This window comes from Citrus clementina, unplaced genomic scaffold (genome assembly GCF_000493195.1).
Source record: "Citrus clementina cultivar Clemenules unplaced genomic scaffold, Citrus_clementina_v1.0 scaffold_8, whole genome shotgun sequence".
NCBI lineage: Eukaryota > Viridiplantae > Streptophyta > Magnoliopsida > Sapindales > Rutaceae > Citrus > Citrus x clementina.
This window is the reverse complement of record NW_006262022.1, coordinates 18,914,761-19,055,740: the sequence shown is the minus strand read 5'-3', so window position 1 is coordinate 19,055,740 and position 140,980 is coordinate 18,914,761. Positions and strand designations below refer to the sequence as shown.

Sequence of the window (140,980 nt, the reverse complement as noted above, 5' to 3'; positions counted from 1 at the left end):
TTTCCCCTAGAATAATTTTGGTAAACTTTGCCTGCTCATTCTTGCCTAGCAGAGCAGGTCAAGGCAAACTTTTAACTTGTATCGTCTCGATAGGCTTTGAGCTTATTTAGCCTTTATTTTCCTTAGAAATAATTTTTGCGAGTTTTGCCTACTCGTCCTCGCTTGACAGAGCAGGTTATGGAAAACATTTGACTCGCCTCGCCTCGACCAGGCTTTGAGACATTTGACCCTTTATTTACCTTAGAAATAATTTGGTAAGACATGTCTAAATGAAATTCATCACCTTATCATTACTGAATGCTTAAATAGTTACAAAAAAGTGGAAAACATATGCATGTGGTAACTCTTACTACATTAAACATAAACAACTTAACTAAAATATTATATGAAATGGCTTGCTTATTGGAAATATTTCCTTAAGTGCTCCGTGTTCCATGATTTCTTTACTTTTCGACCATTTGGGAATGCCAATTTGTAAGCTCCTGGACCAGTGAAACGCATTACCCTGTACTAGCCTTCCCAGTTAGAGCCAAAGACGCCTTGGCTGGGATCTCTCGTGCTCTAATTCACTTTCCTAAGTATCCAGTCCCTGGCTCGGAATTGCCTCACGTGCACGTTCTGGTTATAGTAGTGCACAACCCTCTACTGATATTCAATCGTCCTCAACGGGGACTTTTCTCTTTTCTCATCTAACAGGTCAAGATTCAGACACATCTGCTCGTCGTTCTGTTCCCATCAAAGTACTCGGTTTGGTGTGTTCCTACTCTAATTTCTGTTGGGACCACAGCTTCATGGCCAAAGGCCAGGGCAAATGAGGTTTCTGCTATTGCGGTTTTGGGGGTTGTCCGATAAGCCCATAACACACCAGGTAACTCATCGACCCACGCTCCATTCTTTTCCCCTAATCTAGTTTTCAAAAGCTTTTTTATGACCTTATTAGCAGTCTCTATCTGCCAATTTGATTGGGGATGAGTCGAAGAGCAGAATTTTAGCTCAACACCCAAATTTTGGCAAAATTCCCTGAAGTTGTGGTTGTCAAATTGCCTTCCATTATCTATTATAAGTATATAAAGGATCTTATATCTGCATATAATATTCCTCCAGATGAACTTGGTTTTTCTTTTCCATGATCTGGCTTAGAGCTTCAACCTCTACCCACTTTGTAAAATAATCTATCGCCACAGTAGCATGTGTAGCAACCCCCTATTGTGCAAAAGGCCATGGAGAGGACATAACAGTAAGTTTCTCTGGAGGTTGAGTAGGGACATTTGAGAAACTTTGGCAACTTTTAGTCATTTCCATTACGTTCTGGTGCATGGTCGGCCAGAAATATCTTTGTCTTAACACTTTGAATGCCAAAGTTCTTGCTCCGGAGTGGTTACCACATATTTCTTCATGTATTTCTCGTAGCACATAGTTTGCCTCTTCATCATCCAAACACTGCAAAAGAGGTAAGGTAAACCCTCAGCGGTAGAGTATCTTATCGAGCAGCGTATACCTAGTCGTTCGACACTTTAGTTTTCTCACTCGCTTCATATCCATCGGTAAGCTTCCGTCATGGATATATGAATAATTGGATCCATCCGGGACTCTTGAGCATTCACTCTTATTATTTCTGCTTCTTACTCGATGTTTGGCAAAGTTTTGACCTTCATTGGGATTGACATTGGTAGTTTTAGATCTGCTGTTGCAGTCATTCTAGCTAGCATATCTGCTCGGTAATTCTCTGTTCTCGATATCTACTTTATCTTTACCTCTTGGAACATTCCGACCATTTGTTTAGCCCTCCTCAAATACAACTCAATCTTTTCGCCTCTTGCTTGGAAGTGTTCATTAAGCTGATTACAGACCAGTTGAGAATCTGTTCAAATCTCAATTCTTTCAGCTCGTAAGGCATGCGCTAGCTTAAGCTCAGTTATGAAAGCTTCGTACTCCGCTTGGTTGTTGGTCACCTGAAATTCAAATTTTACAGTATAAGAAATTTCGACCCCTTCTGAACTATGTATAACTATTCCTGTTCCGGCCCCCTGCTCGTTGCATGACCCGTCAACCATAATCAACCAGACCTCGATCGGCTCTGCCTCTCTAACTGATTGTCCTTCGCAAGTTCTCTCACCCGGCTTGGTGCATTCTGCCACGAAGTCAGCCAAGGTTTGTGCTTTGATGGCTGCTCGAGGTCGATAGGTTATGTCAAACTCACTCAGCTCTACTGATCATTTAAGCAAGCAGCCAAACGCCTCTGGCTTCAAGAGTGCTTGTTGAAGAGGCTGGTCAGTCATTACGATCACTGAATGTGCCTAGAAGTACGGCCTCAGCTTGCGTGTTGCTGTTACTAAAGCCAATGCCCATTTCTCCATAGTCAGGTATCTGGTCTCTACATCTACTAAGGCTTTGCTGGTATAATACACAGGATGTTGTATTCTTTCTTCTTCTCTCACCAACACTGAGCTGGTAGCCCATTTCGAAACAGCTAAGTATAAATAAAACAAACCACCTTCTCATAGTGTAGACAATAATAGGGCTTTAGTAAGGCATTCTTTCAACTGCCCAAATGCTTCCTCGCATTCTGCTGACCACTCCATCTTTCTCCCCTTTCTCATAACCTATAAGAATGCGTGACATTTATCTGTTGCCCTTGATATGAATCGATTCAATGCTGTTTGCTTTCCCGTAAGGCTTTGCACCTCTTTGATTGTCCAATGAGATTTCATTTCTGTTATTGCGCTTATATTCTCTGGGTTAGCTTCAATTCCCCGATGGCTCACTATAAATCCCATGAACTTTTCTGAGCATACCCTGAATGCACATATCTTTGGGTTAAGTTTCATCATATATCTCCTCAATAATTCGAAGGTTTCTTCTAAATGCAGTATGTGTTCCATCGGCTCTTTAGACTTTGTAATCATATCATCCACGTACACCTCTATAGTGCACCTGATCATGGGTTTAAAGATCCTATTCACTAATATATGATGTATAGCCCCTGCATTTTTAAGATCAAATGGCATTTCCCTGTAACAAAACAAACTCATATTAGTAATAAATGCAATGCTCTCCTCGTCCTACTCATCTATAGGCATTTGGTTGTATCCGGAGAATACATCTATAAAGCTAAGCAAGGTGTGGCCGACTATTGAGTCAACTAGCTGCTCTATCTTTGGGAAAAGGAAGTTATCCTTTGGACACACCTTGTTGAGGTCCATGAAGTCCATACACATTCTCCACTTTCCATTTGCTATCTTCACTAGCACTACATTAGAAATCCACTCCGGATATCTGGCTTTCCTTATGAATCATACTTGTGGTAACTTCTCTACCTCAATATTTATGGCTTCATACCTTTCCTGATTGAAGCATCTCTTTTTTTTCTGTTTCACTGGCCTTGCCCATTTCCTGATTGCTAACTTATGACAAGCGATCTTTGGATTAATTCCCGGTATATCTTCTGTTAACATAAATATTTCTTTATTATTGATTTTGATGATAACAAACTTGATTAAGATTGATTAATCTTTTAAAAGCTCAAAATAGTTTTCATTGTTTTTAAATCATCATTCTGACTTTATAAAGGCTTTATATTATATGAAAATGTTTTTGGTTATTCTCATGTTAATGGTTTCAATTGAAAAAGCTTTGAGATTTTTTAAAATAACAAGCATTGCTTAAAATCTTGAAAATTGACCTAATTGATAAGTTTTATAAAGTTTTGGGCCATAGTATAATTTTATAAAGTTTTGAGGTCAAACGATAATTTTATAAAAATAGTTCACTGTAGCAGTTACTGTAGTTAACGGCGATCCGACAATGAGTAGAAAGTCAATAATAGCTAGTTTTCAGCTCCAACTATAAATAAGCTCATTCAAATTCAAACAACGTTGATCACAACACGACCATTGAGCTTATATTCGAGAATACAATCTTCATAGAGTTTTAAAACACATTTTTGCTTTATCTATTCACACATTGGGCATTGATTTGTAATCTTAAATATTGTGTGAGAGAAAAATAATTTTTAATCTTTTACTTTGAGTGATTGTAAGTGTTGGGATACAATTGGGTTAAGCGATTGAGGATAATCTCTTGTTGTAAAGGTTCATTGACACCTTGGAAGTCAAGTGTAAGCATTTGAAGCCTTGGAGGCTTACTTAGTGAAATCCTCAAGCCCGGAAAGCCTGGAGGCATGGACATAGGAGATGTTGGCCGAACCACGTAAAAATCTTTGTGTTTGAATCTCTATTTCCTTATCTTTTTATATTGTAATTGATTTAATTGTTATTCCATTAAATTCATTCTAGATTTGCATGATAATTTGTTTTAGAATCAAATAATTTTTAGAATCCTAATTCACCCCCCTCTTGGGTTGCACACTTGTATTTCATCTTCGTGTGACCAGGTGAACATGTCAACATGAGACCTTAAACACTCTATCCGCTCATCCCTCAAGCTTCGGCTTAGATTAGATCTAATTTTCATAGTTCTACTCAGGTCATCATGTTTCATTACCACATCCTCTAAGGTTTCGACCGGTTCTTGCCGACTCTTCTTGGAATCTCCTCGGTTGTCGAATCAGGTAACTTGTAAGGTTTCCTTGGCGGCTGTGGTGTAGCGGCTTCTAGACATCATCTAGTCGCCCTTTACTACGCTTACTACCACATCCACCAACCAGCCCAACTCTGAGCAAGAAGAAAATGTAGCCAACTATCCCACCACAAGGCTCACCCAAGGACCGCTTGAGGAGTTCTTCCGAAAAGCAGTAAACCTTTCAGCTAGAGCTGCAGCAACATATTCAACAGCATCAGAGTATTCCCTGCCAGCTCACATTCATTTTGTTTTCCAAATTATGAAACTTTCCTTTTATTTATTTATTTTTTATCGATCAAGTTGCATTTTTTGCTTGTTAATGCATGCATGTTTGTTTTGGTTTTAATTTGTGTGCTTGTGAAGACACAAATCCTCTCAAGTTTGGGGGGTGTGTTATTATGTATTGTGTTTCTAAAATCCATGTGTTTGTGTTGTGTGTTATGTGAAGCTCTATTATCTATTATTTGCATATGGATTTGAAAACCTAATGAAGATAAATTGAATGTCATTCAGTAATTAGGAATGCCAAGTAGGGATAGTTAAAGATGGAGGTTGAAAGTCAATCTCAACACTTAGACTTTGGTTGAGTTTCATGAGTATACTGTAGCAGGGCCAGGAAAACCAAAAAGGGTAGAAAATACCTCAAGTTTGGGAAAAAGTTTTGTTGAACTATGCCTATTATGAAATAAATTCTACTCCAATGGGGTAAGTTACTGAATAACTAGGGCTGAGTATGCACCTCATATGCAGACTTGACTCAAAATGCAACGAGAGCTATGAGCAGTGCTGCAGCAACTATTGAAAAAAAAATATGATGAAGGAATGAAAAACAAAGGGGTCCACTACCTAGGATACTGAGTAACCAAGTCTATTCATAAGCTCAATGTTCAACCTTGAGTTAAAGGTGTTCAAAGGTAAGACCTAGATATAGAATCTTGGATGTGTTTGTTGTGGCAAATTTGACATGTGCTTTGAGTGAGTAATTGGGTGTCGTCATTACAAGTGATAGGCATTCGCATGAAACCTCAATGTTGCATTGAAGGGTTTGATTCATTAATGAAAAAAAAAACTAAGAATGATTGTTGTAGCACAGTGTGAATTTATTGCAAGACCTTTGTCTCCCCCACAAGATGGATTTGGTTATATTGTTTTATATTTGTAAAATGCATCTGATGCTTGAGTGATGTTGCAAACATCTCTGAGACTTGATCAAAGTACACACACACACACTTTGGATAGAATAATGCCTAAGTCAAGAGCTGAACTACTATGGCAATTTTACATGATTGAAGGTGTGATATGAGGGTTGAAGAATCCTTGCGAAATTTGATGATAGAGCTAAGTTATTTGTTGCATTATTGTATGATTGAAATGTGAGTGTTGTTGTCATTACTTGAGGACAAGTAATGGTTTAAGTTTGGGGGTGTGATAATTCTATGAAATGAGAGTTATCATGATACTTTTGAGCTTAAATCAATATTACTTAGAGAGTAATTGATGTGTTTTAGTGCATTTTAATAATAGTTTACATTAACATTCATTTTAGTTAAAGTTAAATAAAGTGTGCTTGATTTCGAATAATTGTGTGCTTAAAACATATGAATAATTGTAGATGACCAGGAGTTTAAATTTCATGGGAAGGATATTGTAGCAATGGGCTTACAAAAAGGACAAAAGAATATGGCTATAGAAGAATTGGAGTAAATCTGGAACAGTGCAGATGTTGTAGCCATTGATGTAATAACCAATGCTGTAACAATTATAAAACAACGACAGAGAAAATCTCGTGTAAAGCAATTAACAGATTGTGACATATAGTTTCCTAATTGGGAAAATACACTCTTTGGACCTCCGTTTACCCTAATTTTGAGCTATAAAATAGGCACACATGCAAAAGAAAAGTAGGCTGTCAACCAAGATCACAAATCAAAAAGAAAACAAAGGAAAAACATATTTCAAGAACAATAATCAAGGCTGCACCGGTGGATAATTTGCGGGAATCAATTGGAATTCAATCTTTTTTATTCTTTTTTGGTATGAGAATGTATTTGCTGGCTGAATCTTTGTTGTTTAGGTTTCTTTTGCAAACCATGAACTAATATTATTTGTGGTTCAATGATAAACAATTTTAATGGCTTCTTGACAGAATTTATATGTTGCTGCATGTTTGCTATAGCATTTTGTTGTGATAGTATTTATTTGAAGTCATTATTTCGGCTAACTACCATTTAATGATACAAGCTAGAAAAGAGCCACAAAAAGGGCCTATCTTAGTAGAACACATCATAACAATACTTGATTTTAGATTGTGTTTCCTAGGTTGAGTGTAACTTGAGTCCAAAAGGGTCATGCTTAATCTAAAATTAATGATGAACTAGATGTAGAGATTTACCTTATAGGGTAAATAAAACCTGAACGTGTAATGTTATATATTATGTTGGCATAACAATTGGTCATTATTAGGTTGTATATAGATATAAGACATCCAACATGCGACAACTGATGATACATGAGGATACTGCAGTAACTTAAACGAAAATTGCAAGAAATAGTCAAGTCTGTTAAGAGAGTTAATCACTCAACTACTTCATTCTCATTAATTTTATCCTTGTGTTTGACGTGAGAGTTTGATTTTCTGCATATTTACTTATTGCATTTTATTAGGTAGTTTATTAGTTTAATTGTTCAATTTATTTTCAATTCGAGCAAAATTATTAGGGTTGCTATAGCAATTTCCATAACATCAATCTTTGTGGAGACGATCTTAAATACTTATCATTATATTATTTGTTGTGTACACTTGCACATTGGCACCCATAGCATTTGAATTTATACCAACATTGGTCTCTCCCTTCGTGCCCACGTTCTCTCGAAGTCGGGTTCCCAACTCCATTGTTATGTACCCCGTCGAGATGCCCCCTATTGAAGGAATCTCCTCATTTCTATTCCTTCGGTGACTGTGCTCCTAGCAACATCATCTCTTGTCACATTGGTCTTGTAAACCCTTATCTGCTCATTCCTCAGCTCATGCAATATGGCGGTAAAAGTCTCCATCCGCTTCATTCGTTCATGCATCACTCTCTCCCTTGCCTTATTTGTTATTTCTCTCATAGTGATCGTCTCATTAGTCTCGTGCTCACCTCCTTGGGCATTATTCCTCCATATATCCTTGTACACGCGTTCACTTCTCTCTGCGAGTTGCTCTGTTTGTAGTAGCTTTTTGTTCAACTCCCCACAGATGGGGCCAAAAATGTTGATGCAAAAATCTGATCGTATTTTAGGGCTGACCAGGTTGTCTCGTCAACACTCGAGTTAACTTTGGCTAAGCGCTACGATACTCGTTCCTTCCCTTGACGAGCGAATTATGCGACCACAACCAACCTCGTTCCTTCTCTTTTGACCTGAACTCACAGAAATGGATAAGAGGCGTCGGTAATTTTTTCGGCGAAAACCCTCTGATACTTATGTCAGTATGTAGGGTCTCAGGAAAAACGTTGGACTATAGATCTATGCAAGCTAACAATTGTTAAATGAAGGAAAAGTCTTTTAAAGGTTTCATGAAAGTGAGTTCTGAATCCAAAATGGCAGAGTTTTGCCTTGTTTTTTCCTTTCTTTTCCTTTTTCCTGTCGTTTTTTAGGGTTTTATAGTCAGCAACCCTTTGTGTCTTGAACATCCCCCCACGTCCTCTATATTCGGGCCATCATGGATCAAATAGACTGCGAAAATCGTGCATTGGTTATCGTGCCTCCCTCAAACGGTTTGGACGTGGTGAAGCTACTGCCTTGATGTGGCATCAAGCCTTATTTTTAAGTACAACTCTCTGGTCGACCTATGGCTTACACCGAAGAGGGCTCTGGTGCCATTGTATCTGCTCATCAAAATAGAGCAGAGGAGATTCTACCTCAACCAGATGAATCACATGCGGCTGGTGCTCTTTTAATCACCCAAACATTTAAGTTAGACATTTTATGATTATATGATAAACGGGTCTAGAAATATGTATAAAATACGAACTTAAATTGTGACAATTGATTAAATTATGAGAACAGATATAAACCGTTGAATTAATACCAATGAATTAATGTTTCGTTCAACTTTTTTCCAGCATTGTAATATTTGCAAGAAAAAGAACAACAGTAAAACAAAGAAAAAGAGAGGGTGGGGGGACCACTGAATTAATTAACCCATTCTTTTAATATTTGCAAGAAAAAGAACAGTAAAATGAAGAAAAAAAGAGGGGGCAAGGGGACCACTGAATTAATTCACCCATTCTTTGAATGCACTTGATTTATTTTGCAAGCATTAATTGGGGAACGGTGAATTAATGCACTCGTTCTTTTCTTTGTTTTCTTCCTCTCTTTTTTCCTCTTCTGAATTGCACAACGGATTTTTCTTGAAGATTATGATATTGACGAAAAAAAAATGCGAATTAAAAAAAAAAAAGAATACTCAGTTTCCTAACAAGAGACTCAGGCAGGCTTCCATGTTCCAAATTTTGCACAAACAAAAAGAATACGATGGATTTTTTAAAAAAAAATAGATTGGCAACGGATTTGGAACAATTAATATATATATATATATATATATATTAAATTTTAAATTTTAAAAACTATAGTTATGAAATTAGAATATGAACTTATTGGATCAAAATTAGAGAGAACGTATGTGATTATGGCGGTAATATGAGATCTGATGATTTATATATTAGGGTTTATAGATATATAAGATACAATTATCTTTTAATAAAATATAAGGTTATAATAAAAATTTTAATAAGGTGTGGTACTTTATTAAATAAGCTGCTTATGAAAAGTAACCCCTTACCTGCTTTTAAAAGCTGCTGAAAAAATGAATAAAATTATGAAATAATATGATTTTACAAAATTTATCAAACACTGTTTTTATCAAAAATTATGCAATAAACAACTTATTGAATTTCCACCATAATCTCAAACTAGCCCTAACTAGGATTAGATTGACAAGATTGAATGAAATATTTTGTCCTCTTTATCACTCTTTTCTTTTTCATTTGAACTAATATTTAACTTAAATTAAATATAAAAATTAATTTCATAATTTATTCACCTAGAATTTTATATTATATCCAGTATCAAAATTTTATTCAATAATATTTTTTTTAAATCGTACTTAATTTAATTCAACAATTTAGTTAAACTAGTATTGAATATTAAATGTAAAAATTAGTTTACAATAAAATGAATATTAAGCATCCAAATTATTATTTAGTAGTATTTTATATCCATTAATATAATCATTCATAAGAAGCACATCATTCATTAATTGAGTTTTATATAAAATATCAACTTAAATATCATTAAACTTAATTTTAATTTGATTTAATTTAACCCAATCTAATATTGTACCAAATAAGCACAAATATATAATTTAATCTAATTTAATTCTAATAATTAGTCGAATCCCATCATATGTCTCGAACATAGCCAAAAAGTATACCATTCATGCATTCGATTCGAGTGCAAAGTGCAGTGGTGGAGGAATTAGGCTTGGCAAGGGGATGGGTCCGGCTAAGTTTTGTAAAATAAAGGGTCCCAACCCTTAAAAAGGCCGACCCTACAAACTAGGGTTGTACTCGGGCTTTATCCAAGTCTGACCATAATTTTTATACTTTTTTTAATTTTTAGATTCTTTTTTTGGAATAAGGCTTCAATTCTTCATTTTTTTTATTAACTAGAAAATAGAACCGCACTTCACGCGACTTTTAAAAAAAATTTAGTATTATTATTTTTTCTTACTTTACACTTGATGAAACTGATAAAAAATATAAATTAATTTTTTTTAATATAAGGCAGCCTTATAAAAAATAAAAAAAGTTATTAGCCAACAATACAAATAAAGAAGCAACGCAAGATAAAGAATAAATGAGAGAATATATTATAGAGTGATTTTATTCATTTCAATTGTGTGTGTACAAAATAAAAAGATTAGCTCTCCTTTTATAGTTACATAATTACTCCATGAAATTAATGAAAAATTATAGATCATAATTCCTTGTGAGATAATGGGAGTTATAGGGAAGCTAAAGGTTGCTAATGGGAGATAGTTGGGAAACTAAGAGATATATGTTATGAGCATCTACATTTATTTTAATAAATTCATAACACTCCCCCTTAGATGTTCATTACAAAGAATATACTTCATTAAAATATTTACATAATTGTTATTGTGTAATAACAATCAAATTAATTATGAGAAGATGAAAAGTCAAATTTTTTAAAAAAAAATTCTCTATTTATTAGATAATAGAGAATATACAAAGATAAGAAATGTTCATGCCACATCAGCTCCTCAAGTCCCAACTTTAATATATATATATAGATAGATATAGATATATAGATATGATTATTAGATAATAGAGAATATACAAAGATAAGAAATGGTGATGCAACATCACCTCTTGTATAATTTATGATTAAGAAAGTTTCAATTAGAGAGGATAGTGGGTCTTTTGATGAACTGTTACATATTAATTGTGTAATAACAGTCAAATTAATTATGAGAAGATAAAAAACCAAATCTGAAAGAAAATTTCTCTATTTATTATATAATAGAGAATATATAAAGATGAGAAATGGTGATGTCACGTCACCTCTTGTAGTTCCAACTTTATATAAATATATAGATTGGATTAACAAGGGTGATAAGTTTGTTTAAAGTTAAAAACACAGCCTGATAGATCATAAATAGACACAGAGAAAGTCATGGGTTCAATGAAGAAGAAGAACAGTTGTTGGTCTTCATTTGTTATGTTGTGGGTGGCATGTGTGTTGTTGTTGATGATGATGATGGATGGCAGAGTGAAAAGGGTGAGTGGGGGGGGGGGGGGGAGGATTGAGCCCGAGTCAGTGCAGCGAAGAAAGGCGGCTGGGGGTAAACGCATGCAAGCCAATCGTATATGGCCAGCCTCCATCTCCTGCATGTTGCCAACGTATTAGGGTTAGCCATATTGAGTGTGTCTGCCCTGCTATCACCCCCAAGCTGGCCGCTTTCATTAATGTCAACCGTGTCATTCGCCTCATTGAAGGCTGCGGTAGGAGAGTCTCTCGTCACTTCAAATGTGGGAGTAAGCTACTACGATATTTATAAACACATCACCTTTACACACACAGTTCCTCTTTCATCATGATCTTTGTTAAAATGAAATATAATTACCTTCATCTTCATTGACATCAATTTTTTGTTTTTCTTTTTTCAGGTATCACAACTCCCTGACTTATCCCGCAGTTAGTTAATATACTTTGCCTGCTCCTATATATATATATATATATATGGAGACGGTTGGAGAGATTAATAAAACGCTGACATTACTTTTAATGCTCAAGCTTTATATATATTTTATTTGTCTGGTGTAATGGTAACTCATGTATTATCTGTTGGGAAAATATGCTCTTTAAAAGCATATGTGTTTATTTAATTGTAATAAACAATTTTTCTGATTAATAAAATAAATGAGGTATTTTATTCAAATATCTTAATTGCATTAATATTTGTATTAAAGTCCATTTAATCATATTATATGTATTTATGTGATCACCATGTGGATTCACAGAAGACATAAATACAAGTTATTTTATGATTAAATAAATTTAGTTTGCAGTTGATAAATAAAGTTGGACACTTTATTTAGGTATAGACTGTAATAAATTCATTGAATAATTTATCTTAATCATGTATGAATTTATTGATGTAGTACGACTACATTGAACAGGATCACATATGAGATTTAATTAACTTTGTAATAACTGTTAGACTTATTAAATCTCATAGGCGTTGATTTTACTGTAATCTTAATTTTGAGTTAATTATGATTTCATGATTGTAATTGTTATTCTATTTGAGTTACCAATGGGCACGACACATCATTGTGGTCAAGATTACTCGGTATTTTAGTGGGAGCAATTATGAGTATTGGAGTTATGAATTAACAATATAGAATTTGTACAACACATCTCTTGATGGGTTTTCGGCACTTAATCATAGAATTCTCTGGCCAGAGTGTGTCAACATATTTAGTATGTTGAAAATGATCATTAGAGAAAACCAGTAAGGATCAAGGAATAAGATGTTATTAAATTGATTGGACAGTTGAGATATCAATTTAATTAACGATGTGGTACAAAAGATTGTGCAGTAAAGAAATCAATGTGGCTTGGGACGAATTATTATTCGAGCATACAATTATGGAAGTCGGTTCTAATCTTTTAGTGGAGTAGATTTGGAATTAAATAATTGGGCTAGTTTAATTACAGACCTAATTATTGTAGCCACTATTATATGTTCCCAAATGATCCTCGGGTTAGCTCATTTAATTGACTGCACCACTACTGGACTAATAAGTAAGATAACTAGTTATTTGGGTCAAAAGCCTAAATATATCATTTAGTGGGAGGCTCCATTTAATTAGCTTTTGTGTAAGGGGTCTTATGTTATTTTACAAGGTGGGTCTCCTATTGAAAAAGCAAATAACGTGGGTTTTATTTTTTGATTATTTGGAGCCTAGGATTTTCACTAAAGGATGATATAAAAGACTTATTTTCTCAAAAGAAAAGTGAGCAGCCACTTTATTCAGATCAGAGAAAAATATTTTTCTCTCTATTGTTGTGAGAGAAAAATTTTCTCGTGCTAGTTACTTTGGTAGTGATAAAGGCGCCCACACGTCAAGTGCAGATCGAACCTGAGTCATAACCTGAAAGATCATTGGTGACAGTTCGTGATCTAACAAGTGTGGTGGTGACGGATCGTGATCTAACAGGAGTGGTGGTGGCGGATCGTGATCTAGGAGCCTAAATCACTTCAACGGAAAAAGCCAAATCGGATTTTCAAGGTACAATTTCTAGATTACAAATTCTTATATATTATATGAGAGCGATCTTCAAAAGGTTTTATAAAAAATTTAAAAACCTAATTTTTCCCCAACATTATCTTCATCAAATTACGCATTTCTCTTATTGCTTTTCAATTGATTTGCTGTCTTCAGCAATCGATCCTTGATTTTCTTGTACAATTTTCATTACTATTGTTGAGTTTTCTCGGACGTTGTTGGCTTGTTGCTGTGTATGTATGGCTGCAATTAAACGACTGGAAACATTTGCTCTGTGCTATTCTTGTCTATATATTGATTCCAACTAATAATAAGAAACGCTACACATATAAATTAATGGTCTTGATCGATGAGCCAGCAAAGCAATTAACATACAACAAAATGCCTAGATGCCAGAATGAAACGGATTAGAGGAAACAAAATTGCGATTTGGCTTTCATATCCCTTCGAAACAAATTGGTGATTTTCTTCACAATCGAAAAATGCCATCCCTCAGCAGCTAGCTAGCTTCGCACTCCTAGTAGTAGCTAGCGTTTCTACCTAGAAACTGTCATCTCATTCTCATCTTATCCCCAAAAAAAAAAAACTGTCATACGCATAAACATTATGGAAAGATTTCTTTTCAGCACTACTTTCATTAGTAATAACAGCTGGCCTTTCAGTTAATAATTAGAGATGGCAAATATCCAATTATGGATGGATAATATCCATCCAAATACAAATCCATAATTATCCATGATGGATATATCCATATCCATATCCAGTATTTAATATTGGACATGGATATGGATTTTATCCATAAAGATATGGATATCCATGGATATCCACGGATATCCATGAATATTTTATTTTGATTATATAAAAAATAATAATAAAATAATATAAAATAGTTAAAAACAGTATTAAATTCTAATATCAAATAAAAAATAATAAACATAACAAATATCAAAACTATGAATTAAAAAAATTATAATATGAAATTACAAATTAATTTCAAATTAAATACAAAAAGTTCATTCTTCTAACGCATCATTAATCTCCAATCTTCTAACACATCATTAATCTCCAACTAGATCATCATCATTAATCTGCAAATTCAAACAAAACACAGATAATATTAAATGCACAATGAGCCAAATGAAAAATGAAAGAAGCTTAATAGTGTAAGTTCAGCCAGTTGTGACAGTTACCTGCGGATATGATGAGTGCCTGACCAGTATAATTTAGGTTTGCCTTTGTCCAAGGAATTTTTCAAACTGCAACCAACTGATAACAAGAAGTAAATGAGAAAATGACAGAAAAAAGCCAGACCTGCCATTTGATGCATGAATAGAGCAGATATGAACTAAACAGGAAATTCTGAAACCATATAATTTGCCACCATGGCCATAACAAATGAAATATCTTTGGCAGCCGGATAGATTTTCAAATCAAGTGAAACTTAAGATGAATAACACAGGATAGAAGATTAGGTAATAGAAGACAGGGCCACAGAACAGAACACCAGGGATCTGTAACATTGAGGTCCTTTCCTAAAAATATACTCTTCAATTAGGCACAACAATAAGCATCAAACACATACCAAAAAAAGAAAAATAAACACTATTCAGAACATGGTTGGGTCTCCTCTTCATCATCATTATCAGTCACTTCTCCATTTATTTCTTCCCCATTCATCACTTTATCTTTAGGAATCTCACCTAATTTAAAAAAAAAAACTTGTAAAATATAAAAAAAAAAACAAATACTATCAAAATCAAATAAGTGCATAAGTGAGCTGAATTTGATACCTTTTAATTGAGCCCATATCCAATTCTGAGTACACATTAAGGCCTCTACTGTACTCGGATGAAGTCTACTACGATGTGGGCTTAAACATCGACCTCCCGCACTAAAAGCATATTCGGAAGCAACTGTGGAGACCGGAACAGCCAGCAAATCTCTAGCAATCTCAGACAATATCGGATATCTACTTCTATTCACCTTCCACCACATTAAAATATCGAAGTCTGGAGTAGTCTTATCCTCTTCTTCCAAGTAAGTATCTAACTCCGACTTAACTCGTTTACGAATATGTTGGCTTTTGAATGCATTAAATTTTTGCACATCCCACATACCCATCACAACTGAACTAGAATTAGAATTACAAACAACACTAGACTCACCAAATCCTTCAGCCAAATTCGATCCAACCACACTTTTTTTTTTATATTCTGAATATAAGTCAGAACAGAGAGTACGGATTCTATCAATATGAGTTGATGCATCACTACCATAAATCTGAGGAAAGAAATAATCCACTAGAACCATTTTGTATCTAGGATCCAATACAACAGCAACAGCCATTACACCATGGATTTCATCCCAATATTTTCCAAACTTTTCTAACATACTTTTCGCCATATTTTTTATCACATCACATGAAGAATTAAGCCAAGCATTCAATGATAATCTAATTTCACAAATTATTGGAAAAAATAAGTTAGCTGTTGGGTATTTAGTGCCAGAAAACATCTCAGTCATAGTATAGAAGGGTTTCAAACGCTCACATACTACTCTCGCCAACTCCCACTCTACTTCAGTAGGCAAATGCTTATATTGGTTATCACGATGCTTCAAACGAGTAAAAACATCTTTATAAATCAAAGCAACTTCAAGCATTAAATATGTCGAATTCCACCTAGTTTTACAATCAAGCACTAAACTCTTAGAACAATTTAACTTCAATTGGCGATTAGCCGTATCCTCAAACAGCTCTATCCTTTTAGGTGATGATGTCCAGTAATTAACATTGTTTCTAACTTTTTCAATCCCATCTCCTATCGCATCTAACCCATCCTTAACAATTAAATTTAAAATGTGAGCACAACATCTCACATGCAATAATTTTCCATTTAATAAGAATGAACTAGGAGGAAACTTAGCCAACAAAAGCGGAATCATAGCATCATTAGTAGAACAATTATCAATGGTTATTGTAGATAACCTTCGATCTACATTCCAATCCAACAGACACTTAGCCAACTCATTAGAAAGTGCTTCAGCAGTATGTGGAGAAGGCACATATATAAATCTACACAATTCATAAAAAATAAAACAGAATTACAGCTAGAAGAATAAATAAAATAAAGTTCATATAATAAAATATAAATAAATTTATTAAACTTTTAAACTGATACCTTAAGATCCGATTTCGTAGAGTCCACGAATTGTCAATAAAATGCACTGTCACGACCATATATCCCTTTTTTTGATTGCTAGATGTCCACATATCCGTAGTAATGGAAACTTTACTAGTAATATCCTCCAACAAAGCCATTGTCTTAGCCTTTTCAAAATCAAACAACTTAAAAACTTCTCTTTTCACAGTGTTCCTACAAATTTTACCAAGCAAAGGCTGAACAAAACTCATCAAATCCCTAAACCCTTCATACTCAACAAATCTCAAAGGAAGCTCATGCATGATTATCATTCTTGCTATTTTCTGTCTAGCAAGTGCTTTATCAAATACATCTTTTTTCTTGTAGACCTTAGATGCTTGACTAGGGCTAGAAGTTGGAGCTGGAGCTGATTCTTGTATCTGTTTGGGACACCTATCAATATGGTTTAACAAATGTGAAGTTCCACTTGATTGCTGTCCAGCAAAACCTTTGCCACAATGATTACACACTGCCTTCATTTCTCCATTAATTGTTCTCCTTGTGAAATGGTCCCAAGCTCTAGATGCTTGTCTCAATGAGCTTCTAGGTTGTCCTTCCGAGTCTCGTTTTGTACCTCCACTAATTGAATGAGTTTGTGGATTTTCAGCATTAACATTACTTGAGGCTTGAGGGTTTAATTGAACAGCAGGATCAGAATCAAAATCAGACATAATTAACCTGAAAAAAAGACATTACAGAGCAATTATTAACAATCCCTAAACTTCCAGAACTAGCTAGCTCGTTTGTTTGGAAGTAGTAGTAGTGCTTAACATGAACCATATAGAGATCAATTAGATGATAATCTAACTTCCAGCATCCGTCAATATTTTATTTCACAATCGGAGGGCCACATTTCCACAAATGGCAACACCCAATAGCAAATGGAGCCTCAACTGATTTCGGCCTCTAGAAGCTGAAAAAGTTTTGTTGGAAAATTCGACTATCAGATTTCAAATGATTATGTGAAAGGCCATAGATTATATATACTAGCAGATTCTTTGAAGAAAGTAACCACTGCATATTGAAACTCTTCCAATTCCTCTCTCTCTCTCTCTCTCTGTACACACACACACACACACACAGAGCCATGTAAACAAAAATAAGAAAAATAATGGAAGCCATAAAGGCATAAGATTTTAGGCTTGTAAAAGCTTATTTCATGTTTAATCATGGAGCCAAATTCATAAACTAAATTAAACCCCATCCAGCAATTAATCAAAATCTAGATTTGTGACTGACAAAAGGTGAAGAAAATATTTGCATAATTTTAGTAAAATCACCAGAAATACTGTGAAAATGCTGGGTACTGTGAAGACATGAATACTGTTTCTGGGCTAAATTTGGTAATAAGATCAATCAAAGCCAAATATATATTAAACGGCTTATAAGCTTCAGCAATCAAAACTTACCTTGCGCGGGAGACAACGAACAGGCGGACGGACGACGGTGGTGGCAGCGATGACAGAGACGATGGTAGCTGGAACGAGGCAGAAAAACGCTCAAGAACAGCTGGAAGCTGCAGTTACGGCTGATCAACCATTGGTACAGCGCCGGCGCACCTAAACGGAACCCCCGGAAAGCGACGTCGGAGTCGGGGAAGAGCGTCGGTAAGCAAAGACCGGCCGGCGAGCGATGTGATAATCTTAGGTTTTGCTATCCAGACATTTGTTTTTGCTTATTTCATTTTAGTTTTACATTTTAATTTTTTAATTTCAAATAAGATATTAATTGGATATTGGGTATCCATTGGATATCCATACCCATCCAATTTTTATTTGGATATTTTTTAAAAATATCCATATCTATATCCAAAAAATTTTGGATGGATATTATCCAATCCAATTGGATTGGATGTATGGATATCCAATTTAAATGGACCAAATTGCCATCTCTATTAATAATACTAAGTCAAGATTTAGAACACCTAAGTGAAACTGGATCTGCTCAAACGAATCTGAGTAATTAAGGCCATTGAACTTAACAACAAATGAAACTTGCAAATAAAGAGCAACATGCACAAATATTGCAAATATATAAGTGCTTACACATTAATGCTTTGAACTTAAACACATAATATATATTTAGATCAAATTCACATAAACCTTAGGCGCATATTGAAGTTCACCTTTGGATACAACAATACACTTCAATAAACATAAATAATACTTAACTTTAATTTCACATAATTAGTAATCAAGTACACATTAATTAGATATATATGCTATCTTTAGATATACTAAACATATCTAATCAAGCAAATTAATTACTTATATCATAATCATAGAATATAAAATTAATTAATCAACTTTTAGACGATTCTTAAATATTTTATAATTTATTAATTTTAATATACCCATACAAGAAAATTGTCATGTCATTCGATCATAAGCATCACAATAATTATGAGTATTTGAAATTGAACTTGATTTGACATCTATGAAAACTTTCTAATCTAACCACTTCGGTAACTAACAAATTAAATATGATACAGACATCAAAATCATATAATGACGAATGTTGTAAAAATAATAGGCATACAAAATACTTACAATAATAATCATATATTAAAGAAAAGGAACATAAATTCCTTGAGTTCATTAATATTGCATGTAAGCCAATAATATGCAAATAGTTTCAAACATATCAGACATATAATTCATAAGTTTGGTCAGATTAATTCGTCATGGCCAAGTTCTTAAGATTCATAAGCCTATATCAAATTCATAAAACAAAACTTTCATGGCCCAAGCATAATTGAGATATAGTCAAACCTTGACAAAAAAATAACAATAATAATAATAATAATAAAATATAAAAGCCCATTAGATTCATGAGTAATTCACGTGAACAATGGTTCACAATTTCATAAATCGCAGGAAAAATTCATACGGCCGTTGCAGCGGAAATATATATACATCACCATAATCTTTAATTGAAAATCACGAATTCTAATTATTGCGCTGATACTAATTGTTGGAATTTTTTATAATTTTCATAAAGCTAATAAATCCTAATTTGCATAAACTTTAATTCTTAAAATTATAAAATATCATGATTTTTACATCATCATAATTAAGAGAAAACATACCCAGATCCATGAGAATTTTTTTTGATAAAATATCACTGTAAGGAATTAAAAATTAACAAAATTGATTTATCTCTCTTGACCCCTATAGAGTGATTTACTTTATGATGGAGAGAAAATTAAAGTGATATCCTTTTTATATTGGGTGGAGAGGGGATCAATTTTAATAAAACCATAATTCCTACTTTCCATCAAAGTGGGCAATTAATTTTTAAAATTTCAGCCCATAATTTATTTTATTATTTAAATCCTAAATTATTACTAACTTATAATGTGGCACACGGGCCACTATAAAATATTCCAACATTAATTTCCGCAAATTTTAGCTAGCTTTCCCTTTTGGGGGGTCAAGCTGGCTTTTGGCTTAAAATTTTCCACGAAGGAAAGCAAAGACACCAAGTCAAGGTCTTCCCATCAAATGAATTGCTTAAACAACACGGCAACGTAACCCCACTACTACTAGAAAGCTCTTAAATATAATATAAACTAGAAAATAGAACTGCGCTTCACGCGGTTTTGAAAAATAAATTTAGTATTATCTTTTTTATTTTATTTTACACTTGATGAAACTGATAAAAAATATAAATTAATTTTTTTTTAAGATGAGGCAGCCTTATAAAAAATAAAAAAAGTTATTAATCAGCAATACAAATAAAGAAGTAACGCAAGATAAAGAATTAAATGAGAGAATATATTATAGAGTGATTTTATTCATTCCAATTGTGTGTGTACAAAACAAAAAGATGAGCTCTCTTTTTATAGTTACATAATCACTCCATGAAATTAATGAAAAATTATGGATCATAATTCATTTTGAGATAGTGGGAGTTATAGGGAAGTTAAAGGTTGCTAATGGGAGATAGTGGGGAGACTAAGAGATATATGTTATGAACATCTACATTTATTTTAATAAATTCATAACACTCCTCCTTGGATGTTCATTACAAAGAATATGCCTCATTAAAACCTTTACATAATTGTTATTGTGTAATAACAATCAAATTAATTATGAGAAAATAAAAAGCCAAATTTAAAAGAAAATTTCTCTATTTATTAGATAATAGAGAATATACAAAGATGAGAAATGGTGATGCCACATCACCTCCTCAAGTCCCAACTTTATATATATATATATATATATATATATATATTTAAAAGAAAATTTCTCTATTTATTAGATAATAGAGAATATACAAAGATGAGAAATGGTGATGCCACATCACCTTCTCAAGTCTCAGCTTTATATATATATATATATATAGATAGATTATATTGTATTATTATTGTTCCATTTTTTGTTGATTTTGGGTGTAAGGAATTAAATTAATTAATTTTTTATTTAGCATTAACAACAATATAACATGTAACAATCTAACCAAATTAGCAAGTAAATAAATCAAATATTAAATATTAAATTAATATGAAATAGGGACAAATATTAGTAGAGTGAGTTGTGACCACGAGTGGTATGTACGTTTAACTTTCAAGTGTTATTTTTTTAATTTTAAAAATTCATTTGAGGATCGGTCAAAGTTTTTTGATAAGGCCCGACATTGGGTCTGATTCTTTGAGCCCTAACTCAGTCATTAACTCCTTAAACTGAGGCTAAAGTCATAAAAATTATGGTTAGATCAATTTGGCCAGGCCAATAGTTGGGTCGAGCCTTTCTACCATCGCTAGGAAGAATTATCGGGATGAAAAAATAAATTTTAATTCCTCTAAAATATTAATAATATACTAGTAATTAAATATTTTAATGATTATTCAATTCCATAAAATAGCCAAGACCTTTTTTTCCCCCTTGACTAAAAATGCCAAAAGCAAGTCCACTGGAGGAGCCATCAATGACATTGAGAATTTAAAGACCCGAAGCATTGAGCACGAAAGTTCTTGCCGACAAGAGAAAGAGGTGGTCATGATATTTTCTTGGAAACAGATCCAGTGCTCAGCTGAGTTTGTGCTGAACACCCGATCAATGGTTAGCAATTATCTTCTATAGGCTTTAAGCAATTTCTGACCATTGATATGGTGCTCAGCACAAACTCAGCTGAGCACCGGATCCTGATCCTATTTCCTTAGTTTTTGTCGGCCCAAATTAACAGAGAGACAAAATCTACCACACGAGCTAAACACTTTCCGGATAACCCGGTGAAATAAATTTAGAGATTAAGTGAAAAAACAAATCAAACGAGTTTATTTATTGTCCTACAGAAATGAAAACAACTATTACAAAACCTATATCAATTGCTTTTCGACTCAGGGTTTCAACAGTTTTCTGCCTTGGAAACGCCTTGTAAAGTATTTGATTCAAAACCTAACCATCGCAGTTGAGACGAAACTTATAACAAAAATTCAACATAAAACTCTGAAACTTCATAATTAGCCTATTACTCTAAACTTTAAAGTATATCATTTTAACCATTCAATTCCTTTTCTAAAACTCTTTTTTTTTTTTTTTTGGTTTCTTTGTTTGTATCTCCCACTGTAATAATGCAAGTTCAAATTCCACCCGGGGGGGGGGCCACAGCAAGCAGTTAATTGATGACTTAGAAGACTTGATGATGATCCAAAGCAACGAGCACGGAAATTTCTTGCAGAAATGTGAGACTGAGATCATAAATCCTTTTCAAGCATACTATTACGTACCAAATTCGATTGATGCAAACGTATCATATGGGCAAACGGAGGACATTATAAATATCAAGCAATATAATAACATTCTCATCATAAGCACACTTCCTTTCCCCATAATTAATTCATCACTATCCAAAGCAATGACATCAACCATCATGAGTGTTTCTGTTGCCCTTCTCTTTCTTGAGTTGTTTACTTTAGTTACCATGATCAACATCAGCTTCTGCATTGCCAACTCTAACGTGGCTTGCATAGACAGTGAGAGACAAGCGCTTTTAAAGTTGAAGCAAGATCTCAATGATCCTTCAAACCGTCTTGCCTCTTGGAATATTGGTGATGGAGATTGCTGTGCATGGGATGGTGTTGTTTGTAACAACTTCACTGGCCATGTCCTTCAGCTCAACCTCGGAAACCCTGATCCTAATTATGGGACGGTGTCAAAGCTGGTTGGTAAGATAAATCCCTCTTTGGTTGACTTAACGCATTTGATTCACTTGGACTTAAGCGGAAATGATTTCCATGGAATTCAAATTCCCAAATATCTTGGTTCTCTTAAGAACCTTAGATACCTGAATCTCTCTAGAGCCAAATTTGCAGGAGTGATTCCTTACCAACTTGGAAATCTCTCTAATCTTCAATATCTTGATCTCAGTGAGAATTATGAGTCACAAGTTGAAAGTTTTTCATGGCTATCTGGTCTCTCTTTGCTAGAGCACCTCGATCTGAGTGACGCTGACCTTAGCAAAGCCACTGATTGGTTACTTGTCACAAACTCACTCTCTTCTTTAAAAGTACTAAAGTTGTCCTACTGTGAACTCCATCACTTTCCTCCGTCATCCTCTGCTAATTTTTCCTCCCTTAAGACCCTCGATCTTTCCAAAAACCAATTTAATAACTCTTTGTTTCAATTTAGCAGTTGGGTTTTTGGTCTTCATAATTTAGTCTTTTTCGATCTAAGCGGTAATCAATTTCAAGGTAAAATCCCCAACGGACTAGGAAACTTGACGTTTCTTAGGCATCTTGATTTATCTTATAATGAATTCAATTCTGCAATACCTGGTTGGTTGTCTAAGCTTAATGATATTGAGTTCCTTTCTCTTCAACATAATTCCTTGCTAGGCACAATTTCATCGATGGGTCTAGAAAACTTGACTTCTATCAAAACTCTCGACCTTTCCTTAAATTATGATCTTGCAGGGAAGATTCCAACATCGTTTGTACGGCTTTGTAAGTTGACATCAATCGATCTGTCGTTTGTCAAATTGAGTCAAGACTTATCAGAAGTTTTAGATATTTTCTCTGCATGTGGTGCACATGTACTAGAGTCACTAGTTTTGAGGAGTTGTCAATTTTCAGGTCACTTGACAAATCAACTTGGGCAATTTAAAAGTTTGAACAAACTTCAACTACGTAACAACTCTCTTTCAGGTCCACTTCCATCTGCTTTAGGAGAACTTACGTATTTGACATATCTAGATCTTTCCAGAAACAGTCTGAATGGTTCCATTCCATTGTCTCTAGGACAAATTTTAAGCTTAGAATATCTAGATTTGTCCAACAACTTGTTGAATGGTTCTATTCCATTGTCTTTGGGAAAATTTTCACATTTAGAATATCTAGATTTTTCCAACAATAGGATGAGTCGAACACTTTCTGAAAATCATTTTGTCAATCTAACAAAACTGACTTCATTTTCTACATCTGGTAACCCGCTAATCTTGCAAGTCAATCCAAACTGGGTTCCTCCTTTTCAACTCGATACATTGCAATTGAGGTCATGTCATTTAGGGCCTCATTTTCCATCGTGGCTTCATTCACAAAAGCATTTGTCTGATTTGGACATATCCAACACAAGAATTTCTGATACTATTCCTCGTTGGTTTTGGAATTCCATTTCCCAATATAAGTATTTGAATCTCTCCAGCAACCAAATCTACGGTGAGATTCCAAATTTAGATTTTGATAACCGTCCATCGCCTCTTCTACCTCCCTCATCTGGCATACTTGATTTTTCTAATAATGGTTTTTCGGGGTCCATTTTTCATTTAATATGTAATGGGTTAAAGAGCATTTCTTATCTCCAACTCTCGAAAAATTACTTTTCTGGGGATATACCTGATTGTTGGATGAATTGGCCTGGCTTGGGTATGCTGAATTTAGGTAACAATAACCTTACTGGTAGTCTTCCGGCTTCAATTGGAACTTTAAGTTTTCTTTGGTCATTGAACCTGCGCAATAATAGATTGTCTGGAGTCATTCCTGCGTCATTTCAAAATTGTTCAGGTTTGGTATATCTTGACATGGATGAAAATGAGTTTGTCGGGAACATCCCAACATGGATGGGGGAGAGATTTTCTGGATTGTCGATACTCATTCTTCGATCAAACAAGTTTCACGGCTATTTGCCAATTCAACTTTGTCGTCTAACTTCTTTACAAATTTTGGATGTTGCAAACAACAATCTCTCGGGAACCATACCCAGATGCATCAGTAACTTCACTGCTATGGCGACGACGGACTCATCTAATCTACAGAATGCCATATCTTACGTTACAATGATGGATGGGACTGAAGCTGCGCTGGATGCATCAGTTGTGACGAAGGGGTTTATGGTTGAATATGACTCCATTCTGAATTTGGTAAGAAGCATAGACATTTCGAAGAATAATTTCTCGGGAGAAATACCTATGGAACTGACAAATCTTAAAGGACTGCAATCACTGAATTTGTCCCACAATTTTTTCAGCAGAAAAATTCCTGAGAAAATTGGTAATATGAAATCAATTGAGTCCCTCGATTTCTCAGCGAACCAACTTTCTGGTGAAATTCCCCAAAGTATGTCAAGTTTGTCATTTTTAAATCACCTGAACTTGTCCAACAATCACTTGACTGGGAAAATTCCTTCAAGCACTCAATTGCAAAGCTTAGATTCATCCTGTTTTGCCGGCAACAATCTATGCGGAGCTCCACTTCCTAATTGTACTGGGAATAATCCTCTTGTACCTGAAGATCCAAATGGAAATGGAAACGAAGATGAAGACGAAGTGGACTGGTTGTTGTATGTAAGCGTGGCACTTGGATTTGTAGTGGGGTTTTGGTGTTTCATAGGTCCTCTACTTGTCAGCAGAAGATGGAGGTACAAGTACTGTCATTTTTTGGATGGCTTTATGGATGAATTTGGCTGCTTTGTAAGAAGATATTACTAGATTTTTCCGTGACTGTATGTTTGTTATATTATGTACTTGGGGTCCAGGATGCAATGTCACTCGATCATTACAATAAAAGGAAAGAATTGGACATTGGAGCCCTCCGAAATTGCACTATTTTTTCACCATGTTTCAGCATTTAGATCACCTAAGCAGGTGTCGAGATTAAATGAATTTAAGCAAAAGGACTCAACGAGAGGGCTATTGATTTCACAGTCCAATCTCTACATAAAATTTATGTTTCTTCGTTTTAGAGGGTAAAAAATAAGAGTTGTCCATTCATTAGTCCATCCGACATTGCTAATGAAGAACTGTTTTAGATAATTTACAAATATTTTCTCTAAATTAAATTTGTATTTTAGAAAAAAAAAAAAAAAAGTCTCACAATATTCCAAACACGCCTAAACATTTTCTTGAATGAGTGAAGAAAATGGTGTTCGGTGCCAGTGATAAAGAGATGAAAAAACTAAATTGTTTATGACTAAGTGACTGTGTGTGATAGACTATTTGAACTATATACAGTTAATATAACATAGATGATTTTAGGCAGAGATCGACTGATTGTGAATGCCTTTTGCGCTCAAAATGACTCAAATTCAATTAGTAATAAAAGGTTTAAGAGTTTGATATTTAACAGGGAGGTTTCTTCTTTCCATTCAAACCTAATTAAAGGAAAAATATATAACAAACATATTTTTGGGCATTGTGATCCGGCTCAGGGAAAAAAAGAGAGAGAGAGAGAGAAAAGTTGAGCTATTTTTGTGACTTGACCTAACAATTGGATCACAAATTTCACTAATATGAACTCCTTCAGGTCTGAAAAAAGAATTACATTGAAACGACGTGTCGGTTGACTCAAACGAGTACGGTACAAACCCTGCCTGAGAGTCTAGAGATAAACCCTGGAAGCAGAGACATTCAAAGCTAGGGTTTTGCTAATTCTCAAGGACTAAACCGAAGAAGCCAAATCATGACACGACTGAGCACCGAGCAAATTTTGAAGGACAACAATACTGGCGATCCCAATTCCATAAAATCTCTGACTCTCACTCACAAAGCTCTCTCTGGCGTCTCTTGCTTGACCGATTTCAACAACTTGGACTCGACCTTAGCTCCAACAACCTCACTTCTCTTGAGGTGCCTACCATTCATTCATTTCCCCAACACCCAGTAACAAATTTACGGCTTTATCATTTCTTGGCATGAAATTTCATTTTTTTTAATTTTATTTGAAGGGGTTGAGGCATTGCGTGAATTTGAAGTGGCTATCAGTTGTGCAAAACAAATTGCAAAGCTTAAAAGGAATCGAAGGACTCTCTAAGCTCACTGTAAGTGTCATTCCCTTGCTTTGTTCGTGATATTTTACATTTTGTACACTTTTAAATGGTTGCTTGTGAGAGATTCTTGTTTTCCCATGAGAAGGTTTCAATGCTTATTGTTTCTGGCGATTTGGTTGAAATCTTTTATCCGTTTGTTATTATTGTCCATTGGGACACTTGCTCGATCTAAACTAGTTGTTTGAAGTAGTTTAGGTTTGGAAATGATGAGCTAATTGGATTATTTAAATTCACCTTGTTCTGTCTTTGAAATTCAGGTGTTGAATGCGGGCAAAAATAAGCTTAGATCGATGGATGAGGTGATGTCTGTCGTCAGCTTATGTGCTTTAATTCTGAATGGTGAGATTTAGACCCTAATTGCAGCACCCTTTTTGTAAGTTGGTGATATAAAATATGGAAATCAGTTCGTTTTTTAACCTTTTTTTCTTTTGGGGGGGGGTTGTGCAGACAATGAGATTGTTTCGATATGCAAACTTGATCAGATGAAGGAATTGAACACTCTTGGCACAGATTCTTATTTCTTCATGTTCACACTTCATTGTGTTTGATAAAATCTGTTCCTTGGCTGCAGGGACGTAGCCAGGATTTTGATAGAGCCGGGGCACATTTAAAATCAAACATGACTCGAATGTACGATTGCTCGTGTGATAAGTCGTCATTTGAGAAATTGTATTGTGGGCCCCATAAACTCTAAATGGGAGCTTGCTACATGTACAATTGTACTTCTTATAGAGTGCGTCTGTATGTATCTAATTGAAACCCTATTTAAAGTATAATACATTTTTTAAAATTAGATATCAATATATAGCATTACAACTATAATATTAATTGATAATAAATTTACTTATTACAATGGTTCTCCGTGAAATCTCCTCAATGGGATTTTATGAGTTGAAAATAATGAATTATCAATATAAGCAAAAATATATTTTTCAATATACAAGACTAGGTTATTACTTAATTTGCTCTTAAAATCTTTTAATAATAACAAAAATATTCATATATTGCAACACATAGAACAAATATGAAATGCATGATAAAATTATAAATTTTAAAACTAGACAAAAGATTAATTAGAAAATTATAAATTAGAATTAGGTAGACTTACAACTTATGGTCAGTGTTGAAAGACTAAATAATTAATTTTACTTGAATAAAAAATAAAAAGATTAAAAACTGGTCCATTAACCATTATACTAACATTTTGTTATGAAGATTTTTTATTTTAATATTTGTTCTCGTGTCTTTAATAAAGTTTCATGAAATGTTAATAACTAATTAAATAATTTATAATAAAAAATTTAAATTAGGGACAATATGAAATATTTTAAAATTACTAGAGTCAATTTCAAATTTTACATTTCAGCTGGGGTATTTTTCATAAATAATAAATAAAATACATATTTTTAGTATAATTATCAAAAAAAAAAATTAAAAGCCAGCTGGGGCCTGTGCCCCACCTCGTCCCACGCTGGCTCCGTCCCTGCTTGGCTGATGTTTGTTAGTAGATTGACATTACATGCTCTAGCCTATCTTTGTTCAAGTGGTGTTGTCTATATAGAACTTTGGCGAGAATGGGAGAGGAATAAGAGCTGTAATTCTTAGAGAAGTAACAATTACATTTTTCTTAGAGTCAATAATTTTTAACTCTATAAATTTTACTTGTTCTAGGATTTGGTTTAAAGGAGTGGTTGGTTAAGGCATGGTCGAAAGACTTTTGAGTAGAGAGCAAACCTGTTTGATTTTGAGGAGATGGCAAACTTGTGTGCAATTCTTTTTGATTTTGCATGTTCGTGATTGATGATACTGTGTTCAGATCAAAGCATTATTGGAATTCAAGTTGATTCTTGGGATAAATGTTTGTTTCTCAAGCAGTTCTTTCTCGAAATCCAATTCGCAAAATTGGCGATTCTCTGCTCAATATGAAAGCTATTACAAAGGTAAGCAATGCTTTGGTCATTAATTGCCGTTAGCTATTATTTTGAAAGACTGTTGCTAAGGCTGTTAATCAAGATTGGTTCCAGCTCTCTCTCTCAAACTGCCAAGTCCAGATTATTGGTTCTTCGCTCAAGTCTTGCACAGAATTGAAAGAACTCCGACTTTCTGACAATGACATTAAGGTATATCATGTACCCAGTGGTCATTTTATGATAGCAGGCTATCCTCAAATTCATAATTTTTTTTTTTTTGTTAATATCATGATTGATATTTTGTTCATTTCTTATGTTGTCTTTCTCTGTCTCACTCTCTGAATTGGCTATACTCTTCCGGCCGAGTTGGCTTTTAATAAGAAGCTTCAAAATTTAGACTTAGGAAAGAACTTGATCACGAGATGGTCAGAATTGAAGGTGAGGCATTGAAATATTTGTTTTCATCAAGTTTTTTCTATATACTTCGTCACCATGCATAATGGTAACATGCTCGAATAGCAGGTGCTAAAGTCATTAGTCAGTCTGAATAACCTCAATCTACAAGGAAACCCTGTAGCTGAATATGATAAATTGGCAAAGAAGGTAATATCCCAATCATTTTATCATGTTAATCGTCTTTCAAGAACTCTGCTCCTAGCTGGATTAATCTATGTTCAATATTGTTGCAGGTCAAAAATCTATTGCCAAACTTGCGTATATTCAATGCTAGACCAATAGATAGAATCACCAAAAATGAAAAGGACAATATAGTTGATAAAGTTAATGATTCCTCAAATAATGCTGATGACACGGTAAAAGTTCATATGGAAAAGAAAAGAGATGGCACTAGAGAAACAAATGACAAACCCTCAAATAAAGAAATTCAGCGGAGCAAAAGTGATTCTGCAGCAGGGAAGAAATTGAAAAAGAAGTCAAAAGAGAAAGAAGGGGAGCTTGATGCTATTAATGATGCAAAGAACTCTGGAGGCATTGTAGATGGCGATCTAAGTAGTTCTAGAGATGTTGATATGGAGAAAGATCTGAAGCGGAAGAGAAAGAAAACCAGTGAAAATCTCACAAACAAAGACATTCAAGTTGATGATGATGATAACAGATTTAAAAAGAAACAGAAGAAACAGTCAAAGGAGAAACAAGGAGAACTTGACATTATTGACAATGGAGAAGCCGCTTTCGCGGAGCTCTTCTCTGCCAATATTGCAGGAAATCCTGAGTTTGATGGTGACAATATGGTTAATGAAGCTTCTAAATTCAACTCAGTTGATGGCTTAGTTACCACTTCTGCTAAGGAGAAGAAATCTAAAAACAGGGGTATGGGTCTGACAGTTCAATTGTCTCAGGAACCTGAAGTTGGATTGGGTGGACCGTCAACTTGGGGTGATGAGTGATTGATTATACTGTGACGGAGCTGCGAGAATTATTTGAAACTCTTTCAGTTGAGCTACTCTTCGTCTCTTATTGAGTTTGATTATTATTCTTTGAGAAGCTTAACTCTCAGGTGTACTCCATAAGTTTTGACGGTGAAACTTGCTTTTCTTTTAAGAAGGTTTCTGATGCTTAACATTCCATTTTGCTTCTCGAGTCCAGCCATCTCTAGTCTTTAATGGAATGCTAGCCTGGGTTGCAATTTAATGCTTGCCATTGCTGCTATGTGCTGCAATTTCACAGTGGCCAAGACCTCAATTGTACCTGTATCATCAATGTGGGAGTCGCCCTCTTGGAAGTAAATTTGCTTGAATGATTGTCAAAAAGCCAGAACCATAACTGTATGTAGAACATTCTTGTTTTATCATCCCAACTATGTCGTTGAAATCATTTGGTTTGGTTTTGCTGGTCTCAGTTCATCACTTTGGGTGTGTTTGAATCATAGGATTACAGGGTATTAAAATCCAGTTCACATTAACTTAATACCAAGGTTGTGTTTGTAAAAAAATTGTAATGGGTTAAAGGGGGTATACTAATGCGGAGTCGGGTTTAGTTCATGCGACAATAGCCACATTAGTGTTTTGCTCTTCTTTTTTTTTTTTTATAAATAATAAAAAATAAATATAACTTTTTCATGTAATATAATATTAATTTTTATTTTCTTTTATTTTAACATCATAATTATTAATATAAATTAATAAATAATTCATATTTTTATTTTTATTATAATAATTAATAAATAAAATCGATTAATATTTGACAAGTTACTATAACTAATAATAAGTACTTAAATAATATATAAAAATAAAAATATTACATAATATTACATTATTTAATTATATTATAATAATTAATATATAAATTTTATTATTATTTAACAATTTAATAAAACTAATAATAATTACTTAAATAATAATTTAATATAACGAATAATAAATATTTGTATATGAATAAATTTAAATAATATTAATTTAAAATTAATACCAATAAAATAATAATATAAAACATTATTAGATTATGATATTATTTAGAGATTATTGGATTAAATTATATCATTCGATCTTTATTTTACACATTATATATTTAAAAAATACTGAAAAATGAATGTTATGTTGCCAAAAATGTAAAGTTATAAGCTTTGATCTTTATGAAAAAATTATGATATTTTTTAAAATTTATACTAAAAATAATGTTAAATTTTTAAAATTTAAAACTTCTATACTTAGTATTTTTATAGGTACTAAAAAATATTATTTTCTAAATATATAATTTAAATTAATCACAATAAAATTAATACATTACAGTGTAACACAAACCATTATACAATATTATTATAATACATTACTAATGTAATGTAGTATAATACAATATATTTACATTAAAATAATATAATACAATAAAATATAATACAGTGTGCAGAACACACCCTTTAGATACAAACAATATATTAACGCCTTTTATCCCAATTACATAATTGTAGCATCACTTTTACAGAGAATTGTTTATTTACTAAATTTAAGCCACGTCATGGCAATGAATACCTCGCACCAGAGTACTGAAAGAAAAACAACACAATATTTCTCTTTGTTTCTTTTTTAATAGAATTATTACAAGTGAATTAAAAAAGAATATCCCAACTTGTGTTGTGACGTTGATCTGCTTCATGGAGCAAACATTTTCATCCACTTTTCCTGAGAAGATAAGGTCTTGGTCACAACTCACACGTCATGATGTGTTGCAGGTAGTGACAATCAATCGCGATGGCTTCATTAGACTTCCAAAAAAAAAAAAATTGAAAGTACTTTTCTTTAATTTAAAAAAAGGTTTTATACAAATGAATTTTTTTTCTTATAAGCTTTCATTTTATTATTTATTGACAAAACAAGTAGATCGCTAACAGATATTTTTAAAAGAAAAAGAAAAAAAGATTGGGGAAGTTGACGAAGTCTATAGATTCATGACTTTTTAGGCTTTTATCCCCCTCAAAACATAGGTTTAATCAAAGAAAAACTACTTGAAAATCATTTTAAGAATCCTCTTATCTTACGATTGTATTTTGTATTTATAGGAAAAAAATATTAAAAAAATAACACAAATTTTTATAAACTACCGTATATATATTTCTTTTATCTTTTAAAAGGTAGAGAATGAGACACAATTTAAATCAATTTTCAATCCTCTACTTTCCTCTGCATTTGAACTCAAGTGATAAATTAAATTAAATTACTTAAAAAACACTCCACCACACGCCTTAAGGCCCATAAATTTATTTTTTTTTTTTAAATCTAAAAGATTGAGAGGGAAAAGAAAAATAAAACGTCGACTGTTATTCCTTTCTTAATGAAATGTTTATGAATGTAGGTCCTTGTTCTTTTTCATCCACTGCCTGGAAATTCCATTTTTCTATCTTTTATGCATTTGTCTATAGCCTACCAACCTTGACTTTTAGAATTTAATTCATAAATCTTGCTCATTACATTAAAGCGAATCAACTTATCCTATGATTGGATTAACCAAAGAATAATATATTCTAAAACTAATCCATCTTTTGTCATATACACATATTTGTTTCAACATTTTTATTAGACCAATTAGGCCTGACTCTTTTGCTTATAAATGAACCCAACATTCAAACTCCATTTTGAGGTAAAAAATTAAGAAGCAATGGCTTCTTCTCCTTGTCCCACAAAATTTACAAGCCATCAAGGCATCACAACGTTGCTTCCCGACATCATTGAGACTCATATCTTAACCCGACTCGACGGCCAAACTCTTGCTGCCGCAGCTTGCACTTCATCTCGTCTACACTCTCTATGTGCACAAGAAAAACTCTGGCAACATATCTGCTCCTCCACGTGGCCTTCCTCTAACGACCCACGTGTGCGAACCCTCGTCTCCTCCTACCCCGGAGGTGGTCACCGGTCTTTTTTCTCTCACTCATTCCCGGTTCTTGATTGCCAAAAACAACCCTCAAAACACATTCATGATGATGATTCTTTACTTGTCACTGAACAGATAATCTCGGCCGTTGATCTTTACTACAGAAACGATCCCGTCTTCTCTAGGGTTACAGAGAATGAGACAGTAACCGGCTGGTTTCAGTTCCCACCTTTAAGGATTGACCTGGTCGACGCGAAATATTCCGTTCCGACGAAGATACCCTTTGTGAGTGAAGCAAATATTCTGTTTGAAGAGCTTGAAAAGAACTTGACATTGAGTTGGATAATAATCGACTCTAGCAGAAACCGGGCGGTGAACTTATCCAGCTGGTGGCCGGTTTCCGTGCGACAAGACTGGTTGACAAGTGACTTGCACGTGAAATATGCGGTGGTGATCGCCGCAGGTGGTAATCAACGGTGGGGATTGTTTCCGGCGAGGGAGTGCATGGAGTGTGAAGTGATGGTGACACCTGGGGGAAGGGGAAAGAAAGGTGAGGAAATGCTATGCGTGAAAGAAGTGAACATGCAAATGAAGGACATGGAGGGGAATTTGAGTTGGAAGGATGGTTTGGTAATTTTGCAAGGGGTTATGGAGAGTGGGAAGAGAAAGAATGGGAGGAGAGCGGAAGTGAAAGAGAGATATGAGGAGCTTTTGATGAGGAAAATTGATAGAAAAGAGAAAAAGGAAAGGGCAGAAAGGGTATTGAATAATGTTTGTCTTGCTAGTGGACTTGTCATGCTTGCAGCTTTTTGGGCGTTCAAAGTGTTTTAGATAACAAGAATGGAATTGTTAATGAGATAAGAGTTATAGTACCGTGTAGAAGAAGATGTATATATATACGTAGTTGTTTATTGTTAATTAATTACTTTTGTTTCACGTAAGTGATTAGAACTTATAAGAATAAAAAATCAATTTGGATGTGATTGAATAGAAAATAGAAAATCTCATAAATCTTAACTCACAAAAGCTTTATATTTAGCAACGACAATCGTTAAAAAACTAAATAAAAATACCACTGACAAGCTAATGTTCAATTCGCGAACCGGAATCACAACAACGGTTCGTGACTGGTCCGCGCCAGGCGAAAAATGGAGCGAACCGGTGTGGTGATTGAGGCTCGCCAGCCAAGATCCAAATGGGACGCCGGAGATGTCGTATTGAATGAGACGATAGATGTCGACAATGGTGGCGACGTCACAGAGCTCGACGCAAGTGGCAAGTATGAAGACGAGCGCTAGCATCGAGTAGAGGGAGTCCAGTAGGGGTGAGCAAAATACCCGACCCGACCCGATCCGACCCGAAACTTTTCGGGTTAGAAACGGATCTGATCGGGTTATGTATGAAACCCGATAGGATGAAATTTTATAAACCCGATCGGGTTACAAAAAAAAAAAAAAAAACTAAACCTAACCTAAACACAGGCACACACCACACGGGCACACTCACAGTCACAATTTCACAAACACAAACAGATTCACAAATCGCAAAATACAAATTACAAACAAATCACAACAAACCCTCTGCAAGTTTGCAACCCTCACGGCCTCACACACACAACCCACAGCCACAACACTCACACACACAACCCTCTCCAGTCCCGGATCTGTTGTTGCCTCTCCGACCAGTCGCCGCGAACTGCTGTTGTGCGTCCAACTGTCGCGATCTACCGCTGCATGTGTGCCCATCTACTGCTGAAAACTCGTCTGCGATCTGTTGCCGCGGCCACCGATCTGCTGCTCCAAGGCTCAAGCTCCAACCCGACCTGAGTTTTTGGCTTTGCCGGTTTGCCCTTTCTGACTTTGTGACCCGAACAAGATTTTGAAGCTTTTAAAATTGATTACATACGAACCCAATCCTATCCGAATTTAACCCACATCGTTGACCCGACCCGACTCGATCCGAACTATCAGGTCGGGTCTATAATTCGGGTTTTATTCGGATTAATTTTTAACCAACCCAATCAACCTGAAATCCGATTGAATTGACCCGAACCTGACCCGAACTCGGTTTTGCCCACCCCTAGAGTCCAGCATGTCGCGCTCTCAAGCTTTTTGATAAGCCATTTGTGAATTTTGATCTAGGGTTAAAAAAAGGGAATGACATTGTTTCTTAAATGTTGAAAATTGATTAAAAAAAGAAAAAGGTTTGACCACGTGGTGAACAGTAACGCAATTTGACCACGCAGTTTGAACAATGACGCGGCATGAACAACAACGCGATATGAATAGTAACGCGATTTTGAATAGTGTTTCCGTTTGGTCATAAATAGGAGAGTGCTCCTCCTCACTTTTGTATCCAAGTTTTGACGAGAAATTGAGAGAAAGAAATGTTCTTAAGCATGTAGTTATATTGAAGGAGCATTTGTCTCCTCAATATGGGTATTACGAGTTTGATTTGTTAAAGAATATTTCTCGAGATCATGTATTTAGGGCTTCGGTGAGAGAAAATTATTTCTGAAAATGTGGTTGTAATAATTTTCCATATAGTGAATATTTTTCTCTAGTTGTCTTGTGACAATGGCCGTAGTTTTTCTCTGGATTTAGAGTTTTCCATGTAAATCTTGTGTTGTGTGATTAATATATTCTCTATTTAATATTTTTCTTGTTAGTTTGTTTCTTGACAAATTGCTTGGAGTGATCTCGGGAGGAAGCTTAATTTCCTAACAGTGGTATTATAGCCATTAGTTGAAATTCTGGTCTCGGGGCACTGTTCACGTATACGGTACTATTCACGTATACGATATTATTCATGTATACAATACCATTCACATGAAGCAGTGGGAGCCAATCCAAATAGTCAGCGGTGAAGAGTAAAAGCTTATCTGCAAAGTAAATATGTCAGGATTGAAATTTTCAAGTCCGGTGAAATTTGAAATATAAAAATTAATGGGAGAATGATTTTTTGGCTTGTGGAGAAATCAAGTCAAAGTTGTGTCCAATCTAGTATGCAAAAAGATTTGAAGGTGTGGCAATTTGGCACCTTAAGGAAATTGTCAAGAAGGTGGAGCGGGATCGGCAAATTGCTCCAGAATCAGTAAAAAGAGATACTGATATTCTCGCAGATAGTGAGTTTCCTTTTGATAAGAGACTGAGTTAGTTCTTTTAGCATGTAGATCTCCAAGTTGCCATGAAAGAGAACATGTTATTATTAGCGAGGTCTACAAGTTTGCACGCAGGCATTGGCTTGGTATAAATGCAAGGTGTGTGGTGGAAAAGTTATGTCATGGCTGAAGAATTCTCAGGGAACCAAGCATTGAGAATTGCACCATAATGTTCAGCGGATATGTTTGACATGTGCAGAGAAAAATCTTAAAATGGTTGATTCTAAGTGGTATTTTTTTTATGGTGGAGTATGATAATTCTCTATGTTGAGAATTATGATTGTTGATGAAGACAATGTATTGTAACAGTAGCTATGAAATTTTTTTTTTAATCAAGGTGGAGATTGTTGAAAATTGATTATAAAAAAAAAGGTTTGACCACGTGGTGAACAGTAATGCGGTTTGACCACGCGGCATGAACAATAACGCGGTTTGAATAGTGCTTCCGTTTGGTTATAAATAAGAGGGTGCTCCTCCTCACTTTTATCTCCAAGTTTTGATGAGAAATTGAGAGAGAGAAATGTTCTTAAGCATGTAGTTATATTGAAGGAGCATTTGTCTCCTCAATATGGGTATTACGAGTTTGCTTTGTTAAAGAATATTTCTCGGGATCATGTATTTGGGGCTTGGGTGAGAGAAAATTATTTCTGAAAATGTGGTTGTAATAATTTTTCATATAGTGAATATTTTTCTCTGGTTGTCTTGTGACAACGGCCGTAGTTTTTCTCCGAATTTAGAGTTTTTCACGTAAATCTTGTGCTGTGTGATTGATGTATTCTCTATTTAATATTTTTCTTGTTAGTTTATTGCTTGACAAATTACTTGGAGTGATCTTGGGAGGAAGCTCAATTTCCTAACATTAAATTGGTGAATAAATATTATGGTTCCTTTCGATTTGATCTGGTGATTATAATAATTAAAATAGAAAATTAATTTTGATCAGAGAGACACTTGACAGAGAGCGTGTTTTGTTTCGTTTTTGTTTTGTTTTGTTAATAACAGTGCGACTCACTCTTACTGAGAGTTCGATGCTTGTTGCTCTACAATTTTCTCACGTTAATTTGGAGACGTCACTTGATTGTTGGATTCACACTTCATTTTATTTTTTATTTTTTAAATTTTACAGTATACGGTTGATCTAGTGGGCGTTACGTTGTGGACTTGTTGCCAAAAACCCCTCAAAGTGAAGAAGGTCCAAAGTCCAAACAAGGGGAACTAAAGATTTGGGCTCTAGAGGGCTTTCATACCGCCCGATTTTACAAGTTATCTGTTATTGTATTAGTTGGAAGTACCAAATCTAACCGCGGGAGATAATTCTAAAAGTGTTATTTATTATAGCTCGCACGGGTTAATTGCACATCAGCATTTGATGAAGTTAAGCCCAGGCATCTCTACTGTACTTTCTTCTCTTTAGAGTTCAGTAGGATCACTGTAGATCAATGAAGTGTCTTTTTTCTTTTTTTGAAAATTATCATTCATATGTCTTAAATTTATAATATTATTAAAATATTATAACATTTTAAGAGTGTATCAATCATTCACTTTAAGTTAACAAAAATTATATGTCAACCATTAATCCGTTAGTTGCCGTTTGTAAGTGATGACATCAAAAGAGTAATATGATTTTTTAAAATAAAAGAAGCTCCTATAAAGAATGACAGGTTATCCTATATAAAACTGCATGTCATTCCATATAAAACAATATGTCATCCTCTGTAGAATGATAAAAAGGACATGTCGTTTCTAGATAAGTGAAACGACATTGTTTCACCATATGAAATGGCATCATTTCACCATAACTTTAAAAAAATCTGGATAAGTGATTAACTGATTTTTGGGACTAAAGTGAAATCACGTGAGAGTTGCATGGGTCATTGTGCAGATTGCATTCAGTTGAAGGATGTGTTTGTAAATTTCTGCTGACGTGGCCTGAGTTGTTAAAGTTCGTTATATGGTTTTTGGAAATTTTCCAAAAACGTGAAGCTAGCTTGTAGCATCTGATATATAAGCTCTTTTTCACTCATTTCTTCCCCAATTAGAATAATTCTTCTACACACATAATTCTTGTAATTGAGCAACTTCTGTTACTGTTATAACGGCAGGGAGGAAATTGGTCATTATGAAAATAATAAGGGGGGAATTGGTATATAATGATTTTAATAAGGGGGAAATTGGCAATCTCCCTAAGTTTTAATATAAATTTTATTTCACTATTTTATTTTTATGATATAAAAAGACAAAATTATCCTCATAAAACATGAGTTATTATATCTAATAATTTAGGTATTTAATTTTGCAACTTATAATTTAATATTTTAAAATGAAACTTAATTATTATTTCACTACTCTTATGTGTAAATGACATAAATTTGACAGTCTAATAATTTATATGAGAATTGTACCATAAAGACGTTATGTTAATTTAATTAAAAAGTAATAATCATACTAATAAAATAGTATTATAAACAACTAGTTTGGTACAAATTAGAAAAAAATTAAAGTTAAAGTAAATTCTTGATAATTTTACTTCAATTTAAACTTATGTCAAACCAATCTTTATAATCAAATATGTTAAAAAAGTGAATCAATGTACAACTTTTAAAAATAATGTGCAATTTTTATAATTATTTTTTAAAAATTGGTTGGATTTATAAAAAATGTGGGATGGAGTATCATCACTTTAAAATTAATGAGGTTTCCCATCAAGTAATGTACTAGCTACTTTCTTTTGAAATCAATCATAATGGTTAGAAGTTAAATTTCAAGAATTTGAGCTACAAAGTCAGAGATAGCTTTGACAGCTTTGGCCCTCATCCTGCATTGATAGCTTTGGCTAGCTATCCCCATAGGCCAGAACCCAAATTCTTCCATTAAATAACTGAGACTTGAGATCGAATTGAAGTTCAATGTTATGTTACTATCAATTCAAGCTGTCAATAACTAAAATCTGGTTCCAAAAATGTTGTCGTTTTCCTCACACATGGATGCCATTTGATGATAAACGTGGTCCAATAATGGAAACTGAATATGAAATCAAAGATCAGATTCAACTTCCTAGACTCTTGCTGAATCGTCTGAGGCATAAAATTTTCAATGAGGGAAAGCGAGTTTTAATTATCTTTCAGTGAAAATTTTTGTTTCAAAAGTTTTAGTCATAAAAGCTGTGTGAATGTGATGACTGTACAAAACATTTTTCCCGAGAGAAAACAGGCTCAGTTCCTTTTTTTCTCTTTACTTTGGGATGCTCCATTTTTGGAATCAAACTGTTCCTCTTATTCCATGAGAGCTAAACAAGAAGAAATATAATTGAGAAACAATACTTGAGAGAAGTTTCTCGAACGTGATAACGGAGCTAAAAGTCTCATGTTCAAACTCCACGTGCACACCAATCAAACTCTTACGCGTGTATTCATTCTTTATCTACTAGTGTATATTTCAAGTCTCGGTCATGTGGTGTTTTTATCTAATTAATTTAGGGTGCGTTTGGAATTGAGGTTGGACAACTGTAATTTAAAATGTATATAATTATGTTTCAACCATTTCGTAGTCTAGCATTAATCAAATAAAACTTATATTGTAAAAGTCTCGTGCCATAGAATTTATGGTAACATACAATTGTCACACATTATTAGCATTGATCAAGAAATGAGTATGTAATATTATTAACAATAATATAAATGTTTAATGAATGGCTCGTTATTGTTTTTGAGAGATTCAAAAGTGATATTAAAAATTAAAAACTAATTTTCGTATTTAGTAAATTTTTTTAAAAAAAATCACTTACGACAAAATCACCCCATCCTGTAGGAAACTTTGAAAATTAGGAAAGGATTAGTTTTTTAAAATTTGATTTTTAGAATCAATTTCATATGTGTTCTTGTAAAGACCTCTTTAAAATCTTTGATAATATAGATAGGGGCAAAGTCTTGTTAGGAAATAATCTTGCTCGTAAGGTTGCTGGAATAGAAATAGTCAGTATCAAGATGTTTGATGGAGTAACCAGAGACCTTGAACAAGTTAAGTATGTTCTTGACCTTAAAAGAAACCTAATATCTTTGGGGATATTATATCAGTTGGGTTGTAGCATTAAAGCTGAAAATGGTCAAATATAGATCATGTCTTAATGGCGCCTTTGTTAAAGTTAGAGGTGAATGCTAGTGTTAGCAGTGATAAGACCAAACTTTGGCATATGAGGCTAGGGTATATGAGTGAAAGAGGTTTGAAAGAACTGGAAAAACAAGGATTATTTGTTCATGATCACATTTCTCACCTTGAGTTCTGTGAAAGGTGTGTATTTAGGAAAACCACTAGGCAAAAGTTTAATCCAGGGAAGCATGAAACCAAACAAACACTGGATTATGTTCATTCAGACATCTGAGGGCCATCACAAGTTCCATCTCATGGTGGAGCAAGATACTTTATTACCTTCATAAATGACTTCTCTTGGAAACTTTGGGTTTATGTGTTGAAGCAGAAAAGTGAAGCCTTAAAGAAGTTCAAGGAGTGGACAGCCCTGATGGAAAATCAAGTTGGGAGAAAAGTGAAGAGGCTTAAGGACAGACAATGGCCTGGAATTTTGAAACATGTTAGTTATATTCTGTTAAAAATAGTAATACTGAGGTGGCTTGGTGAGCTGGCAAATGGGACCCTTTGACGGTTAATTCTGTTACAACAAGTTCTACATGCTTATGGATTTAGTATTTAAGAAGCAGAGTTGGTCAGTTCAACACCTTAAGAAGAGATTTCGATTGGGATTAAGTGAGATTTAGAGAATTCTGTAAAAAAGAGATTTGTTCTATGTATTCTCAAGATCTGTTGTAATCAATCTTTTTAATAAACGTTTCAAGCCCTAAGGGTGTTTTCAGTCGTGGATGTAGGTACCTTGGTACCGAACCACGTTATCTTGCTGTGTTTCTTTTCTCTGTTTTCTTTATCTTTTTCTCTCTTTCATTTAGTTTTACGTTCTTGATTCTCAATTTCCTGGTTAGAACCATTAGTTACTTGAGCAATTGGTCAAGGTTACTTAGATTGCTGATTGATCAAGATTGAAGAAGGGGTTGTGTTTCATAACAAATAACCAACAGTAAAGGAAATCCAACAAGACTTAGCAAAGCCACATTCCAGTAGAGCATGTGTAACAATCTCATCATAGGCATTGTACAAAGAGCAAGTAGGCATAATAGCCATTCTACGACGAATAAGATTATCTGCAGTAGGTAATACATTTGTCGCAGCCCGCCAAAGAAAATTCCTAACCTTATTCAGCACCTCCAAATTCCACAATGCTCTCCAAATACTAGTAGAAAATCACTAGCACTATGAGTTAACAGTTTATAGCAGCTACGTACTGAATAAACTCCACAAGGATCATGCAACCAATACCACATATCAGACACTCTATGGTAGCTAAGAGGAATTTGCAAGATCAGTTCTTTATCTCTTGAATTAAAAAGATTAGAAACAATATATAAATCCCATTGTCTTTGGTTTGGCACCATCAAGCTATTCACTTTCGCAACAGCTAGCTCCTCATTTAGATTAGATGAGATAAAGCTATTATTGATATCTGGCAGCCAAGGATCTTGGCCTATTAAAACATTCTGCCCACTTCCAATTTGAATTCGGCTCCCATAGACAACAACATCCTTTGCAGATAAAATAGAGCGCCACACAAAACTCGGATTGTGCCCCAATTTGGCTTCATTAATAGTAGATCTCGAATAATAGCGAGCCTTTAAAACTTTAGCAACAAAAGATTCTGGTTTTGTAAGAAGTTTCCAGACCTATTTTCCAAGCAAAGTGACATTGAAAGTATGCAGTTGCTTGAAGCCAATTCCCTCAAAATCCTTCGGTTTACATAAGTGCTCCCACTTCATCTAACGAATTCCCCTACCACCACCGCTTTTGCTGCCCTACCAAAAGGAATTCATCACAACTTCCAGCTCCTTACATAAGTCAAGGGGTAGGAGATTGACATTCATGGCGTAATTAGGCATTGCTTGAGCCACCGTTTTCAGCAAGATTTCCTTTCCAGCTCGAGACCAACCTTACAGCCTCTGTCGAACTTTGTCCCGAATATAATTAAAGACAACTTTTTTCTTTTGACCAATATGAGATGGAAATCTGAGATAAGCTCCATGATCTTCTGTAGCATTAACATCCGGGGTTCCATAAATCTGACTAAAAATACTAGCATTCACATTAGCACTAAATGAAACGGTTGATTTAGTGAAATTTACCATCTGACCAGAAGCACATCCATAAATAGCCAAAATCTGCTTAATGATAAAAGCTTCAACCTGATTTGCTCTAAAAAATAGAAAGCTATCATCGGCGAAAAAAATATGAGACACCACTAGAGCATTTTGATCAACTCTCACCCCATGAAGCAAACCAAGCCTCTCATGTCTCTTGATCAAAGAACTAAGACCCTCTGCGCATAAAATGAAAAGATACGGAGACAATGGATCACCTTGATGTAGACCCTTACTTGGCATAATTGGACCCACCTCCCAACCCTCACGATGCACATTGTAACGAACTGTTGTCACACAAAGCATGATAAAGTTCACGCATTTAGTGTCAAAACCCAGTTTAAGCATCATATCCTAAAGAAACCCCACTTGATCCTATTGTATGCTTTGGACATATCGATCTTTAGAGCAGTGACATCATGTTTTCCTTGCCTCTTCCTCTTCAAAAAGTGCATAATTTTTGTCGAGACAATTATATTATCGGTAATTGCACGACCGGGAACAAAGGCACTCTGAGATTTTGAAACAACCGAGTCAAGAACAGATTTCATGCGATTAGCTAGCATCTTGGAGACTATTTTATAAAGCACATTACAAAGTGTAATCATCCTCATATCTGACAACACCTCAGACCACTGTTTCTTTGGAATAAGGACAATCGATGTGTTTGCTATTTCAATTTTACATTCTAAATTAATTAGATTGGAAATATCGTATGAATAAACAGCGGACCTTATAACAACCAACATGATATCATTCTCTTATGCACATTTCATTTTCTTATGCATGTTTGCTGCTTTGCCTTATCATGCCAAAATCAAGAAATTACCCATTTGTAAATCTGTATCCAATTTCTCATAATTGGTTGGCATATTTCTAATATCAGAATCAATTGTTCACTTCAATTTCTCTTGTTTAGACCAATTAAAGTAAGATCTTAAATATGATAAAAAAAAAAATCATCTCACTATTATGTCTTTATTAATAATTTTGTTTACAGATAATTTAGTAATAAAACTTTCAATAAAAGTATGGGTATGCAGAGGAATTTTGAGGTTCAAATAGCCACAACCTTAATTAAAAAAAAAATTGTAGGCCATATAACTTTTTGAGTGATGTTATAACTACAAAATTTTATAAAAATTATTTTTATACAAACTAATATGATATAAGAATTAGTTGAATAAAAATATAAAATAATAAAAATAAGCTTGGTGATGTATTCGTTTAACCACTCATATAATATCACATCAATTGGTACAAAAGAATTAATAGTTATAACATTGCCCATTTGCTTTATTCAATCACAATTTTCATACCACATCACTTTATATCGTTTGTGCATATTTATGCAAAGTTTCTTTTTTCAACCCCCTGATTACCTTAATTCAAAAAAAAAAAGTTTGGATTAGTTTAATTTTCTGTGTTGGGCGCTATTTGAACGTATTTATACGACTTTTATGTGTTAACTCTCTTTATATGGACATGTGTATTGTGGGTGATGATATTTTCACCCTACAAATTCAACAAATCCACCCCACTTTTAGAAAATAATTACAAAAAATTTTCATTATTTTTAAAAATTTCAAATAAAGAAGAATTCAAAAGAATTAATCAATTAAATCTATCTTAATTTATTTTATTGTGACTTATTTTTTTATTATATGTGACTAATAAGATTACTTAAACCTAAATTTAAATTGACTATTTTTAATTAAACTAGCATAATGTCTTTATGAAAAAAATACTCATTAAATTATTAGGCTGTCAAATTTATGTCATTTACATATAAAACATTGAAAACTATTAGACTTCATTTAAGAACCTAGATTAAGTCACAAAATTAAGTATCTAAAGTATTAGATACAAGAACACATTTTTTTTGGGTCAATGGGTCATTTTATGTCATAAAGCAAAATAATTAAATAGAACTTATATTAAAGCTACTTTAATGGTTAAAAAAAAGTAAGAAAAAAATATAAGAACGATTTAATTGATTAATTACATAATTTTTTTTGTTGATTTGTATTTATTAGAAAAATATGTATTTATTGTAAATATTTTTTAGAAATGGGATGGGTTTATACAAATAATGGGGTGGAAATATCCCACCCATGTAGTATATTGTATATAATATATGACCCCTCCAAAATCATCTTAAATTTTTTTCCAATTATATTGTCTTTAATGCCAAAAATACCTTTTTAAAAAAAATAATCTCCTTTTTCAAATATTCTCTCTCGACAAAACTCAAAAACACTAGCTTCCAAAAATAAAAATAATCAAATTAAAAAAAGAAAACAAGTTTGAGCAAATTAACTGTATAGATGAGACTACAAAAGAGAGAGAGAGAAAGAGAGAGAGAAACAAATTTGATTCAATTGGTTTTGTGCCGACAAGGGAACTAAAACTGAATTTTATTGGCTTTTCTTTATTAGCCTATATGGCTATAAATATTGATTTTGATGATAACAAATCACATGTGTTAGTTAAACAAAGATTTGTGAATTGTGTTTTTATAGTAAGCAAATGATTTTATGAATTTAAGTGTTTTGGACTAAAATGAAAGTATTTTATAATCTTTGATATTGTTTTAAAATTTCAGATTTGGACTTATTTGAAAATATTTAAATATTTTGGGTCATTCTATAATTTCACATAGTTTGGGTGCTATTATAATTTCAAAAAGTTTTGGGATTGACAAAGCATTATTTAGAAATTATGAAATTGGATCTATTTGAAAACTTTCATAACATTTTAGGCTATAATAAAATTTTATAACGTTTTGGGGTCAAAATATAATTTTAGAAAATAATGCACTGTACTGGTTACTGTAGCAAGCGGCTAACCGGATGTGACAAACGGCTAGCCGAATGTTGGGCAGTAAGCTTCTGGAACATAAGTGACTATCTAGATTTCGCAAGCGGCTATCCGGATTTCAAAAGCGGCTAACCGGATATGAAAAGCGGCATGCCAGATTTTCTTAAATTCAAATTTTTGCTGTAACGGTAACATAAAAGCGGCTAACCGGATTTCATAAACGGTAAGCTGATTATCACCAAAATGTGCATAACGGCTAGTTTTTGAGCTCAAACTATATAAACTCAAATCCAATTCATTTTCAAGCTCTCATGCAAGCAAAAATAAAAAAGCACACAACGTTCATTGATCTCTCATTTCGCAAATCATAAAACCTTGAATCATCTTTTGTTCTTTAATTTGTATATCTACTCTTTAAGAGAGATTTCATTGTAATTTTCAATTCCTCATCTTAATTGTAAGTGTTTAAGTGTGTGAGACACTTGAGTGAAGAGATTGAGAGATAATCTCTTTGTTGTAAAGGTTCATTGACACCTTGAAGTCAATTGTAAACATTTAAAGCCTTGGAAAGCTTGGATAGTGAAATCTTCAAGCTTAGATCGCTTGGAGGCGTGGACGTGGGTGGGGATTGCCGAACCACGTAAAAATTCGTGTGTTTGTTTCTCTTCTCTTTATTCATTTGTTATTGTGCTTTTATTGAACTTATTGCTTTCGAATTTATTAAGGCATTAGATTGGATTGTTGTGTGGCTTTGTTATGATAATTTTTAAAATACCAATTCACCCCCCCTCTTGGGTTGCACACTTGTATTTCATTCTTGAGTTGCAGCAAATGATTCAACCTTGGCAAATCTTTCTTTTGACTATAATACCATTAGTAAATAGTAACTAAAAAAATTTGCTTTAATTTTTTAATAAATATAAATATAATTTAAATAGTTTAATTTGTCTATTAGTCAAATAATATTAAAATCTTTTAATATACAAAATAATTTTCAAAATATAAATTATTATATATATTTTAATAATAATTTGTATTTATTATAGAAATTATAAATAAGTCTTTGGGTTCAATAAAATTTACAATTAACAAAATGTATCTAATTTATTAACAATATTAAAATTATTTTATAAAATATTGAAAATAACTTAAATTTTGATATATTTATTTTAATATTGTGCTTCTATTTATTTGGTTTAATATATTATAAGATTGTAAAGTATTCAAATATTTTTTAAATATTGAAATTATTTTAAATGTATATATTATACATTTACTTTAATATTTTCTTCAATTTATAATAAAATATTGGAGTTAATTTTTTTGAGTTAATAGAGCACCTTAGTCAAAATGAAGTTTTGGTATCCTTATTGAAAATATGAAGATTAATATGACCATTTCTTAAAATCTTAAACGTATAGGTGCCTTTTTACTCAATGTAATTATAATAAAATAAGAGTTTTAGAATAATTTTAAAGGGTGTCAATAGTTCTCACTCGTTTATCACTATAAAAGAGTAGAGTGTTTTTTAAAAAATGGTGAATCATTCTCAAAATTTATAAATCTATTATCCTCTAATTTATTTACCGGGTATGATTATCAGTCAACATGCAAACAGGTTATCAATCTGCACGACGTAGACAGCTAAATTGATTTTCCTTGAAAATTTTCCAGGAGTCCGCGGGGCTTATGTTAAATGTGGCACAATCTTTCAATCTCCCTGGGGGACCAACCCCAAGCAGTTAATCAATGACTTTGAAGATTTGATGTTTGAAAGTGAAGCAGACAGATAAATTTATTTTTCCTTCTTGAATTAACCGCGAGTGTGGCCAACGTATAAGTGAAGTGGCTTAAAGCCACACTGTCGCAATCTTCCAATCTAATAACGCAAACTGAAACTCCACGTAAGGACCCAACCAAGCAATAAATTAATGTATTTGAAGACTCGATGATCCAAAGCAATGATTTTGATGCTTTCTTCTTCCATATATAATTATATTTGAAATTTAAATCAACCCTTCTCTTCATATGTGCACATTAATAAAATGATAGATATTGCTGATATAAGATGTGCGAGATAATTATTTCCATCAGAAATTACTGTTAGTTGTACCACCTTGATTTTGAGGACAAAATTACTAAAGAAACCCATCATTCCCGCCCCCCCCCCCCCCCCCCCCCAACACTTTTGATATTTTTTTGTACGTGGGGCTGGCTTAATGATTCGTGTGTCATGTTCGTTGTTATTATTATTATTTTTTTCTGTTGTAGGGGCTGGCTCACTGACTCGTGTGTCACGTTTATTATCATTAATTTTTTTTTTTTGTATTTTAGGGGGTGATATGTGCTCGTGTGCATGGGGATTGCATGCATGCCTTCAGACCATGTATGGAAATGCATGGGACGTATGAAAATGCTTGGGATTGCATGCACGTCTTCAACTTTAAAACGGGAGGAGAGTGAGTGGAAGATTTGGTCATCATCAAGACTTGGTCAAGTTTGTTAGACCTTAGTGGTTCCGTTGAATAATCTCGAGTGCTGATTTTTCGGCACCAGTTAGTTATTTTCCAGATTATCTGCTACTGTTATTCTATTTTCTAGCTTAAGTGTTTAGTTCAAAGACTATATATATGTGTAGCTCATGGAATAAATGAATATAAGTTTAAGCTTTTGACAACACTTCCTCTCGTCTTTCTTTCTCAACTCTAGCTCACTTGTTAACTACAAATTAACATATCAGTGGTATCAGAGCAGGTTAGATCACGGATACTCGCGGCAAAACTAATGCTGAATTCCGCAACGAAGTTAGTGAAATTATAGCCCGCCATGAGTCAAGCTTTGATCAAGTTAATGCCACCTTGCAAACGGTCTTGACAGAGCTTCAAGCCCTTCGAGTATCACGTAGCTCAAACACTGTCAATACTGAAACCAATTCCCTTGCCCCTGCAGAATCCTCACAAAACCGAAACCAACCAAGCCCTTCTCTCCATGGTCCAACTACTGACAGGACCCATCACCATATAAATTTGTCGTTTCCAAAGTTTAACGGTGAAGACCCAAGTGGCTGGATCTACAGAGCAGAACAATACTTTGACTTCAAAGATATTGCCCCTGATCAACAAGTTCAACTGGCCTCTTTCCATTTAGAGGGAATTGCCTTACAATGGCAGAGATGGTTGATGAAGTTTCGTGGACCTTTAAGTTGGGAGGAGTTCACCAAGGCAGTCCTGCTCCGTTTCGGCCCGACCGACTACGAGGACCCGTCTGAAGCTTTGTCTCGCCTCAAACAGACTACAACAGTAGCAACCTACCAAGAAGCCTTCAAAAAGCTCTCCCATCAGATCGATGGCTTACCTCAACATTTTCTCGTTGGCTGTTTTGTTGCAGGACTTCGAGATGACGTTCGCTTAGACGTTAAGATCAAACAACCTCGAACCTTGGCAGACGCCATAGGAGTCGCTCGGCTCGTTGAAGAACGGAACTTATTGCAAAGAAAGGCTCGCACGTCCTATCCTTTCCAAACAACCTCAGTGATGCCTAGGACGATGCCAAATACAACAGCTAGCGTGCTAGGACCTCCGCCCGCCCAAAAAAAAAATCAGAACTCTAATAATACACCAATTTCCTTTCGACGAATCACCAACCAAGAGGCACGCGAACGCAGAGAGAAGGGATTATGCTACTACTGTGATGAGAAATTCGTGCCAGGACATCGTTGTGAGCGGCCACAACTATTTATGATAGAAGACTCTCCCCAATTTAACTGCACTAATGATGAAGAAGCTCAACATGTACCAGAGCATTATGACGTAATACCAGAAGTCTCTTTTCATGCTATTGCAGGTACAACACATCCTCAAACCATTCGTGTCCAAGGCAAACTGAAGAATAAGGATGTTACGGTTTTAATAGATGGGGGAAGTACTCATAATTTCATTGATCAAGCTATTGTCTCCAAGTTTAGGTTACCAGTGGTTTGTGACAAGAAGCTTCAGGTCATGGTTGCAAACCGAGAACAGATAGAGTGTGCAGGACAGTGCCAGAGACTCACTCTCACAGTTCAAGGTCATCTTATCACCGCAGATTATTACATCCTACCAGTTGCAGCATGTCAATTAGTATTGGGTGTTCAATGGCTTGAAACTCTTGGGCCTATCGAGACGGACTATAAGAAATTGACAATGACCTTTAGAAAGGGAGAAGGCATCCATACCTTCCGAGGAATGGAACGAGCGGGCATGGAGGCTCTCACTGGTAAAGAATTTCTCAATTTACAAGGCACTGGTTTTTTCTTTCAAATTATTCCTGCTAATACCAATAAATTGAATGAATATCCACCTGACCTCATATGCCTCCTAAATGAATTTTGTCATGTATTTCAACCACCTTCTGGCTTACCACCAAAACGGACACATGATCATCAAATTCCCTTAGAGCCAAATACAAAACCAGTGAGTGTAAGGCCATACCGGTATCCTTACTACCAAAAAAATGAAATCGAAAAAATGGTTAAAGAGCTCCTACAAGCAGGATTGGTTCGACCTAGCAGCAGTCCTTTTTCATCTCCAGTTCTATTAGTTAAGAAGGCAGATGGGTCTTGGCGATTTTGCGTGGATTACAGAGCACTTAACACTATCACAGTCAAAGATAAATATCCAATCCCAGTCATAGATGAACTCTTAGATGAACTCCACGGCGCCAAATTCTTCTCAAAGTTGGATTTACGAGCAGGTTACCACCAAATCCGTGTGAAGGGGGAGGATGTTTCAAAGACAGCCTTTCGTACACACGAGGGACATTACGAGTTTCTTGTGATGCCATTTGGACTTACCAATGCTCCTGCAACCTTTCAGAGTCTCATGAATGATCTTTTTCGTCCATATCTTCGGAGGTTCATACTTGTTTTTTTTTACGACATATTGGTGTATTCTCGAACTTGGGAAGATCACCTCTCGCATCTTCGTCAAGTTTTAGATATTTTATCAACTAACAGCTTGTTTGCCAAAGAGTCAAAGTGTCAATTTGGAGTTTTACAGGTTGAGTATTTGGGTCATATCATCTCCGAAAAAGGTGTGGCTGTTGATCCTGTTAAAATACAAATAGTCATTGATTGGCCTACGCCAACGACGACGAAGGGGGTTCGTGGATTTCTTAGTTTGGCTGGATATTACCGGAAGTTTATTCGCAATTTTGGGTGTATAGCAGCTCCTTTGACCAGGCTCTTAACTAAAGATGGCTTCCATTGGAATAAGGATGCAGTCGCGGCTTTTGATCAATTAAAAACAGCATTGACTTCTCCACCTGTTTTGCGTCTACCGGATTTTTCCCAACGCTTTGTGATCGAGTGTGATGCAAGTGGGATCGGAATTGGAGCCATCCTCTCTCAACAAAACAAACTAGTAGCTTATTTTAGTGAGGCCTTAAAAGGTTCTGCTTTGGCGTTGTCCACATATGAAAAAGAAATGCTTGCTATCATTAAATCAATCCGCAAATGGCGACCGTATTTACTCGGGAAACCATTTACCATTCGAACTGACCAAAAAAGTCTCAAATATCTGTTGGAACAGCGGATCACAACACCAGCACAAACTCGATGGCTACCTAAGATCCTTGGGTATGATTATGAAATTGAATATAAAAAGGGGGCTGAGAATCAGGGTGCCGATTCATTATCTCGAATGGTGGAGTTTTTAGCAATTTCGTTACCCCATGCAAATTGGTGGCCAGTTCTTCAACGGGAGGTACAGCAGGACACGTTTTATGAAGGCCTATCTCAGAGGAGCTCGTCTCAGTCTAACCAGTTGTTACAGAGAGATGGAGTTTGGTTCAAACGTGATAGAGTTTACTTGAGTTCCACTTCCTCACTGATTCCTAAGATAATCTCCGACTGTCATGCATCTCCTGTAGGTGGGCATTTCGGTTACCATAAAACTCTTGCTCGCATCAAGCGTAGGTTTTTATGGCCCAACATGAGGCGGACGGTGAAAGAATTCTTGCAACATTGTGACATCTGCCAACGATATAAAGTAGATAATATAAGGCCTGCCGGACTATTACAGCCGCTACCCATTCCGAAACAAATGTGGACTGACGTTTCAATGGATTTCATAGAAGGGTTACCATCTTCTAATGGGTACACCGTCATCATGGTGGTCGTGGATCGGTTAACGAAGTATGCCCACTTTGTGCCCTTAAAGCACCATTTTACTGCTATAATTGTAGCCAAGGCATTTGTCAGCAATGTGGTTCGTCTACACGGTATTCCCACTTCGATTGTTAGTGACCGAGATAAGGTATTTATCAGTTCGTTTTGGCGTACTCTGTTTCAACTGCAAGGGACCAAGTTATGCATGAGTTCTAGTTATCACCCACAATCTGATGGCCAAACTGAGGTGGTCAATCGCACCTTGGAACAGTATCTACGCTGTTTTGCAGGCGATCAGCCACGGAAGTGGCTGGAATGGATCCCCTGGGCTGAGTTCAGCTATAATACAGCCATTCATTCGTCCACCAAACTATCGCCCTTTGAAGCTGTCTATGGCATTCCGCCCCCAAGCTTATTAACATATGTACCGGGTACTTCGCGGGTCCAAGCAGTGGATGAATACTTGCGAGACAGGGATTCTATTTTGCATGAGTTACGGTAGAACCTTTTCCGGGCTCGGGACCGTATGAAATCTCAAGCGGACCAGCATCGACGAGAAGTAAATTTCCACGTGGGGGATTATGTGTATTTAAAGTTACAGCCGTATCGGCAGACATCAGTGGCCTTTCGTGGCTCCATGAAGCTTGCTGCACGTTATTTTGGTCCGTATCAAATCATTGAAAAGGTGGGCTCGGTTGCTTATAAGTTGGCTCTTCCGCTTGGTTCTCAAATCCATAATGTTTTTCATGTTAGTCTACTACGTAAGCATTTGGGATCCGTACCACTTGCTTCTCCCCGACTTCCTCCAGTGTCAGAAACTTCAACACTTCTTCCATAGCCTGAGGCTATCTTGGGTCGGCGTGTGATACGTAAAGGTAATTATCGCCCAAAACCTCAGCTATTGGTTAAATGGGCTTGTGCGCCAGTGGAGGATGCCACCTGGGAAACTGAGTGGCGTTTTGCCAAGACATACCCTGATTTCATCCTTGAGGACAAGGATGTTGTGAGTGGGGGGGAATGATATGTGCTCGTGTGCATGGGGATTGCATGCATGCCTTCAGACCATGTATGGAAATGCATGGGACGTATGAAAATGCTTGGGATTGCATGCACGTCTTCAACTTTAAAACGGGAGGAGAGTGAGTGGAAGATTTGGTCATCATCAAGACTTGGTCAAGTTTGTTAGACCTTAGTGGTTCCGTTGAATAATCTCGAGTGCTGATTTTTCGGCACCAGTTAGTTATTTTCCAGATTATCTGCTACTGTTATTCTATTTTCTAGCTTAAGTGTTTAGTTCAGAGACTATATATATGTGTAGCTCATGGAATAAATGAATATAAGTTTAAGCTTTTGCAAAACTTCCTCTCGTCTTTCTTTCTCAACTCTAGCTCACTTGTTAACTACAAATTAACATATCAGGGGGCTGGCTTATTAATGACAAGTGTGTCACGTTCATAATTTTTATATGTTAGGGGGTCGGCTTAAGGATGCCTCGTGTGTCACGTTCGTCCACTTTATAATAATAAAAATTGCAAGTCCACTGAGGGAAGACGTGTGAATGCGTTGAAATTTCTTTGCCGCAACGCTAAAGTGTTTTCACTTGTGAAACATTTAATTCCAAATTGAGTATAAATAGCAAGCAAGATGATAACATTTCCCATCAGCACGCTTCCTTTTCTTATCATTAACTGATTTCTATCCACAGCAATGAAATCAACAATGAGTGTTTCTGTTGCCCTTGTTTTCCTTGAGTTATTTGCAATATCTAGTTTCTGCAGTGGCAACTCTTACGTGGGTTGCACAGACAGTGAGAGAGAAGCGCTTTTAAAGTTGAAACAAGATCTCAAAGATCCTTCCAACCGTCTTGGCTCTTGGGTTGTTGATGGAGATTGCTGCAAATGGGCTGAAGTTGTTTGTAGCAACCTTACTGGCCATGTCCTTCAGCTCAGCCTGCGAAATCCTTTCAGAAATGATCTCAGATATGCCACTACTGAATATGAAGATTACATGAGGTCAATGCTGAGTGGTAATGTAAATCCTTCTTTGGTTGATTTAAAGCATTTGACTCACTTGGACTTAAGCGGTAATGATTTTCAGGGAATTCGGATTCCCAAATATCTTGGTTCTCTTAAGAACCTAAGATATCTCAATCTCTCTGGAGCCGAATTTGCAGGAATAATTCCTCACCAACTTGGAAATCTCTCTAATCTGCGATGTCTTGATCTCAGTTGGTCGGAATATGCGTTGCAAGTACATAGTTTTTCATGGCTATCTGGTCTATCTTTGCTAGAACACCTCGATCTTAGTCAGATGAACCTTAATAAAGCCTCTGATTGGTTACTGGTGATAAACTCACTCCCTTCTTTAAAAGTATTAAAGTTGTCTGACTGCGAAATCCATCACTTTCCTCCATTGCCCTCTGGAAATTATTCCTCTCTTAACGCCCTCGATCTTTCCAAAATTATTTTCATAACTCTTTTTTTCAATACGGCAGCTGGGTTTTTGGTCTCCGTCATTTAGTCATTATGGATCTGAGCTATAATCAATTTGAAGGTCAAATCCCCAACAGACTGGGAAACCTGACGTCTCTTAGACATCTTGATTTATCTGCAAACAAATTCAATTCTACAACAGCTGGCTGGTTGTCTAAGTTTAATCATCTTGAGTTCCTTTCTCTTAGTAGTAATGGCTTGCAGGGTACGATTTCATCAATTGGTCTTGAAAACTTGACTTCTATCAAAACAATCGACCTTTCCTTAAATTTTGAGCTTGGAGGGCCGATTCCAACATCATTTGTAAGACTTTGTGAGTTGACATCAATTGATGTCTCGGATGTCAAATTGAGTCAAGACCTATCACAAGTCTTAGATATTTTATCTGCATGTGGTGCGTCTGCACTAGAGTCGCTGGTTTTGAGCAGTAGTCAAATTTCTGGTCACTTGACAAGTCAACTCGGCCAATTTAAAAGTCTGCGCACACTTTCCCTAGATGACAACTGCATTTCAGGTCCACTTCCACCTGCTTTAGGAGATCTTTCATCTTTGACAAGACTAGATCTTTCTAGAAACATGCTGAATGGTTCTATTCCATTGTCTTTGGGAAAAATTTCACACTTAGAATATCTAGATTTGTCCAACAACAAGATGAATGGAACACTTTCTGAAATTCACTTTGTCAATCTAACAAAATTGACTTGGTTTTCTGCATCAGGAAACTCGCTAATCTTGCAAGTGAATCCCTATTGGGTTCCTCCTTTCCAACTCAAAACATTGCTCTTGATGTCATGTCATTTAGGACCTCAATTTCCATCGTGGCTTCATTCACAAAAGAATTTATCTGTTTTGGATATATCCAATGCAAGAATTTCAGATACTATTCCTCGTTGGTTTTGGAATTCCATTTTTCAGTATGAGTATTTGAATATCTCTAGCAACCAAATCTATGGTGAGATTCCGGATTTTGACCCTCTACCGCCCCATACACCTGCTTTAAGGCCCATACTTGATCTTTCCAATAATTCTTTGTCGGGATCCATGATCCATTTCATATGCAACGGCGAGAATAAGTCACACAGCATTTATTTTCAAAAAGTCTCAAAAAATAATTTTTCTGGGGACATTCCTGATTGTTGGATGAATTGGCCTAACTTGCATGTGTTGAATTTAGGTAACAACAACTTTAGCGGCAGCCTTCCGATCTCAATGGGAACTTTAAGTTCTCTTTTGTCATTGAACCTTCGCAATAACAGATTGTCTGGACTAATTCCTGAGTCATTTAAGAATTTTTCAAATTTGGAAGTACTTAACTTGGGTGACAATGAGTTTGTCGGCAAGATTCCAACATGGATGGGAGAAGGATTTACAAGTTTGTTGATTCTCATTCTTCGATCAAACAAGTTTGATGGCTTTTTACCGATTCAACTTTGTCGTCTAACTTCTCTACAAATTTTAGATGTTGCAAATAACAGTCTCTCAGGGACCATGCCGGGATGCGTTAATAACTTTTCTGCTATGGCAACAATTGACTCATCTCATCAAAGTAATGCTATGTCCTACTTTGAAGTAACAGCCTACGACTGTGAGGTTCTGGAGGATGCATCAATTGTGATGAAAGGATCTATGGTTGAATATAACTCCATTCTTAATTTGGTAAGAATCATTGATGTTTCCAAGAATAATTTCTCAGGAGAAATACCTATGGAACTGACATATCTTAGGGGATTGCAATCATTGAATTTGTCCCACAACATTTTTACTGGGCAAATTCCAGAGAATATTGGTAATTTGATATCAATTGAATCTCTTGATTTCTCAACGAATCAACTTTCTAGTAAGATTTCTCAAAGTATGTCAAGTTTGTCATTTCTGAATCACTTGAACGTGTCCAACAATCTCTTGACTGGAAAAATTCCTTCAAGCACTCAATTGCAAAGCTTTGATGCATCCTGTTTTGTTGGAAACAATCTCTGCGGACCTCCACTTCCTAATTGTACTGAGAACAATGCACGTGCACCTGAAGATCCAAACGGAAATGCCGAGCAAGATGAAGATGAAGTGGACTGGTTGTTGTATGTAAGCATTGCAGTTGGATTTGTGGTAGGTTTTTGGTGCTTCATAGGCCCTCTACTTTTGAACAGAGGATGGAGGTACAAGTACTGTCGTTTCTTGGATGGCTGTATGGATAGATTTGGCTGCTTTGTAAGTAAATTTTAGTAGATTTCTTCATGTTTGTACGTACTCTGTTGTTTCATGTATTTTTAACAAGAAATGAATTACTTACACAATAAAGGGGAAGGATTGGACATTGGAACCCTCTAAAATTATATAATTTTTGACACTATGTTTCAACCATTAGATCAATCATGGTTACCATGGGTCGTGATTAACTGAATTTTATGCTAACGTAAATTAAATTTTAGAACCAAATCAGATAGCTGTTAACCTAATGGTTCAGTTTTACATAAAATTTATGTTTCTTTGTCTCAAAAGATGAAGAAAATTGAAAAAAAAAAATTACCCTGATATACAAGTCTTACACTCTTCCATTGCGGAATAAAAAGCTTTTTGCTTCTATAGAATGCAGAAATGTAGAAACTTACATTTAAATATTTTGCCCATATTCTCACAAACAACTTTGACGATTGACATCCCAGTACAAATGACTACTGACAATTCAAATTTATCAACTCTATCGTGCTAAAAGCCCCTAAACTGTGAAAGTACTTGAAACTCAGATGGTTCCATATCATCCATCATTACATATTGTTTAAGCACTTATCATCTCGTGGTATGCAATGGAAAGTTTGGTATAAGATTGGAAGACATGCCTGATAGTTGCCTATAAATCTCTGAAGTTTACGTTTAATCAATCAACTTTACTTTTGAGCCACTCAGGAAACTGAACTATTCTTTGCAAAGCTTTTTGGGCTTCAAAATATTTCAGAATCAAGGTGAAATATTCCAAGAGATCACTAATGTGGATAATTTCAGTTACATGAAATACCCTCGTTTTCCGGAAAAACAAATTGCAAGTCTTCGTTGTCTCTGCAAACTTAAACAAGAGCAGCAGCCTTATACACAAACATGGCAACCATGGCTGGAACAATCTGCGAAGATCAGGAACCAATCAGCAAATTAATAAACATATGCTTGTAGTTTGAGGGCTTCATGGTCAATTTGACAATTTATACAAACAGTTACAGACAACACAAAAAATTATTTTAATTGCTATCTGGAAATCAAAGAGGTCATTGGCGAAATACTGATGAGACAGAACCCACGTGCCCGGGATCACGAGCCTTGGAGATGAAATAGCAACGCTGTTTCCCTTGATTGATCTCCCTAGCACGTCGTTAGGGTACTCACTTCTTATTCCAATTCTAAAAAAGGAAAGTAAATGTTCCCTTATGTTCCAATAGCCAAAAAGTATATCATCCATGCGTCTAATTCGGGTGCAAGCCTGCAAGGTGCAGTGCTGGAGGAACTAGGCTTTGGAAGGGGACGGGTTGGGCTCAGTTTTGTAAAATGAAGGGTCCTAACCCTTAAAAAGCCTTACCCTACAAATTAGGGTTGTACTCGGACTTTATCCGAGCCCCACCATAATTTTTATTCTTGTTTTTTAATTCTTGCTAGCCCCACTCGGACTTTTTTTTTTAATTCTTTGTTTTTTAATTTTTAATTCTTGTTTTTTAATTCTTAGATGCTTCTTTTATGTTGAAGAGTCAAGTCCAAATTGAATAATTGCATCAGACAGCTAGCATGCATTGCATGAAAAAGTTGGCATTGATTGCCAAATTTATCAATTTGGCCAAGTCAAATTGAAGTCGTGTGGTAGGTGAGTAATACTTCCTATAAAATTTGTGAGATCAAAGTTTGTTTTAAGTGAGTTTTAGAGGAGGGTTTCTTTGGATGTTAAGGGGATCTATTTGGGTGTATTGAGTATTAGGTTTTGTGAGTTTTTTTCAATTTTGTAAATTCTCATTATTAGTAAAATTATCTTCTAGTCTTTGTCCGTGAATATAAGCATTATGCCGAACCATGTAAATTATTGTGTCTTATTTTCTTTGCATTTATTTATTACCACATTTATATATCTCCAAAAATCACAGTCATTGTAATATTAGTAATTGTTCAACCACACGCTTTCACAACATTTTAGAATAATGCTCCAATTCTTCATTCTTTTTTAATTGATAATATTATTTCATGTTTTTTTTTATTTTGGTTGTAAGGAATTTAATAAATTAATTTTTTATTTAGCTTTAACAACAATACAACATGTAAAATCTAACCAAATTAACAAGTAAATAAATCAAGTACAAAATACACATGTATGATGCGTATGTACTTTCAATTCTTATATTTTTTTAATTTTAAAAATTAATTTAAGAATCGGGTCTGAGTCTTTTGATAAGGCCCTATATTGGGTCTGATTCCTTGAGCCCTAACCCAATCATTAACTCCTTAAGTTTGGGCTAAAGTCATAAAAATTATGGTTGAATCAATTTGGTCAATGATTGGATCGAGCCTTTCTACCATTCTTAAGATGAACTTTCTCGATAAAAAGATAAATTTTAGTTTTTTTTAAATATTAATAATATACTAGTAATTAAATATTTTAATGACTATTCAATGCCATAAAATAGCCAAGACCTTTTTTTTCCCTTAACTAAAAATGCAAAACGCAAGTCCACTGGAGGAGCCACAGAAGTCAATGACATTGAGAATTTAAAGACCCGAAGCATTGAGCACGAAAGTTCTTGCCGACAAGCGAAGGAGGTGGTCAATATATTTCCTTAGTTCTTGTCGGCCCAAATTAACAGAGAGACAAAATATACTATACGAGTTAAACACATTCCGGATAACCCGGCGAAATAAATTTAGAGACTAAGTAAAAAAAACGAATCAAACGAGAATATTTATTGTCCTACAGAAATGAAAACTATTACAAATGAAACGCCTTGTAAAGTATTTGATTCAAAACCTAACCATCGCAGTTGAGACGAAACTTATAACAAAAATTACAACATAAAACTCTGAAACTTCATAATTAGCCTATTACTCTAAACTTTACAGTATATCATTTTAACCATTCAATTCCTTTTTTAAAACTCTTTTTTTTTTTGGTTTCTTTGTTTGTATCTCCCACTGTAATAATGCAAGTTCAAAGTCCACCGAGGGGCCACAGCAAACAGTTAATTGATGACTTAGAAGACTTGATGATGATCCAAAGCAACGAGCAGGGAAATTTCTTGCAGAAATGTGAGACTCAGATCATAAATCCTTTTCGATCATACTATTACGTACCAAATTCGATTGATGCAAACGTGTCATATGGGCAAACGGAGGGCATTATAAATATCAAGCAATATAATAACATTCTCATCATAAGCACACTTCCTTTCCCCATAATTAATTCATCACTAGCCACAGCAATGAAATCAACTATGGATGTTTTTGTTGCCCTTCTCTTTCTTGAGTTGTTTACTTTAGTTACCATGATCAACATCAGCTTCTGCACTGGCAACCCTAACGTGGTTTGCGTAGACAGTGAGAGACAAGCGCTTTTAAAGTTGAAGCAAGATCTCAGTGATCCTTCAAACCGTCTTGCCTCTTGGAATATTGGTGATGGAGATTGCTGTGCATGGGATGGTGTTGTTTGTAACAACTTTACTGGCCATGTGCTTCAGCTCAACCTCGGAAACCCTAATCCTAATTATGGCACGGGGTCAAAGCTGGTTGGTAAGATAAATCCCTCTTTGTTTGACTTAAAGCATTTGATTCACTTGGACTTAAGTGATAATGATTTCCAGGGAATTCAAATTCCCTCGTATCTTGGCTCTCTTAAGAACCTTAGATACCTAAATCTCTCTGGAGCCGAATTTGCAGGAGTGATTCCTCACCAACTTGGAAATATCTCTAATCTTCAATATCTTGACCTTAGTAAGAGTTATTATGAGTTACAAGTTGAAAGTATTTCATGGCTTTCTGGTCTTTCTTTTCTAGAGCACCTCGATCTGAGTCTGGTTGACCTTACTAAATCCTCTGATGGTTTAGTGACGATAAACTCACTCCCTTCTTTAAAAGTATTAAAGTTGTCCTACTGTGAACTCCATCACTTTCCTTCATTACCCTCTACTAATTTTTCCTCCCTTAAGGCTCTCGATCTTTCTGGAAATCATTTTAATAACTCTTTGTTTCAATATAGTAGTTGGGTTTTTGGTCTTCGTAATTTAGTCTTTTTCGATCTTAGCGATAATGAATTTCATGGTAAAATCCCCAGTGGACTAGGAAACTTGACGTTTCTTAGACATCTTGATTTATCTTCTAATGAATTCAATTCTGCAATACCTGGCTGGTTGTCTAAGCTTAATGATCTTGAGTTCCTTTCTCTTAGAGGTAATAGCTTGCAAGGTACGATTTCATCAATGGGTCTAGAAAAATTGACTTCTATCAAAACTCTCGACCTTTCTTTCAATGTAGAACTTGGAGGGCAGATTCCAACATCATTTGTAAGACTTTGTAAGTTAACATCAATAGACGTCTCATATGTCAAATTGGGTCAAGATTTATCACAAGTCTTAGATATCTTCTCGTCATGTGGTGCATATGCACTAGAGTCACTGGTTTTGAGCGGTTGTCACATTTCTGGTCACTTGACAAATCAACTCGGGCAATTTAAAAGTCTGCACACTCTTGAATTGAGAGATAACTCTCTTTCAGGTCCCCTTCCACCTGCTCTAGGAGAACTTTCATCGATGACAAACTTAGATCTTTTCAATAACACGCTGGATGGTGCTATTCCAATGTCGTTGGGACAATTATCACACTTAGAACTTCTGGATTTGTCCAACAACAGGTTGAATGGAACTCTTTCTGAAATTCACTTCGTCAACCTAACAAAATTGACCTCATTTTCTGCATTTGGAAACTCGCTAATCTTCAAAGTCAATCAGAGTTGGGTTCCTCCTTTTCAACTCGAAAAACTAAGATTGAGGTCATGTCATTTAGGGCCTCAATTTCCGTCGTGGCTTCGTTCCCAAAAGCATTTGTTCATTCTAGACATATCCAACACAAGAATTTCAGATACTATTCCCCGTTGGTTTTGGAATTCCATTTCCCAGTACGTGTACTTGAATCTCTCTACCAACCAAATCTATGGTGAGATTCCAAATTGTGACCGCCCATTGCCTCTTGTACCTTCCCCGGGTCTACTTGATCTTTCCAACAATGCTTTGTCAGGATCCATTTTCCATTTAATATGTAAGAGGGAGAATGAGGCGGACAACATTTACGTATATCTCAAACTCTCGAAAAATTATTTTTCTGGAGATATACCTGATTGTTGGATGAACTGGCCTAACTTGCTTGTGCTGAATTTAGGTAACAACAACTTTTCTGGTAGCCTTCCTATCTCAATTGGAACTTTAAGTTCTCTTGAATTATTGAACCTTCGCAATAATAGAATGGTTGGAATAATTCCTGTGCCAATTCAAAATTGTTCAAATTTGAAAGTACTGGACATGGGTGAAAATGAGTTTGTTGGCGACATTCCAATATGGATGGGAGAAAGATTTTCAGGTTTATCGATTCTCAATCTTCGATCAAACAAGCTTCATGGGTCTTTGCCAATTCAACTTTGTCGTCTAAATTATCTCCAAATTTTAGACGTTGCACATAACAGTCTCTCAGGGATCATACCAAGATGCATCAATAACTTCACTGCTATGGCGGCAGCGAATTCACCTGATCAAGATAATGCAATATCATATATAAGGGGAGGCGTCTCAGATGTCTTTGAGGATGCATCAGTTGTGACGAAAGGGTTTATGGTTGAATATAACACCATTCTTAATTTGGTAAGAATCATGGACATTTCCAATAATAATTTCTCAGGAGAAGTACCAAAGGAACTGACAAATCTTATGGGATTGCAGTCATTAAATTTTTCCCACAACCTTTTTACGGGAAAAATTCCAGAGAATATTGGAAATATGAGATCAATTGAATCCCTCGATTTCTCAATGAACCAACTGTCTGGTAAAGTTCCTCAAAGTATGTCAAGTTTATCATTTCTGAATCACTTGAATCTATCCTACAATAACTTGACTGGGAAAATTCCTTCAAGCACTCAATTGCAAAGCATGGATGCATCCAGTTTTGCCGGGAACAATCTCTGCGGAGCTCCACTTCCTAATTGTCCCGAGAAGAATGCTCTTGTACCTGAAGATCGAAATGAAAATGGAAACGAAGATGAAGATGAAGTTGACTGGTTGTTGTATGTAAGCATGGCACTTGGATTTGTGTTGGGTTTTTGGTGTTTCATGGGCCCTTTGCTTATCAACAGAAGATGGAGGTACAAATACTGTTATTTCTTGGATGGCTGCGTCGATAGATTTGGATGCTCTGTAAGAAAATGTTACTAGAGTTTTTCATGTTTATCAGTGTTTGTTTTATGCTTTTTCTATTAAATTGTTGTTTAATGTCCTCTAAACAAGAAATGAAGTATTATACAATAAAGTGGCAAGATTGGACCCTCTAAAATTAGACACATTTTACGCTAAATCAGAGAGCTATTCTAATAAATCGATCCATATTCATCCTGTATTGCTTATCAAGAACAGTTTGGGATTGTTTACAAACCTATTATTTAGCAAGACTTCCTTTTATGTCAAAAAAAAAAAAAAGGAAAGAAAAGCATCTTGAACAAGCATTATAATCTTCTATTTTGATTCGAGTTTTGCTACAAACACTGCAATCATTCCCTTCCTAAATGATACATGATTTTGAGTACAAACTACATAGTTAAAGCAAACAAAAACCGTGAAAGCATTACAAACTCAGATGGTTCTATATCATCCATCAGAACAATTTTTTTGGGCAGTCATTATCTCATGTCAATAAAAAGATTGGATAAAAGTTGGAGTTTGGAAGAGATGCCTGACAGTTCCCTACAAGTCTCTGAAGTTCGACTTTAACCAGTCAACTTTGCCTATAGAGCCACTCGGGAAAATGAATCATTCCACTTAGATTTTTGGGGTGCTTTTTCCACTAGAAGCTTGATGGTAGCCTGCAGAAATTAGTCTTTGGGAACGCCTTCCGCTTCAAAATATTTCAGAATCAAAATGAAATACTCCAAGAGCTAATATGGATAATTTCAGTCACTTGAACCTTCCTCATTTTCTGGAAAAACTAATTGCAAGTCTTCGTTGTCTCTGTAAACTTGAACAAGAGCAGCAGCCTTATATACAAACATGCCAACCATGGCTGGAACAATCTGCAATAAACAGGAACCAATGGGCAAATTAATAAACACAACTTATGTTAATAGTTTGAGGGCTTCATGATTAATTTGAAAATTTATACAAACAGCTGAAGACAACAATAAAAGTTCTTTTAATTGCTACCTGGAAATCAAAGAAGTCATTGGCTAAATACCGATGAGACAGAACCCACAAACCATATATTGTAACCGGGATCACAAGCCTTGGAGACGAAAGAGCAAGGCTACTTCCCTTGATTGATCTCTCTAAGAAGTCCTTAAGGTCCTCACTTCTAATTCCAATTCTACAAAAGAAAAGGAAATGTTTGCTTAATCAAGGGGGAGACAGAGAATAACTTAGCTACAACGGCGCCATTAGGGGAAGAAAAAAAAAATGCAGAAGCTTTAATATGTACTTCTTGGACTTCTTTCGCATGAAAATCTGAGGAACCATGTCCTTGGACAGCCGGTCTGCATGCTGGTATAAGAGCTGAAGGTACAAGCAACTGCACTGGAAATGAGGTTTATTAAACTATCAGAATTAGGATCAGTAATACGAACAGATGGTCTCCTGCTGTTACTAAACCTTTTTTCGGTTTTCTATCAAAAAATGTGCTAAAAGCACTACTCGGAGTTTTTTACTCCCCTAAACTAGAAAATGAGCGATATCTTTAAATTTTCTGAGATATTTGGAGTACCAATTAGACCACACAAAGATAATTCCTCCACAGCGAAAACATTCAAGGGAGTTCACTAAATCAAGAATATTTGATAGAAGACATCAACCCCATGAGCCATTTCTCCAGCTATTGATTTTTTAGGCCAAAAACTCCTGTGGATGACTAACAGTAATTTTCTATAGAAACTTTGCATATCACATTATCATGGTTTCCTTGCATTATAATATCGTTATACACTTATTTTTACATTATTGGCAAGTAAAAATTTGGATGAAAAAGTTTTCTGTCAAAGTAACTGAAACAGCAGAATCTACCATTCTTTTCGACAACTGATTGCAGTACTTAGTATTGTTATTATTCATAAACCTTCCTTTTGAGTCGTAGCTCAAAATCTAGGACTCAGCACTGAGCTTTGATTTTGAAAACTGGCTCATCAAGGTATTATTTGACAAATATTATCCTTAGTTAAAATAGATCAACTTACCCAGTGATTTGGAATGCTAAAGACCCTAGTAAAGTTCCACTTTTTGTTTGGTCCTTGGCTCTAGGTAAACTATGCCATTCAAAGATGGAATCATAATGTGTGCTTGTCCTTCTTGGTGTGTCATGTGCAAGAGAAATAGCAAAAGAGCAGATCATTTGTTTTTGCATTGTCACAATGCCGTTCATTGTTTCAGGCAGCTAGAATTTCTTGAGTGATTCCGGCTTCTAGCATTTCTCAGCTTTCAGAGATTATTGATGCTTTTGGGAAAGGTAAAAAAGCTAGAGTGTCATGGAAATGTTCAGTTCTGGCCACTTTTTGGGTGATTTGGCTTTAAAGAAATTAAAGATTGTTTTTAAGATTCTGAGGAAGACATCATCTTTTTGTGGGAAAGAGTGGGATTACTAGCTTTTCTTTGGGCATCATTAACAAAGGAATTTCAAGATTCTTCTTTATTCTTCATTCATCTAAACTGTAAGGGGTGTTGGCGTAATTCTGTGCTTTTGAGCTTGTTTTTGTTGTGAGATCATTTATTCATATAGATCCTATACTTTTTTGGTCATCTGGTCAGCATTGAACTGCATGGACTTTTTGTGATCTTTAGGGGTTCTTTATTTGCGGACTCCTTGTTCACTTTCTGTACATGTTTTTATTCTCAATACAAGTTTCTATGTTTTCTATCAAAAAACACTATATATAAATAATGAAAAATAAAAGATCAGCTTACCTGAAAAGAACCCCAACCATATAGCTAAAAGCCACCTATAAAATTAATAAGGTCATTTCTATATAAAACCAAAATTTACAATATTTCACGAATATCTTACTTTACATTTAAAGAAAGTACATGAATCCATTCAATAAAGTAGAATAGGGAGAGAGAAAAAAAAAATTTGCCTACTCTGTCGCAATTTGTACAGTCAACTACTGAAAATAGATGAAAATATAATCAAAAAGTAGTTTAGAGCCGTTGTCACCAGATCCTCATATTTATTTCCAATCATATCTTTCAGCAAAATAACAGAGTGCAAAATTCCAGACTTCTATTAAATAAGCTAGAGAAAGGTCTGATATTAAAAATTTTTTAAACTTTAAACACTGTGCTTTAAATTTCTGTCAAGATATTACCTGGACTGAGAGCATTATCAAACAATAACCACTATATGCAGTTCCAATGCCAACTGACAAAAGCATCAGTTCACTCTTGAGCTGCAAGATCGAAGTACAAAAACCAGCATCTTAGACAACTTTGGTAGTACTATGGCGCAGAAGCAAGCCTTTAGGTACTAACATTGTACTAACATTGTTAATTTATCACACAACCTAAAAGTTTGAGCAGAGAGAAAAGAGCAGAGACTACAGAGTCTAACATGTACCTTGTCTGCAAGGCATGTAAATCAAACATAACAACAATCGTGCTATAACAAGAAGCATAAATACAATTTTCTAATAATCCAGGTAACACATCAGAAAATCCAAATACAAGACAACTTGATCAAACTAGCTCCATTTCCCTATTATGTTACCACTCCACATCTAACCAATACAAATAGAAAAATAAAAGCATACAGGTACCATACCAAATCTGTGAACCCTTAGTTCTATTAACATTTACCAACTTTAACATAAAACTGAATCTATTAAGTCCTATCCCAGTTACCTGGGAATTGAATTGGAGAAATATGGTTTCAAAACAGAAGGTTAAGTAACCAAATTTACAGCTTCCTTTGCAAACAGACATCTCTCAAAGCGCCATTTGCTAACAGAAGAATATATAAACAACCTTTAATCAAAACAGAGTCACATGGTGAACATCAGCTCATTCAGCTTGCAAGATTAAAGCTACAGATATAAGTATAATGAAATCATACCCCTAGAACCAAAAGGAGAAAAACCAGTCCACCCTTGCACGTACTTATACAATATGTTCATTTATTAATCAGCTCTTTCTAAGTTAGTTAGATAACAACAAACAATTTAACTTTCAAATGTAAGAGAATCTAACTTTTTAAAAGAAATAGTGGAATTAGAACCGAACAGAAAGATCCCAATTTCAGGCATTGACATCACATCAACAACCAACTAACCATGAGAAATTCTAATTTCAAGAGAAGTATCATACAGCTTCATATTTAAGAAAGTTCAGTCTCTTCCTTCTTTCACTGTCATCCTGCAAAGCCTGTATTTACATGCATCGGTTAGCAGTAAGAAATTGCAGATATAAAACTTAAAACAAATTCCCCTGCTTTGCTGAAATGGGGAGAAAAGGAGGGAAGGAGGATGGAGAGATGGGAGAGAGTGTTTTCAAGCAAGCTCATTATAATTTAATGATAGCCAACAAAATGCATACCTTAGCAGAAGGTTTCTTATTGATTGGTGCAGAGTTGTCACCTAATAGCCACTCACGGGTTTTCGAGAGTTTCAAAAATCCATCATCATTGTCACTTTCTATGACCTACAATATACATACCATCAATGACAGCAGAAGCACAACAAATCATCTAAGACACCAGAATAAAAACGAACAGAATGACACAGAACGAACAGAATGTTATACAGTTATACTTAGCAATTAAATTAAGGAACTTTAAAGCAGAGAGTAGCTGAAACCAGCATGGAGATATGTATGCACTTTGAATTCATAAATGCGTCAAGAATGGAGTTGATGCCACAGTATAATGCTAAAGAGGTGACATAGGACAGATCAGAATAAGACATCTGCATTGTCAACTGCCTCAAATTTCAATGGAACCTTTTCACAATGCTGGGAACGAATAAGTCCTCCTTCTATAAACAGCAGTGCTACCCCAGTCTAAGCCTCAATTGTAATTAGGAGCTGCACCTCAGGCTGTAATTTATGTCTTATAAAAGCCTAGGAATGAGAGTACACATGCTACTGCTAATTCCAACAGAATACAGGCTTGGCTAAGTTTTAAAATCCTTCAAGATATCGAATGAATCAATTTGCTATTTTTGTACTTGGCATAATTATATCCTTCAGTAACTTCTTATTTGATATTCAAAAAACTAAATAAATAAGCAATTTTAGAAGATTTCTCATTGAAACAGCTAAACTGGTCCATTGTTAGTTGTAGAATCAATTCCACTGTCCATACTCCAAAGTCAGAACTTAAGAGACTCCAAGAATCACGAACAGTACTGACAAAGATGCTCCATAAACCAGAAATGTTTGAAATTATCATACTTCTACACCACCACAGGGGACACGAAGAGAGATTAAAACTGGAAATTGCCGAAAAAAAGAATACAATACATTCTTATGAATCAAAATCAAGAAAGCTACCTGGTGAGCTTGTTCAGAATTGTTAGCAAATTTGCCAGTATCAGCATCAGAGCCAACGAATTTCGAAGCCCCCTTCAGCTAAAACATATCAGAAGCTTTGGAAATAAAATCTCCATTCAGTTCTCTATCTTTAAAGAACATTTGCAGAATATCCTCTTCAGCAACTTCACTCACTAAGAAGTCAAATAAGGATAAAATAAAAACACAAAAGCTGAAATGGGAATTCAGTGGCAAGCATAGGAAGCGTCACAAAAAAGGGCAAAGGATGGTGGCTGACCTGGACGAGTGCTTGTTCTTAAGAGAGAAGATGGTGATGTTTTCTTGGAAAGCGGCTTCTGGGTTTGAGGAAGTGGAGAGAATATTGGGAAATAAGAGCGAGTGTAGTTTGATAAGAAGCTAATTCTTGAAAGAGCTTCCATTTTTTATTGGGCTTTTTTGGCTTCTTGCTTGGCTAATTGTTTGTTTGAAGATGAAGGATATTTGTGCTCTGTGAGACAGAGACCGCGTCACTGCACTCTTGTTTGATGCTGAATGATTAGGAGCAAAAGAGGCGTTATCTCATTCTCTTGTACAGCACCAGCACTGGAAGCTCGCTATTTTTTATTCATAATAATAAATTATTGGGGATAATTTCAAGGGAATCCTTGAGGTTCGCTTAATACCAACAATACCATTTATGTTACTCATTCAACATTTGAACTCATAAACACCCCAAATTAATAAATCACCTTATGCTGGCTAATAATTTTATGATTGTTATAACTTTTGACAATTTATTTCGGCTTGCATCATGGTGTAATATTTCAGCAAAAGTGAGAAAAATGTGAATAACTTTCTTTCGTAATTTTATTTTATTTATTGATCTTTAGTATTAGTTCTTGATATATGTCATTCATCCATTAGAATGTAAAATCTTATTTCACATTTCTACCATCTAATGGATGGATGCCACCATATTACTTAGGATGAAATCTTTAGAGATCTTACAAATAATTAAAAAGTGCTTTATTACTATTTTCAATACAAACTAATTTTGAAATATCCCCTTGTGAAGTAAAAATTTTAAAACACCCCCAAACTATTATAAATTTCAACTTACTCTCATTTTTATTCAAAAGATAACTGAAAAATGAGGGTAGATTGATGAAATTTTTTTATCTTCTTTAGAAAAATAGAAGGTAAGTTGAGATTTACAATAATTTGTAATATATTTTGAAGATCAACATCCCACAAAAGAGTGATCCGAAATTAATGTTTTCAATATAGCAAAAAGAAAATGCGTCAAAATGGTAAATACAATCCATGTGGACTTACTTGTCACTTGCCAGAGAAAAAAAAAAGTAAGTACTTAATTGAGTTTTTTAATGAACAAGTTGGGTGGAGTTAGTCCTTTTCTCACAAAATGTGAGTAGAATAGATATTTCTCTACTATTAGTGAAAAGAAAATTTTGGTTGTGTTTCATAGATTTAATGTAGAATAATTTCAGGAATTATTTGATTATAAATATCAGCCATCCTTTGATTGCAATATAGTAAAAAAAAAAAAAGGTTAAGTATGGACTAGTATTTCTAATTGATTGTGAGAAGAACAACAGAAGGCATAAATAAATCAAAGCTTTCCTGAAATAACAACAATATAAACAAATACTATAGTACTCAATCATCATCTTCGCTATCACTATAGTAATAACCAGACTTATTGTTACAGGGGATTTATTATGATCAGCATCACCCCTATTTCTTTTTAGCATTGCAGGTTTGGGAAATTTTTCAGCTGCATCAATCTTTTCCAACGTACCTGAAGAAGATTCTGCTGCTACACTTTGAAAATCTTTCTTGGGTTTCTTTGCCAGCGGCACCACTTTCATAATCGAGCTCAAGGGACAAGACGCTGGATTCTTCTTCCCAATAATCAATCTCTGTTGATGAGCATCATCATCATGGCTTGTTAATGTTTCCTTGGAAGCAACACATTGTGATGCCTCGGCTGCCCTGGAACGCCGAAGCTCCATGGCCTCTTCGTCAGCAAGCCGCCGCTTTTTTTCCTTCTTATACGACTCCCATCCGTCAAGAAACTGGGACTCGTCTTCGTCCAAGGATTTCGGAGGATTGTGCTTCCGGCGGTCCTCGAGTTCCTTTTTCTTTTTGGCTTTGTTCTCGTTCAGTATCTCGTGAATAGGCCTGTCTCTCTGTGCTGTCCCGTCTTCAACTCTTTTGCCTCTTGTCTTTTTGGCTTCATCCAATTGTTCTTCTGATACAAAGTTGATCCTCAATGCATTACTGCTGGTTGCTGTTGATTGTTTATCCGCCATCTTCAAGATCAACCGAAATCAAAATCCAGGATACCAAAATCGAAGTATCTACAGAGGGAGTTAATTAAATACATAATTTAGCTAGACCTTTAGACGATGATCAGTATAACGATATGTGTGGACTGACTTGTGTTAATGATTATGAATGAATACTTTGTGCTACTGGGACTCCGAATATTAAGTTGCCGGAACCCAAGTTGGAAAAGTACAAGATACAAAATCCTAGTTAAGTTGAATTACAAGGTTTCAAAAATAAAAATTATATGTAACTAATTTTTCTAATCAATAAACACATGTGTGGTAAAAGATAGTAAAAGCCTCGTCACAGAGAAATGATGAACACTACAAATCCGTTTCAATTCTTTAATTTTTTTTTTAATTTTTAGTTGTAATTTCTAGTTATAATGCATGAAAGATTATTTATAAATTGTTACTACATTGAACAAAATCCTTATAGAAATTGGAGTAACTAGCGGCTATCGGTTCACTTATTTCATAAAGAAAAATTCGGAGACCTGGCTAGAGATATATGATCAAAGATATTATTGTCCCTGAGATGGTAACCGTATAAAGCGAGAATTGGATTGTGAGATATGCAAGTTGTAGAATTTGATAAAAACAGGACAGTGAAAGTTACTATAACGAAGAAATCAATGGACCAATGAAACAATTTACAGCCAACATTATATTATTAGGAAGTTACTCCCAAAGTAATGCTAAAACAAGACATGTTGTTTCTTTTTTTTTAAAAGCCTAAAATCCTAAATAGAAGATTCAAAATTGGTGAAGGAACTGCACTCGCACTACCTTATAAATTTCTCTACAATGATCGATCTACCATCTACCATTAAAAAACATAAAATAAAATAAAAAAGTTTACTCAAATTTATCGGAATATACAATACTTTCACTTCAATCAGTCATAAAATGGGTTTCAGCTCCTACTCCCAGCAAGCATTTTCACTACTAGTGTTGTTCATTACTTCGGTAAAAGGTATCGATGCAACCAACAGAGTTTTCAACGTCAAGGACTTTGGTGCCGCGGCCGATGGCATTAAGGATGATAGTAAGGTAAGAAAATAAGATCCGCAGCTTAATAGCCACAGCTGCTCAACAACAACACGAAATGAAAGCCTTATTTGAAAACGTAGTCGCTTTACTAATTAAAAATAGTAAGTATTTGGTTCTTGTCAATTTAATATAGGCTTTTGGTACTGCTTGGAGAGAAGCTTGCAACTGGGATGGAATAGAAAGCACGGTATTGGTAACTCCGGGAAAATACTTGTCGAATTTTGTCGAACTTGAAGGTCCATGCAAAGCTCCAATTTCTTTTCAACTTCAAGGGCTTGTCCAGGCACCAACCGGCCTATCAAAACTACCCGATAAACAAAGCTGGATCACCTTTCAATATCTCAGACACTTCACTCTCTCCGGCGAAGGAACATTCCACGGCCAAGGCGAAACTGCATGGCCACTAAATCAATGCCACAAAAACTCCGATTGCCAGCTTCCCACAGTAAGTCTTGTTAACAATGTTCTCTATGTTTTTTGTTTTGTTTTTTGTTTTTGTTTTATTTTTGTAAACCTGCTAATGAAAACAGGGTTAAAATAATTAGTTAATATTGCTTTGGTGTCTAATTGACAGTCCATGCGATTCAATTTCCTGAACGACTCAACAATTACTGGGATAAAATCTGTTGGTAGCAAATACTTCCACATTAACATTTTGGGTTGCTACAACCTGAAGATAAATGACCTCAAAATCACAGCACACGCGGATAGTCCTAATACTAACGGAATTCATATTGGAAGATCAAATGGGATTGAGATATCACATTCAGTTATAGCCACCGGTGATGACTGTGTCTGTCTTGGTCAAGGCAGTAAAAATATTTTAGTATCTGACGTTTTTTTCGGACCAGGACATGGTATCAGTGTTGGTCGCCTGGGAAAGGATACAAAAGATGAAGAAGTTGTTGGATTGACTGTAAGGAACTGTACCTTCACAGGCACAAGTAACGGGGTTAGAGTCAAAACATGACCTGATTCTCACGTTGGAATCGCTTCCAACTTCGCTTTTGAAGACATTGTCACGAACAATGTGGAAAATCGCATCGTCATAGATCAACTGTATTGCCCATATAATAAATGTAACATAAAGGTACATGAACATTCATTCATCTCTCAAACTATTATGCTTCAGCTTAATTTTTAAAGCAGACCGCTCAGTTATATTTGACAGCTAATGATTACACGCCCTGCCGTTAATATTTTACAGGTTCCTTCGCAAGTGAAGATCAGCAATGTGAGATTCAATAACATCCGTGGCACTTCAGCTACCAAGGTTGCCGTAAGTCTTGTGTGTAGCCAAAAGATTCCATGCCAAAATATTGAGATTGGGAATATAAACTTGGTGTACAATGGGGTTAATGTTAAGGTTGAGGGTCCTGAAACGACATCTTTGTGTTCCAATGTCAAACCAACTCTCTTCGGAAAGCAAATCCCGGCTACTTGCGTCTAGATCTCCAGACTCTTCATATTTTATCTATACACGTTTTGTTATTTTTCATTTCTGTGTACTAAATTTAGGAGTGAGTACATGTCAAATATCATATCCCGCATATACCAAACGAGGGTCTCTATTAAGGTTAATGACTTGTACTTGCTTTACTTGAAAATAGACGAATGAAATATGATTAGAAAATTACTCTTAGTATCCGAAAAATCTCATAACATTCCAAATATACCTAAAAATTTTGCTGTTTGATAACGATTTAGACTTGAATGAGTGGTAAAGTTGGTGTTTGATGTAAATGAAAAAAGGTGGAAAAAATAGATTGTTTATGAGTGTGTGGTAAATTGTTTGAACTGTCCAAAAGTATAACACACATGCCCCTTGTGTGTGTGTGTGTGTAGTAGTAGTTTTTTGGTCCAGAATTTTAAAGTTTAGAAAAGTTCAGAAAAGCTTTAACACTTTTAAAACCGCAGAGTTTTAAAGTTTTTTCAAATTTCCCTGCACTTTAAAATATTAGATTGGAAAATTTCTCTCTCTCTCTCTCTATATATATATATATATATGATCCTTCTTTAGTGTGGACGCCCTCAATTTTTTTCATGAGAACACACTATTAAACTATGTAATTCAATAAAATTAAAACACTATTAATTGTAAGATTTAACAACGTGTCCGTATTAAAAAATAAAAAATAAGGGCATTGACACCTCAAAATATATATAGATATATATAGAGTCTGACAATAACATTGACTCTACTATTCCCGCTATACGTTTGATTGAGGATATTGTAAACTCGTGTGCGATTCCTTTTGATTTTACATATTTTCACTGATGATACTTTGCTCTCAGATCAGTAAAAGAAGTCATTAGTGGAATTTAAGTCAGTTTTTGGGATAAATGTTTGTTTTGCCATTTAGACGATGGTGTACTTGAATCATGCTCTTCGGCATTTTGGATTCTCCTGCAGTTCTTTCTCGAAATCCAATTTGCGAAATCGGCGATTCTCTGCTCAATATGAAATCTATTACAAAGATAAGCAATGCTTTGACCATTAATTGTCTTTAGCTAATATTTTGAAAGACTGTTGCGAAGGCTGTTAATCTAAATTGGATCCAATTCTATCTCTCAAGTTGCCAAGTTCAGATTATTGCTTCGTCACTGAAGTATTGCACTGAATTACAAGAACCCCGACTTGCTCACAATGACAAAAAGGTAAACAATGTTCACAGTGGTCATTTTATTGATAGCAAGCTGTCCTCAAATTCATTATATTTTTTATTTGTTATTATTGTGACTGATATCTTGTTCATTTCTTATGTTGTTTTTCTCCATCTCAATCTCTGAATTTGATAGCAAGATCTCAGAATTGAGGTGAAGCATGAAAATTTTTTCTCTTATATTTCTCCCTTAATTTTTTTTTCTACATACATACTTTCTTATCATGTATGATGGCAACATGCTTGAATGGCAAGTGCTAAATTCATTAGTTAATCCTCAATCTACAAGGAAACACTGTAGCTAAATATGATAAATTGGCAAAGAAGGTAATGATGGTTTTTCAAGTGTAGATTTGTGCTCCTAGCAGGACTAATCTAGAATCAATGTCATAGCAGGTGAAAAATCTATTGCCAAACTTGCATATATTCAACGTTAGACCAATAGATAAAAACACCAAAAATGAGAAGGACGATGCTGTTGATAAGGTTAATGATTCCTCAAAGTGCTGATGACAAGATAAAAGTTCAGAAGGAATCGAAAAGAGATAGCTTTAGAGAAACAAATGACAAACTCTCAATGAAAGAAATTCTGCAGAGCAAAATTGATTTGCAGCTGGGAAGAAAGTGGTACGTGAGAATAGAAAGAGAGGGAAGGGGAGCTTGATGCTATTGATGATGCAAAGAACTCTGGAGGCCTTGTGCCTGATCAAAACAAAGATGGTCATCCAAAATCTAAATGATTCTAGAGATGTTGATCATGGAGTTACTTTTTTTAAGAATCACGATTCTTAATAAAATTAGACAGCTTACTTTTAGTCCGTAAAATCCTACGTTACAATGGGTAAAGTCTTATGGCCTGCGAACCATGCATACCTAATGTCAATAGTACATCGAGGTTTTGTTTGGTATTGAGACGGTGTAAAAAATAAAATGTAATTATGAAATAAAAGTTAATAGCGTATAGTGAAAATAATTTTTAAATAATAATTTTGATAAAAATAATAAAGATAATTATAAATTTTTCATCATATAAATGTGAAATAAAATTAACTAAGTTTTTATCCAACACTTAATAATATAGATTTAAAGTTACAATTGCCCGACCACCCTACAAACTTAAAAAGAAAGAGGGTAAGTTAGATCATTATCGATTCCCCAAAGTCGACACCAACTTGCGCACAACAGTTCAAAAACAAAGAAAATAGAAGAAAAGGCAATGAGGGAGAAAAATGTACTGTTAATATGTTGAAAGGAACTATTAAAGGAGAGCGAACAATATTATTAATGAAAGTAATTGAATTGTAATGTCGACCGTTCATTCTTTCTTAATCAAAAGGTTCAAATTAGTGTAAAAATTGTCGATAAAATTGAGGCTGCTTAACTTGTCCCAATGATTATTATAAATATATTCAAATTCAGTATTCATTGGGATAAACTAGCTAGTCATTTGAAATGAACGGTGAAAAAATTGTAGATGCCGGCTCTTGACTTCGACGTATAAATTACCTTTTTTTTTCCCTTCAATATCACTACTTCTATACACTGGCACGTCCTGAGGACGTCCAAGTTCTGTTTTACATATAAATTACTTCAAAATAGCCGAGTTAAAAGAAAAGTGTGTGACTGAAAATATTCGTTCAATGGTCCAAACCAAAGCTAGCACATAAAAAAAGAAAAAAAATAGTGGGACAAATTAGCTCATTATCATTCACATTATGTGGCTGCTAACTAATTGAGTTAGTAAAGCAGTTGTGATGAAAATAAGAGATTTAGAGCTTGGAGTCAGCTCAAAAGGGTGAGTGGGGTTAGGTTGCCGGCTAAATAATAATAATAAAAGAAAACTAATCCAAAGATCGACACGAACTTGAATATCATACTTCAAGCGTATCGTCTGTTGATATTTGCATGAAGCCGGCAAGTAAACAACTTTTGTTCAAAATTAACTATGTTAAGTGGCTTAATGACACGAGTGTGACATTTGTTCACTCTAATAATGTAAATTACAAGTCCACCCAGAGGAACCCATAGAAGTTAATTAATTAATGACCTCGAAGAGTTGAGTTTTTCTCGAAGACTTGATTATCATCGTATTCCAAATTAGATTGAACCCAAATCATCAAACGGGCAAACTGAGGACATCGTGGACATATCAGGTGGGCAAACAGAGGACATTATAAATATCATTCAAAATGATAACTTTCTCATAAGCAACCTACCATTTCTTATCATTAATTAAATTTCTATCCACAGCGATGAAATCAACAATCATGAGTGTTTCTGTTGCCCTTGTTTTCCTTGACTTATTTTTTATAGCTACTATGATCAACATCAGCTTCTGCAATGGCAACCCTTGCGTGGGTTGTGTAGACAGTGAGAGAGAAGCACTTCTAAAGTTGAAACAAGATCTCAAAGATCCTTCCAGCCGTCTTGCCTCTTGGAATATTCGTGATGAAGATTGCTGTGCATGGGATGGTGTTGTTTGTAACAACTTCACTGGCCATGTCCTTCAGCTCAACCTTGGAAATCCTAATCCTAATAACGGCACGGGGCCAAAGCTGGCTGGTAAGATAAATCCCTCTTTGGTTGACTTAAAGCATTTGATTCACTTGGACTTAAGCGGAAATGATTTCCATGGAATTCAAATTCCCAAATATCTTGGTTCTCTTAAGAACCTTAGATACCTGAATCTCTCTAGAGCCAAATTTGCAGGAGTGATTCCTTACCAACTTGGAAATCTCTCTAATCTTCAATATCTTGATCTCAGTGAGAATTATGAGTCACAAGTTGAAAGTTTTTCATGGCTATCTGGTCTTTCTTTGCTAGAGCACCTCGATCTGAGTGAAGCTGACCTTAGCAAAGCCACTGATTGGTTACTTGTCACAAACTCACTCTCTTCTTTAAAAGTACTAAAGTTGTCCTACTGTGAACTCCATCACTTTCCTCCGTCATCCTCTGCTAATTTTTCCTCCCTTAAGACCCTCGATCTTTCCAAAAACCAATTGAATAACTCTTTGTTTCAATTTAGCAGTTGGGTTTTTGGTCTTCATAATTTAGTCTTTTTCGATCTAAGCGGTAATCAATTTCAAGGTAAAATCCCCATCGGACTAGGAAACTTGACGTTTCTTAGACATCTTGATTTATCTTATAATGAATTCAATTCTGCAATACCTGGTTGGTTGTCTAAGCTTAGTGATATTGAGTTCCTTTCTCTTCAACATAATTCCTTGCTAGGCACAATTTCATCGATGGGTCTAGAAAACTTGACTTCTATCAAAACTCTCGACCTTTCCTTAAATTATGATCTTGCAGGGAAGATTCCAACATCGTTTGTACGGCTTTGTAAGTTGACATCAATCGATCTGTCATTTGTCAAATTGAGTCAAGACTTATCAGAAGTTTTAGATATTTTCTCTGCATGCGGTGCACATGCACTAGAGTCACTAGTTTTGAGGAGTTGTCAATTTTCAGGTCACTTGACAAATCAACTTGGGCAATTTAAAAGTTTGAACAGACTTCGACTACGTAACAACTCTCTTTCAGGTCCACTTCCATCTGCTTTAGGAGAACTTACATATTTGACATATCTAGATCTTTCCAAAAACAGGCTGAATGGTTCCATTCCATTGTCTGTAGGACAAATTTTAAACTTAGAATACCTAGATTTGTCCAACAACTTGTTGAATGGTTCTATTCCATTGTCTTTGGGAAAATTTTCACATTTAGAATATCTAGATTTGTCCAACAATAGGATGAGTGGAACACTTTCTGAAAATCATTTTGTCAATCTAACAAAACTGACTTCATTTTCTACATCTGGTAACCCGCTAATCTTGCAAGTCAATCCGAACTGGGTTCCTCCTTTTCAACTCGATACATTGAAATTGAGGTCATGTCATTTAGGGCCTCATTTTCCATCGTGGCTTCATTCACAAAAGCATTTGTCTTTTTTGGACATATCCAACACAAGAATTTCAGAAACTATTCCTCGTTGGTTTTGGAATTCCATTTTCCAATACATATATTTGAATCTCTCTAGCAACCAAATCTACGGTGAGATTCCAAATTTAGATTTTCGTTACCGTCCATCGCCTCTTCTACGTCCCCCATCTAGCATATGGTTTTTCGGGGTCCATTTTTCATTTAATATGTAATGGGTTAAAGAGCACTTCTTATCTCCAACTCTCGAAAAATTACTTAAAATAACTTTTCTGGGGATATACCTGATTGTTGGATGAATTGGCCTGGCTTGGGTATGCTGAATTTAGGTAACAATAACCTTACTGGTAGTCTTCCGACCTCAATTGGAACTTTAAGTTCTCTTTTGACATTGAACCTGCGCAATAATAGATTCTCTGGAGTCATTCCCGAGTCATTTCAAAATTGTTCAAGTTTGGTATCTCTTGACATGGGCGAAAACGAGTTTGTCGGGAATATTCCAACATGGATGGGAGAAAGATTTTCTGGATTGTCGATTCTCATTCTTCGATCAAACAAGTTCCATGGCGATTTGCCGATTCAACTTTGTCGTCTAACTTCTTTACAAATTTTAGATGTTGCTTATAACAATCTCTCAGGGACTATACCCAGATGCATCGGTAACTTCACTGCTATAGCGACGACGGACTCATCTCTTCTAGGGAATGCGATATCCTACATTGCAATGATGGATGAGAGTGAAGTTGTGGTGGATGCATCAGTTGTGACGAAAGGGTCTATGGTTGAATATAACTCCATTCTGAATTTGGTAAGAAGCATAGACATTTCGAAGAATAATTTCTCGGGAGAAATACCGATGGAACTGACAAATCTTAAAGGATTGCAATCACTGAATCTGTCCCACAATTTTTTTACCAGCAAAATTCCTGAGAAAATTGGTGATATGAAATCAATTGAGTCCCTCGATTTCTCAGCGAACCAACTTTCTGGTAAAATTCCCCAAAGTATGTCAAGTTTGTCATTTTTAAATCACCTGAACTTGTCCAACAATCACTTGACTGGGAAAATTCCTTCAAGCACTCAATTGCAAAGCTTCGATGCATCTTGTTTTGCCGGCAACAATCTATGCGGAGCTCCACTTCCTAATTGTAATGAGAATAATCCTCTTGTACCAGAAGATCCAAATGGAAATGGGAACGAAGATGAAGACGAAGTGGACTGGTTGTTGTATGTAAGCTTGGCACTTGGATTTGTAGTGGGGTTTTGGTGTTTCATAGGTCCTCTACTTGTCAGCAGAAGATGGAGGTACAAGTACTGTCATTTTTTGGATGGCTTTATCGAAGAATTTGGCTGCTTTGTAAGAAGATGTTACTAGATTTTTCCGTGCCTGTATGTTTGTTGTATTATGTACTTGGGGTCCAGGATGCAATGTCACTCGATCAGGACTCATCTATTCAAGAGGGCTATTGATTTCACAGTCCAATCTCTACTTAAAATTTATGTTTCTTTGTTTCAGAGGGTAAAAAATAAGAGTTTTCCATTGATTAGTCCATCCTACATTGCTAATGAAGAACTGTTTTAGATAATTTACAAACATTTTCTCTAAATTAAATTTGTATTTTAGAAAAAAAAAACCGAAACACAAACCTAATATTTTTACGATTGGGGTTTGATAATGATTTAGAGTTGAATGAGTGAAGAAAATGGTGTTTGGTGCTAGTGAAAAAGAGATGGAAAAACGAGATTGTTTCTGACTGAGTGACTATATGTGATAGATTATTTAAACGGTATACAGTTAATATAATATAAATGCTTTTAGGCAGAGATCGGTTGCTTGTGAATGTCTTTTGTGCTCAAAATGACTCAAGTTCAATTAGTAATAAAAGGGTTAAGAGTTTGATATTTAACGGGGAGGTTTTTTGTTTCCATTCAAACCTAATTAAAGGAATAATATATAACAAACATATTTTTGGGCATTGTGATCCGGCCTCGAGAAAAAAAAAAAAAAGAGAGAGAGAGAGAGAAAAGTTGAGCTATTTTTTGTGAGTTGACCTAACAATTGGATCATATTTGTAAATTTCACTAATATGAACTCCTTCAGGTTTGAAAAAAAAAAAATTACATTGAAACGACGTGTCGGTTGACTCAAACGAGTACGGAACAAACACTGCCTGAGAGTTTAGAGATAAACCCTGGAAGCAGAGACATTCAAAGCTAGGGTTTTGCTAATTCTCAAAGACTAAACCAAAGAAGCCAAATCATGACACGACTGAGCACCGAGCAAATTTTGAAGGACAACAAGACTGGCGATCCCAATTCCATAAAATCTCTGACTCTCACTCACAAAGCTCTCTCCGACGTCTCTTGCTTGACCGATTTCAACAACTTGGAGAGACTCGACCTTAGCTCCAACAACCTCACTTCTCTTGAGGTGCCTACCATTCATTCATTTCCCCAACACCCCAGTAACAAATTTACGCCTTTATCATTTCTTGGCATGAAATTTAATTATTATTTTTTTAATTTTATTTGAAGGGGTTGAGGCATTGCGTGAATTTGAAGTGGCTATCAGTTGTGCAAAACAAATTGCAAAGCTTAAAAGGAATCGAAGGACTCTCTAAGCTCACTGTAAGTGTCATTCCCTTGCTTTGTTCGTGATATTTTACATTTTTTACACTTTTAAATGGTTGCTTATGAGAGATTCTTGTTTTCCCATGAGAAGGTTCCGATGCTTATTGTTACTGGCGATTTGGTTGAAATCTTTTATCCGTTTGTTATTATTGTCCATTGGGACACTTGCTCGATCTAAACTAGTTGTTTGAAGTAGTTTAGGTTTGAAAATGATGAGCTAATTGGATTATTTAAATTCACCTTGTTCTGTCTTTGAAATTCAGGTGTTGAATGCGGGCAAAAATAAGCTTAGATCGATGGATGAGGTGATGTCTGTCGTGAGCTTACGTGCTTTAATTCTGAATGGTGAGATTTAGACCCTAATTGCAGCGCCCTTTTTGTAAGTTGGTGATATAAAATATGGAAATCAGTTCGTTTTTTAACCTTTTTTTTTGTTGGGTGGGGTGGTTGTGCAGACAATGAGATTGTTTCGATATGCAAACTTGATCAGATGAAGGAATTGAACTCTCTTGGTACAGATTCTTATTTCTTCATGTTCACACTTCATTGTGTTTGATAAAATCTGTTCCTTGGCTGATGTTTGTTAGTAGATTGACATTACATGCTCTAGCCTATGTTTGTTCAAGTGGTGTTGTCTATATAGAACTTTGGCGAGAATGGGAGAGGAATAAGAGCTGTAATTCTTAGAGAAGTAACAATTACATTTTTCTTAGAGTCAATAATTTTTAACTCTATAAATTTTACTTGTTCTAGGATTTGGTTTAAAGGAGTGGTTGGTTAAGGCATGGTCGAAAGACTTTTGAGTAGAGAGCAAACCTGTTTGATTTTGAGGAGATAGCAAACTTGTGTGCAATTCTTTTTGATTTTGCATGTTCGTGATTGATGATACTGTGTTCAGATCAAAGCATTATTGGAATTTAAGTTGATTCTTGGGATAAATGTTTGTTTCTCATGCAGTTCTTTCTCGAAATCCAATTCGCAAAATTGGCGATTCTCTGCTCAATATGAAAGCTATTACAAAGGTAAGCAATGCTTTGGTCATTAATTGCCGTTAGCTATTATTTTGAAAGACTGTTGCTAAGGCTGTTAATCAAGATTGGCTCCAGCTCTCTCTCTCAAACTGCCAAGTCCAGATTATTGGTTCTTCGCTCAAGTCTTGCACAGAATTGAAAGAACTCCGACTTGCTGACAATGACATTAAGGTAAATCATGTACCCAGTGGTCATTTTATGATAGCAGGCTATCCTCAAATTCATTATATTTTTTTTTGTTTGTTAATATCATGATTGATATTTTGTTCATTTCTTATGTTGTCTTTCTCTGTCTCACTCTCTGAATTGTCTAGACTCTTCCGGCCAAGTTGGCTTTTAATAAGAAGCTTCAAAATTTAGACTTAGGAAAGAACTTGATCACAAGATGGTCAGAATTGAAGGTGAGGCATTGAAATATTTGTTTCTTTTATATTTGTTTTCATCAAGTTTTTTCTATATACTTCGTCACCATGCATAATGGTAACATGCTCGAATAGCAGGTGCTGAAGTCATTAGTCAGTCTGAATAACCTCAATCTACAAGGAAACCCTGTAGCTGAATATGATAAATTGGCAAAGAAGGTAATATCGCAATCATTTTATCATGTTAATCATCTTTCAAGAATTCTGCTCCTAGCTGGATTAATCTATGTTCAATATTGTTGCAGGTCAAAAATCTATTGCCAAACTTGCGTATATTCAATGCTAGACCAATAGATAGAATCACCAAAAATGAAAAGGACAATATAGTTGATAAAGTTAATGATTCCTCAAATAATGCTGATGACACGATAAAAGTTCATATGGAAAAGAAAAGAGATGGCACTAGAGAAACAAATGACAAACCCTCAAATAAAGAAATTCAGTGGAGCAAAAGTGATTCTGCAGCAGGGAAGAAATTGAAAAAGAAGTCAAAAGAGAAAGAAGGGGAGCTTGATGCTATTAATGATGCAAAGAACTCTGGAGGCATTGTGCCTGGTCGAAACAAAGATGGCGATAAGAGAAAGAAAACCAGTGAAAATCTCTCAAACAAAGACATTCAAGTTGACGATGATGATAACAGATTTAAAAAGAAACAGAAGAAACAGTCAAAGGAGAAACAAGGAGAACTTGACATTATTGACAATGGAGAAGCCGCTTTCGCGGAGCTCTTCTCTGCCAATATTGCAGGAAATCCTGAGTTTGATGGTGACAATATGGTTAATGAAGCTTCTAAATTCAACTCAGTTGATGGCTTAGTTACCACTTCTGCTAAGAAGAAGAAATCTAAAAACAGGGGTATGGGTAGAAGAAATCTAAAAACAGGGGTATGGGTCTGACAGTTCAATTGTCTCAGGAACCTGAAGTTGGATTGGGTGGACCGTCAACTTGGGGTGATGAGTGATTGATTATACTGTGACGGAGCTGCGTGAATTATTTGAAACTCTTTCAGTTGAGCTACTCTTCGTCTCTTATTGAGTTTGATTATTATTCTTTGAGAAGCTCAACTCTCAGGTGTACTCCATAAGTTTTGATGGTGAAACTTGCTTTTCTTTTAAGAAGGTTTCTGATGCGTAACATTCCATTTTGCTTCTCGAGTCCAGCCATCTCTAGTCTTTAATCGAATGCTAGCCTGGGTTGCAATTTAATGCTTGCCATTGCTGCTATGTGCTGCAATTTCACAGTGGCCAAGACCTCAATTGTACCTGTATCATCAATGTGGGAGTCGCCCTCGTGTTACACGTTTCTTGGAAGTAAATTTGCTTGAATGATTGTCAATAAGCCAGAACCATAACTGTATGTAGAACATTCTTGTTTTATCATCCCAACTATGTCGTTGAAATCATTTGGTTTGGCTTTGCTGGTCTCAGTTCATCACTTTGGGTGTGTTTGAATCATAGGATTACAGGGTATTAAAATACAATTCACATTAACTTAATACCAAAGTTGTGTTTATAAAAAAATTGTAATGGGTTAAAGGGGGTATACTAATGCGGAGTCGGGTTTAGCTAATGCGACAGTTGCTACATTAGTGTTTTGCTCTTGCTTTTTTTTAAAAATAAATAATAATAAATAAATATTATTTTTTTAATTTAATTTAATATTTTTTTTATTTTTTTTTATTTTTACATCATAATTATTAATATAAATTAATAATTTATTATTCATATTTTAATTTTTATTATATTAAAAATATAACAAAATAATGTATTATTTAATTATATAATAATTAATATATAAATTGATTAATATTTGATAAGTTACTATAACTAATAATAAGTACTTAAATAATATATAAAAATAAAGATATAACATAATATTATATTATTTAATTATATTACAATAATTAATATATAAAATTGATTATTATTTAACAATTTAATATAACTAATAATAATTACTTAAATAATAATTTAATATATAACTAATAATAAATATTTTTATAAGAATAAATTTAAATAATATTAATTTAAAATTAATACCAATAAAATAATAATATAAAACATTATTATGTTATGATATTATTTAGAGATTATTTGATTAAATTATATCCTTCAATCTTTATTTTACACATTATATATTTAGAAAATACTTAAAAATGAATGTTATGTTGCCAAAAATGTAAAGTTATAAGCCTCGATCTTTATGAAAAATTATGATATTTTTTAAAATTTATACTAAAAAATAATGTTAAATTTTTAAAATTTAAAACTTCTATACTTAGTACTTTTGTAGGTACTAAAAAATATTATTTTCTAAATATATAATTTAAATTAATAACAAAAAAAATTAATATATTATAGTGTACCACCAAACATTATACAACATTATTATAATATAATACTAATATAATGCAGCATAATATAATACATATACATTCAAATTATGTAATATAAAATATTATAATACAGTGTGCTAAACGCATCTTTTGAATACTAACAATGTATTAACGCCTTTTATCCCAATTGCGTAATTGTAGCATCACTTTTACATAGAATTGTTTATTTACAAAATTTAAGCCACGTCATGGCAATGAATACCTCGCACCAGAGTACTGAAAGAAAAACAACACAATATTTCTCTTTGTTTCTTTTTTAATAGAATTATTACAAGTGAATTAAAAAAGAATATCTGAACTAGCTTGTGTTGTGACGTTGATCTGTTCCATGGAGCAAACATTTTCATCCACTTTTCCTGAGAGGATAAGGTCTTGGTCACAACTCACGCGTTATGATATCTTGCAGGTAGTGACAATCAATCGCGATGACTTCATTAGACTTCCAAAAAAATAAAAAATCGAAAGTTCTTTTCTTTAATTTAAAAAAAGGTTTTATACAAATGAATTTTTTTTCTTATAAGCTTTCATTTTATTATTTATTGACAAAACAAGTAGATCGCTAACGGATATTTTTTAAAAGAAAAAGAAAAAAAGATTGGGGGAGTTGACGAAGTCTATAGATTCATGACTTTTTAGGCTTTTATCCCCCTCAAAACATAGGTTTAATTAAAGAAAAACTACCTGAAAATCATTTCAAGAATCCTCTTATCTTACGATTGTATTTTGTATTTATAGGAAAAAAATATAAAAAAATAACACAAATTTTTTTATAAACTACCATATATATATATATATATATATATCATCTTTTAAAAGGTAGAGAATAGGATAAATTTTAAATCAATTTTCAATCCCCTACTTTCTTCAGAATTTAAACTCAAGTGATTAATTAAATTAAATTATTTAAAAAACACTCAACCACACGCCTCAAGACCCATAAATCTATTTTTTTTTTAAATCTAAAAGATTGAGAGGGAAAAGAAAAAAAAACGTCGACTGTTATTCCTTTCTTAATGAAATGTTTATGAATGTAGGTCCTTGTTCTTTTTCATCCACTGCCTGGAAATTCCTTTTTTATATCTTTTATGCATTTGTCTATAGCCTACCAACCTTGACTTTTAGAATTTAATTCATAAATCTTGCTCATTACATTAAAGCGAATCAACTTATCCTATGATTGGATTAACCAAAGAATAATATATCCTAAAACTAATCCACCTTTTGTCATATTTGTTTCAACATTTTATTAGACCAATTAGGCCTAACTCTTTTGCTTATAAATGAACCCAACATTCAAACTCCATTTTGAGGTAAAAAATTAAAAAAAAAAAAAAATTAACAAGCAATGGCTTCTTCTCCTTGTCCCATAAAATTTACAAGCCATCAAGGCATCACAAACTTGCTTCCCGACATCATCGAGACTCATATCTTAACCGGACTCGACGGCCAAACTCTTGCTGCCGCAGCTTGCACTTCATCTCATCTACGCTCTCTATGCACACAAGAAAAACTCTGGCAACATATCTGCTCTGCCACGTGGCCTTCCTGTAACGACCCACGTGTGCGAACCCTCGTCTCCTCCTACCCCGGAGGTGGTCACCGGTCTTTTTTCTCTCACTCATTCCCTGTTCTTAATTGCCAAAAACAACCCTCAAAACGCATTCATGATGATGATTCTTTACTTGTCACCGAACAGATAATCTCGGCCGTTGATCTTTACTACAGAAACGATCCCGTCTTCTCTGGGGTTACAGAGAATGAGACAGTAACCGGCTGGTTTCAGTTCCCACCTTTCAGGATTGAACTGGTCGACGCGAAAGATTCCGTTCCGACGAAGATACCCTTTGTGAGTGAAGCAAATATTCTGTTTGAAGAGCTTGAAAAGAACTTGACATTGAGTTGGATAATAATCGACTCTAGCAGAAACCGGGCGGCGAACTTATCCAGCCGGTGGCCGGTTTCCGTGCAACAAGACTGGTTGACAAGTGACTTGCACGTGAAGTATGCGGTGGTGATCGCCGCAGGTGGTAATCAACGGTGGGGATTGTTTCCGGCGAGGGAATGCGTGGAGTGTGAGGTGATGGTGACTCTTGGGGGAAGGGAAAAGAAAGGAGAGGAAATGTTATGCGTTAAAGAAGTGAACATGCAAATGAAGGATATGGAGGGGAGGAATTTGAGTGGGAAGGATGGTTTGGTAATTTTGCAAGGGGTTATGGAGAGTGGGAAGAGAAAGAATGGGAGGAGAGAGGAAGTGAAAGAGAGATATGAGGAGTTTTTGATGAGGAAAATTGATAGAAAAGAGAAAAAGGAATGGGCAGAAAGGGTATTGAATAATGTTTGTCTTGCCACCGGGCTTGTCGTGCTTGTAGCCTTTTGGGCGTTCAAAGTGTTTTAGATAAGAGAACAAGAATGGAATTGTTGATGACACAGCGTCATAGTACTGTGTAGAAGAAGATGTATATTTATATATACACGTAGTTGTTTATTGTTAATTAATTAATTTGTTTCACGCAAGTGATTAGAACTTATAAGAATAAAAAATTAATTTGAATGTGTTTGAATAGAAAATGTAAAGTTGTCTTCACAAGGACATGTAACCTCACATAGTAGTTAACGTGAATAAATTGACGTATATTTCGGGTACACAAGCATGCATGCAGTAAATATTTTGGATAAATAAATAATAATGAAATAATTTTGTTTAATTTTCAAAATAAATTGCAAAAAATATGTTTTATTATTCATCACATACACAGTACTATTGGAATTATGTTTATTAATTACGAAAGTTTTGACTATAATAGGAGAAAAAGAAGTAATTTGTGTGACTATTTTAAAACTAATGCAGCCTATATAACTATTTGAGCAAACCTTAGAAACTTGCCTCATCTTTTTCTATCAACAATGATACTTTGCTTGGGAAATATTACCGGAGATTCTTTTAATGCAAGCAAGGCAAGAAAACAGGTCATTTTGGCTTAGCTCATATTCGACTTGCTAAAAGAATTTCGAGCAGTTTTTTTCTGAACAAAGTAGCATTTTTGTTATTATATATACTTTTGTTTTTAATTATAGTTTATAAACAATTCAAGTTTCTGCTCACTTATTATATATACTTTTGTTTTTAATTATAGTTTATAAACAATCCTAGTTTCTGCTCACTTATGTAATCGGAATTCAAATCTCAAACCTATTATTTTTACAACAAAAAAAAACTCTACCAACCAAACCAGCTCGCACACATCTTATATATACCCATTACTTGAGGAAACGTGAAAAAGAAAATTGATAATTCTCTCTTTAATTAGACCATATAGAAGATTAATTTTTCAGGTCTCCACTAGTTTTCCTCTTCCCAAGTCTTCTCTTGTCTTATATTGCTTTCATTATTGCCCTTTTCAAGTCTTGCCTGTTCTTTTCTCGCCAGTTTTTTATATAGCCAAATTAGGGCATCTTAAATCCGACATCGCCGCTTGACCAATATCACAAAGTTAATGCCCCATATGATATGCTTCATGATATTGTCGAAATAATTTGAACATATTCCAAACTTGATGCCACGATAAAAACTATAAAAGAGGACAATTCAATTCAAACTCTTGAATTAAAAAGGATGAGAAGGAGACTAGCTAAATCGGGAATTGTTAAAATTCTGATGCTACTAGAATGATTGATTCATTATCGTTAAATTTCAAGCTCAGACTGTGTCGATTCTTAGATAAATTTGCCTGATTTTATTTGCTAATACCTCATGTTTTATTTATTTATTATTATTAGCTTCTTCTTTTTTTTTAATAATGTTAACTCTCCACTTTAATGCTTGCTAGTCTTTTTAAGTCCTCACGATGTCAATTAAACAGTTATTAATATGATATTGTAATGATATGATAATTAAGATCTCTTGTATTCGTACACTTATTTTTTGTTCTATTTGGTCAAAACTCAAAAAAAAAAAAAATCCAAATCACTTCTTAAATAGTCAATTTTCTCTCCCTTTAAAATCGATGTAAAGGAGCAATACATGTTTGAAATCCTAAGTCAATACACAAAAGAAATACCTGATTCTCAAATTCAACTTTTGACCTGCAGGTTCTTGCCCAATTTGAGTAAATTCAGCCCCCATTGGTAATTATAATCATTTGGTTATGTGTTTATTTCTTTACAATTTGCATTGAATTGCGGCGTCAGCAATTAGTTGAAGTATGAAACAGCAGAGAATTATTGAAAGACGAAATCTTTGATCAACTCTTAACAAAGAGTTGCAATTTTATGGTTGTATAAGAGTTTGCATAATCATTCAAATTTTATTGCATAATCATTCAAAAATGCTGTGAATTCTCATTGCATTGTTGGTTTTAACCGTGGATGAAGTTGAAGCCACTATTGGCATACATTTTTGGGCTTTTTTAGTCTATAGAGGCTGTTGATTGCGTGTTCTCTGTATCATCTTTTATTTTACTGGTCAAAGAGGGCTTCCGAAGAGTTTCACGTCAATTCGAGAACTTCAACAATTTTTTTAAAAAATCTTAATAATTTTCAAAAAAATCATTTAAAAATTTGTTAAATTTCACTCCAGTCTAAGAATCTTCCCCAGTTTTTTGTTGTGGTCTAATTTCACCACTCTTTACATACATGCAAAAAATTAACTCAAACTTCAACCTCCAATCCCTTCAAGGCGAGTGGGTGGGTGTGTGTGTGTATGTAAAAATAAGTATACACTTCATGGGAGATTTAAAAAATAGATAGAGTCAAGCCGAATGCTTTTGTGTGTGTGTACACAAGCAAGGCGTAATATCGTGGAGGATTGGACATCAATTCACGGACACGAACAAGCCTTCGAGAAATGGGCTATCAAATGCGTGACATTTGGGCCAACCGTTAAGTTTCAATCTTGAGTAGTGCTATCAACATACCTCAAAGCTCCTTGAGTTCGTCTAAAACCGTCTTGCCAGAACTACCCCAATTACCATTTCAAATTAGAATGCCATCAAATTTTTTTTTCACTTTTTAAGTGCCCATTCATTCTTTTTTTTTTTTCATTTTAAAGTGGATGAGAGTTCTAGTTGTATTCTACGTGTTATAAAGAACTTACGAGTTGTAACAAAGAACATGCTTTGTTATTCTCTTTTCTCAATTATTGAATGGAAAATAGGCACCATGACGATAACTACTAGGTTTTGTAAGTCTCTCAAAAAAATAATGATAACGAAAAATAAAGCAAGTCAGTGCAGTGGTGGAACTAGGATTTTGGTTCGATATGGGCCAAAATGAAGAATCTATAAATTCAGGATGACTGAAACAAAAAATCAATAAAATCAAGGGCCCAATAATAAGGACCATAATTCATATATTACAAAATTGAGTAGGCTTTAGCGTTAGTGTATTAAACTTAAGGGGGGCTAGGGATGACGATAATTCCACCCACTTGCCGTGTAACGACGCCCCATTTGCAAACTTTGAAAAATAACACCTGTATAATCCCATTTGGGATTGAGGTGCTATAACTTTTAAATTACAGCAGCTGTGAAAAAAAATTATGATTATCAAATAAAAATTAATAATATATAATACATATAAATTTTACATAATAATTTTGATAAAATTATTAAAGATATAATATATTTTTTATTATACAAGTAAAAAATCATATCAAAATAACTTACAAGTTATACCAGTTAGTGTTTACCAAACACTTTAATGTTGTAACTTTTAAGCTACAACTATCTAACCTCAATCTCAAATACACCCTACGTCGGCAATCATAATTGCTTAATTAATTTCAATCATGTTAGTCAAGTTTCGAAAATGTGGAGCATCCATTTGCAAGCTCCGAAAATGAAAGCACTTTTCCAGAGCAGTCAACGGAAACCCGTTCAAACACGTTTACTTTACCGGCGTTGATGACCAATTCAGTCAATAAATTGGGTGGAAATTAGGCATCAATCAACTCGTTATTTCAATTAGATTCAAAAAATAAAAATACTAATTCACTATTGTTGTATGTCATAACAGTCACAATTTTTATTTTTATATTTTTACAACTTCTTGTTCCATTAACGAATTCATATCTTTTAATGCAAAACTTTATAGTTATAACAAAAAAGTACTTCCATCAACAATGAAATGTGATTGTGAAGGCGTGATTAAAAGTCACGACAGTAATACTATAATTAAACGTAAACTACGTAAATAAAATATAAGATATATAAATTTAACAAAAATCGTAAATCAACATCAGGTATAAAATACAATATAAATTATATAAATGTACGGTAAATTAAGTAAATTAACATTGAAGTGATAAATTGATATATTATTGGTAAATAAAAACTTATAAATATAAAAAAAATTATAAATTAATATTAAATATAAAATAAAATATAAATTATGTAAATGTAAGGTAAAACAAATGAATTAAGATAAAAGTAATGTTGGTTTTACACATAATGCATGCAATGGCCGCTTCTGTCATCATAATGAACACACTCAAATTTTTGCTGCCCTTCATATCTTTGTCGGATCTCAAAAGAAAGGGGTAATTAATTACTTCTCAATCCACATTGATAATACAACCTTAATTTGAGGTGAAATTACAGCAGGCTCGGCACCAAATTTTGTCCCTAATTAAATTAGATCTGAAATTTATAAAATTAAGGGTGTGTTTGGGATTGAGGTGCTGTAACTTTTAAGCTACAGCTGCTATGTAAAAAAAGCTGTAACTTTGAAACAAATGTTAGTAATATATAGTAAATATAAATTTTAAATAATAATTTTGATGAAATTATTAAAGATATAATAGATTTTTCATTATACAAATAAAAAATCATATCAACATAACTTCCAAGTTATAACAGATAGTGTTTACCAAACACTTTAGTGATGTAGCTTTTCAATCCCAAACGCACCCTAAACCTATCATATTAACAGCAACTTCTTGTAATTCTAAATAGGGCCTAAGGTAGATCCGAAATGGCGAAATTTAAAAAATTAAACCTTTGATATTAACAGTTACTTCTTATCATTACTTGTGTCATCCTGAACGGAGAGATTGTGTTATAAACAGATCAAGAGCCAAGACGGGAGCCACAGTTGAGTTGCTAAAATTAAAAAATAATAATAATAATTAATCATCGCCGTCATCATCAGTGTGGGGATCATTCCAAAAACATTAGTAATTTAAATTGACAATTAGGTGACGATTAGGTGATTAGCAACTAACTCAATTGTTGCTTAAAATTAAAATTTGAGCTTTAAAGCTCTCAGAGGATTAGGACATATGGCTTGTAGCTTAAAATTGAAGTGATTAATTAACCACCGATCCAAAGTCGGAATATTTTACAAGCACTGAATCGTTTAGTACATCAAGTTGATAGCTGCTCATGAGCTGCAATTGCCGTGAAAGTACATCAAGAACAAGTTGATAGAGCTCAGTTTTCGTTTTCAGTTAAGTTGAAGTTAGGATGTGCCATCAAGATAATGCATTTGGGAAATTAAATCCACCAATAAGCTCACTGATTTCTATTTTTTCTAATCTCCTATTAACTATGATCAATTGCTTTTCTTTAATTATTTTGAAAAAAAAAAAGATTAGGATGCAATGAAAAACCTCATCTATTGAATATCATATTATTACTCAAATTTAGGCTCAGGTTGAGATTAAGCTTGAAACACTATAACTGGCTTATTTAATAAATTTTGATAAAAATGGTGTTTAGTAAATCTTTTAAAAGATATTTATTTTATAAATTTTTCATTTTAACAACTTTTAAAAGCAAGTTGCTTTATGTAAACATATATTGAGTAAGGCACCATGTCTTTGTAAAGTTCTTATTGTAAAACTAGTATTTTAATAAAAAGACAATTATGTATTATTTTCCATAAACCCCTCATATATTAATTAAAGTCGTTTAAACTTATGTCTATTTTAATCATTATATAATAAAACATCATTTTTACAATAAAATTTACCAAATACATGTACTCTACTTTTTAAACTCACAGCAACAACAACAACAACAACACAATTTACCAAACACTTAACTATTTTTAATCAACAACTTATTTAATCCGCATAGCAAATGCTGCATGTTTGATCAACCTTTACAATTATATAACTACAGATGCAAAGTGCATTCTCAACCAATTGAACTAATATGCTCAGCGGCATATATATGCTAAAAACTAACATAAATTTGGGGGGGATATATTATACTTTTAAAATTTGGGCAAAATCATAAAAAATTATTAAGAGATTGCCAATTTCTCAACTATTGAAATCAATATGTATTATTTACCCCTATATTTTTATAATATCCAAAACATCCCTAACACCAATATTTAAAGGAAAATAAGGGTAAATGAGTCATTTATTTGATAATTTATCTTGAAAATATAAAATATGTATTTATTTTGAGAAAATATTTGAAAATAACAAAAAGCATAACAAAATATCTTATTATTAATTTTTTATTCACATCAAAACGTAAATTCCTTATTTTTAATTCTTAATTTTTTTAATTTATAATAATTATGAATGAAAGTGCATTTGAAAATAAGGATAATACTATAAAATCATAATATCATGGAAAGATTATTAATTATTATGACAAGAGTAATGAGATAAACGTATGGTATGTATTAATTTAAGTAGAGGGTAAACTGATAATCTCCTAAAATTGTTTTATATAATAAAATTATAAATCTATCATACATTATTTTTTTAATAGCCTGCAAAGTATTTTTATATATAAATTTACAATAGTATCCTCGTATCATTTAGGATAAAAATTGAAGGATAACATTTAGATATTCATCATCACTTAAAGAAAAAAAAAATGAACTATAAATTTACAAGACCCCGATACTGAAACCCAACTAACTAATTAATGGATCAATAATAACCCCCCAAATCCTTTTTAAAAAAAAATTACAGAGACTAAAATCTTATCCATTTGTAGATGGGATTAGTTCAAGATCAAGTGGTTTGAAATATCAAAAGTATGGATAGCCACTATACACGAGAGTCAATTTTCTATATAATTGCAGATGACTCTTCCACAAAGTCCTAGTAAAAGATTTTGACAACATTACTAACAACCTAATCCAAGTGGAATTCAAGTGGTGATGGTGACGAGTAGACACTTTTGAGGCTTATCTTAAAGCACGCACTAGCAACTTGATTCATGCCGCAGGCTATAGGATGCATTGAAACGAGACGTCTAGTATTTTTTTTATCTTTATTATGCATGTAATTTTATAACTTTAATTGCATAATCTTGATATTGATCAAACTTACGATAAGGAAAAATAATCATTTAAGATTGATTAGAAATCTTACAAGACATTGTTCCTCCAGCTGGAACAATGTCGAATTCTTTAAAATCATACCGATAAAATTGCAATTAAATTCATCGAAAACTATATTAATATATATTAGCCCAACTTGTGCGCCCACTGGCTGTGAATGCTCTTTAAACAGACAATTGTCAAGAGTTTGGATAATTTAAATCACCCAAAATAAATGAGCAGCACGGCAAGCATATATGAGACCCGAATTTGTATAAAAGTCAATCCGAATTAAACACAACTTGTTAAAAGAACACATTCAATCTTCTCGACTTTCACACGCATACAATTATAGGGATGACAATTACAACATGACACTCACATAATCAAGAATCATTATTACAAAGGCATTCAATTGGGAAGTCATTTATTGGTCTCACTCTAAGGCAAAGTTGGGTGCCAGATATTATAATAATTCAACTTTTTGATAAGTTCTTTACGCGGAAATATCAAAATCATTCTTAGACGGAAAATATATAAAAATAATAATTTAAATAACGCCATGTTTATGTCGTTTTTATTTCCCCTTCTGTCATTAAATATATGTCGGTATATGTGTCCTTCATACTTACACATACGTATTATGCATATCCGCGCAACTACACCCAGATTTATAATAATAATTTAGTAGCTGAAAGCCTTGTTAAATTAGGGTTAACTTATATGATACTTATGATTGGTGGGATGATTCTCTCATTTTAATTCATAAAAGTTTGTTTGATGATGCTTAGATCTCTCTAAATATTGCTTCAAATAAGTGAATTGGTAATCTTTCTTTCTTTCTTTTTTTAAAATAAAATTCAGTACCATATATACACGCGCGTGCGTGTTATTGTTATTGCTTGTGTCGTTCTCCCATTTGTGATTATTAAACAATTAAGAATGGAGATTACGTTAACCATTGAGATTGATGTAGGACCGAATCGTTAGTTAAGCTGCCAAAAAAAAAGAAAAACTTAATTAAGAAATCACTATGTGGTCTTATTATAGAAAATGATTTGACTTCATAAAATGTGGTCCAAGAATCCTAGTAAAACTAACAATTAGGTGATATATGTTAGGTAATGTTAATTACACATTAAGTAAGGTTTTTTGAACTTTGGGTTTTTGGATTCAAATGAGATCGACCTAACAAACTATTTTTGTGATTTTCCAATATTATTGTTGATTAATAAATAACTTTGTTAATCAATAAACATAAAATAACAATAGTTGGAGATTTTAAAGATAGTTAATTCATAAATCGAGTCAAATAAGGTAAGTTAATTTATAAATCGGGTCAAATATGATATCTAAAGAAGTATTGTAATTGTAAATTAAAATTATTTTAAATCATACCCTATTGGCTATAGTGATCGAGTGGTGAATACTCATTTCTTTCTTAAAATCGAGTGTTGGAATATTTTCGTATATATTACGTCACTGCGAAAGTATTTTCAAAAGCCATGGGATTACGAAGTACTTTCCTAATAAGACAAAAAAGATTTTCAGACAGCCACTTCTGACTTTGTAAAATTATCTTCCTCACCCCTATAAATAAATAAATAAATTCAAAGCTTCTCTTATCACTCTAGAACGTGTTAAGATAAAATGTCTTCTTATTCCTCATCGTCGTCGACAGTCACCGTCGATGATGACATCTCCGCCGTCCCTCAAGACGTTATCCAGACCCACATCCTCACGCGCCTCGACGGCCCCGCTCTCGCCGCCACCTCCTGCGCTTCCTCCCAACTCCATGCCCTCTCCACACAAGACGATCTCTGGCGCCAAATTTGCACCGCCACGTGGCCTTCCATCACTGACGAAAATGTCAGCCGCGTCGTCTCCACCTTCCCCTCCGGCCACCGCTCCTTCTTCTCCGACGCCTTCCCCGCTCTCGATCACCTCCGCCAGCCCTCAGAACGCAATCCCGATCGTCATCTTCCTAATGAGCTCGTCTCCTGCGTGGATATTCATTATAAGAACGCCCTCATTGTATCAAAGACCCACGTGATTGAAACGGCGACCGCTTGGTTTTATGCGGCGCCGCTTCGGGTCGATTTGTTTGACTCAAAAGACTCAGTTTTGGCACCCACTCTGCATGGAGGTGAGGGTGACACGTGGCTCAAAGATCTTGAAGAAAACTTAACGCTGAGTTGGATACTAATTGACCCATTCAAGAAACGTGCGGTTAATATATCGAGCGGGAGAGCGGTTGCCGTGGAGCGGCAGTGGTCGGCGGGAGATGTGCTGCGGGCGAGGTTCGCGACGATCATGGCGGGAGATTATAACAGTAGCGGACGGTCAGGATCATCAGAGATGGAGTACGTGAAGTGCGAGGTGGCGGTCACGTGCGTGAGGAGTAAGGAGGAGGGAGGGGAGGTGCACGTGAGGGAGGTGAGCATGCAAGTGGAGGACATGGAGGGGAGGAGCTTGAGCGGGAGGGACAGTTTGGTAATTTTGCAGGAGGCCATGGAGAATGGGAAGAGGAGAAAGAGAGGGGAAGGGGGGCAAAATGGGAAGGTGAGGTATGAGGAATTTACGGAGAGGAAGAGGGTGAGAAAAGAAAAGAAAGACAAAAGAGAGAGAGTTTTGGATATGGCTTGTATTTGTGTAGGGGTTAGTGTTTTTTTTGCATTATGGTTCTTCATTTTGTACGTTTAAAATATCGATGGGAGAAAGGGGAGAAATAGGCAAACAAAAGGGTTTGGAGTTAGTTCATAATTCGTTTATTCAATTAATTTTGCTAATTTTTCCTTTTTCTAAGGTTACCAAAATTGTTTCAATGCAAAGAAGTGATGCATAAAGTTATAAAAGTTGTTCGATTTGTTTCATTCCATATCTAAGCTTAATAGTTCATCTAAACTTTTACAATTTTTGGCTCTCACAGTTTTTAAGATTTAAATATGAAATGGAAAATCTTACTCGATAAACATCGGTTCTTATTTTTTATTGTTACTTAAACTCAGATAATTATAGGTACAGCCGATCAACATAACACAAATGAGTTTTTTTTAGTTAATTGTTTGTTCTCTTAGCTCTAGCAAACAAATTCTTTAATCAATTTATTCAAAAGGACACTAGCCGGTCTATTACTTTTGACTTTGAACGAGTATATATATGAGCCGGAAGCCGGCGGACTTTGATTATTCAGAAATTTTCAGATATTGACACTAGGGCCAAGAATCATGACGGTTTAGTAAGAATGATCTATTTTGAAGCGTTCCGTCTACTTGACATGCATATCATTATTTTTCAAGAAAATTGTCTTGATTTCATCCCATAGAAGTTTCTTGTGTGGCAAAATCCAATGATACACATCTCTATGATTTAATAAGGTTGGGCGAATTTGGGTCGGATCAAGTTTGGATCAACCTCATTAGGTTTCGAGTTAACTAAGTTGAGAAGAAAGTAATACAAACTCAATCCTAACTTGTAATTCAATTCGATCCAAATACAGTTCAGATGAGATCGAAAATTTATGTCGTAGATGATTTGTGCATGCTTTGATTTCTTTAGATTTTCGAATTGAATTGGGTTTGACTTGATTGAATAACAATAAAATCCGATCGGTTTGAATTAATCATTCGCATCAAATTCGATAATTTTTTTGTTCAGATTGACTCGGGTCAGGTTAGTTGCCCACTACTATGATTTAGTTCAATAGCTCATTAGTTGCTGGGAAAATCCCCCGTTACAATGACAATATAATCTCAATTTAGTCACTCAAAAAGTGTAAAATTAACTTATCTATATTTTCGTTAAAAAAAAGGGGATAAATTGGGATAAAAATATTTCTCAATTGTGCTACTTCTCAATTCTTTTTTTTCTACAACTCTTCTTAAAATACAATTTATAATTGTTTCCAATTTCTTTCTATGTTCAAATAAAGTAAGAAAGAACATTTTTCTACGAAATTCAAGTTAAATCATTTCACGGTAGGACTATAGTACTTCAACTCTAGCATAATTTATTTTTTTGTCAGTTTCTGTTACATGCGTCACATTATTACATTTAGGGGTGGGCGTTCGGACCGGGTTAACCCGAACCGAACCGAACCCAAAATTTATTTTGGGTTCGATTCGGTTTTGGTTAACCTGTGTAACCCGAATGGATTCAAACTATCAACTCATTTAGGTTAAATTTGGTTTGGTTCGGTTCGGGTTGGCGTTTTTAACCCGATTGGGTTCAATTCTCCAACCCGATTGGGTTGAAGCCCAAACCAAAACCCGAACAACCCGAACCAAAACCCGATATGCCCACCACTAATTACATTTGTCCTCAAAATTTAGATATGAGTAACAAAAAAGTTGAGATTGTAACGAAACCCTTGATACAAGCAACGAAAATTTTGATACGAATAATAATAAGAAGAAGAAGAAGAATTAAATAACTCGGTGCTATATATTGACGTCCGTTCCTCTGACCCAAAAGACATGGTTTTATGTACAAGATACTATAAAATCTAATTTTTGTTTGTCACTTTTATAGACTAATTCAATTTTATAAAAGATAATAATAAATAGTCCCTCAAGGTCGTGACTCTTAAAGCTGAAATAATTATTCACGCTCAGCTAGCAAACTTTTCTCATGTTTGGAATCCGTTAATTCAATGAAGGAGGAATTTATTATTAGACACACAATTTATTTGACAGATGACGGGATCAAGCCGGCAAACTTTTCCTTATAAGCAGCCCATTCATTTTTCCAATCGAGCTGCCTCCCTTTTCTGACCAAGCCATGGTGCAAATCTGGAGTCCTGCTCCAAACCAAATAATTGACAATTTTGGATTTGACATTGAAATTGTCAATGAAAACGATCTCGTGTGTACTTAATAATCTTGAAATTGTATTCGGTGGTAAGATTTTTTTGTAAACCCATATTAATTATGACATACAATAACTGTTAGGTAGTTTTTAAATGGACCTTATTATTGTGCAGGAATCAATTTGATTGGTTGAAAAATTTTAATTTTTTTTTAATATAAATTTGAATTGTCTTCGTATGTGACTTCTTATGATCCTACATTACTGCGATTTAATTATTTTTATATTTTTATTTTTATCATCATTAACTGTACTATATTTTACTCCAAAAAAACTCATGTGATCACGTGGAAAATGTGATCCTTTCCCTAGTAAAATTTTATCAATTAGTGACATAGTCACGTACCTTTCTAAACTACGCTGTAATAACATCTTGTACCTACCGAAAGCCAGGCGTTGAATTAAGAAGAAGAATAGGGCTACTAATACCTGTTCATGGACCTGTCTATGGTACAGATTCTGTAACAAACATCTCCCGCTATCCCACCATCGGATTTTCTATTGTTTAGTTTCTCACTCCACATCCAACCACATCCAACGGCTGATGCTGCAGTCTGTACCTTACAGATTCTGTAAGCTAGTCGAGTCCCCTGTTCATTAGCTTCATAAGAATCACTACCAAAACCTTTTTCCTTGTGTAATGATTGCATTTCAGTAAAAGTATATAAGTCTCTCTCCTTTTTTTTTCAATTATTTATTCTCTCTGCAAACTAGGGATGGGCAAAAAAATCGTAATCTTAAAAAAATCGAACCGAACCGACGGTTTTTTCCAATTTGGTACGATTTTTTTTTTTTTAAAATTGAACGGTACAATTTATAAAAAAAATGAAATATCGGTTCGGTATTCGGTTCATTTAACTGAACCGAAAAATCGAATTATTTTTAAATTTTATTAAATTAAATATGTGTTAATTTTTAACTGATTGTGTAAGATAACTAACATAAACTTGCATACACACAATCAGAGTATATATATATGTTAGTGTTACAATTTCGTAAATTTTTATTTCCCAAAATAAACCCTAAAATCAAATATAAAACAATTTCGTAAATTTCGTAAATTTCAATTTCTTGAAGAATTTTTTAGGCCAATGCAATCTCAAGAACAACAGCAAGTAGCTGAGGAGTAAATGATAGTTGATTGATATTGCTTACCAGTAAGTTTTCTTTATTTTTCTTTAAACTAGCATCTTATTATATAGATAGTTTATTTATTATTTATTAATAGTTAGTAAGATATTATTGATAAAATGTGTTTTAAATACTTTGTATTTATTGTTAATATTTGTAATGAACTTGTTGAAAAAAATTATTACATTTATGAAACCTAATGGGCTAAAAATTTGAAAATTCAAAATAGGCCCAGAAGCGAAAAAATCGAACCGAACCGAACCGAACCGAAAAGAACCGTTTGAATTCGGTTCTTTTTGAGTTCGGTTCTTATTCGGTTCTTTTTATAAAATAACCGATTTAAATCGGTTCTATTTAATTTCGAACCGAACCGTGCCCACCCCTACTGCAAACTCTTTACAAAACAATTGCTGTGAAAGCTGAAAGTCATAGGGAAAATTATCCCTTCACCACTCTTTTTTTTTTTTATTATATATATATATTTAACCACAATAAAATTTTAACATGTTCTCTATATTATATTTGCATCTAAATTTATATTAGTCAACCACTTTATCACTAAAACATGATAATTTTACCTCTAAAAGAATTAAAAAAATATTTTATTTTACAAAAATTTAAAAATTAAAGAAATATAATATAAAAATACCCTTAAATTTAATAAAATAAATAAATCTCAAAATCTAAAATGTTAATTTTTTATAATTATGATTTCATGCTAGTTTCTCATAGTTAATCGGGCCCAACTTAAGATTTTTCTAGCATTGCAAGTGGTGGTACGGATGGGCAGCGCGTGAAGTAAGGATAACATATTCTCAGGGTGGCTAGCAATAAACAAATCAGATAGTGGCCCCACTCTATCCATACAAATCCTACGTGGCAGAATATCATTGACGAGAAACCATCCGCGGAAATCTTTTTTCTCTCCCACAAAATCTCCCATCTCTTACAAAAACAAAATCCCACTATTTTTTCGCTAACTCGCATCCATTCCAGCATCATCATCAACCAAGCAAAAAATTTAAAAAGAATAAAAAAAAAAAATGGCAGCAGCAGCATTTGCTTCTTCGTCGCCCGTCGTAGGACTCGGAAGCTCCTCATTGTCTTCCCCAAAGAGAACCGCTCTCGGTTCAAGTAATTAATTGATTGTCATAATCTTTAATGCTTTCATATTATATATATATATTTAGAGTCGTGTTCAGGCTCGGACGTTTATAAGCAAATTTCGGACGTGCGGATATTCACGTAATTATATTAGTAGCCTATTTAATTGTTTTGATATTTCAGGCTTTGTGAAGTCTCCGGTGGCTGCTAGGAACCCACTGAGGGTGGCGGGTGCTTGTGGGGGAAAGGTGACGTGGTAAGTGAATCACGATCACGGCCGTTGGATTTTGTTATAAGATGAAAAATGATGAGTGAGTGATTGATTGATTGATGAATGATAATGATTTCAGCTTTGAGAGAGATTGGCTGCGTACGGATTTGAACGTGATTGGGTTTGGGTTGATCGGATGGTTAGCACCCTCGAGTATTCCGGCAATCAACGGCAAGAGCTTGACGGGGCTCTTCTTTGAGAGCATTGGGACCGAGCTTGCGCACTTCCCCACTCCCCCTCCCCTCACCTCTCAGTTCTGGTCAGTCCATTTCTTTGATTAGATATAGAATGAGGATCTTTAAAATACCCATGATTAAATGTTAAATTTTTAGTTCATGTCATTGATTAGGCGTTAATTGTTAAATTGAGGAAAAAATAGATTTAAGGTTCCACCGAGATTTGAACTCGGGTTACTGGATTCAGAGTCCAATGTCCTGACCACTAGACCATGGAACCGTTGCTGGTCAACGGGTGGGATTTTATTTAATAGATTGCATTATCTGGGTCCCATAATTTTTCCCTCACCTAATATAAAGTGAGATTGATGTGCAGGTTGTGGTTGGTTACATGGCACTTCGGGTTGTTCCTGTGCCTCACTTTTGGGCAAATTGGATTCAAGGGCAGGACTGAGGATTACTTTTCAAAATAATTTCCTTTGTATTTGTGTGTATCTATGTGGAATGGATGATATATTTCTGTTTCTTTAACTGTAACTGCCTTTTTGTTTCTTCTAGTGGTGTGTAAACTATTTCTATCATAAACTTTAGTGCCTAAAGTGGCAGGGCTATTGGCAAGCTAGGCAGGGAAATAGCCAAATGGGTTTTTAAAATAATTTGAAAATAGCTCCAATAACCCCTTCTTTGTTTGATGAAAAAATTCCACATATTATATGTGCTCAGTCCGCAATAGCCAATGTGATTAAAAACGTGCACACAAAGTTAGATGTTCTTAATAACTTCTTGTTGGAGTTGTGAAGCTCAAATATGAACTTGGGGATTTATATGACATGTCAACTGTTTGTCATAAAGCATAACGACTTGTCATGCATTAGAGTTCAGAACAGCTGAATGGAATAAACGTTATGTCGGCTGGATGCGTTAGTAATGTACGTGATGCATCACATGATTCACTAATTCAAACGGCAGCCACATCTGCGTTTTAGCTAGCAGATTGCATGAGCGTTTGACAAGTGTCCCAGAGCAAATTCAAGAATTGGTTATTTCGGTTAGATCACGCGGGAGGTAGCTGATCATCATCTTGGCTGGAAACCCAGGATCGTGAGCTGACTTTTGGGGGCTCTTTGATCGGGTTCTGAGAGGAGTATAAAAGGTCCTAGGCTCTGTTACTAAGGGCATTTCTATTAAGTTGTATTCACTCTTCATACATGTAACGTGTTCTCTGGAAATCAGTAAAAGCTTGTTTCTCTTTTTATAGTGGATGTAGGCAAGAAATTGGTCGAACCACTATAATCCTTGGTGCAAGTGTGTGATATGATTTTCTTTGATTGTGTGGTTGGTTTCAAGTGCTTATACGTGATTCTTGTCAAAACTTAGTTTAGTGTTAATTCCAAATCAAGATCAAGTTTCATAGAGTGAGTCTTGGGGGTTCCAAGTTGATCTTGGAGATTGATTTGGTTTCAACAAATTGGTATCAGAGCCTATCTCTGGTTTCTTAGTCTTTGTAATGGCGTCAGCTAAACTTGAAGTGGAGAAGTTCACTGGCGAAAATGATTTCCACCTATGGAGGCTCAAGATGAGAGCCTTACTGGTGCATCAAAGGTTGGATGTTGCACTTGATGATGAGTCATCATCCAAGAAGCCAATGAAAGTAACTGAAGAAGAATTATCTGAGGTGCTTGATAGGGCACACAGTGCAATAATTCTAAGTCTTGGGGATGGTGTACTCAGAGAGGTGGGTGGAGAAAAAACAGCAGCAGGACTATGGAAGAAGCTTGAAGACTTATACACAAAGAAGTCAATGGTTAAAAGACTAGCCACCAAGAAGAAGCTTTATACCATGCAGATGGAAGAAGGATCATCAATTACTGATCACATTGATGCTTTTAACAAGATCATCTTGGATCTTGAAGATATCAATGTGAAGATTGATGATGAAGACAAAGCCATGATCCTGCTCTACTCTCTGCCGAGTTCCTATGAGAATCTAGTGGATACATTGATGTATGAGAGACAGACTCTCGCTATGGGAGATGTAAAGGAAGCTCTGAGTTCCAAGGCTGCAATTAAGAAAGAAACTAGGGATGGAGAAGGTCTGACAGCAAGAGGAAGAACTGAAAAGAAAGAGACGAGTAAGAACAAGAAGAAGAGATCAAAATCCAGGCCAAATAACTTGAAATGTTTCCACTGTCATAAGGAGGGTCATTTCAAGAAAGATTACCTTGAATTGAAAAACAAGAAAAACAATGCAAATGAAATGAGTGGAGATGCTGTTGTTGCATCAGAATTTGAAGAATCTGATGGCTATGACTCAACTGGAGTTATAATAGCAACTGATGCTCAAACAAAAGGTAATTGGGTTTTAGATTCTGGTTGTTCCTTCCACATGTGGCCTAATAAAAATTTATTCACAAACTATGAGACTTGTGATGGTGGAATAGTAGTAATGGGTAATGATTCAAGCTGTAGAGTGGTTGGCAGAGGTTCAATTAGGTTGAAAATGTTTGATGGCATGATTAGGGAACTAAGGGATGTCAGACATGTGCCTGACCTCAAAAGAAATCTTATCTCTCTAGGAATGCTGGATAAAATAGGGTGCCTAGTTAAACTTGAGTCAGGCACTTTAAAGGTCTTGAAAGGGTCAATGGTTGTGATGAAAGGGAACATGAGCAATGGTCTGTATGTGTTACAGGGATCAGCTGTCACAGGGGATGTTGCTGTGTCAAACCAGAAACTAAATAAAACCATGCTCTGGCATATGAGGTTAGGCCATATGAGTGAAAAAGGCTTAATTGAACTATCAAAACATGGAGTCTTAGGAGTAGATAAGATAAAGCCCTTGAAGTTCTGTGAAGATTGTGTCCTAGGAAAATCTTCAAGAGTGAAATTCAGTACTGGTATCCATAACTCAAAGGGGACTCTAGACTACATTCATGCTGATCTGTGGGGGCCTGTACAGACAGCTTCTCTAGGTGGGGCTAGGTATTTCTTATCTCTTATTGATGATTTCTCAAGAATGGTTTGGGTATTTAGTTTGAAGAGCAAAGATAAAGTGTTTGATCAGTTTAAGAACTGGAAAACATTAGTTGAAACACAGACAAATAGGAAGGTGAGAAGACTGAGGACAGATAATGGTTTAGAGTTCTGCAATACGGACTTTGATGATTTCTATACAAAACATGGTATGGTAAGACACAAAACAGTAAAACACACACCACAGCAAAATGGATTAGCTGAAAGAATGAACAGGACCTTAATAGATAAAGTTAGGTGTATGTTGATCCACTCTAAGCTACCCATGAGTCTGTGGGCTGAAGCTCTAGATACTGCTTGTTACATAGTAAACATGAGCCCCTCTTCTGGAATCAATTTCAGAACCCCATATGAGCTATGGTCTAGCAAACCAGTAGACTATTCTCATTTGAGAATATTTGGCTGCCCAACCTATGCTCATGTCAAACAAGGGAAGTTAGAGCTCAGGGCCTTTAAATGTGTGTTCTTAGGATATCCTGCTGGTGTGAAGAGTTATAAGCTGTGGTGTATAGATATGAAGCCACCAAGAGCAATAATCAGCAGGGATGTGGTGTTTAATGAACATGAAATGTTTCAAAACTCAGCTACTGAGAATCAAACCATTGAAAAAGAGCCAGGTTGTAACAAGAAGAGTTTTCTTAAGGTGGAACTTCCAAGCTCCAGCACAGAAGCTGATAAAAAGGCAAGGCCTGAGAATGCACCTGGAAGAGATTTGTCTGAACAAGAAGGTGAATCAGAAGATGATGATAACCTCAGAGATTATCAGCTGGTGAGAAATAGAAAGAAAAGAGAATCAAAGCCACCTAAGAGGTATGCATATGCAGACTTGATTGCATTTGCACTATCAGCAGCACAAAGAATAGAAGAAGATGAACCAAAGACTTACACTGAAGCTGTCAGTAGTAAGGACTCAAAGAAGTGGATTGCAGCTATGAATGAAGAAATGAGATCACTGATTAAGAACCACACCTGGGATCTGATTCCAAAACCAGCAAAAAAGAAAGTAGTTGGCTGCAAGTGGATCTATAAGATAAAAAAGGGCATACCAGGAGTTGCACCACTTAGATTCAAAGCCAGGCTGGTTGCCAAAGGCTTCACACAAAAGGAGGAGATTGATTTTAATGAGGTTTTTTCCCCAGTGGTGAGACATTCTTCCTTGAGAATCTTGTTAGCACTTGTTGCAGTAAAATGACATGCACCTGGAACAGATGGATGTCAAGACTGCATTCATTCATGGTGAATTGGAAGAAATGATTGTAATGGCACAACCAAGAGGTTATGAGGATCCAGATAAGGCTAATTATGTGTGTCTTTTGAAAAAGTCTCTATATGGATTAAAGCAATCCCCGAGACAATGGTACTTAAGATTTGATAAATTTATGGCTGAGAACAGTTTTCAAAGGTGCTCTTATGATTGTTGTGTATACCACAAAGATTTGAGAGGTGGAGGTAAGATCTATCTGTTGCTATATGTTGATGACATGCTTATAGCATGTAAACATATGGATTAGATAAATGAGCTGAAGAAGCAGTTAAAGAATGCATTTGAAATGAAGGATCTTGGAGCAGCCAAGAAGATCCTTGGAGTAGAGTTGCTAAGAGATAGTAAGAAGGAAATACTAAAGTTGTCACAACACTGCTATATAAAGAAAGTACTTGAGAGATTTGAAATGGTGGACTCAAAACCAGTTCAAACTCCACTGCCAGCTCATTTCAGGTTATCTTGTAATCAGTGTCCAAGGACTGAAGATGAAAAAGCTGAGATGAGCACAACTCTATACTCAAGTGCTGTGGGGTGCTTAATGTATGCCATGGTCCTAACAAGGCCAGATATCTCCCATGCAGTAAGTGTAGTTTCCAGGTATATGGCTAATCCTGGAAATGAGCACTGGAGGGCTATGAAATGGATCTTAAGATATCTCAGTGGGACTGCTGATTATGGCCTCATCTATGGAGCAAAAAGAGGTACAGAAGTTGATGTTGAAGGGTATGTGGATGCTGACTATGTAGGGGATCTAGATAAAAGAAGGTCACTGACAGGCTATTTGTTCACACTCAGTAGCTGCACCATAAACTGGAAAGCTTCACTGCAAAGTGTTGTTACTCTGTCAACAACAGAAGCTGAGTACACTGCAGCTGCAGAAGCCTTTAAGGAGGCAATATGGCTTAGAGGAATGGTTACAGAATTGGGATTTAAACAAAAACAGGTGGCTGTTCATTGTGACAGTCAAAGTGCAATTTGCCTCAGCAAGAACTAGGTGCATCATGAAAAGACAAAGCACATTGACATTAAACTGCACTTTGTCATGCTGGAGGTGTCTAAAGGTGTGGTGAAGCTGTTAAAGATACATACTAATGATAATCTTGCTGATATGTTGACAAAGGCTGTACCAGCAGCCAAGCTGGAGTTCTGCATGAACTCAGCTGGAATCTGCAGGCTATAAAACTGCAAGGATGAAGTGAAAGGCAGAAGCTTAGGAGTAACTGATTTGAGTTCAAGGTGGAGAGTGTTGGAGTTGTGAAGCTCAAATATGAACTTGGGGATTTGTATGACATGTCAATTATTTGTCATAAAGCATAAAGACTTGTCATGCATTAGAGTTCAGAACAACTGAATGGAATAAACGTTATGTCGGCTGGATGCGTTAGTAATGCACGTGATGCATCACATGATTCACTAATTCAAACGGCAGCCACATCTGCGTTTTAGCTAGCAGATTGCATGAGCGTTTGACAAGTGTCCCAGAGCAAATTCAAGAATTGGTTACTTTGGTTAGATCACGCGGGAGGCAGCTGATCATCATCTTGGCTGGAAACCCAAGAGCGTGAGCTGACTTTTGGGGGCTCTTTGATCGGGTTCTGAGAGGAGTATAAAAGGTCCTAGGCTCTGTTACTAAGGGCATTTCTATTAAGTTGTATTCACTCTTCATACATGTAACGTGTTCTCTGGAAATCAGTAAAAGCTTGTTTCTCTTTTCACAGTGGATGTAGGCAAGAAATTGGCCGAACCACTATAATCCTTGGTGCAAGTGTGTGATCTGATTTTCTTTGATTGTGTGGTTGGTTTCAAGTGCTTATACGTGATTCTTGTCAAAGCTTAGTTTAGTGTTAATTCCATATCAAGATCAAGTTTCATAGAGTGGGTCTTGGGGGTTTCAAGTTGATCTTGGAGATTGATTTGGTTTCAACACTTCTGAATTTAAATCGAAGATCAATTGAGATTGTTGGCATAAAGAGGTCAATTGAATGATAATTGAGATTTAAGACCATATAAGGGACTTAGCCTATTGGGCCTACACGTTTTTAAGGTATAGGCTGGACCCAATCCAAATGAGGGACCATGGATCAGATTTTGTAGGAGCCCGTCATAGATTCTAAATCACCCCGCCCCACACACTTGTAGCTTGTAAGTTGTAACACTATCGTTGGAAGTGTTTTGAGTACTCTCACTGTATATTATTTTATTCGTTCAAATTTTCCTATAAATGTATTTATTCTTACATCATTAGTTGAGAAGTGCTCAATTGCTCACGCACCAAAAAAAAAAAAAAAAAAATGGTGTAGGGAGGTTTTTGTATAATCAATTTGTATGTATACATATAAGCCATTAAGGGCGTGTCCAGAAATTTTTTGAGTAGTTTTATTTGGCTGGCCACTCAGCTTCAAATTTAAGATAGGTAAGGGACTAAAAAGTAAATATGAGCTTTGTCCATCCTTTATCTTAAAAAAAAAAAAGTTATATGGGAAATTTACAAAAATAGCCAAAAAAATTAGGTAATTTTCAACTTTAACCCCTCAAACTTTTTTCTATCATAACTAGCCAAATACCTATTTTTGGACTACATTACCCTCACCATTTTCATCAAATTTACAAAGGCATGCCATTTTCCCTTTTCAATTCCAGCACCTCCACCACTTTTCTCTTTTCAACTTAACAAACTTCATCACTCAACAAACTCCATCACTCTCAATAAATTAGCAAATTTCATCAAACAAACATTACATAATTGAAGATATAATTATCAATTGGAGAGCTTCTTAAGGTTAGTTTATACTCTTACCATAACCTAAACTTTTAATCTATTGATTTTATCATTTGAGTTCGAAATTGAAGTGAGTTTTTATTGCAAATGTTGTTATTTTTCAATAACAAAACAATGTGACTTGTTAAAGTAGTTAGTTTGAGTTGAGAAATGAAAATCAATCATTGAAACCCTTGAAAAATCGAGTAAAACAGAAGCCCAGAACAAGACAAGTGAGACAGGCACCTGTCTCACATAAATCTACTGGTTTTATGTGAGACATGTGCCTGTCCCACTTGCCTGTCTCACCAAAATATGTGCGACAGGAAAGTGGGACAGGCATGTGAGACAGGCGCCTGTCTCACTTGTTACCACTGGATTTATGTGAGACAGGCAAGTGGGACAGGCGCCTGTCTCACTTGGTACCACTGGTTTTATGTGAGACAGGCAAGTGGGACAGGCGCCTGTCTCACTTGTTACCACTGATTTTATGTGAGACAGGCAAGTGGGACAGGCGTCTGTCTCACATAAATCTGCTGGTTTTATGTGAGACAGGCACCTGTCCCACTGCCTGTCTCACTAAATTTAAGTTATTTTCCGAAAGTAATAACGTGGACTACATGTGTCCGTTTTAAGTGTATAATATATCGTTTCGAAGCTTACGATGAGACGAAGTAAATCCAAAATTGTATACTTCATTTCATCCACATAAATGTACTACATATTCATTTTTACTAGGTTTTGTAGCGTGAAATCTTATCTCTTTTGTTTTTTTTTTTTAGGTTTAATGGATTCCGTTGTACTTCAATTATGTTATGACGGTTGGTGGGAGACATTAGCAGATGGCCGTACGGAGTACGTGAATGCGAAGAATACAACATTTTTAGTTCGGAAAGATTGTACGTTTGAGCATTTTATGGCAAGGGTGTATGAAGTTTTACAGATAAATCATAATGAATATAGTTTGTCAATGAAGACAACTTTGAGATCTAGTAACACAATGTATCGTGCATGCTCACTACCTATGGATATATTTAATGATGAAATGGTTAATGTTGTGCTGCACATGGCCTCTGATGTGGTCAATTATGGATGCATCCCTATATTTGTCACCACACATCCTCGAGTTCCGGCCGAAAATCCTGAGCCACTTGTGGAAAGTGAAAGTTCGTTTAGAGCAAACGAGTCTGTCCCCGATATTGAGGAAGAGGTGATACCACAACAAATGTCGTTCCAACAACATTACTCACCAGTCAACGAAAACAATGACACTATTGATGATAATGACATTACGTTAGCGGATGTTGAAGATAATGTTTTACCATTACGGACATCGTTAGGGCAACATTACTCTCCATTTCAGAATAATGAGTTCCGCAGTTATGATGATCCTGGTTATAACACCAACAACACAAAAGCTGATAATGTGCGAGGCACGAACTCCAATACTGAAGTTGATGATAGGGACACTGGTCATTCCGATATTCCTATCAATGATGAGGATGAGAATCAGTATGATATTCCTGTTAACAATAGAGAGAATCGACCTATTCCTCCGATGGCCCGTTCGAGGAGGAGGACAACAGTTGATCCCCTGGTGAGTCTTGCTCCAGTTATGCCTTCAAACTTGGTTGCTCCAGACTTAGTTAGAAGATGTAATTCTGCCGACATTGGTGTGGGAAAGTTGTTCGCTGAGAAGAATGAGTTAATACTGGAATTGCGCAAAGTGGCCTTGCGGGAAAAGTTTGATTTCAAGATTGCACGGTCCACAACGACACGCTTTGAGGCTCACTGTTCTTCGGAATCATGTAATTGGCGTCTTCGCGCAACAAGAGTTTCGGATGACCATAATGTTCCTTGGGTAGTGAGAAGAGTTGACAATGTTCATACATGCTCTAATGAGGTTTTGCCTAGTGGCCTCCGTCAAGTTAGGAGTCGGGTTGTTGGTCATCTTATCGCGGATAAATTTATTCAGGATAAGCGGATATACATGCCGAATGACATTAGAGCAGACATGCAGCAAGAATACGAGGTCCAGTTAACATATCAGCAAGCATATCGAGCTAAAGAAGTCGGTCTTGAAATAGTACGAGGGAACCCTGCAGAGTCATACAACTTACTTCCCAAATACTCTCACGTTTTGACCAAAGCGAATGAGGGCACGGTGACACACCTCCAGCGGGATGAAGATGATAATTTCTTATACTACTTTGTTGCGCTTGGATCTTCTATCAAGGGCTTCACACAGTGCATAAGGCCTGTGATCGCTGTAGATGGCACTCATTTGAAGGGGCTATATCGTGGAAGCATGTTTGTAGCAACATGTCTGGATGGTAATAATCAATTGTATCCGTTAGCTATTGGGGTCATGGATTCAGAAAACAATGATGCTTAGGAATGGTTTATGACGAAGTTACACAGAGTGATTGGCGATAGGCCAGAGTTAGTATTTATCTCTGATCGATGCACTGCCATCAAGCGAGCCGTTTTAAAAGCATTTCACACTGCTGGTCATGGAGTTTGTTTTTACCATGTCAAAGGCAACATTAAGTCTAAATTCAGGATGTCCAAAGCTATTTGGGATCAATTCGAGCCAACTTTTATTAATGCAGCAAAGGCATATGCACACGAAGAATTTAAAAGACAACTTGAAGGGTTGTGGATGCTCCACTCGGCCGCGGCTGATTACTTGGAGAATAATGTGGGCACGTGTAACTGGGCAAGGTCCGAATTTGAAGGTAGGAGATACAACATACTTACCACCAACATTGCAGAAAGCGTGAATTCTTTAATGAGGGAACCGCGAAAATTTCCTATTACTCATCTTGTTGATCACTTTAGAAAAACATTACAGCAATGGTTTTATGATAGGAAACTTGTGGCTGAATCGATGAGCACTCGTCTAACGACGTGGGCATATGAGATAGTCGGCGAAATGAGAATTTTGGCCGAAAGAATGACCGTTCGGCCAGTGTCTCAGCATCGATTTCATGTTTTGGGTGGTGGTATGAAGGAAGGGATAGTTGACATTCATGAAAGAACTTGCTCCTGTAGAGTATTCCAACTCGATCAGCTTGTTTGTGCGCATGCAATTGCTGCTTGTCTGATCGTCCGTGTGGATTACATAAGTCTTTGCTCTGATTATTACTCTAAAGATTCATTGGTCATGGCATATGCAGAACCAGTGGAGCCGGTTGGGGACATGACAGATTGGGACATTCCAGAAGAAATCCAAGAAATCAGAGTTAACCCACCGATCGAAGCACCACCACCTGGGCGTCGTCCAGAGTTAAGAATTCCTTCTATCGGTGAGGATGTTAACCGAATAACTGTGAGATGTGGTCGATGCAACCAACCCGGTCATAACCGCCAGAGATGTAAAAATCCCATTGTGTCGAATCCAAACTGACTGTGTCATTGTAACTAATTATGGATTCTAAACTCTTATTATAATTTATATTACAATTATATGTAATGAGTTATATGTAATGAGGTATATTATGTTATGTTCATTTGCATTATGAGTAAAAATCCCATGATGAATAATTACTTATAGCTAAATATATGAATATATCAAAAGTTTATATCTATTAGAAAAACAATCTACATCCATACATCAAGTCTGAATACAATACAACGACTTACAAGGCAATATCGCCCGTGAATATATCTACAGCAATTTTCTTCCTGAAGTAATGCCCGTGGCTACTATCAAAATCAAGTTTTAGCCCGAACATCAAATACATTGTAAACATCAACATAAATACGCCGCAATCACCACTTCCAGGTTGTTGTTGGGGCACATCCTTAACGATTCTTACTTTCCAAGAGTCAGCACTCTGAAGCTCAGGTCGAATGTTGTAGAATCCAACATCTTGAAGCCATTGAGGGAAGACGACCTGAAGAGGTTTGAATTTACGCAAATATGTTTTGTCCTCGCAAAAGGTAACCAACGAGTCGTAAATCTGCATCCTCCTCGCGCGAAGGTCCGCTCGAGCTAGTACCCAATGATCGCCGCCCAAATTCACAGGGATGAATATCTACATAAATAAATTGGTAAATTAGTATATTTTATACACAATTACCATAAGATATGATGACAATTCTTACCATATCAACATCCGTAAACGGCTTGGACATGAGATCTTCCCGCCCATCCATATAGCTGCTCAAGTTGTTGCCATATTGTAATGAATGGACATCACAACTACCATTGTTCCATAATTGCTTTAGGAACACCTATTACATGATGAGTAGAAAATTAATAACATTTCGAGATATTTCAAACATCGAAATGTTAATTAATGATTATAAAATTCGAAAACATGCCCAAAAGAATGTATCTGTATGCGTGACGCGCTGTGGTAGTGCATTTGGAAACCGCCGTTGCTTCTCGCTGATCAAGCGGTAATACGTGTGAATATGCTGTGAGGGGATTATACCAAGTAAATTTATATCATTATCCATGGCAGCAGAAATATTATTGTGTATTGTAATGTACTGACCATTAAACACACTTACCTCGTCACCAAGCCACCCCATCGAAGCATTGCCCATGAGTATTTTAAAGAAATTTCGAGGTTGTTGGACAGGCTGATCCACGGAAATGTTGCCGGCAAACCACTGATCAAACTCCTCACATAGCCTTGAGTCTTCTAATCCCCTAAGCGGATTCATAACCACACTCGATCTTTCATCAATTTCATAGTCCGTAATGTTGAGTGCGGGTATAGGCCTGACATTCCTAACTCTCTTGAAAGGAGGAATGAAGTAAGGACTGCCAAATATATACGACGGTCGGTACGGACGCCCAAACTTACTAACGCCGGGAGGTGCCTCCGTGAATATCTGTACACTGTCATCACTTATGTCCCCATATACACTGTACACGGACATAGGGGTGTGCTCGTCGTCATTACCAGCAGCATTATGCGTACCATAGCCAGCATCAACGTTCGGACCATAGCCATCTGGGGCCTGTTGTTTCGAGGAGATGAACATATTAACATAAGTTCGGGTTTGAAACCATAATAAAAATCCGAAAACGTATGGAACTTGCTCACCGTGTGCGAGGGGCCAAACGGAGAATCACCGTACGCGCCCTTTGAAGCACCCGCGCCAAACGAAGCCATAAACCCCATGACCGCTGCTCTATATTGTTGTGCTTCTCGGCGTTCCGCCATAATTTCTGACCTCAGTTCGTTAATGGAACTGTGTCCAGTCTGAAGTTTCGACCTCAACTCGTGAATGGAAGACTCTATTTTATCCAATCGTCCAATGAAATAATCATTGCGGAACTTAGTCCTTGCCTACAATTTACGCAAATAAGAAAGTAATGATAAAATGCCGGATAAATATATGTGCATTGTAAATTGAAGTTCCGACAGAAGTTACCTCTGGCTCATTTCTGTCATCTGAATCATGTGCGGATTCATAATGGTCGTCGGCAGCACCGACATCCTCAACAGGACTCTACTCCAGTCCTATTTCGCTCGTGGGGTCAGGATCCACCTCGTTTGGCCCTGAACTGGATGGCGCATTGATTGAAGGCTGGTGCTGCACCAAGTAAAACAGAAAACAGTAAATACCAAAAAAACAAACATATAAATGACTTTGCATCCGGTTTTCAATGATACTATAGATGATACCCACATTACGGACCCAACTTGGCAAATATGGCACGTAATCCTCGACACTCTTCCAATAATTTGTGGCTCTCTCCTTTGCATCCGGTTTGAGGGTTTGGAAAATGGTACCATCCTGTCGTAAAGATTACCAAATTTTCAATTAGTATAACCATATATTATGTAATAGTTATATACAGACATACATATAAATGACTTACAAGACGCTCGTTCAGGTATGAATACACTTCGCCGAAGTTAATATTTGAAGAAGCCACGGGCTTCCATCGCACGATCCGAGGACCCTTCCTCCTAATTTTCTCCACACACTCTAATGGTAGTCCTTCAATCGCTTCAAAAATCCATGCCTTCAACAAGGAAAGATGTGAAGTAAAAAAAGGTGTCATTAAATATTTATTATAACAAAACTAAGTTATAAAAAAAACTTCTTCACTCACATGCACTGCTGACGTAAAGCCGTAAAAGTTGTATTTCTCAATTCTATGCAATGGATTTTCTGCGCTTGCCTTCTTAAATTTTATGGCTTTTCCGTTCAATACATTATCAATGCTTTTATATATTGTTTCCCATGACAAACGACCCCACGGAATACTTCGAAAGTGATTTATGTCATCTACCTCATTAAGCAAATTGAAATTGATTTGACAATGATCCTTTCTTCCATGTAGCACTCTATCGGCAAAGTAAAACATGACAATTTTTAGCGCATCGGTGTCATTCATAGTCTTGAAGTGTAAGTTCATAAATATTTCCTCGAACTGCCCAAGATTTATATCGCGATTCTTGCCTCCAAAGTACTTATTAAGTAACCTATGCTTTGTTTTATGCTTCGTCAGGAATACTTTTTCGCCACAGCAAAGTCCCGTTACAAGGCACCACTCTCCAATCGATAGCCGTATCAAATGGTCGCCAACTTGAAACCATAACTCATCTTTGTCATTTCCATCGCCATGTGACACTTGCCGAAGCAATATATTGTGCACAATTACGCCACTGAACGGATAGCTCCGGCACTGTAGGAAATGCCCAAATATATTGTCTTTGAACAGTTGCAACTGTTGCCTTGTTAATTTTTCCCGGATGGCATTAACAACGACATCTAATTTGCACATACTCGTGATACGCCCAGGGAAGTGATCAACATAAGGTATCTTCATCATTCCCGGTTCTTTAATCGGTCCGGGTGGGTTATGCAATGCTAATTTTGATTTTCCCATTTATCTGGTACAAGTTAAAAGTATCACACATTAAAAAATTTTGAACAAAAGAAAAAAAAAATTAAGGCAACACTACGCACTGCCTCTTGGTGCGACGGGCACCAAGAGGCAGCAGCAAGAGGCAGCACCTCTTAGTGCGACAAGCTCGTGCGAGGGAAGCCAAGAATGCGCGCGAGCTGCGTGCCTGCGCGCAACTCGCGCGCGCGAGGTGAGCACGCCGCGCGCATCTCGCGTGCGACAGGCGCATGTCGCGCGTGCTAGGTGCGCACGCCGCGCGCATCTCTCGTGTGACAGGCGCATGTCGCGCGCGCGATGCGCACGCTGCGAGCATCTCGCGTGCGACATGCGCCTGTCGCACGTCAGATGCGCGCCGCGCGAGCGACGCCACGCCCTCGCGCGAGCGAGTTGGCTTCCCCTTCCCTTTCTCTTCTCTTCCCTTTCCCACATGCATCTCACCTACCGCCACCATTAAAACACCACCAACAACAACAACACCACCAACAACAACAACATCCCAAACAACAACAACAACCCAAACAACAACAACAATATCCCAAACAACAACAACATCCCAAACAACAACAGCAACAACAACAACAAAAAGAAAAACGGCAATAACAACTCACCTAGGGTTTTCAATTTTTTTCTTTGATTTTGGAGATCTCCGAAGATTTTCAACGTGATTTAGCTTCTTTCAGCTGCCAACAACTTCCTCCGCTGCCGATCTACGCCGCCGCCGACAATCTATAGAACTTTCGGTGATGACATTTTGGTGAGAGGGGAAGGAATTGGCTTGAGAGAAACGTGAGAATGAGGAGGGTAATTTCGTCCACAATTTGGGGATTTGGCTAATGTTGAAAGAAAAAAGTTTGAGGGGTTAAAGTTGAAATTGCCTAATTTTTTTGGCTATTTTTGTAAATTTCCCAAGTTATATACTAGACCAAAATAATTAGGTTAAAAGTTGATAATGATTCAAACATGGCAGTATAAGATTCATTTTGTTGGTCATATTGTTGAGTAAAAGATAACGCCTGAGATTTTGTAACCAAACTAACAATGTTAGATAGTTTTTAACGATTTTAGTCATTCTAGCAGTATTAAAATCGAATTCAAAGAAAAAAAAAAGCAGTATTAAAATCACTATTGGTCAAAGTATTTTGACTTGGTGAAAAATGTGGATTGTGCGATCCTAACGGTTTGATATAATATCAAAATTTGATCATTGAAATCAGTTATGTTAGGTTGGTGGGCAGCAACTAAGAATATTTGAGATATATTCATGATAATTATACGTATTAATCATGTGTTTTGTTTATCATTATGAAATTAAGCCGTATTTTAATTTTCAATTCTAAATAATAAGCTATTGAGGAATAACATGAGAAAGTCTCGAAGACAAACTTCGACAAAATCCATTGTACGTGAACGTATCTCAAATTGAATACAAAAGTATAAATCATCATTTTAAAGTCCTCCAAAAATTTTGTAGGAAAAATCAGTTTAATTCATAAAAAACCCAATATGTCATCCTAAAAACATAGAGCTTATAGAGCATAATTTTATCTATAATATAAAGGACTAGACTATGTTACATATAATGCAAAATATAATGAACCTATAAGTTGTCATTCATGCCAGCTTTAATTGTTTCGTATGCTACAACTTTTTAATTTTTGGTGATAATTCAAAGGTAGCTGCATGCTATATATAATGAAACACAGCATGACCCTAATATACATTTAATTTATTTTCAATCAAATCAATCAATTAATACCCACAAAAAAGGGGAAACAAGAAATAATTGTGAAGTAATTAAGGACTGTTTTCATGCTGAAATACATGGCTCAAGCCCCAATATTCCATTTATGACACAAAGGAAGCCCAAAAACCAAGTGATTCGTGAAGTAGCAGCAAGCAAGCAAGCAAGCATTATCAGAAAGACGGGAGTTACAGAGAAAGAAAGACACCCTGATAATGATGAGCATGGTGGTCCATGAACATGCAGATTCTCCAATCTTTTGCCAAAGATGGTAGAACTTAAGATCATGATCATCATAGGAACGGCCAACTACAAAATCAAACTAGACAAAGACAAAGGGAAAAGTGTGGGCAGGTGCAAGTAGTGGGGCCTGAATCCATGGGGATTTTTTTTTTCTGTAAAATTACAGCTATGAAATCCCAGATCATTGAGCCGTTAGTGGCGCCCCACCATCTCCAAATTTTCTGCTCTTCTGTGACACACCTTCTCCTTTCTTTCTTTCTTTCTTTCTTTGTATTTGAAAGATCCCTAATTGATTGATTGATTTATTGTCCTGATGGGAGACTGGCATTAACACTTGGTCTACAGTTATTATTGCACAGTACTTTTTTATGTTACTCATATTTGTGAAGAGGCCCTTTCTTTTCTACATATATTTTTTATCACCCTCCCACTTTTATACATTTCTTAAATAAACCACAATGCTAGATTAGTCCTGAATTTTAGTGTGAGTTGACTATAAGTTCTGTAAATATTTTAAGAAATTTTTCTAGTTGAACAAACTAGCATATCTATTTAAATAGCTTTTAAAAAGTTAATTTAACAATTTAAACGGTGATTTATAGTAAATAAAATATTTATTTATCTAAATCTTTGGATCCCTTTAGTATTAAAATTGCCGCACCAAGATGTCATCACTGAGTCTTCTATTTTATTCATAATTTCAAAAAAAAGTTAATAGTATTGCTAGATAACTTAGTTGATTTTATTAATATTTTTTTTAGTGATAGTTTCACCTTTTGGAATTATTCATTATTTTATTGCATATGTGGACATTAGAAAAGTTGGGTATAGTGTTGTAATACAAAATCATGAAAAATTGGTAGTAGCTGCACGAATTGATTTTTGGATTGTACTTGATGATGTTAATGTTGCTATTTGCTTGAGAGATTTAGATTTATTATGCATTGTTAAGCTTGTTTTGTGCCAACAAAGTATTTGTACTAAATCTTTTACTTGTTTTTGAAGTACAATACATTTTTTTTCTAAAAAAAGAAATATTCAAGAAGATTTTTGAATTAGTTATGTCACTAAGAGTGCGTTTGGATTGCGATTGACAGTTGTAATTTAAAAGTTATATTAATATAATTGTTCACTTGTATGATGTAAAATTTATTATATCTTTAATAATTTTATCAAAATTATTATTTAAAATTTATATTTACTATAAATTATTAATTTTTATTTCATAATTATAATTTTTTTTTTACAACAGTTATAACTCAAAAGATACAATACCTCAACATCAAACATGACCTAAGTAATAAATACTTCGACCAAATTTGCATCAATCAGGACCTAAGTAACAGATACTTCGACCAAAATTTGCTATCTATTGTTTTAATACTTATAAATGATGGGAAGATTTTTCAAATGATTTATCTTATTGCTTTTAGGCCACGACTACAATGGTTCAGATGCATCGATAGATCAGGATGAATAAAAAATTATAAAAAAATTTCGCACCGTTCGATGCTAATTCAAAGTAAATCAATGGTTGGATAATCAAAAAAGAAGAAGCGGGCAACGGGAGAGAAGGTAAGCATGGGCCCTATCTAATAAGGGTTGTCAGATACTCAGATTATTTTACCAGTTACTACATTCATCTCTGTTTCTGACGGCACCACTGTAGCAAATCGTGGTAGAATAGTAACACCGGTGATGTTAATTTATTATTGTTTATAAAATATAAATTTAATTAGCTTTTAATATTAATGAGTTTAGGAAATACAAATAATTAAAATTTTATAATGTAAAACAAATTAATAATCATGTTACTAACTTATTAATATCTTGTATGATTTGTGAATTTGAAAAATAAATAAATATCTACAAATATTCATAGTTATCCATATCCATATTAAGCAGCTAAAATTAGATATGGATGAATGTGGATATTATGGATAATTCTAAATATTTACCATCCTTAACTCAAAATAGAATTATTATTACAATTACCATCACAATTTCATCCCAGTTACAATTATTATTATGATTTCCATTTTAATTACAGGTTCCAATTACAATTATAAGTTCAATTTCAATCCCAACTACAATTACAATTGCCATTACAATTTCAATTCAATCATAATTATAACCATTGACTAATTAAATTGATGTACATAAGCCATGTTAATATTATTTTAACTTTAATATTATTATTGCATTTGAAATCATATTTGTTATGTATTTATATTATTTCTTTAATAATATTCATATAGAAACACTAAAATTAACATTTAGGCAGGTAATCTACCGTCTTAACCCTCATGAAAAGTTCCATTGATCATCCTTTTGCGGCCAAAACTACCTACCTAGTTTTTTTATACAAAATTTTCATTCTAATGATGATAGATTGTTGTTACCATCATCGTCATCATCCCGACTCTCATGTCGCGGCCACCAACTTATTCATAGTTTTCATCTCAATATTAATTATGAAAGATTTGGGACATTGTATTTTGGAATATGTGATATACAATTTTTAGGCAGTTTTTTTTTTTAAATTTATCTAAAATCTGAAAAGATATGGTCAAATTCCCATTCGAGGCCATTAATTTTCCTTTTAAGCATACCTCAAGGTCCTTCTAAAAAAGACATTAAAATAAATGTAACAATATGTGAAATAAAACATGATGGCTATAATATAGTAATTATGGAGAGCTTGGTTTGAATCTGAACAACCACATTTATTATTTTTAGAATATATTTGATCATTTTTGCAAGATTATCTTATATTACTAGATTGAACCAAGTTTCCACTAATCTAAAGTCTTGGGTCCTCCATTTTATTGTTCATTACCTTCCCCTAATGACTTTGAGTCTACAAAGAGGTCTTATAATTTAAAACATATTAATAAATTATTGGATCTCTACTGTTTAGACAGTGCTTAGTTTTTTCACCACTAAGGGTCTCATCTAGTTTTAGAGTAATTGGGACCTTTGTTCGAATCCTAACACCCACATTCATTTATTTTTTAAATGTATTTGATCATTTGTACAAGATTATCATGTATTACTAAATTAAAACAAGCCTCCCCTAATCTAAATCCATAGGTTCACCATGTAGTGACAGAAATAATATTTAAATTAGCCAAAAAAAAATTATTTTTTTTATTTTTTAGGTTTAGAATCCATCCAGTATACACACACACACACACACCAACAAATGTATTTGTGTATGTATATATATATATATATATATGTGTGTGTGTGTGTGTGTGTGTGTAACAATACTAAGGTTCAATGGCCGTTTAAATTAAGAAATGATATTCATGCCAACACTAACTTAGAGCATAAAGTTTTTATACCACCTCTAAGGCATCTTCATTAACACTACTTTGATTTTCTTCAACAGGTTTCATGATATAATTTCGAAGCCTCTTGCATCCAAATCTCGCTCTACAATCTTATACTCCACATGATTCAAATTGTTTATCTCCGTTGATTTCAATTCAGCTGCCATCCATTGAAAAAAAAATATCACTTGGAAAAAATTTAATTGGAATTAGGATTATATTAGTGTAAAGAGTCATTTTTTTTATTTAATGACTTAATTGACTAATTTCAATAAGTTAATTTATTAAGTCATTTTTTTTCAACTTACTAAAAATTTTCAGTCATTATTAAGTTATTAATCTAATTTTTTAGCTAATATCATTAAAAGATATTCTCCAAAAATCCATATCTAATTAATTAATTTTTATCTTTACCTAAATAAAATTTAATAATTAACATTATTACCTATTTCTATAACTTGTGATAATATAGTTCTAGACAATTATTATTTTTATCTTTTTATTTTTTAAATTAAAATTATTTATTTTAATAATTTTTATGAATATTGTTTTATAAAAAAAATTATAAACTACAATAAAATTAATTAACATGTACTAATTTATAATATTAAAGGGTTGTATTCTATTAAACATAATTTAGGTTATGATAATATATAATCTTATTTATGTTTTAACATTTAAAATTTATAAGGGCACAAATATAAAAATACGAGTTTCAGATTTTTTAAGTTAAAAAATAAATGATTTAGTGATTTTTGATAATTTTTTGCAGTTTGGTGGAGGGAGGTATTCGAATCTATCCAAAACTAACCGTTTTGCTTTTTTTTTTTTGGTTGCATAATTTATTAATTATTTCCAATTAATTAAAACAATTACAATTCATTTTCTTAAACACATAAAATAACTTAAATTTTGGTAAAAATCATTCAAGATTAAATTTTAATTTCTTTCACAAAATAATTTTATTCTAATTAAATTAATTAAATATTTTATTTTATTGGGAACGTTTCTTACAAAATTTGTACCTCAGTTCGCCACTTAACACGAAAAAGCGCAATTACAGTACTTGTGACATGTAGTATATTACTTGTGACATTATTGAGCAACAGCTGTGATAATAAGAGAGTAACTAGAGAACTTGTGACATGGTGTACGCAACTTGGAACACAAACACACAAATAAGGGCAGTTGTGAATTCAACCGGAATAACCGGTTACTTTGCAATGCTTATTGCACACATGTCAGAATTTAATTGGCTTTATGTCATGTCACAGTGAACCATGCATACACCGGGTGCATAGTAGGAAGACCCTTGCTTTTAAGACATACGTTCGAGGTGAATTGTAAAATATTGCAAGAGTTGAAGGAGACGTACGCAAAAATTTGTAAGAAAACGGATAGAGGCTGTTCATTCACACATGCAGAAGCAGTAAGTACCTGATTTGAAATAGCGACTGCGCTCACGTGTACGCCACGTCTGCTTGCTTCTCGTCTTTTAATCAAACGAATACGCAACCGCATTAATGCGTCTGTCTCTCTCTCTGTCTGACTCTTGCTTTTGCTTTCTTTTATTTTTCCCTCTTAATATTTCTGAATCAAAGCAAAACTCCAAGTCCCCAATTATCCCCTCCAAAAATCAAAAAAATCATTTCGAGGACTTTCCATTTTTGACACTCGCCCACTTTCTTATCCTCTCTCCCCACACCACCCTTTTGATTATTTCGTCTTTAGGACTGCTGCTACTCTACCAAAAGATTGCAACAACAAATTAGAAGAAGGAGAAGGAGAAGAATCATCTTTGATATTTGTCACTTTTTCTTTTCTTTTCTTTTTTTGAGGAAATCAAGGCCGTAAATATTTCACTTGCCTTAAAAAAAAAAAAAGATTTTGTTTACCATTTGCCTGTCAAAATCAAAATCCTTACGAATCTTTAACAAATGGGTCACCACTAGCCACACTCTTCAGTCTTCACTCATTCTTTAGTCATCACTATCAAATCTCTCTCATTCACTCACTTCGATATGGTGAGTGATAGGCGTTACACAACTTTCCATCTTCATTTTAACTGAAAATTAACGTTTCCTTGAAAATCTCGCATTTGGGCTGTCAAAATTGAGTGAAAGTTACGATTTTTTGGGGGCTCCGTGTGTGTGATCATCACACAATGTCATGGCAGAGCCAAAAACATATAGAAGGAAAAAGTAGTAGCAGAGGAGGAGGAACAACAACAAGCAAGATCAGAAAGCGAGGCTGCTCGTCGTCTTCATCATCGTCATTAGCCCAAAGATACAGATTTAAACGTGCAATACTTGTAGGAAAGAGAGGTGGTCGTGGCGGCGGCGGCGGCTCAAGCACGCCGGTTCCCGCATGGAAAACGAGCACAAAATCTCCATCTTTGGCCATGCCAGCACCTGAACAATCAAAGGGCACTTTGACTTCTCATCGTTGTGGAGTTAAAACCAAGGAAGTGTCAGTTTCAGCAAGAAAACTTGCTGCCACTTTGTGGGAAATCAATACAGTCCCTTCACCAAAAGATAAGCAAATTTTGTCAGATCCATCTTACAGTCCATTTTCAGAGGTAAAATTTTTTACTTTATTTTTAGAGTACTTGAGTGAAATTTTTTTTTTTTTTATTTAAAATTTGCGTCTCTGAATTGTGCAGAAAATGGATCGATCTAGACGCAATATTATTGCACGTAGGAAAAGAACATCAATGGGGTCTCAATCTCATGAGCTTCAAGTGAGTGATTGCAATGTGGGGGCAATGGACTCAAATTTAATTAGCAATGATGGTACAATGGAGGTAAGACTAAACGACAACTTAATTCCAAAACGGCATAGTTTTTGGGTCGTTTTCAATGAGACATTGTCATGTTTGAAAAGATAAGAAGTGTTATGTAACGACAGAGTAATACATAAGAAATGTTGGGGCGGTGCATTATTTGATGTAATATAAAATAGCCCTTTTTTCCAAATCATCAACTGTGATGCTTTTCTACATCGCTTATATATAAATTCCTACAGGATTCTTGGGTTGTTTTTTTGAGGGTAAGTGCATGAAAATTTTGAGAAGATAAGTAAATTGATTTCTTGCTAAAAAATGCAGATAGAAGCTCTTTGTTCTCGAGGCAAGCATCATAATGGATGCATAAGTGGAATCAAAACCCGTTTGAAGGATGTTAGCAGCGGTTTAACTGCATCCAAAGAGCTTTTGAAAGTTTTGAATCGTATTTGGGGCATTGAAGAACAGCATTCTTCTGGCATAACTCTGATCTCAGCTATTCGGGCTGAGGTTGATAGAGCTCGCGTTCAAGTTGATCAATTGATCAAGGAGCAGTGTTTGAATCACAGTGAGATTGAGTACCTCATGAAGCATTTTGCAGAGGAGAAGGCAGCTTGGAGAAGGAAGGAGCGGGAGAGGATCCGTGAGGCCATATCCTGCATTGCAGAAGAGCTTGAGGTAGAGAAGAAGCTAAAAAGACAAACAGAGAGATTGAACAAGAAGCTCGGGAAAGAATTGGCAGAGACAAAGGCGTGTTTGTCAAATGCGATGAAAGAGCTTGAGAGCGAGAAAAGGGCAAAAGATATAATGGAACAAGTCTGCGATGAGTTAGCTAGAGGCATTGGAGAAGACAGAGCTGAGTTTGAAGAACTAAAGAGAGAATCTGCTAAAGTTAAGGAAGAGATGGAAAAGGAGAGGGAAATGCTTCAACTTGCTGACGTGTTGCGTGAGGAGAGAGTCCAGATGAAGCTCTCAGAGGCTAAGTACCATTTTGAGGAGAAAAATGCAGCTGTGGAAAGGCTTAGAAATGAGCTTGAGGCTTACTTGCGAACCAAAAAGGGTAAAGAAAATGGTGATATGTCCCCCAATTTTGAGAGAATCAAGGAACTTGAAGCTTATTTGAAGAAAATCCAATTTGGTTCTTGTGAAAATGGGGTGACAGGGGAGAATGAAGGGGAACTAGCCAATGGAGAAGAGAACGATGGGGACAACGACTCAGCTGATAGTGATCTTCATTCCATTGAATTAAACATGGACAATGGTAGCCGCAGCTACAAGTGGAGTTATGCCTATGATGATCAAGAAGATCGGAAGAGGGTATCGGTTGATAAAGTATTTAAAGGGAGGAAATCTATAGAGAAAATTCAATGGGGAAACATTTGCTTTGGAAGAGGATCTTCTAATATGGAGCAGAGCTTCCATGAACATTCAGGTGGGATCGACAGGGAAAGATTAGCCGAGATCCTTTCACAGACTGAAACAGATCATGCTGACGAAATTAAACAATATCGGTCCATAAAGAGTCTTAGAGACCACATACTATCCGGTTCAAAGACGATGTCACTCCAAAGCTTTGCGAGTCCTACACGCCAATGGGGACAATCCTTGCCTGTGCAGGATCCTGGTAGTGCAGGTCGGAAAAGTCAGGGCGATGACTCTGGGAAACAAGATGTGAACGGCGGATGTCAACAAGTTCTGAAGAGTAATTCTTTTTGCTAGTCTGCTCGCAGGTTACAGTCTCCTAAAAATACTCCCCCACGTGGATGTATTTTGTGTTGATTAATCTATAAATTCCAGAAAAGCAGAGTTGTAAATAGAAGATCACACAAGGCTGTAAGGATCTGGTAAAGCTTATTGGTCCGAAGCCTGTTATGAGTACTTGAGTTTTGCAGCATGTGTTGCCCCCTATATGTTTTTGAGTAGCATTCTTTACTTCAGCGAAATTGAATTTTGCCTGAACTATTTTGTTACACTGTATAAAATTGTAAAAGGTTTGCTCCACTTTCCGATGGAATACAAGTTTAGCTTTTTAAGTTCGACTAAATTCTATTCTATATACCATTTTTGTTGAAAGACTCATTTTTATAGTAATGTCGGAATCATCTGAAGCAAAATTATCTCTGTAACTTCTCCGAATATAAGCCGAATATAAGGTGAAGAGGTGACAACAACCAGATCAAGTGGTGGGTTGCTGATAAGGATAAGAGCTAGTAGTGAGCAAGTGGCGTTGGGGGTGGGTGACTGCCCCGTTTGATTAAAAATACCCTTAAATTACATTCATTATTTGAAGTCTCTGCCCAGTGAATTTAATTGAACTATTAGAAGAATTTTAGCCTATGCTCCTCTGAACTTAATTGAAATACCTATGAGTTGAAATTACAATCTCTTATATTAATTTCTTTCTTAAATTGGCCCCATATACTAAATACTAAATTTCTGACTCCATCACTACTGTCGAGATATCTTATTTTATGATCACTCTTGACCACTCTAGAATCTGTATCAAGCGTTCGCCAGGTCTACCGACCTAATCCATCCACTGAAAGCAGCGCATAAGTTTGTCAAGAAAGATTAGACAAACATAGAAATAATTGCATCTGCCAAAAGAACAGCCAGGTCGATCCTAACATGGAGCCAGCATAAAATTTGCAACCAAATGTTGAAAAGTTCTTTATAATTGATTTAAGAGCCAGAGGCATCGGCCTAACGTGGATCTTGTGTATAATTGAAGGCGCCGTCAAGCATGTGACTTTATTCTGAATTGCACATTTACAAAGGGCTGCTTCAACGTGTTTAATCACAATCAAATATATGATTCCAAATTCATCTGCCTAACTTCTTAATCTGTCAGCATTACTAGCCCCAAGATATTTTTTTTATTAGGGGACGCTATTGTACAATAGCCTATGGGGTTGCCAAAGTCTAAATTTTTTGAATTTGTTTCGCAACCATTACAATCTACCGGTTGCTTACTAACTCTCAATAATCTTTACATACAATATTACACTCGTATATTACAACATTGTATCAATAACATTCAATATTAATTGATAAGAAAAATCATTCCACTCAATAATTCCAAATATCATTAGCAGACTCTACAGATACGATGTTACATGCTAAAGACCGCAGCCTGAATTCCTAATAATGGAGCTCAATTGAAAATTTTGAATATCCTTCTCATAGAGCTTTAGAAGTACGCATGGATAAGAAAGCAAAGAGGTTTACGTTCCTCTGTATCTCGGAAACTCTAAACTAACAATGGCTCTGATTGATATTGGTACTATGGCTTCAAAGCCACTACTACTCTAAAATTAAAACTCTAGTTGTCAAGTGCAAAGTCATAGGTATTTGGTAAAATGACTTTCAAAGTTCAATATATTTTATTTCAAAGTTATGTTGAATATTTCTAATTTAGTAAACTAAGCAATAGTTCATAAGCTTTCAAACAAGAATCACAAGTGCCAGTATTTAGCAAAACATTTGAGCAACTTATCTTTGACAGCACAACCACTAGACCACTAGACAACAATAAGCCTAAAAGCGCTATTTGCAAATGTTGACGTAATGGGGTTATGGTGAATTCTTCTGTATTTTGTACATATCCTCCATCTCCCTCCACTTATGGAATTCAAAAGGCATTAAAGCCCGGAGCAGCATCCATTTCATGTAGAGTTTTCCCCAAAGTTAGGTGAATTTTGTATGCCAGCTAGAGATATTTATTTCCAAAACTAATCTAATACCATATAGCCCACATTGAAATTTGCCCGAAAACCAAGTGGTGTAAAGTCAAAGCATCAAACAGTCATCAACGCCAAAAGAGAATTTATAACTCTTTAACTGTAGCCAGTCCAAGTAAAATTCCCGCAAACAATTCAAAAAGATTGACATGCGGCAAAAATCCAAGGTAAATTTATTAAGAGTTAAATAAGGATTTTTAATTTATACATTAATCACAGAAATTACAGCAAAGCAAGATAGCAACAATTTGCAGCCAACCGTCAACACCAATTTACATTTGCTAAAGAAGAAAAAAGATACTGAAGTTTCAAGCGTTGAGAGAATTGTCAGTAAGGGCATGATAAAGGAGAAATTATGCAGAGAAGTCAGTATGAAGTCGATAAAACAGTAATTACACAGCTGAACTTGTCAATGTAGATGGTCATGTAACAAGGGTCCGCCTGATTATTAGAGGGCCAAAGGATTTGCACGATAACTCAGCACTAGCTGGAATTAACTACTTGTGAGAACCTTCTGTTTTTGCAGATGCTGAGGTGAAAGTAACCGGGGTTGCAGGATGATCCCTCACAACCAAGCTAAGGACCTCAGGTCTTGAATAATGCCCCACCACATCAAAATCAAACTTTGCCCGAGCTATTTCTCCAAGATCTGGCCAACATTGATAATGGTCAGAAACAGAATTCTGCTCTAAAAACAGAACAGCCACGTGACTGAATGATAAAAGATCTCAAAATAGAAACAGAACAAAGGTTGTCCAAGCATAGTATGCTTGGATCGGACCAGATTATGTTTTCTGGAGGATTCAAAATGAAAAAAGAAAAAAATAATAATTTGGCCTTTCTTCGAAGGAAGATACTACTTAGGATCAAACCAGGTATAATATTCTTAACTAGATCTATTGCGCACACAATATTGAGTGAGCAAATATGTTCAACCTATTACACCCTACTTCATTTTAGTCACAAAATCAAAACTCTGTCCATAATTTTTAAAATTCTACAATAATGGCCTAGTCAAAATGTTCTAGGTTTTGTCTGCCAGAACATTGGCTACTGCCACTAATCTGCCTAAGACAAAGGATAGATTTTCTAAAATTCAATTTGCTTGCACCAGAAACCTAACAGAAGGAATGATTTCCAACTGCGTGTTCATAGTAGTATCTGTCTTCCTGATGGTCACCGGATGCCACACAATCTGTTGAAACACTTGTAAGATATCTGTAAAATGCCAATTTACCTTTGTTCAAATAAGAAGATTCATTGAAGATTACACAAGAAATGTTTCTCAAATTTCATACCAACATACCACACGGATGTTCCACAAAAACTTTTTTATAGATAGAATAGTCTTATAATTGGCTCAGTTAACTCATACTAATTGCTATGACTTAAAAAACACGACAATGTGACTTTGTGAGTAGTTTTCAGATTATAAAGGCACCACTGACAGGATAACTTTCAAATTTGCAGACACCTTTGAGGGTCTTTCAACTCCAAGTAACCTTATTCAGTCTATAATTTCTGGTTTTCCTCTAATCTAGTTTGGCAACTTAAATACAAACGTGATATTCGAAAACATATTTGGTTTTGTTAATTCTCTACAAACAACAACATGGAGTGAAACAACCAAGGCTTGGCAAAGGTTCCAAAGAAAATTTAGTTTTAGGTGACCATAAACTGAAAGCAGCAATTTACCTAGATCTGCTGAGATAAGAGCCTCTCCATCATAATTTGGTCCGGCCAGAACAGACCCAGATGGTGATATGATAACACTGCCTCCAGCACAGACAATGGAATCTGGTGTAAGGTCCTGTTCTGTGCCAGAAAATTCATATTCCGGAGGAGGTGGGTAATCTTTCCTTCGACAGAATTGGTTGGCTGACAAAACAAAACATCCACCCTCAAGGGCAATATGGGTCATTGACGCTTGCCAAACTTCCCTGGAATCAGCTGTAGGAGCACAATATATTTCAATCCCTGGAAAAAGCAGAGTTTTATAAGCAAAGGTAAGGTATCAATAGTTGATTGCACAAACCACAAAGAAACAATACAATTCAAGAAAGCAACAATATTATCATGTCAATAACAGCATTAATAATTGATCTCAATGGTATTAAGAAGCAGGAGCTATTCTTCAACTTTTAGATACAAATCCGAAGAGCTGGGACATCATATCAGCAGCATCAAACAATATTCAAGATTGGGAAGACTTTACTACCAGAAGCCAGGGTACACCACTGCTCAAAACTTTCAACTGAATTCACTGCTTTATGAAATCAATACTCAAGTGCATGCAATTATCCAAAGAAAAAAAAAATTCATGAATCAAGCAATTTGGAGAAAAACCCCAGTATTTATTGTGAAGGTAAATTAGAATGCATGTGTAATTGAATTTCTAACCTTTAGCATACATGGCTGTCCTAAGAAGTGGCATTCTATTTTCCCAGCAAATGGCAGCACCAATTTTTCCAATTGGCGTTTCGAAAACAGGAATTGTGGATCCATCTCCAAATCCCCAAATTATACGCTCCAATGCTGTTGGCATGATTTTTCGGTGCTTCCCCAGGAAATGACCCTGAGAATCAAAAAACAAAACAGTGCAGTACAGTGTATACCCATCTCTCTCTATCACACCCATTACCAAATAAACCTTATATTTCCCAGCCATAGCCGCCAGTCGCTCAACTTCAGGACCTGCAATCAACAAATGTAAAGAGGTCAAGCATAATGCGAGTAGAAAGATCAAAAACCATAGTTTATATCCATAGATCCACTAGTGACAAGGGTAACAAAGTAGATAAAACATAGTCTACCAATTTATACAGTGCTTTGTCAAAACTACTTATCAACCTAAAAATGCTTCCTATATCCCAAAGGCACTCATCTCTAGTTCAGGGAAACTGTATCAAATAAGAATGAATATCAAGTGCAATTTGATTTTTTTCCCTCCCCCCTCCCCCCTCCCCCGGGCCCCCCAAAAGAAAAAGTACAATAGGCTCTGCTTGGAGTTGACGTCTACAAGCTCCAGCTGCAAAATATTTGGCAAACACTTACTAATGTGGTTTGTCATCTGCAAGTTAAGGTGATTTTACTCGACATTTGTCCAAAGAAGATCCTATATTACCCTTATTATTTTTGTAAAAAATATAAACTTTTGTAAGTAATATTTACCAAACACTATCAAGTTTTATTTAATCCCTATAGCTTTTGATTCACATTAATCCACAAAATCACAATAGCAGATGGGGCCTAAAAGAAATTTCGATTCCATAAATACTTCTTAAGAAAGCACCAATCTCCTTTAAAAAAAAAAAAGAAGAGGCACTGCAATTACTTTCATGACATGAGAAAGTGCTTCAGCTAAACACCACAAAGCAGACGATGAATAAAATAAACTAACCAGGAACATCAATGGCTGAAGCGTGATACTTGCGAAACTCCTCTTTACCCTTAGCCGTTCGATTGCCAATTGTCACGCCAAAATTTGAACCACGCGGATATCCACCGATGAATGCTTCTGGAAACACAACTAGCTGGGACCCATACCCCGCCGCTTCAGCTAGCAATCTCTCCGCCTTATCTGTTATAAATAATAATCACAATACAATCAACATTTTCTTTTTCTTTTTTTCAATTTTTTTAAAAAAGAAAAATTATTTGAATTGAATGGTGGGCTGGCCAATACCCAAAGTGGCGGGCGTGTCGTAGAAAATGGTGGAGGCCTGGACGACGGTGGCGCGGACCGTGGGTGCAGATGAGTCCGCACCCATGTCCACTTCGGCAAAGAGTGGTGCGTCTGATGCTACTATCGCCATTTCTGTTGTTTTGTTTTTTCTTTCTCAGTTTGAGATTTTTTGCTCATGGGAATAGCCGTCATCGTTTTAGACTCGCAGCCGCCAGGCTTCTGGACTTTTCTGTTTTTTTTTTTTTTTTTATTATTCTTTTTTTTAATAATTATCAATTTATCATGCATGTATGAATATTTTATTCGTAAAAAATACAAATAATTAAAGAAAAATAATCAATGCTGACAAGACGGCAATTGTAGACCCACCTTGTAAACGAGGGAATTGAAGCAGGTACGTCCCATTCACCCCAAAACATTGCAGATGTACCTTTCGAGGCAAGGTGACATTTGTTTTTTTTTTTTTATTTGAATGAATAAATTTGAATGTTTGAATTTAAATTATATATATATTTTTTATTTAGATCTTAAAAAATAATTATTAAGTTATTTATTTTAGTAATTTAAAAAATAAAAATATTTATTTTTATATTTGTATCTTTATTAATTTTGAATATTAAATAGATCATATATATCTCAAAGAATATAAATACCATAATAAAATATCATGATTTTAGAATTATAATATATAAAATACCATAGGTTTCAATTTTTATAAAAAATTCTCAATAATAATACATAACATAAGATTAGATCATTAGTGACTAAACATGCATGGATAGTTTTGTGATAGGGATGAAAAATAAATTATAAAGTAGGGATATTTTTTTATATTAGAAATTTGTTCGCTTATTTAGATTTTTCATTTAGTAAAAAAATAAAAAATTGGCTTATTTTTTTAAAGTCAAAATTATCTAAAAATACGGTTAAGTTATAAAAACAAACATCTCTAATAAACTTAATTAATTGAGTTAAGTCACTTAAAGTCATTAAATTAAAAAATAAACACCCTCTTAGTTCATTTTTTTAATTTAACACATATATCTCTAAAAGTATTAAGAAAATACTAAAAATACCATTTAATCACATAAAATTAATTGACTTTATATTAATTTTCTCGACTTTCTTGACTTCGCACTTGAATTTGTACTCGACTTTTTCAATCTCATATTTGACTTACTCGACTTTCTCATATTTGACTTACACTACTTCATATTAAGCTTTATAGTCAATTCACTCGACATATTTTTTAATTCTTTTAAGTCACTAAAAATAAGAGATGTGGTGATTTAAACTCTTTTTTGTGTTGTTTTTGAATTTTTTTAAGTCACTAAAAATAAGAGGGAAAAAAACAACACAAAAAAGAGTTTAAATCACCACATCTAATAGAGTAGTATGTATTTATAAGTAGGACTAGGTATTGATTTGATTCGGCATATTAGTTTTTCAAATATATATTTTTAAGTTTCTTACATAATTTTATAATTTTAAGACATAAATATATCTGTAATATTCTCCTATATATAGCCACATGGTATTATTTATTATAAAATAATATTATCGATTCTTTTCGGTTTCGGCATCGATTTTAATTTTTCAAACAAAAAACCAAATCGAATTTTTGGTTCAATTTTTTGTTTGTGTTTATCATTTTTTTTTTGTGAGTGAGAATTGAACCAAAACTGAAAAAAAAAGAAAATGATCGAGACCTTTTTTTTTTTTACCAATTTGATTCTACCCACTCCTATTTTTACATTTTTTTTTCTTTTATGAATTTATGTTTATTAGATTTTGTCTTTTTAAAGTTTGAGTGAAATATTGAAAGAGAGATGGTTTAGTGATGATACACTAGATTTTTGTTGTTGTTTTTTTTTTTTTTTCACTTTCCCCTATTTCTTGGGTATATACGTAAAAGAGTACAAATTTCAAAATTTGTAACGGGGTATGCTGAAAAAAAGAAAAGAAGGAAAAAGGCAGTTTAAAAATGTCTCTTTGTCAGCATTATTAAAATGGAAGGATGTTAATGGGAGTTTTTGTTAAAATTTAATTATTTGATTGTTAATATGAACTTTTATTAAAAATTACAAAATTACTTTAATAGATAATTTTTTTAAGTTATGTTATAAAAAAAATAAAATAAGATTATCAAATAAGTAGAAAAATATTTTAACATTTAAAAAACCTTTCGACCAATACTTCTAAAAGCTTAAAATTTAAACTCTTACTAGTAAAAATAAAATAACTTATTTAATTTTTAAAAGTTGTATTAAAAAAAATAAAAAGAAATTTTAATAAAGACTTATGAAATTAAGTAAGAAGTTTGGTTATGTTAGAACCCACTCTAAGGTAGAACACTTATTCATAATCATACTATTAAAATTATAATAAATTTTTACTGTTTATTACTTTACGTGTATATGAAATTCGTACTCCACCTTAAAAGCACCTTAGATCAGCGCTATCATGGCCATAGCTTTAAGTAAATACTTATGACAATTCCTATCTTATATGTATATAAGATATATCTCGAACAATACATGTAAGATAGAGGGGTCCAATACTTATTACTACCGGATAAATCATAAAAAAAAAAAGTAACCCAAGTGGCAATCGAATACGCAATCCACGTAAGATAGGGGATCCAATACTTATTACTACCGGATAAATCATAAAAAAAAAAAAGTAACCCAAGTGGCAATCGAATACGCAATCCACATAAGCTGTCTGAATATATATACCGGCGGTTGGTCTGGCCCTATCACGTCGCTGTGTCCCATGCCAAGTGCACATAGACCGCCTCGACACGTACGCAAATAGAGGAGAAAAAGAAGCAGCAAGCAAAATCAAAGCAAAGGAAAGCATAACCGTCGTTGTTGCCATTGAATTGAAGCACTGAGAAGCTAAACCAAACTCCAAATTCTTTCTTTCGTTCGTTTACTTTTACCCGATAAACTCGACAAGAAAAGTAAAAAAAGAAAACACCGCACCGAAAGCAACCGAAAGGAACTCTTTTTTTTTGGGAAAAAAAAGGAAGATAAACAACAAGAAACAAAAGCAAAACAGAAAAACAAAAATAAAATCAGTTGAAGAAGAAGAAGAATAAGAACAAGAAGAAGATGGCGGGGGTATCAAGAGAGACGCAGATGTCGATAGAGGCGTCGTCGATGTTTCCGGGATTTAGGTTTTCGCCGACTGACGTGGAATTGATATCTTTTTACTTGAAGAAGAAGATGGAAGGCTCCGAGAAGTGCGTTGAGGTCATTTCTGAGATTGAGATTTGTAGATATGAGCCCTGGGACTTGCCAGGTTCGCTCGCTTTTTCCTTTCTTAATCTTATGCTTTTAGCTTTTATATACATACATACATACATATATATTTTTAATTTTTAATTTTTAAAATTGGTTATATCTTCTTGTGAAAGTGACACAAGTTCATGGATGCGAACTCTGAACCGTCCATTTTTTTTTAATAAAAAATTAATCTGACGGTTTAGAAAGAAGTTTGGTTATGAAATAAGTATTGAGACAATTTCACTTTTGTTTAATATAGCGAGACAAATTTTGAGCATGCTAATTCGACAAAGCAATAAGAGTTCATGAGTTGGCAACATCTAATCCACATTTTCTATTTTGCATTTCCACTGTTGGATTGACTTAAATAGTTGGATGGAATTTGTGTCTCAATTTAAGGTAAATATTCCCGCCCAATACTATCTTTGATCAGCTTGACTCTCAACCTACGATAAATAAATGGTTAGACAATTTAGGGGTGGAATTATGCATCAGTTTAAGTCAAAAATTTTAGTCAAAGTGGATATTTTAATAAACAAATTGTTTACAAACAGAGTTGGTTGAATGGATCAATTGGATAAAAGTATCACCGGCACAGTGCTCACCTAGGCTACCAACTCAGTTAGTAAAAGGGTATTTGTGGCTAGCAGGATGTGTGGAGCTTTTGCATTTGGATAATTTTTTGGAATTCATATGTACTTTTTCAATTTTAATAATACTCCTATCTGTTATTATTATATTTTTGTTTTAGGAAAAATAGAAGAGATTTGTTTACAAGTTTGGTTGTGAATGGACAGACAAAGGAAAGTTTGAACCTTTTAAGTATCTATGGTCACCATTCATTTGTGCTTGAAATGCTGAAACACGTTGTGCTTTGTTGTTATTGTTTTTCTCTTCTGTTTTCTCTGTGGTGTTACATATATCATTATGCATTTAGATTTGGTGGTTTCTTTTGTTAACTGTTGGTGGATCATTTTTAACCAGCAAAATCTGTCATCCAATCCGACAATGAATGGTTTTTCTTCTGCGCTCGTGGGAGAAAATACCCAAATGGCTCACAAAGTAGGAGGGCAACTGAACTTGGTTACTGGAAAGCCACTGGCAAAGAACGTAATGTAAAGTCAGGTAGTAATGTGATTGGTACAAAGAGGACTCTTGTGTTCCACATTGGTCGTGCGCCAAAAGGAGAAAGGACAGAATGGATTATGCACGAGTATTGCATGCAGGGGGGATCCCAGGTGATTTCAGTTATTTTCACTATAAGCATTAGTTATTCTGCTAGCCATTTATTGTAAGTTGTCATTCTGACTGTTGTTGTGTGCTATTAGGACTGATCAGTTATGCCCTCACATTCTCTGACCTCTCCTCAACTGTTTGGTCCTAAAAGGTCATACAGTCTTGCAATTAAGTCATAGTCTCACTCTTGCCATGTAAATGGAATTTCTAACTTGAACCACTAGTACCCAAATATGGTTAGTTCCTGCTTCCTCCAATTTGGTTGACCAAACATTGCTGTAAATATACTGCTAAATTTTTCCGCAGCACGCATGGATGAAATTCTCTCATATGCAGATCTTTTATGTAGGATATTATATATGATTGCTTTCTTTCCTTGATGTATTTTTTTTATTCCCAAGAAGTCAACAGTGAACTCTCTTACGTAATCTCGAGTTAATTCAAATTTTAAGTTATAGTTATTATTTTCTATATAATCCCTTTGAACTTAAAATTCAACCAAAAAAAAAAAAAATTGGATGCCAAGATTTTCTGATGTCTCACATGTTTCAGGATGCTGCATATACTGATTCTTTCTCCATCAAGGTTGTGGTTGCTATGCGATTTGTGACAAAGATCTGGTTTATTGAATGAAAAATTCAATCAGAACAGTGTCTCATAGTCATGGCTATTTCTAATCTATCAGCTGCCAAATGTTAAAATCAGAGCAGAAATACAATTCTCATCAGATTCTTTTCAAATTTTGAGTAGCTTGCAATCAACATGATTTCTAATGCAATTTTAACCAAGCAACATATGTAAGACTGAATTTGCAGAGGGTTTGGTGTCACAAATTGGGAACCTCATGTAGTGATTAAACAGACGGAAGAGCCCAAATCTTATTTTGCATATGTATGGTTTTACATGCAACCTTTTTAATGGTTGTTATGAGAAAAAATTACTATTATCTGACAACTATGTCTGTGTGTGCATGCATACCTGCATGCAACTTTTTGATGGTGGAGGGAAGTGATAATATTTCTATTCATCTGGAGAGCGAGTGTAGATGGATCCTAGACCTCATAGACTTAGAACTAGCGATGCCGGTATTCTCCCCCCGCCCCCAACCATCCCACCGCGGGTCCTTGAATTTTAAATTGGGTTGGGGAGTCCCATGATTCTGCCAGCTTCTTATTTACAATACTTAGGCAGCATATAGTGCCATGGTTTTGAAAAGGCTGGTTGTATAAATTCTCTTCCTTTTGTGGCACTTACCTTTGAAAATATCAGTTATGTTTATGTATTAATCTGGCACATGATTTAGTCATTACTTGCTGATAGCTGTGCTAGATGGGAAATGATTATATATGGGTGCATTTCATTGGACCACCATGAGTTGATTATAAAATGTTGTCTGTAGCATAAATATGCTATCTTCTTCCGGAAGAGTTAACAAACTTTTTTGCTGCATTCTGCTGTTTTAAATTTACAGGATTCTTTGGTAGTTTGCCGACTGAGAAAGAACAGCGAGTTTCGTCTGAATAAAACTTCAACCCGAGCGTCTCAACATAGAAGAGTGCATAACAGTAACTGTGCGGTATCGGAAGGAGGTACTGATCAGACAGGCATGTCTGAAGGGGACAAGGCTGTTGAATGCAGTTCAAAGAAGTGTAGTAGCAGTCATGATTCTTACTCAATAGAGCAAACTGATTCAGCATCTGAAGCCGAGGAGAAATTGTTGGATGATGTTAATCCGACAGAATCTTCCAGCCATCAGAAGGTTAGTTTACATGAATTCGTAGTACTACGCAATTGTTTGATACAAGACAGCCAACCTGAACTCCTTGCTATAGATCAAGATTCGCGTTTTACATATTGTTAGTTATGATATCCATCATTGTCCAGATAAAGTCACTTTGCATGCTTCATGCTCTTATAAGATTTTCTAGTTGCTTGGGATTCAAATTTAAATAATCAAGGAAGACGGCATCCCCAAATGGAAATTACAAATTCAACTTGAACATAATGGTCAGATCTCTGACTTCAACATGATATTTAAGATTTCCTTATTCATGATTCTATGCATTTTGCCTAATTTACAGGATTGTCCAGGTGAAGAAGACTTCTATGCTGATATACTGAAGGATGATATAATCAATCTCGATTCACTGTCTGCCATGCTGCCGCTCCCACCTGCGCTTGCTAGTCAACAGGAAACTGGTAGGAACTCTCAACAGCAAGGGGAAACATTTTCGTTTCAAGCAGGTCCTTTCCAAGGGACGGCGAGTCGTCGAATCAAATTGAGGAAACAAAAACTGGGGCTTTGTCGTTTCCGCGAGCTCTCTTCAGAGAAATCAAAACGTCAAGAATCGAAGCGTCCGGAATGTCTGCTGTCTAAATTCGTGGGTATGACTGTCCATCATCGGCTTGTATCTGTAGGCTTTGGTCTCCTGACTTTACTGGCTCTATTTATTTTTCTACTTGGAGGTTTTTGGCCAATTAAAAACCTCACACGTGCTGCTTTAAACAAGAATCTCTGGCACTGATGTAAATTATTAAATCTACATGGTATTATTATAATTTGAAATTTGAAGTATTAACTCGCGGATATGGGTTTCGTCTACGAGTTTTGAGCTCACATTGTCCACTCTATGATCTCACAACTTGATACCAAAACCGAGCGAGAATGGTAGTCATATTGCATATAGCATTTGCTACTGATATTTGAGTATGCATTGCAGCAGCCAAAGCGAAAGAGCAATATTTTCCGATCATCAGCGTTCCAGTTCTCTGCTGCTCTACATATTTAAGCTACATGTAACTACCTTGTTGGACCAAGACCAGCAAATAAACCAATCTCAATCCCCCAAGATCCACTCGACTTAGCCTTAATCAAAGAACCAATTAAGATCAACCAAAGCTACGTAGAACAACTTATCAAAAACAACAGATATCAAAGAAAGAAAATAGAAAAACAATCTCACAGTAACACAAGAGGGATTAAGTGGTTCAGTCACGAAATGACCTACATCCACTGTGAAAGAGAGAAAGAGCCTTTACTGATTCCAGTGTTTACAAGATACAAGATGTTTCGAAAACTATCACACTCTTCAACACACAACAAAAGAAATGAATACCACTTATATACGCGTCTGGATTGCTCTAGAAACAACCCCCAGAAGCCAGCTCACCAGACCTGGATTTATTGCTAACAAAACCCAGAAATTTCCCGCTGATCTTAACAGCATTAACAGCCTTTCAAACTGGCTTCAATACACGTGTAGAAGCTTCATCCAAAACGGAGCCTTCTTCAGTCGTTTAGAGTAAGTAAAGCATGTGCAACATCACGTGCTTAACTTATTCATTTGGCTGATGCTCCAGGCTTGTCATACGTCTCATTTGTGACACTAAACCGACATATCATCCAGTCTTGAAACGCAAGACTGATATGTCGTTCTCAACTACAAACTTCAGATTTGCAGTTCATTTCTCAACATACCTGACTAAACGGCAAGTTCACCATTCTTCAAAGTGAAATTAATTTCCATTTTTCCACCACGAAAATGAAATTTAAGATTAAACTACTTAGTGTTTTCATGGTCGTTACTAGATAATTATCTATCTGCAACAATAATATTATATTTAGGGTTTGGATCAATTGCATCCAATCTCCTGGTTAGTATTTATATAATCAGGGTATACAATTCATATTCCAATTATGTGTATCACCAAATAAAATATGCTATGAGATATGTGTTAAATTTTAGGCAAGTGCTAAGTTACATTCAATATAATTTACATAATTCATCTCAACCACATAAAATTATAAGACTCATAATTTATGTGATTGAAATAAATTATATATGTTACATTAAATATAACTTAGAGACTCCCTAAATTTTATATATGAGGAATAGTTTTTTATGTCACATCTGTGGAATGGACGATAAAATTGTGGCGGTCTGACAAAAATATTTTTGTTTGTCTATTCACTTTTGCTTATGAAGTTAGGCGTGCCTTTCAACCAATCATGTTAATGTCTAAAACGCGAGGCAAGAATTTGATAAAAAAAAAAAAGGAAGCAAAAACTCACGTTCCTGTGTCTTGTATGTACAACGACGTGTGTTGAATTGATAGGCACTTGAAACAAAGTGACACGCGATCCATAAGGAGTGGTGTGGATGTTGACAAATGTTGTACTGCTTCGATGGATAAGATAAAACTTGCTGGGCAATAACACCCTTTTGTATCCGCAAGACATTATAATTGAGCTTCATTTTTGGTTGCCGTACGTGCTGTAATAATGGGCAGTGCTTCAATTGTATCAGCTGCAGCAAGAAGGTTAGTTTAATTTGCTCAAAACTCTTATAATTCCAAATATTATTTGCCTGGCTTTTTGTCAAATAAGCTTAAGCTTTCGTTCAATTATAATTCCGAGTCTCAATTCTCAACAAGTTAGATTGATTAGATGCTACAAGCTAATTCGATGTCGCCTAGGCTACAAGGCAAAGTGGCACTTATCACCGGAGGAGCAGGAAGCATCGGGGAATGCGCTGCAAGGCTCTTCTCAAAACATGGAGCTAAAGTACTCATTGCAGATATCAAAGATGACTTGGGCGAGTCTGTATGCGAGGACATAAGCTCTTCATCATCATCAGCCAACGGCTGCTCCTATGTCCATTGCGATGTAACCAAAGAGAAAGATATCGAAAACGCAGTTAACACGGCCGTCTCTCAGTACGGAAAGCTAGACATTATGTTCAATAACGCGGGAATTGTGGATGAAGCCAAACCTAACATACTCGATAACGATCAGGCTGAATTTGAGCGCATACTTTCCGTTAACCTCGTTGGCGCTTTTTTGGGGACGAAACATGCTGCTAGGGTGATGAAACCCGCCGGACGCGGCAGCATAATTTCAACTGCAAGCGTTTGCGGAGTCATTGGTGGCGTTACATCGCATGCATACACAAGTTCAAAGCATGGCGTTGTGGGGCTGATGAAGAATACTGCCGTGGAGCTTGGACGATTTGGCATTAGGGTGAATTCTGTGTCACCTTATGCGGTCTCAAGTCCAATGGCTAAGGGTTTTTTGAAGCTTGACGATGATGGTATGAGTGGCATTTATTCAAATCTCAGTGGGGCTGTTCTTAAGCCTGAGGATGTAGCTGAAGCTGCTCTTTATTTGGGGAGTGATGAGTCCAAGTGTGTGAGTGGGCATAATTTGGTCGTAGATGGAGGATTTACTATCGTCAATGAAGGGTTGTGCATGTTTGGGAAATCTGAATGAGTGTATTCGGAGGCTTGTATGTTTTGATCCTAATAATTCCTAATTGGGCTTTATTTTTTTTGCTTTTTATTATGAAACTTATTACAATTAGCACTTTTCAGCTTACACAAATGCCAAAATTTGAATTACTTAGAACTCAAATTCTACGAAATCACTTTCCATTATTGCAGCTCATGATATCGAGTGGTAACTACGCGAAATCTTAGCAAAACGAGTACATGATGCCATCACAAAATGGACATTCTCATTTTATGCTGAAAAATTAGAGTATAATATAATATTTTGTCTCTTAAGTTTACCGTTGTCGTTGTTATTAAAACTTAATTGCCCTTTATGTATCGTCATTTCAGTGGTTGATAAAATAGAAAATAATCAAAAGTCAAATTCCCATTAATATCAACCAAATTGTGCCGCTTGTTAATATAAAACACGGCAACTTGTTTAAAAGTTAAATGCTCACCATGATTAACATACGGTTCTTAATCTTATCGTCATCTAAAAAAGCTCAAAAGTTAAAACAGTAATGAAGTTCGATGTTACAATTCCGAAGCATTAGGGGGGCGCATTTTGATATTTAGATAAAACTCTGTGGGTTTTAGTGTCATTTCCCTAAACGTTGCGCGGCTCCATCCAATTTACATTTCCCTAAACAGTAACGGAATGAATAGGGATCGATTTGAAAACCCAAA

At 35.0% G+C, this 140,980-nt stretch overlaps 22 protein-coding genes, 1 long non-coding RNA gene, 1 other non-coding gene and 1 pseudogene across 25 annotated transcripts; 17 read left to right on the top strand and 8 right to left on the bottom strand.

Annotated features, from left to right (window-relative positions):
- Positions 1-22,501: 22,501 nt before the first annotated feature.
- On the top strand, positions 22,502-25,567 carry LOC18034475 (receptor-like protein EIX2). Its single transcript, XM_024179882.1, has one exon. The coding sequence runs from the start codon at positions 22,502-22,504 to the stop codon at positions 25,565-25,567; it is 3,066 nt and encodes a 1,021-aa protein (XP_024035650.1).
- Positions 25,568-26,431: 864 nt separating this feature from the next.
- LOC18034474 lies at positions 26,432-30,238 on the top strand (annotated as a pseudogene).
- Positions 30,239-32,877: 2,639 nt separating this feature from the next.
- On the top strand, positions 32,878-33,968 carry LOC18034353 (probable F-box protein At2g36090). The gene has a single exon (XM_006424102.2). The coding sequence runs from the start codon at positions 32,922-32,924 to the stop codon at positions 33,966-33,968; it is 1,047 nt and encodes a 348-aa protein (XP_006424165.1). The 5' UTR covers positions 32,878-32,921.
- A 7,393-nt stretch (positions 33,969-41,361) lies between these two features.
- LOC112096444 lies at positions 41,362-43,102 on the bottom strand. The gene is made up of 4 exons (XM_024179881.1): positions 42,916-43,102; positions 42,390-42,838; positions 41,680-42,080; positions 41,362-41,593 (listed from the first exon to the last, which is right to left on the bottom strand). Exons 1-4 carry the CDS (start codon positions 43,100-43,102, stop codon positions 41,362-41,364), a joined length of 1,269 nt encoding a protein of 422 aa, XP_024035649.1.
- Positions 43,103-53,223: 10,121 nt separating this feature from the next.
- Positions 53,224-54,036, top strand: LOC112096443 (receptor-like protein EIX1). Its single transcript, XM_024179880.1, has one exon. The coding sequence runs from the start codon at positions 53,224-53,226 to the stop codon at positions 54,034-54,036; it is 813 nt and encodes a 270-aa protein (XP_024035648.1).
- Positions 54,037-54,041: 5 nt separating this feature from the next.
- On the top strand, positions 54,042-56,228 carry LOC18034346 (receptor-like protein EIX2). The gene has a single exon (XM_024179879.1). It carries the CDS (start codon positions 54,042-54,044, stop codon positions 56,226-56,228), a length of 2,187 nt encoding a protein of 728 aa, XP_024035647.1.
- A 3,233-nt stretch (positions 56,229-59,461) lies between these two features.
- On the top strand, positions 59,462-61,445 carry LOC18034271 (receptor-like protein EIX1). Its single transcript, XM_024179878.1, has 2 exons — positions 59,462-61,309; positions 61,398-61,445. Exons 1-2 carry the CDS (start codon positions 59,462-59,464, stop codon positions 61,443-61,445), a joined length of 1,896 nt encoding a protein of 631 aa, XP_024035646.1.
- Positions 61,435-62,567, top strand: LOC112096235 (receptor-like protein EIX2). The gene is made up of 2 exons (XM_024179485.1): positions 61,435-61,873; positions 61,952-62,567. The coding sequence occupies exons 1-2, from the start codon at positions 61,481-61,483 to the stop codon at positions 62,438-62,440; spliced, it is 882 nt and encodes a 293-aa protein (XP_024035253.1). The 5' UTR covers positions 61,435-61,480; the 3' UTR covers positions 62,441-62,567.
- A 177-nt stretch (positions 62,568-62,744) lies between these two features.
- Positions 62,745-68,301, bottom strand: LOC18034270. Its single transcript, XM_006424099.2, has 10 exons — positions 68,019-68,301; positions 67,827-67,914; positions 67,554-67,680; positions 66,788-66,892; positions 66,560-66,616; positions 65,566-65,646; positions 65,165-65,199; positions 63,693-63,782; positions 63,422-63,581; positions 62,745-63,291 (listed from the first exon to the last, which is right to left on the bottom strand). Exons 1-10 carry the CDS (start codon positions 68,158-68,160, stop codon positions 63,172-63,174), a joined length of 1,005 nt encoding a protein of 334 aa, XP_006424162.2. The 5' UTR covers positions 68,161-68,301; the 3' UTR covers positions 62,745-63,171.
- Positions 68,302-69,350: 1,049 nt separating this feature from the next.
- Positions 69,351-70,053, bottom strand: LOC18033920 (protein FAM192A). The gene is made up of 2 exons (XM_006424096.2): positions 69,540-70,053; positions 69,351-69,361 (listed from the first exon to the last, which is right to left on the bottom strand). The coding sequence occupies exons 1-2, from the start codon at positions 70,051-70,053 to the stop codon at positions 69,351-69,353; spliced, it is 525 nt and encodes a 174-aa protein (XP_006424159.2).
- Positions 70,054-70,980: 927 nt separating this feature from the next.
- On the top strand, positions 70,981-72,574 carry LOC18034782 (exopolygalacturonase clone GBGA483). Its single transcript, XM_024179876.1, has 4 exons — positions 70,981-71,124; positions 71,258-71,569; positions 71,699-72,040; positions 72,332-72,574. Exons 1-4 carry the CDS (start codon positions 70,981-70,983, stop codon positions 72,572-72,574), a joined length of 1,041 nt encoding a protein of 346 aa, XP_024035644.1.
- Positions 72,575-76,039: 3,465 nt separating this feature from the next.
- Positions 76,040-79,098, top strand: LOC18034503 (receptor-like protein EIX1). Its single transcript, XM_024179875.1, has 2 exons — positions 76,040-77,603; positions 78,053-79,098. The coding sequence occupies exons 1-2, from the start codon at positions 76,040-76,042 to the stop codon at positions 79,096-79,098; spliced, it is 2,610 nt and encodes an 869-aa protein (XP_024035643.1).
- Positions 79,099-79,873: 775 nt separating this feature from the next.
- LOC18034890 (protein phosphatase 1 regulatory subunit SDS22) lies at positions 79,874-82,703 on the top strand. Its single transcript, XM_024179874.1, has 9 exons — positions 79,874-80,154; positions 80,259-80,351; positions 80,618-80,699; positions 80,810-80,866; positions 81,312-81,376; positions 81,461-81,556; positions 81,700-81,786; positions 81,886-81,966; positions 82,053-82,703. The coding sequence occupies exons 1-9, from the start codon at positions 79,984-79,986 to the stop codon at positions 82,701-82,703; spliced, it is 1,383 nt and encodes a 460-aa protein (XP_024035642.1). The 5' UTR covers positions 79,874-79,983.
- Positions 82,704-85,471: 2,768 nt separating this feature from the next.
- Positions 85,472-86,654, top strand: LOC18034940 (probable F-box protein At2g36090). Its single transcript, XM_006424092.2, has one exon. The coding sequence runs from the start codon at positions 85,548-85,550 to the stop codon at positions 86,595-86,597; it is 1,050 nt and encodes a 349-aa protein (XP_006424155.1). The 5' UTR covers positions 85,472-85,547; the 3' UTR covers positions 86,598-86,654.
- An 8,365-nt stretch (positions 86,655-95,019) lies between these two features.
- On the top strand, positions 95,020-96,276 carry LOC18034983 (F-box protein At2g27310). Its single transcript, XM_006424091.2, has one exon. The coding sequence runs from the start codon at positions 95,138-95,140 to the stop codon at positions 96,188-96,190; it is 1,053 nt and encodes a 350-aa protein (XP_006424154.1). The 5' UTR covers positions 95,020-95,137; the 3' UTR covers positions 96,191-96,276.
- Positions 96,277-100,413: 4,137 nt separating this feature from the next.
- On the top strand, positions 100,414-101,708 carry LOC18035077 (photosystem I subunit O). Its single transcript, XM_006424090.2, has 4 exons — positions 100,414-100,618; positions 100,772-100,844; positions 100,939-101,118; positions 101,412-101,708. The coding sequence occupies exons 1-4, from the start codon at positions 100,528-100,530 to the stop codon at positions 101,506-101,508; spliced, it is 441 nt and encodes a 146-aa protein (XP_006424153.1). The 5' UTR covers positions 100,414-100,527; the 3' UTR covers positions 101,509-101,708.
- On the bottom strand, positions 101,244-101,315 carry TRNAQ-CUG. The gene has a single exon. It is a non-coding gene; the product is annotated as a tRNA-Gln (tRNA).
- An 8,786-nt stretch (positions 101,709-110,494) lies between the features above and the next one.
- Positions 110,495-111,499, top strand: LOC112096442. Its single transcript, XM_024179873.1, has 2 exons — positions 110,495-110,814; positions 110,962-111,499. Exons 1-2 carry the CDS (start codon positions 110,495-110,497, stop codon positions 111,497-111,499), a joined length of 858 nt encoding a protein of 285 aa, XP_024035641.1.
- A 232-nt stretch (positions 111,500-111,731) lies between these two features.
- Positions 111,732-112,251, bottom strand: LOC112096441 (putative ubiquitin-like-specific protease 1B). The gene is made up of 2 exons (XM_024179872.1): positions 112,201-112,251; positions 111,732-112,130 (listed from the first exon to the last, which is right to left on the bottom strand). Exons 1-2 carry the CDS (start codon positions 112,249-112,251, stop codon positions 111,732-111,734), a joined length of 450 nt encoding a protein of 149 aa, XP_024035640.1.
- Positions 112,252-113,617: 1,366 nt separating this feature from the next.
- On the bottom strand, positions 113,618-114,034 carry LOC112095797. Its single transcript, XR_002903958.1, has 3 exons — positions 113,936-114,034; positions 113,743-113,850; positions 113,618-113,646 (listed from the first exon to the last, which is right to left on the bottom strand). It is a non-coding gene; the product is annotated as an uncharacterized LOC112095797 (long non-coding RNA).
- Positions 114,035-114,142: 108 nt separating this feature from the next.
- On the bottom strand, positions 114,143-114,952 carry LOC112096440. The gene has a single exon (XM_024179871.1). The coding sequence runs from the start codon at positions 114,950-114,952 to the stop codon at positions 114,143-114,145; it is 810 nt and encodes a 269-aa protein (XP_024035639.1).
- A 6,888-nt stretch (positions 114,953-121,840) lies between these two features.
- Positions 121,841-125,108, top strand: LOC18035214 (uncharacterized protein At5g41620). The gene is made up of 3 exons (XM_006424089.2): positions 121,841-122,867; positions 122,952-123,092; positions 123,396-125,108. The coding sequence occupies exons 1-3, from the start codon at positions 122,454-122,456 to the stop codon at positions 124,788-124,790; spliced, it is 1,950 nt and encodes a 649-aa protein (XP_006424152.1). The 5' UTR covers positions 121,841-122,453; the 3' UTR covers positions 124,791-125,108.
- Positions 125,109-126,968: 1,860 nt separating this feature from the next.
- LOC18035316 (bifunctional nitrilase/nitrile hydratase NIT4A) lies at positions 126,969-130,738 on the bottom strand. Of its 2 annotated transcripts, none has more exons than XM_006424087.2 (5): positions 130,497-130,738; positions 130,212-130,391; positions 129,212-129,505; positions 128,507-128,788; positions 126,969-127,460 (listed from the first exon to the last, which is right to left on the bottom strand). In XM_006424087.2, the coding sequence occupies exons 1-5, from the start codon at positions 130,624-130,626 to the stop codon at positions 127,309-127,311; spliced, it is 1,038 nt and encodes a 345-aa protein (XP_006424150.1). In that variant the 5' UTR covers positions 130,627-130,738; the 3' UTR covers positions 126,969-127,308. The 2 variants fall into 2 exon arrangements, with proteins under 2 accessions (XP_006424150.1, XP_024035738.1); XM_024179970.1 differs by lacking the exon at positions 126,969-127,460 and adding an exon at positions 127,477-128,029.
- A 2,382-nt stretch (positions 130,739-133,120) lies between these two features.
- On the top strand, positions 133,121-137,594 carry LOC18035421 (NAC domain-containing protein 89). The gene is made up of 4 exons (XM_006424086.2): positions 133,121-133,802; positions 134,771-135,024; positions 136,494-136,781; positions 137,104-137,594. Exons 1-4 carry the CDS (start codon positions 133,613-133,615, stop codon positions 137,545-137,547), a joined length of 1,176 nt encoding a protein of 391 aa, XP_006424149.1. The 5' UTR covers positions 133,121-133,612; the 3' UTR covers positions 137,548-137,594.
- Positions 137,595-139,273: 1,679 nt separating this feature from the next.
- LOC18034489 (secoisolariciresinol dehydrogenase) lies at positions 139,274-140,386 on the top strand. Its single transcript, XM_006424085.2, has 2 exons — positions 139,274-139,342; positions 139,499-140,386. Exons 1-2 carry the CDS (start codon positions 139,305-139,307, stop codon positions 140,289-140,291), a joined length of 831 nt encoding a protein of 276 aa, XP_006424148.1. The 5' UTR covers positions 139,274-139,304; the 3' UTR covers positions 140,292-140,386.
- Positions 140,387-140,980: the final 594 nt, after the last annotated feature.

Excerpts from the sequence above, each read along its gene's own strand:
- LOC18034353 (XM_006424102.2), top strand. The coding sequence starts at position 32,922 with ATGGCTTCTTCTCCTTGTCCCACAAAATTTACAAGCCATCAAGGCATC.
- LOC18035316 (XM_006424087.2), bottom strand. The coding sequence starts at position 130,626 with ATGGCGATAGTAGCATCAGACGCACCACTCTTTGCCGAAGTGGACATG. Across the intron at positions 129,506-130,211 it reads TTCAGCCATTGATGTTCCTG|GTCCTGAAGTTGAGCGACTG; the intron begins GTTAGTTTATTT and ends TGTTGATTGCAG. Across the intron at positions 127,461-128,506 it reads TCTTATCTCAGCAGATCTAG|ATCTTGGAGAAATAGCTCGG; the intron begins GTAAATTGCTGC and ends AATGTTGGCCAG.
- LOC112096444 (XM_024179881.1), bottom strand. The coding sequence starts at position 43,102 with ATGAAATCTGTTCTTGACTCGGTTGTTTCAAAATCTCAGAGTGCCTTT. Across the intron at positions 42,081-42,389 it reads ATATTGGTCAAAAGAAAAAA|GTCTGGAAACTTCTTACAAA; the intron begins GTTGTCTTTAAT and ends CTTGGAAAATAG. Across the intron at positions 41,594-41,679 it reads CATAGAGTGTCTGATATGTG|TATTTGGAGAGCATTGTGGA; the intron begins GTATTGGTTGCA and ends ATTTTCTACTAG.
- LOC18034983 (XM_006424091.2), top strand. The coding sequence starts at position 95,138 with ATGTCTTCTTATTCCTCATCGTCGTCGACAGTCACCGTCGATGATGAC.
- LOC112096441 (XM_024179872.1), bottom strand. The coding sequence starts at position 112,251 with ATGGATGGGCGGGAAGATCTCATGTCCAAGCCGTTTACGGATGTTGAT. Across the intron at positions 112,131-112,200 it reads CGTTTACGGATGTTGATATG|ATATTCATCCCTGTGAATTT; the intron begins GTAAGAATTGTC and ends TTATTTATGTAG.
- LOC18034270 (XM_006424099.2), bottom strand. The coding sequence starts at position 68,160 with ATGGAAGCTCTTTCAAGAATTAGCTTCTTATCAAACTACACTCGCTCT. Across the intron at positions 65,200-65,565 it reads TGATAATGCTCTCAGTCCAG|GTGGCTTTTAGCTATATGGT; the intron begins GTAATATCTTGA and ends TTAATTTTATAG. Across the intron at positions 63,292-63,421 it reads ATGACTTCTTTGATTTCCAG|ATTGTTCCAGCCATGGTTGG; the intron begins GTAGCAATTAAA and ends TGTTTATTGCAG.
- LOC18034346 (XM_024179879.1), top strand. The coding sequence starts at position 54,042 with ATGGATCTGAGCTATAATCAATTTGAAGGTCAAATCCCCAACAGACTG.
- LOC112096442 (XM_024179873.1), top strand. The coding sequence starts at position 110,495 with ATGACGAAGTTACACAGAGTGATTGGCGATAGGCCAGAGTTAGTATTT. Across the intron at positions 110,815-110,961 it reads GGCACGTGTAACTGGGCAAG|GAAACTTGTGGCTGAATCGA; the intron begins GTCCGAATTTGA and ends GTTTTATGATAG.
- LOC112096235 (XM_024179485.1), top strand. The coding sequence starts at position 61,481 with ATGGTTGGAATAATTCCTGTGCCAATTCAAAATTGTTCAAATTTGAAA. Across the intron at positions 61,874-61,951 it reads ATAACACCATTCTTAATTTG|TCATTAAATTTTTCCCACAA; the intron begins GTAAGAATCATG and ends ATGGGATTGCAG.
- LOC18034503 (XM_024179875.1), top strand. The coding sequence starts at position 76,040 with ATGAAATCAACAATCATGAGTGTTTCTGTTGCCCTTGTTTTCCTTGAC. Across the intron at positions 77,604-78,052 it reads GACTTCATTTTCTACATCTG|GTAACAATAACCTTACTGGT; the intron begins GTAACCCGCTAA and ends TGCTGAATTTAG.
- LOC18035214 (XM_006424089.2), top strand. The coding sequence starts at position 122,454 with ATGTCATGGCAGAGCCAAAAACATATAGAAGGAAAAAGTAGTAGCAGA. Across the intron at positions 122,868-122,951 it reads CTTACAGTCCATTTTCAGAG|AAAATGGATCGATCTAGACG; the intron begins GTAAAATTTTTT and ends TGAATTGTGCAG. Across the intron at positions 123,093-123,395 it reads GCAATGATGGTACAATGGAG|ATAGAAGCTCTTTGTTCTCG; the intron begins GTAAGACTAAAC and ends TAAAAAATGCAG.
- LOC18034475 (XM_024179882.1), top strand. The coding sequence starts at position 22,502 with ATGACATCAACCATCATGAGTGTTTCTGTTGCCCTTCTCTTTCTTGAG.
- LOC112096440 (XM_024179871.1), bottom strand. The coding sequence starts at position 114,952 with ATGGGAAAATCAAAATTAGCATTGCATAACCCACCCGGACCGATTAAA.
- LOC18034271 (XM_024179878.1), top strand. The coding sequence starts at position 59,462 with ATGGATGTTTTTGTTGCCCTTCTCTTTCTTGAGTTGTTTACTTTAGTT. Across the intron at positions 61,310-61,397 it reads ATGAGGCGGACAACATTTAC|GTAACAACAACTTTTCTGGT; the intron begins GTATATCTCAAA and ends TGCTGAATTTAG.
- LOC18034782 (XM_024179876.1), top strand. The coding sequence starts at position 70,981 with ATGGGTTTCAGCTCCTACTCCCAGCAAGCATTTTCACTACTAGTGTTG. Across the intron at positions 71,570-71,698 it reads CCGATTGCCAGCTTCCCACA|TCCATGCGATTCAATTTCCT; the intron begins GTAAGTCTTGTT and ends TCTAATTGACAG. Across the intron at positions 72,041-72,331 it reads AAGAAGTTGTTGGATTGACT|GTTCCTTCGCAAGTGAAGAT; the intron begins GTAAGGAACTGT and ends AATATTTTACAG.
- LOC112096443 (XM_024179880.1), top strand. The coding sequence starts at position 53,224 with ATGAAATCAACAATGAGTGTTTCTGTTGCCCTTGTTTTCCTTGAGTTA.
- LOC18035421 (XM_006424086.2), top strand. The coding sequence starts at position 133,613 with ATGGCGGGGGTATCAAGAGAGACGCAGATGTCGATAGAGGCGTCGTCG. Across the intron at positions 135,025-136,493 it reads GCATGCAGGGGGGATCCCAG|GATTCTTTGGTAGTTTGCCG; the intron begins GTGATTTCAGTT and ends TTAAATTTACAG. Across the intron at positions 136,782-137,103 it reads AATCTTCCAGCCATCAGAAG|GATTGTCCAGGTGAAGAAGA; the intron begins GTTAGTTTACAT and ends CCTAATTTACAG.
- LOC18033920 (XM_006424096.2), bottom strand. The coding sequence starts at position 70,053 with ATGGCGGATAAACAATCAACAGCAACCAGCAGTAATGCATTGAGGATC.
- LOC18034940 (XM_006424092.2), top strand. The coding sequence starts at position 85,548 with ATGGCTTCTTCTCCTTGTCCCATAAAATTTACAAGCCATCAAGGCATC.
- LOC18034489 (XM_006424085.2), top strand. The coding sequence starts at position 139,305 with ATGGGCAGTGCTTCAATTGTATCAGCTGCAGCAAGAAG. Across the intron at positions 139,343-139,498 it reads GTATCAGCTGCAGCAAGAAG|GCTACAAGGCAAAGTGGCAC; the intron begins GTTAGTTTAATT and ends GATGTCGCCTAG.
- LOC18035077 (XM_006424090.2), top strand. The coding sequence starts at position 100,528 with ATGGCAGCAGCAGCATTTGCTTCTTCGTCGCCCGTCGTAGGACTCGGA. Across the intron at positions 100,619-100,771 it reads GAGAACCGCTCTCGGTTCAA|GCTTTGTGAAGTCTCCGGTG; the intron begins GTAATTAATTGA and ends TTGATATTTCAG. Across the intron at positions 101,119-101,411 it reads CCCCTCACCTCTCAGTTCTG|GTTGTGGTTGGTTACATGGC; the intron begins GTCAGTCCATTT and ends ATTGATGTGCAG.
- LOC18034890 (XM_024179874.1), top strand. The coding sequence starts at position 79,984 with ATGACACGACTGAGCACCGAGCAAATTTTGAAGGACAACAAGACTGGC. Across the intron at positions 80,867-81,311 it reads GAAGGAATTGAACTCTCTTG|TTCTTTCTCGAAATCCAATT; the intron begins GTACAGATTCTT and ends TTTCTCATGCAG. Across the intron at positions 81,967-82,052 it reads ATGATAAATTGGCAAAGAAG|GTCAAAAATCTATTGCCAAA; the intron begins GTAATATCGCAA and ends ATATTGTTGCAG.